General features: G+C 47.8%; 3 protein-coding genes and 1 long non-coding RNA gene across 10 annotated transcripts; 2 read left to right on the top strand and 2 right to left on the bottom strand.

Moving 5' to 3' along the window:
- Positions 1-37,565: 37,565 nt before the first annotated feature.
- LOC122368784 (TWiK family of potassium channels protein 7-like) lies at positions 37,566-43,072 on the top strand. 2 transcript variants are annotated; one of them, XM_043343028.1, is made up of 5 exons: positions 37,566-38,046; positions 38,403-38,636; positions 39,077-39,953; positions 40,831-40,977; positions 42,430-43,072. In XM_043343028.1, the coding sequence occupies exons 1-5, from the start codon at positions 37,758-37,760 to the stop codon at positions 42,449-42,451; spliced, it is 1,569 nt and encodes a 522-aa protein (XP_043198963.1). In that variant the 5' UTR covers positions 37,566-37,757; the 3' UTR covers positions 42,452-43,072. The 2 variants fall into 2 exon arrangements, with proteins under 2 accessions (XP_043198963.1, XP_043198964.1); XM_043343029.1 differs by having other exon boundaries at positions 37,588-38,046; positions 38,429-38,636.
- LOC122368782 (serine/threonine-protein kinase PAK 2-like) lies at positions 42,930-50,489 on the bottom strand. Of its 4 annotated transcripts, none has more exons than XM_043343027.1 (10): positions 50,352-50,489; positions 49,774-50,001; positions 47,331-47,485; positions 46,742-46,848; positions 46,039-46,169; positions 45,605-45,791; positions 44,690-44,815; positions 44,300-44,449; positions 43,927-44,109; positions 42,930-43,740 (listed from the first exon to the last, which is right to left on the bottom strand). In XM_043343027.1, exons 2-10 carry the CDS (start codon positions 49,965-49,967, stop codon positions 43,594-43,596), a joined length of 1,380 nt encoding a protein of 459 aa, XP_043198962.1. In that variant the 5' UTR covers positions 49,968-50,001; positions 50,352-50,489; the 3' UTR covers positions 42,930-43,593. The 4 variants fall into 4 exon arrangements, with proteins under 4 accessions (XP_043198962.1, XP_043198961.1, XP_043198959.1 ...); XM_043343026.1 differs by having other exon boundaries at positions 49,774-49,998; positions 50,352-50,448; XM_043343024.1 differs by having other exon boundaries at positions 46,039-46,172; positions 50,352-50,447.
- Positions 50,490-50,675: 186 nt separating this feature from the next.
- Positions 50,676-137,442, bottom strand: LOC122368780 (la-related protein 7-like). Of its 3 annotated transcripts, XM_043343021.1 has the most exons (11): positions 137,224-137,442; positions 56,585-56,747; positions 55,076-55,257; positions 54,526-54,690; positions 53,905-54,124; positions 53,302-53,662; positions 52,942-53,053; positions 52,422-52,517; positions 51,953-52,094; positions 51,101-51,242; positions 50,676-51,070 (listed from the first exon to the last, which is right to left on the bottom strand). In XM_043343021.1, exons 2-10 carry the CDS (start codon positions 56,739-56,741, stop codon positions 51,106-51,108), a joined length of 1,572 nt encoding a protein of 523 aa, XP_043198956.1. In that variant the 5' UTR covers positions 56,742-56,747; positions 137,224-137,442; the 3' UTR covers positions 50,676-51,070; positions 51,101-51,105. The 3 variants fall into 3 exon arrangements, with proteins under 3 accessions (XP_043198956.1, XP_043198957.1, XP_043198958.1); XM_043343022.1 differs by lacking the exon at positions 137,224-137,442 and adding an exon at positions 57,993-58,048 and having other exon boundaries at positions 50,676-51,242; XM_043343023.1 differs by lacking the exon at positions 137,224-137,442 and adding an exon at positions 57,950-58,017 and having other exon boundaries at positions 50,676-51,242.
- Positions 84,256-86,959, top strand: LOC122368781. Its single transcript, XR_006254297.1, has 2 exons — positions 84,256-84,299; positions 86,208-86,959. It is a non-coding gene; the product is annotated as an uncharacterized LOC122368781 (long non-coding RNA).
- Positions 137,443-144,179: the final 6,737 nt, after the last annotated feature.

Here is a 144,179-nt window from a genome sequence, read left to right as displayed (position 1 = left end):
GACTTGATTGATTTGATTGGTTTCCCAAATTTGTCGTGATTGAATTGATTGCTATTGATTGAGTCGTATACATTACAACCCTGGATGGGCACCGCTACCCTAGCAAAAGATATTAGCAAAAAGGTGGCCTCCATTTACTGGTGCAGTCCTTCTTCTCCCGGTAATGCCCCCTCCTTTTTCTGGAAGCGTCTCACTTATGCTGGTATGCCTCACTTCCCGGGGGCGCCCAACCTCTGCTTGGATCGCCTAATCCATTATGGAGAGACCCACTTTGCTTAAGTCGCCTCATTTCTTCCATCTAAGAACGACCAATTTGCTGTAGGCGGCCCACTTATCTGGGACGCCCATCTTCTGCTAGAAGTGCCCCTCTTCTTCCTGATGCGTCCCACTTCTACTACGAGTGCACCTTTTCTGTTAGGGCGCCCCTTTGCTGCTGAGGAGTCTTTTTTCTACTGTGAATAGGGCGGCCCTCTCCTGTTGTGCGACCCCAAATTCTGCTGGAGGCGCCCCACTTCTGCCCAACTTTTGGTGGGGTGCCCCTCTCTTGCAGGGGGCACTTCTCTTTTGCTGGAGACGCCACTCTTGTGGGGACGCCCTTCCACTGCGGGGAACGTCTCTCTTCTGCCAGAGGCACCCCTTTTCTTCTTATGGGGCTCCTGTTTTTTTTTTCTGGGGCGAGGCGACCCTCTGCTGCTCGGAACGGGGCACGCCTCTCCTTTTACTGGGGCACCGCCCCTCTGCTGAGGTTGCCCTTCCGCTGTCGTCAGGGGCCCCCTCTTGGTAGAATATACTCCTTTTCTTTTTGTAATGGGGCGCCTCTCTTCTACCGGGGGCGCCCATCTGCTGCTGGGGCATCTGTCTTCTGCCGGATATTGTCAATGGGGCACCCATATCCTGTTTGGCGGGCCCAAACTCTGCTGGAGGCTCCCCATTTCTGATTAACTTTTGCTGTGGCGCCTCTCTTCTGCTGGGGCGCCCCTCTTCTGCTTGGGGCGCCCGTCTCCTGCTGGAGACCCCTCTCTTCTGCTGGGGCGCCCAGCTGCTGTCAGGGCGCCCCTCTTCTCGGAATGGGGGCGCCTCTCTCCTTTTGCTGGGGCGTCGCTCCTCTTCAGGGGGACACGTCTCCTGCTAAGGGTGCCCTTCCGCTGCCAGGGGCGCCCCTCTTGAACAGAAGGTATTTTACATTCTTGTAACGAGACGCCCTCTTCTGCTGGGGGCGCCCATCTGCTGCTGGGGCGACTCTCATCTGCTGGGAATAGGCAATTGGGCGTCACTCTCCTGCTTGGTGAGCCCAACTTCTGCTGGAGGCGCCCTATTTCTGCTGAACCTTTGCTGTGTCGCCGCTCTTCTGCTCGGGGCGCCCTCTCTGCCGCGGGATATGGGCGCCTTTTTCTGATGGCGGGGGGGGGGGGCGGCCGCCCCCGTCGCCCCCCCCCCCCTGGATCCGCGCCTGTCCTCAAGTACCTATGTGTTTGTCTCTTCCTTATTGTCGTTTGATAAATTCCATTTATCCTACATGTATCAAATTCCCAAGAAGCCATCGCAGTACTAATCAGTGGCGAATCCCAGGGGGGAGGTCACATGGGTCATGACTTAGGGCCTGGGGTCACCACATGCCTGCCAGGAGCACCACAGGTCTGACAGCCGACAGGGGCACCACAGGCCCGCCAGGGGTACCACAGGCCTAGCAGGGGCACCACAGGCCTGTCAGTGGCACCACAGGCCTGTCAGGAGCACCATCGGCCTAGCAAAAGCACTACAGGTCTTCCAGGGGCACCACAGGCCTGCCAGGGGCACCAGAGGCCTGCCAGGGGCACTATCGGCTTCGCAGGGGAACCACCGGCCTCGCAAGGGCACCATGGGCCTGTCAAGGGCACCACAAGCCTGTCGTTGGCACTTTAGGATTGTCAGGGGCACCACAAACCTGTCAAGGGCACCTGCCTTCTAACAGGGGCACCACAGGCTCGCCAGGGACACCACAGACCTGTCAAGGCCCAGGGACACCACAGGCCTAGCAAGGACACCACAGGCCTGTCAGGGGCACCACGGGCCTGTCAGGGCCCATGGGCACCTAAGTCATGTCAGGGCCCACCGTAGGCTTGTCAGGGGGCAGGGTAGGAAGGTACCACAGTCTTTCCAGGGGCACCAGCGGCCTAGCAGGGGTACCAGTCATCACATGACTAACCAAAAATAAAGAAAATAAAAAACTGAAAATAGGGCACCACCAAAATCTGTTGAGGTTTTAATTTTGGGTAAAGGTAGGGGCACCACTTCGATTCATGACCCTCCCCTTGAAGTTTTCCCGAATCCGCCCCTGGTACTAATACATCAAATTTAAGGGGGCACCTTGCTATTGGTGCCCCCTTGCAGAATTCAAGGGGGCACGGTGCCCCGGTGCCCCCCCCCCCCGTTCCACCGCCTATGCAGCGTCCAGTCTGAAGAGTAAAATACTTTTCAAACAAACTAAAACAGTGTTGCTACTTCCACTAGACTTTGATCAACCTAAACAAATAACTCTTGAACGAAGGTTCGCAACGGAAGCAGAATAATTGAATAATCCCATACCGACTGACGACTGGACTGTGCTGCGCCCTCTCCGAGGCACTGGCGTCCCTTCATAGGCAGACAGACGACGTCCCATCGACAGAGATAGCTCAATACTGCCATCAATTCCCGGCTTATTTCCCCATACGTCGCCAGCACTGCTCGCTGTCACCACTGACCTTTACATTCGATATTTTCCACGTGCGCTGCATCGCAGTTGGCGGCAAAATTCACGAGAGATAGGCACAGTGGTGGGATGACAAAGGCCATCGGCAACTTATCTGGGATTGAATTGATGAATTCCAAGATTGATTGACTTATTATTTTTACCAAATTAGAAGAATGCTTAATTTATCTAGAGGTAGTTTTTAAACGTTCGAAGCACTTAAAAAAGAACAGATTAACTAGTTGCGTTTCTTTTTTTCTCATAATGAGGACAGTTATGCGCCATATGCAGCCCACCGCTAAAGTAATGTGCATTTTTACCAATCTCAATGAATGGCTTTGACTGGCGATTTTTTAATGCGGAGTGATCGAAAAGAAGACGTCATTAGATAAAGTTGCAGCTGCAAGGGTGACGACACATGTAAGGCAACATTCAAAGCATCATTGTAGTCTGGCTAATCGTTCGTAAGCTTCAAAGGCAGAGAATATCCTTGACTGAAACCGCACATTTCTTCTGCTGTGGACTGTACTTTGTACTTTTTACCTACGTCAATTAATGCGGAATTATTTTCTACATTAACCCTCGCCCGCACATGGGGGGGGGGGGTGGTTGCCACCCCTCCCCCCAGGTAGTCTTTCTGCTCTGCACTCAACATTTTTAGAGCTAGAAGGCTGATTTTTCGTATAGCTGCTCCTCTATCCTTTCTTGATGTCCACTGAAAATTTCAAGTTTCTGTGGTTTTTGGTTTCGGAGATATGACCTTGTTTTTCAGGTCATGTCATGACCCAAATGGCCAATTCTCAACATCTTGCGCTGGCTATGGGCCTTGTGAGCTTTTAACACCTTGATTTCGGCCTTTTATGCCAATCCTACCTCCCACCTATCATGAAACATGTTGTTCGACGATGTACAGATGTCAAGGTCAGGGTCAAGGTCAACCTAGGTCATCTAAGATAACCCGCGCCCCGCTGGGGGGGGGGGCAGAATCTGCCCCCCCTCCCGTTTTTCGCCAATAACTTCTAAACGCGTTACGCCAGCGACGTCAAACTTTCAGTACCTTATCATACATCAATTTGACACGTTCCCTGAAAATTTGAACGAAATCCGTCGGAAAATTTTTGAGAAATTGACGTTTTAGTGACGTCATGTTCGCCATTTTCGCCTCAAAAACGGCAAAATTTCAAACGCCGCTAACATCTTCATTTTTAAAGGAATCAAGACGTAACAAAAAAGGTTATACGTGATTCCACGTTGTCTATCAAATGGCTATCTCGGTTTTTTGAAACTTTTGGATTTTGGCCCAAAATTTAAAAAAAACTGATTTTTTTGAAAGAATAGTTATAAAATCCAAAATTTTAAGTGTATCGAAAAAACCGGAATATATGTCAGAGAAGTGGTCAATGTGCATCTACATACCAATTTTCAGAAGAATCGGTTCAAAAATGTAGGAGTTATTCAAAATTTTATGACGTCATGACACACAAAATTTTTGAAAAATGATTTTTTGGAAGTTCTAGACCTCGTACGGAAACAAAAATAGCACCATTCGATTCGCCGTGAAAAACTGCATCAGATAGACACCTTTTTGGGCCTTAACAACCAACTTCAAAATTTGACCTCACTTGACCTGACCTTGACCTGACCTCGACCTGAAATTCATCCAGAGGTGGTCCATATCACTTATTGAGTGTGCCTATTGAATTCTATGAGTAAAATGAACCATAAAACATGTGTCGCACATGCCCTTTTCTATATTTTGTTTTTGGTGACCTGACCTGACCTGACCTGACCTGGACCTTGACCTTTGAATGACATTGTATGCAATGAATATTGTCTTGGTAGTCTAAGAACACGTTTTGGGCAATCAGTCTCAGTCCATTCTTCGGCAACTACGGTGCAAGGCCGATACCGTAGAAACTTGCATTTTGTACCCTTGACCTGACCTTGACCTGACCTCTGACCTACTTAAGCAAAAAATTTTGGGCTCTTAAGATCCGCCTTGTTGAGAGCTTTCGATTGCCGTTTTCCCCGTCTTTCTACGACCATCGGTTCGGAAGTTAGACAGGGGGGGGGCAGAATCTGCCCCCCCCAGCAGGGCGCGTATGGCTGAATAGCCCAGCGGGGCGCGGGATAATTGCGTTTTAGGCAAGCTGAATTTACTTTTTTTGAAATTTTTTGACTACATTTTTGGTAAAAGCTTCTCAGATCATGATTTCATGTAATATGGACACATAAACAATCGGTGCACACATCAGTATACACACAGACACACACAGACATACAAACACATATTATTGACCTTGACCTAACTTGACCTGAGATGACCTCAGCAGCAAAAACCTGGTCGGGTAGTGTGACAAAGAGGTTCTAGCTGGCTTGGCACCAGAAAACGGCATCGTCATCGGTATATGACAAGCAGCGCGCTTGATATCCAACGGTGACCTAAAACAGCAACATTTTTTAGTTTGACCTGACCTGGAAGGTCAATGACTGACCTGAGAAGGTAAAACTGGGTATCATTGGATTCGTCTCTTCCCAACAAATCTTTTTGGTCTTTACCGCTAAGCTCTATCTCCAACAGGAACGAAATGGCGCGGGGGGGGGGGTGGCAACCACCCCCCCCCCCCATGTGCGTTCTAGGATGGGAAAATGGCATGTGCGGGCGAGGGTTAAGGAATGACGCAGCCTAAGTTTGTATAATTAGGTTAGGTGTACCTATTTTTTTGCTACAATGACCTCCAATCCTAAAATTGTCGCCCACCAAGCCATGAATGTCTTACACAAACTATGCTTGAAATGAGTACCTGTGAAGGCCCATTCAGCGACGCAATGCATAATTTACGGTTCCGGGTCTGGGGACAGGCAGACCATTTCGCGGCAACATTGCCGTGTCATTGCCGTTGCATAACGAAGACGGGTGGCTCCGTAAGGACTCAAGTGAAGCGACTCGGGCTCCGTCAGGACTTGGTGCAGTGGCTGGTGCTCAGTATGTAATCAGGGAAGAGTTCAGGCTCTGTCAGGATTTGATGTAACACTTGTTTGTTTGAAAACTTCAGAAAACGATTTTCTTCAGCTTTGTGTTTTCATTGAAAAATAGTATGTCTGGCTTTGAAGGCTCAGGATCTGAGAGTACTTTCTGTAGTTGGTCTTGTCTAACTTGGTGCAGTTGGTCTTAGTTATCTTGGCACATTCCTGCCAGGTTCTCGCAAGCCAAACACCACAGAATAATTTTGTGATTTGGAAGGCACCGCAGCTCTGGTATCTTATACCGCGCTGCACTGGATAGCAATGTGTCTGACTGGGCTGTTGTACGAGTACCTACCTCACCACAGATCGAGAGGGGGAAAGAGCGGGACAGAGGATGCTGGAGGGAAGGGTGAGAGGGGGTTCGGGAAAGATGACGAACCTCTGGCAAACGACCACGGTAATGGTGCAGAAGCGACACTAATGACCGCAGGGAGGCCGGGCTCGACAGGGTAATCGCCCACTAATTCTCCCATGTGGTAGCAACAATAATGAGAAAGGCTCGACGAGCATAGCGCCAGCCGACAATACAGCGAGGTGTCGCGGATGTGAGAAAATAGAACACGGCCGTGGAAATAGGCGGTTATTTCTGCAGAAAATAGCATATCATTCATCACTTATTGTAGCTTGAAAATAAACAAGATTTCCCTGAAAAATTGACAGTAATGCCAGACGGCAGCTCTTTTTTACATCTCCCATCAGGATTCAGGCATCGGACTTGCTGGGTTTCGTTGACACAGCCAAATAACTGAGTTTGCCAAGAGCATTGCGCTAGGCATTATTGTTTGGTCAGTGGTATATTCATAGTATCACTTCGATGAATTGCGCTTGTCTGCGGTTCTCAACGCCCTACTTTTCTCTGGGACAATCATCTTGCGTGCCTCCTTCGTCTCCATACGTCTGTAGCTTGTCTTTATATTGGTGACGCTGTAACACTAAAAAGAACAAAAGACAAACAATGACATCAACAGTCCCAGGCAGCCCACAAATATGGCTAGAAGTGGAGCATCCACCATATATTGCAATGATTCCTCAAAGCTGTAAAAACAGTTATATGGCTTTTTTACGTCAGCAAATAAGCCAGCGCCAGATTCCAGCCAGGAAAAGGCTGAAATTGCATTGCTTTATTTTTGCAGAACATTGACAAAGAAGAAAGAATAAGAGACATCCTGAATCAGCTGATTGCATAATTTGGAAGGTAATGAATATCAGATTACAACCAATCACATCAGAGTGGCAATGTTTTCAGGAGCAAACCAACTGAGCTAACATACCTATAGGTAAACCAACCAAAATGTCATTGTAGTTCGTATTCGTTTTGGTCTACACTGAGGTAAAAAATTGTGGTTTTTAACAATTTTTACCTCAGCGTAACCCTAAAACGAATACAAATTACTATCATTTACCAGAGGAAGATTAGAAATGACACTTCGTCAATACAAAATGTCATTGATTACAACGGTAACCATATTTGATCACCTGAAATGATAAATGTCGTTACAAAGAGGCCAAGCCACAGGCCTGACACTTCAATCGGAATATTTCGGGTGTTGAGCCTCGTAATTGTCACACTGAATTATAAAACCATCATTCTGTAAATGTGAGCTACTGAAAACAGGGCTCAGCTTTCGATGATTGCAATTAAGAGTTCCGGTGACTGTGATTAAAAGATAATCCTTCCCCTAAATTAGCACGATGATGAATGTCATAGCGTCTGACGTAGACGCTGTTAATGACAGAACCATCCTGCAATGAAAGCCAGGCTCATTTGGGTCTATTATTTTACTTCTGTATCAAAATTATCTGTGATAACGGCTCCTGTATCTCTCCTTCCCTAGCCTGACATTCTTGGTGGTCGCCAAACCAGCCGAACGAACCAACACATTTATTACCAGTTAACCCGCGCCCCGCTGGGGGGGGGCAGAATCTGCCCCCCCTCCCGTTTTTCACCAATAACTTCTAAACGCGTTACGCCAGCGACGTCAAACTTTCAGTACCTTATCATACATCAATTTGACACGTTCCCTGAAAATTGGAGCGAAATCCGTCGGAAAATTTTTGAGAAATTGACGTTTTAGTGACGTCATGTTCGCCATTTTCGCTTAAAAAACGGCAAAATTTCAAACGCCGCTAACATCTACATTTTTAAAGGAATCAAGACGTAACAAAAAAGTTATACGTGATTCTACTTTGTCTATCAAATGGCTATCTCGGTTTTTTGAAAATTTTGGATTTTGGCCCAAACTTTTTCAAAAAACTGACTTTTTTGGAAAAATAATTATAAAATCCAAAATTTTGAGTGTATCGAAAAAACCGGAATATATGTCAGAGAGATGGTCTACGTGCACCTACATACCAATTTTTAGAAGAATCGGTTCAAAAATGTGGGAGTTATTCAAAATTTTATGACGTCACGACACACAAAAATTTTGAAAAATGATTTTTTTGGAAGTTCTAGACCTCGTACGGAAACAAAAATAGCACCATTCGATTCGCCGTGAAAAACTGCATCAGATAGACACCTTTTTAGGCCTTAACAACCAACTTCAAAATTTGACCTCACTTGACCTGACCTTGACCTGACCTCGACCTGAAATTCATCCAGAGGTGGTCCATATCACCTATTGAGTGTGCCTATTGAATTCTATGAGTAAAATGACCCATAAAACATGTGTCGCATATGCCCTTTTCTATATTTTGTTTTTGGTGACCTGACCTGACCTGACCTGACCTTGACCTTGACCTTTGAATGGCATTGTATGCAACGAATATTGTCTTGGTAGTCTAAGAACACGTTTTGGGCAATCAGTCGCAGTCCATTCTTCGGCACCTACGGTGCAAGGCCGATACTGTAGAAACTTGCATTTTGTACCCTTGACCTGACCTTGACCTGACCTCTGACCTACTTAAGCAAAAAAAATTGGGCTCTTAGGATCTGCCTTGCTGAGAGCTTTCGATTGCCGTTTTCCCCGTCTTTCTACGACCATCGGTTCGGAAGTTAGACAGGGGGGCAGAATCTGCCCCCCCCCCCCCAGCAGGGCGCGTATGGCTGAATAGCCCAGCGGGGCGCGGGTTAATCTACGAGCGGGCCATTAAGTGCAGCCGGGCTGTGGTCCGAGAGGAGGGGGCTGCGAGGACGAGTCGCCGCCAGGCTGCAGCTAGGCCGGCTCGCCCTCAAATGGGCGAGCCATGCTTGTGCGCACCGTGCGTTCGTACGGTGTTTAGAAGGCTATATTGTCAGACAAACGAGATGGTCATTTTTATGTTAGGCCTATCCAGAGAACGTACCCTGGAATGGACGAATAAGGTAAGAGAAATATGCTAGGTTGACCACCAGCTGTGCAACGTTTGGCTGAACCCATCCCTTTCGGACTGGAGTACTCTGATGGGACAGGCCACCCACGCACTCGAGTGGTCATTTCACAGTGGAGGGACCTGCTCTCGCAGGGGCTGCCTACCATTATAGAAAAGGAAAGCGTGATGAAATATTCCATTAGGTTTGCCGAGAGGATAAAAAGAGGGAAGATTCCATTCTTTTCGTAACGAAGAACAGGGATTGAAATTGCTTAGCCAGTTTCTTGCTGGTCCCAAAGTAACTATTTGCGCTAGAAGAAAGACATTCTCAGGTTTTGGATGTTATTCTGTAAGTCATTCAATTACCCGCAAGCGGAGGAAAATAAATTAACGATGGGTCGTTCGGTGCCAAAGTTAATCAACTCAAGATGAAGGATGGAGCCCAGCCGTCTCCTCGTGGGCTAGACCGTTGAATCACCGCACCGCAAAATGAGACAGATGCTTGAGTATTTTTTTTTTCTAAGCCCCAGACCATCCACCTAAATAACCGGCGGCTGGCTGTATTTTGCTAGCATACAAAAATGCATAGCAGTCGTGTCGTGACGCAATGAGCCCGTGTGAGACTGTCGATTTGTCAGTTGTTTTATCCATTATCTGATGAACTGAGCTTGCATTGACTCAATGCAAGCTCAGTTCAATGTGCTCAATGCCATTGAGCACATTACAGCCGCCGCATTAGCATTCCACTTGCTACGTATACTGGGGACTTCAGCTTGATATAAAATTATAAATAGACATCCAATTAATCAAGCAAACACATTCAGCTCACAAGCTATTGTCAGCAACCAGAAAGCATTACCTTAAATATATAGCATAACAAAAGCAGAGAGGGATGCCCAGTGATACCATGATACTGTGATTGTGTGATTTTGTGCACTGCGAATATCACCGCCCGCCCAGCCTGGCCGGTCGCAGCGCATGCGCCGCTGGGCGGCGCATGCGCTGTGACCCGTCTGCGGGCGCCGGGCGGCGCGCGGCGGCCCGCGCGGGAGGAGAGGGGTCAGTGTGTGCTGGTGACCGGTCGTGAGAATACAGGTCAACGAGAGCACCGCCTTTATCTAACATTGGCGCGGTCGGCAGGACCACTCTCTAAAGGTAAGGCGGTGTTGTATTGATATATTGATATAGTATCGATATTTAGAAAACTGGTATGTCTGTCTAGACAATCATATTGCGGCACACGTAAAATACGTACAGGATTTTTTTTCTGAATCCTGCAGGTGTGTATCCAAGAGTCGGCGCTTCCACCCAACATGCGCTCGTTCTTTACCGACGCGTGAATTTATGGGAGTGCGATATCGTCTCCATACGCCCTGAATTTCAGCACGAGTTTTTGGTAAACCCGCGCTGAAATTCGAGTGATCATAGCGATCGGTAGCGACGCTAGGATATTAGAATTGCTTTATTATCCTCAGAAGCAGGCGTCTCTGAATTTCACGAGGGTCACTGTATAGTCTCTGTGGCTGTTAATTGTGCCATTTCATATCTTTCTTCAACAATCATGGCAGAGGCCCGCCTGTCCGTAAGGATCGCAAACACGGTAAAATTCACGGGCAGTGTGGGAGAGGACTGGGAGAGTTGGGTCGCTCGTTTTGAGACCCGATTCTGCGACGAAGAGAAAACAAGCTGGGCCGGTATTTTGCGCGACGCCCTCGACGGTGCAGCCTTAGACGTATGCACAAATCTCGGCACAAAGGCGTGTAGAGATTATGAAACAATCAAAGCAGCACTGCAAAAGAAATTCTCGAAAACTACGGACCCGCGCCGAGCCCACGCAGAACTACGCCGTGTTCGGCAAGGGCCGGGGGAAGACGCCGAGGCTTTTGGGGAAAGGGTCCTCAAGCTGACACGCAGCGCTAATCCGGAGGCTACACAAAGACAGCTACAAACGACCGCCTTAGAACATTTTATGTGTGGCCTGTCAGACCTGACCCTGCAGGAGAGGCTGCATTCCAGGGACGATATAGTGTCGCTCGACGTGGCTGTCATGGCAGCAAATGTTTACCAAGAAAAGGAGGCTGTCTTAGCTTCCATGAGGGCAGCACAAGAGAACGCGATGATGATGGCGGCTGGCCCCACCGCGGCTCCTGTGAGGCTAGAAGCAGGTACACAAAGAAACGGCAGCGAAGAAGTCTTGCACGTCATAAACGAACTTAAAAAGGAAGTCAATGAAGTTAAAATACAGCTCCAAGGGAAGGCCGGCGAACAACGAACAGGTCGGAGACAAAGCTGCTATCAGTGCGGAGACACTTCTCACTTCAAGCGCGACTGCCCGCGACTAGCAAGTCCGATGCAGGAAGAACAGGCCGCCACAAAGACAACTAGTACTACGCGCGGTGGACATCCGCCGCAATGCATGGGATGCGGAAGAAAGGGACACTGGCTATCAGATTGTTGGAGAACGCCTGTTTCAGCCGGCGGCGCTGGTCGTCAGCGTGCGATTCGAAACGAACCAAACGCCAGATGTCTGGGGTGCGGAAGACAGGGCCATTGGATGGCTGAGTGCTGGCACATTCCAGCCATCTTGAGGGACGCGGAAAGACGCCAATGGACACCAGCAGCTGGGAACCAAGCGCAAACTGAGACACCAGGGCAGGGGCCTAGAAATATGGGAAACGAGTAGTGACTGGTACCGTGGGGCGGGAGCCAGTCGATGTTGAAGAAAAAAAGCCCCTCAAAAAAGCAGCGGTGGTCAGGATTGAGGTCGATGGTAGTAGCACATGGGCACTCATAGACTCCGGCGCGGATGTGTCAATGATTAATCGGGACTTTGCGCTCAAAGCCATTCCTAAGGAAGCGATGCAAGCGGGGTCGTTCGGGCACGTCACAGATGCTGGAGGAGGTACCATTAGGGTGTCAGGAAAAGCCGAGGTGTCATTTCAGATACGCAACTCTCAATTTGTTCAAACAATGGCCGTCATCCCGGGTCTGGTGTATCATATCATTTTGGGACGAGATTTTTGCTGCCGCCACGAAACCACGCTAGATGATAAGGTCGGCGTGTTCAAGATTGGAAGTCACGAAATACCGTTACCAACCTATGAAGAGCTAAGACCCAGGAAAGCCAAAGTTGTCATTAGTACAGCACTGACCATACCGCCAAGGTCATGGACGATAGTGAAGGTCGGTATCCAGGCGACGGATGGAGGTGTCGACAAAGAAATCGGAAATCCCTGGCATGGGATCCTGGAGCCCCGGATAAGCGAGGAGGGTCAGGACTGGCGGATCCCGAGGATCGTGGCCACAGTCGGTGACGACGCTACTATCCCAGTACAGATAACCAACATACAAGGATCCTCGGTGACAATTTTACCGGACACAGAGGTGGGAACATTCCACACGATCCAAGATGACGGAGGCGGCATGTACGAGGTGTTCGATAATAACGACACCAAGAGTCGATCAGTCAGCAACGACTTGAACAAGGTGATCCACGAACTTCACATCGAGGAAGCGGCTGTGTCAGAGGCGGGGAAGCGAGTGCTGAAAAGACTCGTATCGGAGTACAGCGACATCTTCAGTAAAAGCGACGAGGACATCGGAAAAACAAAACTTCTCAAGCACCACATCAACACAGGCGATGCAGAGCCAGTCCGACAACGACCTCGAAGGATCCCACTGAGACTCAGGAATGAAGTAGAGGAGCAGAAGAACAAAATGCTGAGAGATGGAATCATTGAAGAGAGCTCCAGTCCTTGGTGTTCTCCAATTGTGCTGGCCAAAAAAAAAGATGGAAGTTACAGATTCTGCGTCGACCTGAGGTCCGTAAACAGCGTGACTCAAAGTCTTCCCCATCCACTTCCACGGGTGGATGACGCGCTAGACAGCCTTGCAGGCGCGAAATACTTCTCCACTCTAGATATGGCCTCAGGATACTGGCAGGTGGACTTGGCCGATGAAGACAAGGAAAAGACGGCCTTCTCCACCGGCAAAGGACTCCATCACTTTCGGGCCATGCCGTTTGGATTAAAGAACGCTGGAGCAACCTTCCAGCGTCTCATGGAGCTCGTTCTGGCAGGAATAGACTCAAGGACCTGTCTTGTATACCTAGATGACGTCATCGTCTTCGGAGAGACCGAGCAGGCCCACCTGAAGAACTTGGAGGAGGTGTTTGAGCGCATCAGGGACGCCGGCATGAAGCTGAAACCAAGAAAATGCTACCTCGCAAGGGACGAGGTGGTGTTTCTGGGTCACAAAGTCAGCCAGTTTGGCGTTCAGCCAGACCCCGCAAACATAGCCAAGGTGTTGAACTGGCCAAAACCGGAAAAGGCGGAAGACTTGAGAAGTTTTCTGGGTCTAACCGGATATTACTCAAGGTTCATTCCGGACTACTCAGACATGGTCAGACCCATCCGGGAAGAAGCCGAAAAGAGGGGTGAAATAGAGTGGTCTGAGGAACTGAGTAAGAGCTTTGAGGGCCTCAAGGAGAAACTAACCTCGCCTCCAATTCTTGCATTACCAACGTTCAAGGGCACCTTCAGACTGGCGACGGACGCGTCCAACTCTGCAGTGGGGTCAGTGCTCACTGAGACGGTCAACGGAGAAGAAAAGGTCGTCGCGTACGCGAGCAAAGTACTGAGTAAAGCGGAACGGCGGTGGCCAACGTATGACAAAGAGCTGTGGGCCATCGTTTGGTCCATTCGTCATTTCCGACAATATCTCGTCGGAGCCCAGTTCGAGGTGCTCACCGATCATAAGCCCCTGCTTAACGTGCCACAGTCGATCGCCGTCGATAAGGACGCGACCGGTAGGAGAGGCAGGTGGGCTGTAGAACTGAGCACGCATAGTTTTACTGTCGCGTACCGCAAGGGCGAAGACAATGGCAACGCGGATGCGATGTCCAGACGTGTAGAAGGAAAGACAGAGGAGACTGAGAAACCAGTCCAAATACATGTAGTGCAGAGCAGCGGTGAACCGCCTGCCGGGGAAATGGAACTTGACAACATGAAGTTGGAACAGGAGTTGGATCCCGTTCTTGGCACGGTACGGGAGTGGGTCACGCAAGGCAAACTACCGCAAAAGAAAAAGCTGAAGAAATGTAGTCGGGATCTTCGTCGTTTGGCTCGGTTGTTCGACCAGATGGAGATCGAAGATGGCATTTTGAAGCTTAGAACGGTGGGCGAAGACGCTACCAACCTCGTGACACTGTTACCACGTGCGTACCATAAGACTGTGCTAACAATGCTGCACAATGATCGCATGGCAGGGCATTTGGGGACAGCTAGGACCAGAGAAAGGGTCCTGTCGAGATTTTTTTGGACAACCGTGGAAAGAGATGTGCAAGAACACTGCGAAGCATGTGTAGAGTGCCAACGGCGTAGTCATCCTGCACCATCGAGACTAGCAGAGCTGCGCACAGAGACGTCCTCAAGACCATTTGAGCGAGTAGCCATAGACATCACTGAGATGCCCATGTCCTCCAAAGGCAACAAATACGCGCTCGTGGCGATGGACTATTTTTCAAAATATGTGTACGTCTATCCCATGAAGAACCAAACCGCGCAGGCGGTCTCAGAGTGTCTCGTCGATCTGGTAATGCACCAAGGGGTACCAGAACGGCTTCATTCCGATCAAGGGCGCCAATTCGAGTCAGCCGTGTTCCAAGAGCTTTGTACAAGACTGGGTATAGAAAAAACACGCACGTCTCCGTACCGTCCTCAAAGTAACGGTATGGTAGAACGGTTCAACAGGACTTTGAAGGACATGATGGCAAAGTTCATCAGACCCTGCGGGTCAGACTGGGACGAGCACGTCGCCGCCCTGGCCTTCGCATACAATACATCGAAACACTCCGTCACAGGATACTCCCCATTCTTTTTGGTCCATGGCAGAGAGGCACGTCTGCCGGTGGACGAACTATTCAAGACCAAGGTTGAAACACTGGAAATAAAAAGTCACGTGGAGAACACCTTAAAGAAACTAAGGTTGGCATTCGGGAAAGTAAAAGAAAATATGGACAAGTCGGCGCTCGAAATGCTTCAGCGACAAGGCGACAAGTGCCGTGAGACAAAGTATACCCCAGGTCAGAGGGTCTGGGTGGCAGACCACACGGCGCACGCAGGAGGGAAACCAAAGCTGGGGCTGCGTTACAAGGGTCCGGGCAAGGTCCTTCATCTGGAGGGGCCGAGCGACGCTGGCGTGGTCTACCGGGTCGAATTGCCGAACGGTAAGCAAGTGAGGATTCACCACAACCACCTGAAACCAGTACGAGAACGCCATAAAGAGGATGAATCACCTGCCGAAGAAAAAAACGTCGCGGGAAGGCCAAAGGAAAACACTGCAGCGACGGAAGCGACAAAAAGAACAGTGATACCGGAGCTGGTATGGATGTTCGATACCGAACAGCCGCCTCAGGTGACTAGTGAGGAGCCTGGATACCTCACGCGGTACGGCAGGAGAGTCAAACCAGTTGATACGTACCAAGCTGGAGAACAAAGGGGGAAATAAAAGAGGACGGGCATGACACTACTTATATAAGCCATTACGGATCAAATTTCGAATACCCAAACTAGCACTAACCTTACTTATTTTTACAACCTAAAAATTTAATTAAGTGGATTTTATTTATATCTCTTCAACACCTCTAAATGTGATATCACTTTATCGCGGTGTATATATAAAAAGTTTTGCGTACACACGAAGCTTGCACCATCGTGATGAACAATACTAGTGAAAATCTGTGTCCACAGGTATGGAGGGGCGCTTGAGAACCCTCGAGGAGACGGCGAACGAGCTGCTCGCAGCGGCCAGACAACCCTGCAGCGGATGTCAGGCTCTGTCTCGGCGGGTGGAGGCGTTGGAGCGCCGCCTCGGCCCTGAGCCCGAATCGGAGGGTGCGGCGCCCCACGTCGACACTCTGCTGCCGCCCGACGACCCGGCCGGTGAATCGGCGGGTCACGCCGAGCGGGCAGCGGAGGAGGATCCGGACCCCGTGGACCTGTTGCTGCGCGAAGCGCAGCAACTCGGAGCCGGCGTCCTCTTGGACGATGATTTGGACGAACTACTAGATGTCCAGTCGTTAGCGGAGGCGGAGACTACCGCACCGGCAGCACCTTCAGCTACAGAACCATCGGCTCCGGTGAGCCAATGTCATCTCATATTGGGTGACTCGATCGCAAAGTACCTGGACCTGTCTGCGCCTGGTATGGACAGTGTTGTAAATCTTGCAGAAAGCGGAAATACATGGCCAAGGGAAGCACGATACATCCAGGAACATCTGAAGGAATGGGAGATGGAGACAAAAAGAAGGGGATCTAAACCAGGAACGATTTTCATCTGGATGGGTGGAAACGACACTTACGGGCGGCCCGGAGTGTCCCCGCAGGGCCTTGATGAGAATGCTGTTATAGCCGTCCTTGGTCAGGCCACAAGTCACGGACGAGTGACCCTCGCTGGGCCGACCATTCGGCTCTGGCACGATACCGGTAGGTGCTGGGAAGATACGCAGGCCTTCAAGGCGGATCGAGCCCTCTCCGCACTTTCCGGCCGTTACGATCAGGTCCGGTTTATTCCATATGTCGGCCGGGCCATGACGATCATGCGCCGCCAGGGGCGCGCCAAACGTCACGTAGTTGCAGAGGAAGTGGCGGCCACCTACTTCAGCGACCGCCTCGGCATTCACCTGAACAAGAAGGGCTACGCGAGAGTCTTAGACAAGATTAGCGACGTGTTCTTCTAAAGAACGCCGCCCACGCGCGTGTGGGGCGGCTCGCAACCGTGATGGAGATGTGTGACGCGCAACTGTAAATATCACAGGCCTACAGTGAATCCGTTCTTTTTGGGGGGGAGGTGTGTGATTGTGTGATTTTGTGCACTGCGAATATCACCGCCCGCCCAGCCTGGCCGGTCGCAGCGCATGCGCCGCTGGGCGGCGCATGCGCTGTGACCCGTCTGCGGGCGCCGGGCGGCGCGCGGCGGCCCGCGCGGGAGGAGAGGGGTCAGTGTGTGCTGGTGACCGGTCGTGAGAATACAGGTCAACGAGAGCACCGCCTTTATCTAACAATACCATGACAGCATTATATCACATGTGATACATGTGATTCATGTGATACCCTAAGGCACTGCGGCTCATAGAGGCTATACGTCACATAACATAACTATAACCACAAGTGTGGTCCTGCAGTACACTAAAACACCGTGTCTGACATAAGGCGCATACGACACGCACCGGCAGAATTCGGTCAAGGGAACGTCCTCAATTCTGCAGACCGGCACAGCAGACAACGGCCTGTATGGCGTATAGGCCTTATCGCCGCACAGGCGCCCACAATTTAGCTGCCGAGACGGGTGAAAACTGAAAATATGCAATTGGGCAAGCATACGCTGACATCACTTTGCAACGGCGCGGTATATGGAGATTTGAGGCGAATCATTTTTCATGAAATTATGTGCATATCGGTTTAACATTTGGTGCAAAAGAAACTCATTGTGATTAGCTAAAATGTCTATATGCTTACATATTTTCTCCAAAGTCATAAAAATGATAGCTTTGCTTATTTTTTTAAAATAAATTAAGTCCGAATCTTTTGATAGAAATGATTCACAAGGACAGAGCCCCGCTAAGCGAAACTTGTTGCGTTGATCCTGTCCTCTACCCTTCGATCGCGCATGGTTCCAGTCCTATGGCAGAATTTAGAGTCCAAAGTTTAACATGCGCGCATAGCCACGCGCGGCCGGTCCCCTCGCTGACTTCGCCAAGGCGGTATGTAATTAACACGTCGTCACCATTTCAAGGGCAACATCTGGGGGTGAACCTCAAAGGAATAGAGTTCAAATGGTCAAACTACCTGTGACGTAAGGGGGCTGAGTTCTTCAGCTGCTGAGCGCGATTGGCGTCATCTCGATTCTTCAGAGACTAGCACCCGGCTCATTTGAGGGACAGGCAAGCAAAGACGAGAATAGCGTAATCAGAGATAAGCAAAGGAGAGGTAATTCAGTCGTATTGGCAAGGTGACTGAAAAAGATAGAGATGATTTAAGAACGAGGAGTGAAAGAGACGGACCAGCACGGTCATGATCAGGGAAACGCATATCGAGAGGAACGGGACGGATATGCGAAGATGGAGGAATGGTCCAATTGATGAACATCGACCACAGACAGAGACACTCATCTGAGCCGCTCAGCTGTATACCAGATGAGGCTGTCATCGGGCGGAGACGAGGGCCGGCTCGATACAGCACAACAGCACGCGGAGGGGGGAGTGAGGCAGAGTGAGGAGTGGGCGGAGGGGAGTTAATGGGCCGTGGGTGATCGGGACAGAGGACTGGAGGCTGGCGCACCAGTGTCGCTACTCGAGTCCGCTGGCCAGTGTCCCTGTGGAATGTCGGCGTGGTCTGGACATCGCAGTGTCGGATGGAATGGAGTGGCTCGTCACTCGTCAGTACCGCAAAATTTTGAGTGACGAAAAAATCATCGATACGGATCTTCGTTGTATCGGCTTTCATGGAGGATCGAGGTTTTTCGGAGACCACTGTCAGACCTGAACCCATAGCAGGAGCAAAATGAAGACGCTGCCAGTCGTGGTTAATGATGCAGTACATCACACAATACACACAACAGTGTCAGCAACACACACAAACAATGGCTGCCTGTTCAGCGAGGCAGGCAGAAAACGGAGACCAGTGATGTGTAGCAGAGGTCCACAATTCACTGAAGACAAAACAAAGGCCTGCGACTAGCTAGTGACATTTCGTAGATTCGCCCGCTACTCGCCGGCGATGTAACAGAGGTGCGAGGCGCACCGATGGCATCGCTGAGGTCCGAGAGTCATACCACTGATATCCCAGAGGTCCACAGATCACCATTGGTGTTCCAGAGGCCTGTGACTCACCAGTGATGTTCCAGAGGTCCACAACTCACCAGTGATGTTCCAGAGGTCGTCCAGACAGGCGGTGCGCAGGCCGTCCGTACTGGGTGCTGAGGTCTGCAGCTGGTCGTCCTCGCGCCGCTCGCGGCCGGCGGAGAGGGAGGAGCGCTCCAGCCTCTCGAAGAGGACGGCTCCCGCCACTGAGTAGGCCACCACCAGACCACATAGACCCGCGTGCGAACAGAGCCGAGCGCCGCAGAACCGGAGACAGCGAGCCACGCTGCCGCCGCCGTCACCGGCCGTCGGGCGCCGCGCTGGTCTCATCGTTCCGTGAAGGCTACCGGCGCGGTTCGATCGGGTCACAACATGTCAAAAATAGGTCTTAGGTCCATGTGTGCCCGAAGAAAATCACTTGAAGCTACAGGGCTAAGTGCATCGTTTTAGCTGCACAACGTTATTTGCATTGCAGAAATTTCATACTTCTCATTCAAAGAATTTAGTCAAAGCTGGAGTATGAATGTTCCCATCTGAGCCAGAAAAGTGAATGCAGTTTTTTTAGACCTTGGGGTCATCTGAGTGCAATGTCCAGCCAGATCAGCATAAGGGGGCCGAGGAATTCGCAATTACGAAAGAGCCGTGATGTTACTGAGTGTCACGAGGTGTGTTTTCTCACGACCGACGCTCATAGATCACGGTTACCGCAAGTCGTCTGCTGTCTGCACCCGTTCTCGTAACGCAGATCTGATTAGATCTGACACTTAGTTGACCTGACCTGACCAGGGTCACCAGTTCGGCTCTGGATTGCAGGGAGTATCGCTCAGTTTACAGCGGCGTATCACTCTTCCGAATCTCACTGTATCCCTTCTTCTTTCGCACGATCCTCGGCAGCTGACGGAACGATAGCCTCGCCCCTGTTGCAGCTGCCTACCGACCGTCGGTTCCACCGTCCGCGACCCCGCGAGCTGTCCGCGCCGTCGGTGGGGGAGGGATCAGCCTCCTAGGGGGGGGGGGGGAGGACGCGAGCCGAGCCGCCGCTGTCGACGACAGTAGCCGTGACGTCACCACACCGTCATGACGACAGTTACGACCACGTCATAAGCCGCCTGCGGGCAAAAGAAGAAATAACGGAGCGTCATGCGGCGGCCGAGGAGGCGCGGCCGGACGATACTTTGGGACGCGATGGGGCCATTTGACCCAACTGGCCACTGGATATCTCAAAATATGCGGCGTAAAACAGAAGTGCGACGGTTAAATATAGAAAGGAATTGATATACGCCCGTTGTAAATGCAGTATTGTCGTGGGTATAAATTAGTGTGATTGGAGATCAGAAATGTAACGCATCGAAAACAAAAATAGATTGCTATATAGTTGGGTACAACAGCAGTGGTTTCAGCACTATTGATAATGAAAGAAGCATCACTCTTCCAGAATTTTGAATATATTATGGAGTGTCTGAAAATTAACATGATGACAATTCATAGTCAAACACTACACCTAACTCTTCAGCATGTGACAGAATTTGAAGCCGCTTTGGCACCCTGCATCGAGCCGCTATGCTCTCAAACTTCCCGGTAGTTCCCCGAAGCCATCCGATTATCATCGCTAGCTTCGAGGAAAGTAATTAGTTTGGAGCAAGTCGTTTTGTTGTCAATCTGGCGTCAAAATTGGTCTTCCCACGCCGGTCCGGAAGAGACGGACCCGGACGAGTTGAGGACCACGTCACGTTAAGGCTGTAATTATCACCATCAAAAGGGCGCGCGGGGCAATGACAGTGTCATATCTCAGTCATACGATAGTTGTGGAGAGGCGTTGTGGGTTCAGCCTCTTTTGATCTCAGCAATGGTTTTCCAGTTCAGTCTTCATTGAGGAATGTAAAGGAGTATTGTAGGAAATATTATACGGTTAGACTGTTTGAAAAATTGACAATTCGTGAAGATGGATTTAGCATCTGTCTCGTATGAGTGATGCGCCCGTAACAATTCCGGCGCCGTGAATCACAGATACGGTGCTTTATTTCCCACCGAAACTTTTATCCGCCCTCTCCCGCCGGCAGTCTGCTGTTAATTACCGCTCAGTCTTTGTTGGCCGGAGGCAGTGGATCCTCACACACCGCACGGCTACTCAGAATCCGGGCCGTGGGCTCCTGCCAGCTCCGGCGAAACTTGGACCACCTGCCGACTCCGACCACAGCTCGTCCGTCACTTATGGCGCACGTCTCGTCACCTTGTCCTAGCCCATATTCTGATCCCAGTTCCTTCAGGTTCTCCGTCCAGACATCACTCCTAAACATTATTCTCCGTCCCCATCCTTGTCCCCTCTCGTCCCCCACGTTCTTGTTCTCCATTCCTCGATGCTCATTCCTTATTTGCATTCCTCATTCCTCAACCTCAGTTCTCCGCTTTCCGTTCCTCATCCCACGTCATCCGTTTCCTGTTCCAAGTCCGTTCTTTGTTCCACATTTCCCGTTTCTCATCACTGGTTTCCGTTTTCTCGCTCTCATTCCTTGTTCCCCTCTTTCTGTTCCCTGTCCCTCGCACCTCGCTCCCCGTTCCCGTCCTCAACCTTCAACATCGTCCCTTGTCGCCATCTCTGTCCCCATCCCTGTCTTCAAATCTCACTGACACTCGACGTTGATACGAATATGACGTCACAAAACTCATTTCGTGCCAACGAGCTCGGATAATGACAGGAGCTTCAAAAGAAACAACGGCGCCTAAAATGATGATAAGCTTATGGATGAATGGGATATGTAACAAGCTGGTCACACATAAGATAAATGTTGTTATTTAAACCAAATTAGCCCATTTTTGTGACGCCACATTTTGATTGTGTGTCAAACTAGCAATTTGATGACCGACGCACTACGGTTTCCAGGGAAAGCGTTACATCGCTTAGCAAAAACAGAAAATTCACTCATAAATATCCGGAAAACGGGCACAAAATGTTGACTAACAAAAAAAAAATGACAAATCTTGTCTGCCGTTCATTTTTCTTTGCCGTCATAGGTATCTCTGTAACCATTAATGCGAGCTGCCAGTTTATTTCACCATAAAGTTGAATAAACTTAGTTTTCGTGCGTCGTATTCCTACTTTCCAGCGGCTCAAGTGTTTGGGGCGCGGGTGCAGGCTTGGTGATCAATGTTTCTTCGGCATAAGATTTCAATCAAGCTAATTTTGTTTTTACCTACTCTGTAAGTGAGCATTTTAGGTGCCGTAAACTGTCTAGCAGGCTGATCTTGTATCAGCGGGTAGGCAGATGCAAACTTTGCCAGATATTTCCTCTTCTTAGCCAGCCTTCAGTTTGCGCTTTTGTATCGTGGACCATTTCCATAATACTAAGCCAGACACTTGGAAACTTTGTTGCATCAGTGATGTAGTCTAACTTGGTTCATTCTCATACACTTTTACAATATTCATAGTAGATGCCAGTTATTGTGCAGAGCTTCAAACTTTTCTGACTTTCAAGTCGTGCTACTCACTGGCTAATTTGATAACCCGTGGGAGTCTGCATTATTTGGATGATCTAATTATCTTTCATTCTGCCCAAAATAATTCACTTTTTGCATGTTTCAGAACAGAATGAAAATTGACAAAAAGAGCTGCACAACTTGTAACTTAATTATCAGTTTTCGCTTATCATAAAAGAATTATAAGAAAAATGCCAAGACCACCTGCTTCGTAAGTAGCATTAGACTACATTGACGTATAGTACGTCACATTACTATAGTTCGTTTTTTTTCAAAAGGACGCTGGCTCAAAGTTCAATATCGAAGCTCTCACGTGAGTTTTGGCAGCTTCAGTCAAGATTACTTTACTACTCAGGTTGGTTCACTAGGGAAATAAAGGCGCCGTAGCTACGTCACGGATTTGGTAGCAATCTGGTAGCAATTTGTACAGACATCAATGGCGCACGTGTTGTTTGATCGTCGCCAATACTATTTTACTGCACTATTTTGTTATTTCACTGCAATGTATTGTACATTACATTTGAAAATTAAAATAAAGAAATATTCGTAACCCAGCAAGTCAGTTATTCTTTGAGGCAGCACTCTGTCAGCATTGAGCCTTCAGAATGTGTGATTTGATAGACTTTCCCACATTTTCTACTCTTGTGGAAAACTTTCTTAGTCATCAAAAATGTATGCACATATGAATAATTAGAACTTCATTTTCAAAGTTTTATAGAAATAAGATCTCACATTACATTATCATAAGGCTACCTGTCCATTTCGTCCAACCAATTAAATATTCATCCAGCAGAATGCAGGTACCTCTGAGATGGTACTGCTATCTCTTATCTACACCAATATTTCAGGAAAATGACAGAGACTGAGAATCTATTAAAACTTCAGCGTATGAAAGGGATGTTATGGCTTATGCACATTGAAAAACATCAGATAATGCTTTTGAACCATCTCATTCACCAGCACACATCAATCCGGCTCCTGGCTTCTGTCAAGGAAACATTCCAAAATAATGCATTATTTTATTTCATTGACCACCTTGCAAAAGACAAACAGCAAACACATCACCACCAAAAACAAAAATAGTCAACAGGTAGGTACCAGCTGATCTAGCCATGCTGTGTCATGTGCCTTTGAAAAACTTGAGCAGTCAGGGTTGAATAAACACCCCAAACTTAGCCATTCATGCATGAACAAGTGCAAATTCTGGTTGAGCATTTTAATAAAAATGAAACTAACAGCATTGTAGGTTACAATTATAAAAAAGACAATTACAAAAAAAAACAGCAGAGCTTACTCTACAAGGCACAACCATTAATTTTATAAGTGACATCCAAATTCGCATCTCCGAAGTTTAACCCACCTACCAGCCACCTGCACATTTCTGCGCACATGTGCTGCGCAGTGTGCACAGTCACTACACATTACACAATTATGAGAATTAAAATAGTTTTAAACAATCAAGCAAGTCAGGACTGGTATGCAGATTCACAAGTTCTCTCAACATCTTCAATTACCAACAATCAAGAGCACCTTGTGATCTCAGTAACTCCGCAGATCCATCTTCTGTTTTCCATTTTCAGTTTTCAATTGAAATATAAGTTCCATCTGGGAGACACATGTTGCATCATTATGTTTAAACAATTATTATGCTTGAACTTTTTGATTTTTCATGTGAACTTCACTTCAAAAGTTGATTCAATTTTTAAAGTTGATATAATTTGTATAATGCTACGATCACGGCGCACCAAATCACAGATAACTTGAAAATAACCAAGCAAAAGCCACATTCTTCAGCAAACTATGAGAGCTATCTGATCCATGCTGCGTTGAAATAATTGAAAATCGCCAAAATCAGTCAAAATATGACAATTAAATTAATATAAACTTCACAAAACTCTGATTTGTGAGGCAATGCGCAACAGAAATGCGAGGGAATATGGTAGTAATCTGGTAGCAATTATGAAGGATTTCCCCTGTCGCTGATGAAAAAACACTTGAAACAAATTTTTCAACGCAGAGGAAATCCTTCATTATGAGTTGCAGGGACCATTTGATTGGCCCATTTTAGATAAATATAGGCCGAATGTTTCGATTTCAACCCCATTTATCGTAATGAGACGAATCCATTGGCTTAGTGGTACGTCTTTTGAACACATGTAGGCCTTAGATTTCTCCTTAGCCCGCCTGAAACACACCATGCTTTGCATGCATTTCTATGGGTGAAGGAAAATTCATGCGCCGTGATGACGTCACGGTAAAGGAATTCTGAAGCTCGTGAACGGGGGCTGGCTTCAGTGTCTGGCCAAGAATTTCTTACCGAAAAAATAATCGATTTCAAATTGTGCACGGTAAGTAGCTGGAAATTGTTTCTTAAAAATGAACATACTATGATGACGTCACTGGTGGCAGCAGGCACCCAAATGTCCGGTCAATGGGACAAGTGTCAGCGAATTTGGGTGAAACTTAGTTTTTCACTGTTGCCGAGCTTATAATCGAGTAAGCGGTTCCGTCCATGATAGTTATACGTTACATTGCAATACATGTTCGACAGCATGACGTCACCACTGTTCTCATATCCGGTTCCAAAACGCACATATGGAAATCATCGGGAAGAAATCACATGTTAAAATTAGTCGACGTTCGATTTTCTCAGGTTCAGTTTCTGCTCGTTTTGCTCCCTAAAACACGTGCTTGTTCGAAAAACATACTTGGAGCCAGCGTCCTTTTGAAAAAAAAAACGAACTATAGGGACAGCCATTCAACTACATCACAATTTTGACGTGTACTAATGGGCCATGCCTCCTGTTTTTGGACAGCAAATCAGATGGTATAATGGTTATGTTTTGATGATCCTGCACAGGTGCACACGCTGCTAAAGCAGCTTTTTACCATCCCGAATAAACAGCTACAGACGTAATTCGGACGTACGTCGTCCACTCCAGAAGTTTTAAGACTGGCCTCGTAAAATCCCTATAAACAGCGCTAGATACTTGTTGTTCTCACAAGTCCTTACATCAGTTGTTATAAACGTACTTGCGTAATTTTGTTTTTCTGCGTTGCAAAAGACGGCAACGGCGTCACCTTGAACATGGCAAGTCGCACGTGGCTTGTCACAGTGACCAATGTACAGCTGAGTCAGGCTGCTCATGTGAAGAACAATCGGAGGGTCGCTATGCAATAAAGTTTTGGGATTAACTCGGCAAAAATGCCCGAGAGACATAGCAAATTGACTCTCAAGTGACTTGAGACGAAAGCTGGATGTATTTTTACCATCATGAGACCAAGAGACAGAATGTCTAATGAAAACACACTGACTCCTGCATACCCAATATAGACAGACAGCGCAGGTCCACCGGGAAGCTCAAATTAATCCTTTACTTAGAACAAAAATGCAAAAACTTCATAATCTGGGTCCCCTACACGGCCAGATGGTCAACAAGAAATGATTGTTGTCACGTACATACGTTCACGTGTCACATACGTTCGGCCGTAATCACCTTCACATTGCATCACCGGACTGGAACTTACGCATCAGCTCAGTCCATCAGCTCTATAGGATGAGACACATTGCGAGACTGGTCACTTATATGACGGCAACTCAAGTGCCCACCCCAGCACTGCAACTGACCGCCGCCGCTGCCACTGCTGTACTTCAGTGCCGGTGGTGAGCGCAATACGAGTGTTGGCAAATTGGAGCCGTCAGCGCCAGCCTGGTCAATTGACAGGCATTGAAGGAAGGCGGTAAAAACACTTGCGGCTGGAGGGCATGTTGACAGAGCGCTATGACTGCTCACCGCCAGAAAGGGCATGGAAATGTTGATACACTTATCCAGCATACAGGATATAACTTGTTAAGGCCCCTACAATTATGCGATGTTTCTAACAGAGGTATTCCCAAGCTACGTATTGAGCATGTATAGATGCGTCTGATCAATGAGAAGAACTACACCCGTAGCTTCTTTCAACAGAAGAAAACATATTACTGCACTGGTGTAAACTGCCTTTGTTTACAAGGTACAATGGACAGGGAGGTTCTTTTATTTCTACAACGGCCGTCATATGCATCTAAAAGTTATGTGGTCGCTATACGTTGCGGGTGGAACACAGATATAAAATATGAGCGGGTCGTCTGAACATGATCTCGAAATTCCAAGTTAGCACTTAGCCCTATGACGTCATCGGTGTATTTGAAACCAGTGACGTCATGAAAGGCAGCGAACCATGCAGGAAAACGGAAATAGTGCTGCATTAGCATTACTGAGTTGAGACATTATCTAAAATTATGCTGAGGGCAAAGTACGCTGTTCACAGCTCATTTATTGTGCAGACGACGCGGCGCTAAGCTACAGTGGCCGAGTTTCGCTGGTTCACTGTCCGTCTTTGGTCCGTTATCTTCCTCCTAAACTTCCCCAAGCAACGTTTAAGTTTCGCTAGTGCATCGTCATAAACGTGATAACGACGTTCCCGGCCCGGATCCGCGACTCAAAATGGACAGATAAAACATGCAAATGACATTCGATGCGGCTGACACAAAACGGGATGGTGCGCCCTGTTGAATGAGTTCTGTGCTTTTCTGGTAATGTGCACGCTATTGAGACGTTTATAATTCAATTTACTGTTTGTTCAAAATGTTAAGAAGGATATGTCATGATGTATGTATTTAAATAAGGGACAGCAGTCTTAACAGTTAACAGACCATTCGAGCTTTATCGGTATGTTGAAAGACACCTACCACACTACACAGTGAAATGAGCTATGTGCATGCCTAAATCGTGCGCCCCTTCGGAAATACTCACACCATTATTTTGTTTAACAAAAGGATCGGCGTCCATAATCATGAGTAGTATTTCAGGATGTGGATTTCCTCGACTCAGTGGGTATTAGAGGTGCCGTGACCGCCTCTGCCCAGGGGTGTTAGGAGTGCCATGACCGCGGCTACCGAGCACGGCCGGCAATATCAGCTAACTGGCCGAGTTAGTGGCCGATAACTCGGCAGTTCCAATACCAGTGACAGGGCTGACTGTTCGCGGCCCACGCGGCCCCGCGCGGATCGAGCTCCCGCCGCCCCGCGATCTCCCCAATTCCCCATTTCGCTGACCACCTCTCCCATCTTTCTATTTCCCGTGTCATCCACAGTACTGGATGCATGAGTGACATACATTCTCAACAAGGTGGCAAAACTCTCGAGCCTCACAGCAATATAATGCGGCAAATAAAAGCTGTACGGGTAACAAATCCTTATCTACATACGCCCTTTTGAGAGCTAGTTCTAAATGATGATATATGTACAGCACACCCTTTTGCAGATACCAACAAAGAAATTTCAGGAAACATAGATAACACAATTTCCTCTCCAGATTATTCATGCCTTACTTCCAAGTATGGTCGATCGAACGCAACGAAATGTCGACACAAATCCTCTTCACATCGGCGGAAAGAGGCTCCTCAAAGAGTCTTTCCATCGCCAATGCAATCACTGCACTCTGATGATCAAAGCCTTGTCCACTTTTCAGTAGGTTATCGGCCGTCAATTGCGGGTGCGCTCTACACTGATCTTCGTTTATCCTGGATAGAACTGGACCGAGACACTGACTCGGACAGTACCCTGACGGGGATCGGTCCCGTCGCGAGCCAAATAGGATCCGGAACCGAAGCTCGATGGGAGCGGACGCGGGCCATCTGTGGAACGCTGGCCGACACCGGGAGGTCGATCGTCTCTGAAGTACCGCCATCAGCGTCCAACTGGCGCCAGTCATGCGGTCATTCTTAGAAGACAGGCCTCCTTGGAGGACAGAGGGCTGGATGAGGACGCCAGCCTAGGAGGAGGAGATTGTCTTTGGGTAAGAGAGGATAGGAATGTGAGGAACAAGGATCGTTGTAGGGGAGGAAAGTTCATCGTCGAACGAAGAGGACAAGCAGTCGAAAATATGAGACTGTCGAGAAGCCTGGACTTGGAGACCCGTCTTTCACTAGGAATGAGATCGCATTTGGAGGAAAAAGGTGTCCTTATAGGGGAGAAGACTTCCCAAATCGGTGAAGTATCACACAAACTCAGCAGTCTTCTACGGATCCCCTCCCTCCAGTCTTCTACCTATAGCATTAAAGCATCTCCTTCTGCAGTCAAGCATCAACAGTGAGCCACATCCCTCGCCTCTGGTGATTCATCCCACACAACCACCCACCACAGCCTGCTATTGTGGAGGCCGGTCGGCATCGCTGTCTGGTCGGGACGAATCGGACCGGACCGACGACAGAGACGGACCGCGGTCGGGTCCGGACTGGATGGCCTGGGACCGGACCAGACGGTCTGGGGCTGGACCAGACGGTCTGGTCTTTGAGTCGTATTAGCCGTGTTCACGACGGGCTATCCGACGAATGTACCTGATTTGACCAAATCTGCACCTAATTTCTTTTACAGCAAATATCTTCATTTTATTAATTTATTTCAGTGTTTTAATCGATGATGCTCTCTGATAATATGACAAAGCAGGCATATAAGCAATTAGTGCAAGCCTAGCTGATAGCTGCTAAGAGACACACTGAACCTGATTTGACCAAATCTACACCTAATCTGTACCAGATGTGCACCAAATGTGTACCAGATGGCCGTCGTGAAAACGGCTACTGTGGTCTGATGGATCGGATAGGGCTGGGGTTTTGACTCACAATAGCCGGTCCCGTAGCTCAGTTGGTAAGAGCGTTGGACTCCGCGTGGTGAGAGCACGCGTTCCCGGTTACAACAGTCCGGGTTCGAAGCGCAACGGGCGTTTGACATTTATGGGCCTCCTGACAGGTATGGTTGCGGTTGGTGGCAGGCCGTAGCCAGGCGAAGTCAGTGAGGGGACCGGTCGTGCGCGGCTTTGTGCGCACGTTAAACTTTGGACTCTAAATTCTGCCATAGAACTGGAATTGCGCGATCGGAGGGTAGAGGGCAGGGTCACCGCAACAAGCTTCACTTAGCGGTGGGTCTGTCCTTGTGAATCCTTCCTATCAAAAAGTTCGGACTAAATTTATAAAAAAGGGCGGAGTAGCGACTGTAAGAACAATGTCGGAATGCTCTTAGTGTCATTTCTATTCTCTTCTACTTATTGAGTGTGATTGACAGATAACATACCATTCATATTCTGTTGTTCCCTGGTCCACGACGACGACGTAAATAATAAATAATGTGGATAGCTATGCCCCCTGTACCATCAAACAATCACTCATGGATATGCAATCACAACAGCAATTCGCTTCATTCAGTCAATATACAGAGACAGAGAGCACTGTCGATCAAAAGCTCAGCGGTCGACTTCAAATCCAATTGCAATTTCATCGCCTATATGAAGTGCACAGTGCTGGCTCGATCCAAGGAACGTCCTTTTCATTAGTACTTCTATGATACATCGGCCGTCCCAGCTCATTTCGAAGGCCATAACTGTCACCCTGTCCTATTGACTTCCCATAGCTTGTCCCATATTTCTATGTAAATGTTAAATGACTCGCGGGCCGACCGGCGGTGCGCGGTCGTCGTTACATTATTCGCTGTCGTACTCGTGGGTCTCAAATAAGGAGCAGGGTGGTCGCAGTCAGCGGCCTTAGTAAGGCCGCGAGTCAGAAACATAAAGCAAATATTAATGAAATAAAGGAGGGAAAGAACACAGAAGTAGGAGTAGAGACCTGCACCTGAGAGAGAGAGAGAGAGAGAGAGAGAGAGAGAGAGAGAGAGAGAGAGAGAGAGAGAGAGAGAGAGAGAGAGACAGACAGACAGACAGACAGAGAGAGCGCGAGAGAGAGAGAGAGAGAGAAAGAAGAGAGAGGGAGAGAGAGTGAAAGAGAGAGAAAAAAGAAAGAGTGAGGCGTGACGGAAGAGCGAGAGAGAGAGAAGAGAAAGAGAAAGAAAGAGAGAGAGAGAGAGAGAGAGAGAGAGAGAAGAAGAAGAAGAAGAAGAAGAAGAAGAAGAAGAAGAAGAAGAAGAAGAAGAAGAAGAAGAAGAAGAAGACGACGAAAAAGAAGAAATAGTGAGACAGGTCAGAGAGAAAGGGCGTGATGGGAGAGTCAGAGAACTGGATAGAGGAAGGGTTTTTTGTTAAAAGCGAGGGAAGAAAAACTTTACATTGTTGATCTCAGCAGCGGGGGTAGATTACTGAAAGTTAAGTCAAGAATTACGGTAGTTAGAGCTGTTGTCTGCTGTTTTGTGTCACAGCCTAACGACTTCGGAGTTAATCACGTTGAGGATGCGTTGTGACATCGATCAGGTATATAAAAAGGAACTGGTACCTATTTGTTGCTCCAATTTTCTTGCTAAAAAAACGTTATGAATGAGAGCAAGCTTTCTTATAGATTAGTTACGACATACAGCAACAGGATGTTTTTCATTTGACAGTTTCACACCAACTTGTAATTACACAAGTATCAAAATGTGCAGTAAAAGTAAAACGAATACTATAAGCCAGTTTCATTAAAAGCTGTTAAGACTGTCAAAGTCCAATGATAGTTGTCAGGCTGTCCCTTCACCACTCGTAACCAGTACTCACCTTTCTGTGACGGTGCGACTGACTGACTGCCGACCTGACCTGACCTCTGTGCCTGATTACCCTCCCTCTGCGCCCGCACCACGTCTGCCTACCGCCACTGCCGACGTCCCACTAACCACCGCCGCCGTCCGACTGCCGACGCGTCGAGACCGACGAGCTGCCGGCGCGTCGGAGTCGACGGACCCGCCGCCGGCATCCGCGCGTCCGTCGAAACCCGAGCCGGGGATGGACAATCCAGGGGGCGGGGACGGTCCGGGGGGTGTGCGGGTGCCGGCGGACGACCCCGGTCCGAGCGGACCCCGCCGGTCATGGAGGTCGCCACTGCGCACGGCCCGATAGAGTCGGTGAGTCGATAGAGTCGGTCTGCCGTCGCCCGTCGTCGCCGACGTCGGTCGTCTCGGGCCGAGTTATCTGCTGAGTTGACAGCTCGAGTCGAGCGAGACGATACCAGGCGGACGGCCGTCGGCCGCTTCCGGCGACCGAAACGCACGCCTTCTGCCGGCTTTATGGCTCATTTATGCCGGAATTTTACTCCCATGAGCCATTCCGGAGCCTTTGTGGATATTACGTCTGCCAGAGCATAGAATTAGCATACTGTGGAAATGACTTGGTGACACAAGGATGACATGAGTTTGTGAAGGATTGTGACTTTGATAGGGGCCAATTGTATAGTAGACTATTGTATCCGTACATATTCCATCATCTTAGCTGTCAGCTGACTACAACGCTAATGTGTACCTAGGTACATGTTTGGTGAAAATGCCCCAAAAATTACATGGTGTCTTGATGGACGAAGCAAAATTTCAAAATCGGTGTCTGATTCAAGGTTCCTTCGTGAAAGCTAGAGAAACTTCATAATAGTGTATTGTAGTCAGTAAGCTGAATAAATATATCCATTCTCCATTCAGGTGGAGGAATTCCTTTGCACTTTCTTGGAACCGATCGGAAACTGTCCCTGTGTATCGAAAGCCTATAAATATCGGACAAGGCGCCACAAATTGCGGAAACTGATCAAGTAAATGCAATAGAATCAGCCGCCGGCCGGCCGTAATCAGGCTTGGGGTAACAAAGATGGACACGTGTACCAAATTATCCGCCACTGCGGCCGGTGAGGCGGCAATGTGTCGGGTCCCGCTGCTGTTTTCTTCACCGACCGGGCTACTGCGGTCTGAGATTAGGCAGCATAACCCCAGCCGAGTACTCTGCAAAAATGCTTAAAATTTTTGAAATTTTGTATTATTTATAGGTAAATATTTGTATTACAACAGGAGCGCGGGAACTACTTTCAGACTGGGGGGGGGGGGACACCATAATAGAGATCAACCTAGGGTACTCCCAAATTTAGTTTTCTCACCGGTTTTAGGCCACTTATTTTTCATCCCTTGGCTTTTTCAACAAAAAGAAAACATTTGCGAAAAAGTGCGGTATTCCGTCTCAAAGTTGTGGGGGCACCACCCCCACGGCCCCAGAGTTGGAGGGGGGGGGGAAGCATGCTGCCCCCACTGCCCCCCCCCCCCGGTTCCCGCGCCTATGCATTACAACACTTCACTCATTAGATGGTTTTTATCCAAACGGATTGGTTCAGATCGCAAACAATGATATTACGACACCTCTTAGCTAACTGCAAAATACCTGTTGTACATATGTATGGCAGTGTGGTGTGTTGTTGCAAAATGTGTTGAGCAAAATCAAGCTGGGAAAAAAAACGAAGCAATACTTTTGGAACGTACTTCAGTTGATAAGAACCGTTAAATTAATAAATGCAGCTGCTCTCCTATTTATTGATAAAACATGGAATAAACGTTGACCCATGTATAGAGGGTAACTACACAGCCACGTCGCGCAGTTTCATGGGTCGGAGGTGTCACCACCGCGTTAATCAAGGCGAGTGTAGGTCTTCAGCCACGTCCGGCGATGGAAATAAGTGCTCTACCGCTGTCGTCTAATGAAATCGCGCTCCACGAAAGGCACCGTTGTCAGGCTATCGTCATCAAACGAACGATTACAAGCAGTAAAACAATGGGCGGTCAAATTTGGTATGTAAAACTTTTCCTTGGAATTAATTTCAACGAGGATAATGAAAGGGGCATGGAAGACCTTGACACAAGCAGCACAGCCCAATTACCAGCATAGCTGCCAGATCAAGGTATATTGTTCGTCTGTTCGTTTGTTGATAACCGCAGGCTGCTTGAAAACTGGCAAACATTATTCCTTAGAATCGTGTTTTTCATTGGCGTCGGTGGAAGGCAGATGAGTTGTAGTTTTAGGCGCACCAGCAGCGAGGCTGGAAGGCAGATAAAACAAGCAACGAGCAAATTTTGGGGCACTATCAATGATTTTGCTTTCATAGCATCGACCAATTTGGGTGGTCACTGATCATGCAAACACCCAGCCCTGTGACAATAGATTGCAATCGAATAAGCGAATTATACTAAAGTAAAGCAAATAATTTAATTCACTATCAAAGTAGGATTAGATCAGAAAGAGTACCATCAAATGACATATAATGGAGTCTGAGGTGTTTCACCAATCACGAAATGACGAGGGATAATATAATGGGCAGTGGACATGGTGTTGCACCATCATCAATCGATGCAATAATTCGGGCGTCACTGCAGCCAATCTAATTGGCGCGGAGGGGCGTTGGAAAAACAGGATGTTCCACCATAGCAAACTAACTGTCACGATTTGATTTTTGGCGGGAGGTGGATGGGGATTACAGAAACTACGGACAAAAATACAGAGCAGGAATCCTTGGAGCGAGCCGGATAGTGGATGGGACGAGATACCAAGGAACTAATCAAGAAACCGTATTGAACACCAAGCGGGGCGATAGTTTTTAGACACCGAAAGGAAATTAAATTGCAGTTCTTGCTGGTGAGTGATGAGTCTTGGTGCGTGAGAAAACCAGCCGCCGACCCGAAAGCTTGCCCACTTGTCAATGATTTTCTCGCAGCTTTTATGAGAAAATAATGCACACAGCTGGTATGCCTTTTTAGTAGATGTACCAGGAATACCACAACAGTACTAGCAGTGTTGAGGACCAGGGTTGTATACGACTCAATCAATAGCAATCAATTCAATCACGACAAATTTGGGAAACCAATCAAATCAATCAAGTCAGAGCAGTTTTCGGGAATTGATTCAATCGACTCAAACGCGACAATGAAAGGAATCAATCAACTCAATCAAACGACTCAAACCAAGACATACATTAGGTTTTTTGCCCCACCAACTTGGAAAAGTGTCCATAGCAGTCTGGTGTACCTACCTACCTACCTACCTACCTACAGCAGAAACATAAAAATATTGTCATTTAAAATTATAAATTGCCATGCCATTCAAAGTTTCTATGTAATAAGGAAGGATACCTAGTGATGGACAGGTGGATCATGATATTGAGGTTCAATGGGTAGAATTGGAGCAGAAGTTTCATTTAATGGGTGCAAAATAACCCAGTAGTTGACTCTCCCCTTAACCCAAATCACCACCTTTCACCTAAAAGTTGTCAATTTAATTTTGGCCATATTCCAACTCCATTTACACTAAATATCAGATATTGCAGTTGAAAGTTGGCTGCTCGGATTTTGGCAGTGTTCGTGATTTGGCCATTTACCCCACACCATGTCTATTTTAATGGATAATATGCATCAATAACATATAAACCATAGGGAAATAGAAATAAATATCTTACCTGCATGTGACGGTTTCGGTTAGACAGAGACTGACGGGCAGCCTGAAAAATCTTTCCACACAATGTGCATTTGAGACGTGGGATGTTGTCAGATTGGGAAGGAAGAGATTTGAAGTATTTAGCGGTCCACGACTCTGAACGTGGCATGTCAATGTTAGGTACCTATGTTGATGTGAAGAATTCAAAACATTTTATTGCAACACAATTTGAATCTGTTAGGACTGGGGGATAGGGATGAGGATTAAAAATACCGGGTGGCCCAAAAAAAACGTTCCGAACTTTGGAGGCCTATATCTCAAATTTGAGTGCAAATAACGAGCCAAAATTTTCATCAAGGTTGCGTCATTTCTTCTCGCATTGGTATGCCAAATTGTAACACTGTACCATAATTTTCAAGCCAGCAATCTTACGTTGAATTAAGTAAGACGTTTTTGCTTTTTTTGCCGATGTTAAACGGTAGTGATGATTGGCTTAGACGTACCATGTTAGAAAAAAGGAAAAATAGAACACATGAATGAAACCAGCGCGTGTGCTGTTATTTTAGATATATTTGTCCCACTTATGTGCCAAATATTTAAGCTGAGTCAAAACAGTGTTAATGGATGCCATTCGTTTCAACAAGCCCTGTATCGAGCAGGAGTGGCACGGTGCATGGGTTACTGCTGATCGCCCTCCCTTCAAGAAGATCAATCAGTAAATCGACCGAATAAGGAAAAAGCTAGAGGGAATGTGTCACCCTGAGGCCTGAACCATCATTGAGAATAGTTGCCAGTAGCAGTCATGGCTGCAGGCCGTGGTGCCGAGATGGAAGTGGCCCGTTAACTCATTTTTTAGTAAACATCTGAGCAAAAAAGTAATTTTTACATGGCATGCTAGAAACATGAACTGTTTAAAAAGTAATTGGCCGAATAACATAAAAATCATACCATTTACTGAAAATATATGCCGCATTGACTATAGGAAGTTGTAATGTTGTATCGTAATCACTTTCTGAGAAATATTGATTTAAAGTTGGGAACGTTTTTTCTGGGCCACCCGGTATATTTAAAAGGAAATGGAGAGGATAGGGACTCTGGAAACACAGGATAAGTTAAGGACAAAGGAAGTAGGAACAAGGAAAATTAAAACGCGAAAACAAAGAAACAAAGAAACGAATTGGAAACGAAACAAAGAAAACGTTTTGCCAATAAATATGCTAAGCTTTTATAAATCCTTATTCTACGTCTTTTGATTTTTTGGTAAGATGACGTCATTGATTATCATGTAGTATGGTAGATCATCATAAAGTAAATCGGTTGTACAACACCAATTTCGTTGTAATTATTATTTCATTTGAAATAAAACCACTTAATAATATTCGGTAAAATATTTTAAGGAAAATGAAATACCTTAAATATGTTATGCTTAGGCTCTCAGGAGAAAAGGATCAACAAACGTTCTGCTGCAAATTAAACAATGCAGCAAATTAGCTATTGATTAGGTACGTAAACGTAATTAGCGAGACGAAAACGGCGCTTTTGTTTCAGTTATTTTTATATGGGTTTCAGATATTTATAGAGTTCAGTGGGTTGTTTCTGAGGAGATATGGAGATGTGAATTATTAATTAATCACACTTTATTAGTATATAGGGCCTTGCACTTAATCACCTGGATTAAAAAAAAAACGTTTCCTGCTGAGTGCAGAAAGGTAGGTAGGTGCATCGCCAGGTTCTATCACCGATTGGAGCAGTTATTGCAGTTGAAAGTCAAAGTTAGCTGTTCATGTTTAGGCCCTGTTCTTTATTTGGCCATCTACCCCATATTGCAGTTGTGATGACAAGCAGTTTTCAGTGTAGTTTTGTGTCTTTGATGTCATCAATTGGTGTCATTATTTTTCGTCAACTAAAACTTATTTGAACTTTCCATTCAATCGACTCAATCATACGAGTCACTCTAATTTTCGGGAATCAAATCAGTCAACAAGTCGCTAAAGTCAAACGAGTCAGTCAACCAGTCATCTCGAAAAGTCAATCGACTCAATCCAATCAACTCAAAATACGCGTTGAAACAAATCAATCAATTCAATCGACTTGATTGGTATACAACCCTGTTGAGGACTAGCGGCAAGGTGCCCTTCTGTCGATGGCCTCGTGTGGTGCGCTGGGTGTCGGACGGACCCCACCTAAATCGGCCGCTACCGGCCGCGCCATGGATTACCGGCACTGGAGTCCGGCCGGCCCTGAGTCCGAAGACAAATTACCACCGCACCGGTATCAGCTACGTCGATACGGGGCATCAATTGAATCGCCGAGCACGCCTCTGCCACGGCAGCCGCGACGCGATAGGCCCGTGATTCAACGGCACGGCTTCTGTCGGTGCGATAGGGCCTGATTAAAAAGGCAATTTACTGATTGACATGTCCTAAAAAAATATAGACACATGAAACCATGTAAATTATGGCCCATGGCAATGTCTTTTCATGAACCTTTTTGTGATTTATTTCTTAAATGGCAGGTTACAATACTCTGCAAAGCACCAACATGTCATATTTGCAAAATATGATGCAAAGGGATCCTTTCGCTACATAGCAATAGTTTTGTTCTGTTAGAGGATTAATCACATACTGTCACCCATAAGTATGCCAACAGGGCAGACTGCAGACTGCAGAGGAGTATCGACTGTCGTGCCCATGTAATACGTAGCCAGTCAGACGTCATTTTAGCTGACTCTTGTAAACGAGGTAAGTTGTAAAAAACGTACATAATTTTACAGGGATAAGTCCTATATTCGTATTACCTACAACTAAGGACAGTGCCTAACCTGGCATGGATGAGAAATGACGATGAACCCTGCTAGCGTTGGACGTATCTTGCTATTGTTACCTTGCACCATTCCTGCACTTCACGGATTTCTCTGAGTTGTCGGCACTATGTATTTGTTTCACTGAAAGATTCCAGCACCATACAGCACGCTTTGTGCTTATTCTACGTGGAAAATGTCGATTGACCGTCGTTTCGTTGTGGACTTGAGACAAATGCGACTTACATTTTGGTTTGGAAACACATGCAGTAACTTGCCAATAGCAAACAAAACATCAATAACATGAAATAAGTATTAGAAAGACATTTTTCGCCAGGGACATAGCATTATCGTTTTGAGCATTTCGATATCATTTTGAGCTAAATTACTCATTTAGTAACGAACATGGAAGAAGAAGAACCACTTTCCCCGATTAGCGCATGGGTTTATCGACAGCTAGAAGGTCGTGAAACACTAAAATGGCTTGTATCTCACGTCTTTATATATGTGGGTATGGTGGTACTCATATGTGGATACTGTATAATTGGTGCGTTCACATTTCAATACTTGGAAAACAGTGCCATTCACGAAAAAAGAGCAAAAGAGGGAAAAACGAATTGCTGGGAAGATCTGAAAGCGGAAGTATTATCTAACCGAACGCTAGTGCTTCACCAGTTATACAACAGAACTTACGGTACGTTATCAGCCACAGCGTATGCGTTTAATATATTTTCTTTCGGAATGCAATAAATGCTGCAATGTTCATAAAGTAGGTAAACAGATTGACATGAACAATAAACATGTGTACTCGTAGGTACTTGTCAAACATGGTATAGCCGTTTTTATAATAGCCATTACCAGAAGTTAAGAAAAAAAAATCCAACAGAAAGTGAACCTACCTATTGATGGATAGTAATCCGCAGAAAAGCTTCTGACGTTGTTATCTTAATTCCTAGGATTGAGCTTTAGCAGCTCGGGTTCTGGAAAAAGTAACTTTAATGTACATACAATGTAAATTGAATGACTTTCTAAGGTGTAAAATATTTTCAGAGGAAATTCTGTCTTCCCATGCTCAGACCAGCATGAAGGATCAGACGGACAAGGAGTTGCAGGACAAGCTGGATAAGTGGCTGTTCTCGGTGAAGAAGATTGTGCTGACCTACGAGGATTTCCTCGAAAGTCATCAGGAGAGAAAGGCGCACTGCAAGGAGGAGCTGGCCGTCGGGGATGACTGGGAATTTCAGACCGCTCTTCTCTTCGCCTCCACGGTCGTAACAACAATCGGTATCTAAGGTTGGGAACGGGCTACTGCTAAGGCTGATTTTGTGGACGACTTCCGAACGGTTTCGGGTTTTAATTAATGTCCAATGCCCATGCCTCTCCGATTGAGTTATGATCATTTGCTGTTCACATCCTGTTTTTGTCAAGTTTATTTACTGTGGATTTATTGATTAGAATTAGATGAGAACCAATCATGTTTTCTGCTTCGCTGACTGCTGGCTGCAATTCATCAAGCATGTGTGTTCCAATCACTCATGTCAATCAATCACTGTCAGGTGGCAGCACCACCTGTACTCGAACTGCTCCGGTTGTTTTTCAATAGAAAAACACAATTCTAACGAATAGTGTTTGTCTATTTCAAACAGCCTGCGGTTATGGTTAACATTGGAGAAGCGTGCTGCTTACTGCCTATGCTGTTGCTGACTCTATCCTGACATCGACAGGATACGGTAACCGGACGCCGCAAAGCTGGCGCGGCCGTCTGTGCACCCTTCTCTATGCCATGCTGGGCGTTCCTCTGATGCTCTTCTGTCTGAGAACCCTCGGTCGAAGCATCGGCCACGGCCTGGATATGCTCTACAACATGGCTCGCGATTACGCGGCACGTCTGCGCGGGACCGACTCTGATGATGAGAGTGAAGAAGGGTACGCCTCACCGATGGCCCACCCTCACCAGGACTCGGACGCGGCGGCGCTGCCTTCCATTGCGCTGACGTCCGAGTCTGCGGCGGACAATCCGCGACTGCTGGCAGCTCCGGACGGGGCGGACGGCGCCGGGTCGCCCGGTCAGGACCAACACCGCGGCTCACACTCCCGAGAACAGGCGGTGAAACCGTCCGCGCGCGCCCTGCGCATCCCTCTGGCCGTGGTGTTCCTCATCACGACCCTCTACAGCGCCATCGGCGCCGCGCTCTTCTCTCACTACGAGCGCTGGTCCTATCTGGATGGTTTCTACTTCACGTTCATCACTCTCTCCACCATCGGCTTCGGCGACCTGGTGCCGCGTGTGCTGACTGACGAGCAGCCCGACTACCACGGCACCCCCAGCTGGTGGGTAGAGACCTCCTACGTGCTTTACGTCATGGTCGGCCTCACCGTCATCCAGATGTCGTTCGAGCTGACGCGCGAGACCATCAACCAGCAGTTCTATGACCTGGGCCGCTCGGTGGGCGTGCTAGACAGAGAGCACAGCCACGCCAAGAGGGAGGCGCGGAGAGAGTCGCGGAGACAGTCGCGCAGGGAGTCGCGCAGACCGACGTATGACAGAAGAAAGAGCAGCCGGAGACACCGAGATGATAGCACTCCGGGCGGTCTCCTCAAGTAAGTCGCGTTGCGAATATTAAACACTAAAATTGTTGTCTTAAAACGCTACTAAATATGATAAAAATGGGCATATGTTGCGATAAAAGTAGTTACTTTTGATAACTGTTCCTTTCACTGGAAATGACCTAATTTCTCAAATGAAGTAAATGGTCATCAATTTGTTCTTCATTGATCGACGGGTGCTAACTTTAAAGTTGGTTGAACTTATGCTGACGGCCCTTCGAAAGTTGTAGAAAGGGAGCGGCCAACTGACAAATGCACAATGTACGTCTATCAGCTCTTTTGAGTTATATTTTGTCTGATCAAATGCATGATTACATAATGCTTACATAAATCTCTAAGTCATAGGGCTCAGGGTAGACGGTCTTCCGTTAACATTTACCGGTGATTGCTCGCAACCAGTCTAGGACGGGGATATATCTATTTCATTCTTGTACAGGTGAACTTGTAGGTGAACTTAGTCAAGATGGCCAAGGTAGGTAGCTCCTCCAAATTGATCACATTGCATTAAACAATTTTTGAGCATGACTGCTTAGAGTTCAGCCTCACGACTGGCTGTCACTTATCATTCTGGTCAGTGTCACTCATGTCAAGTGATCTCAAATGTCAGGCCATTGACCCATACGTTACGTGTTGCCTTTAGTAAACAGCCTCAGTCAAAAACGGTTCGGAGGGGTCACTGGATTACATTAGCTAGCCATTAGCACTGTCGCGCTACACTGATTAAATAACGCTTTAATCTCCTTCGGAAAGTTCAAGTTAAATGTTCATCTCAGATGAACTAAGATGACCTTACCACCTGACATTTCCTGTTGTTCCATCTCGAACCAATCTGACCAATCTGACTCCTCCATTCTCATCGACTCGGCTTCAGGCCCCCGTTTAGTGGAGGTCGCCTCAGCTCTCTCGGGGGCGGCTCTCGCTCTCCCAGTATGCGATCAGCTGAGATGGGCCCGGCTTCTAACGACAGTGCCGGTTCGGCACCCCCAACGGAGAGACCCCGCTCAGCGCGACCCCGCAGGTAGGTAAACGCTTGGCGAGCGGTGAACGTAATTGGTGCAGATGGGTGTATCGCGCGGGTTTTTGCCATGTTTTAACCCGCGACCTGGTGGGGGGGGGCTATTTTTTGCCCCCCCCTCCAGACTTTTCGATATATCTCCAGAACCGCTGTGCCGATCGTCACTAAACTTTCAGTACCCTCCCGGACATCAATTTTACACATTGTGACCAAAAATTTTCCAAAAGCTATGATAGGTTGGCCGGAAATGACGTCAGAGAGACGTCATGTTCTGCCGTTTTCGACCCAAAAAAGGGTTTCGCGGGAAGAGCTGTCAGGCCTATAGCTTTGCAAATACAGAAAAATGATAAGAACATAAAAGCTGTAGAATTGAAAGGGCTACAAAACTGCTATCTCGGATTTTTGAAATTTTTGGATTTTGACCCCTAAAAATCAAAAAATATATTTTTTGGATATTTTAGTCAAATAATCCAAAAAGTTTTTGAATTTCGCAAAAACCGGAATATATGTGATAGTCCTTACCGCCTACCATCCACATACCAAATTTTAGATTGATACCTCTTTTTAGACGAAGTTATAGCGAAAAAACTGTTCAAAATTGATGACGTCAAATTTTCAAACTCAATTTTTAGCAATTCTAGACCCCGTATCGCAAAACAAAGACCATTATTAGACTCCCCGTGACGAGCTGCATCGAATCAATACCCATTTTATGCAAAACTATCAACTTTAAAATTTGACCTTTTTTGGCCTGACCTTGACCTGACCTTGACCTGACCTTCACCAGAAAGTGACCTAAGCCGTACCTGATAGTCTTATAACCAACACCATTGAGTTGGAAATGAAAAATTGGCCATAAAACATGCATCACACAACCTTAGTAAAGTTAGGTTCATGTGACCTGACCTGTGACCCTTGGTGACCTGACCTGTGACCTGACCTGGTATTGTCAGTGACCTCTAATAGCAACATATCTACTAGGCAACTGACGCCCTATCGCTGATTCTCGACAAAGTGCGTTTTCCTCAGTGTTATAGCGCATTCCCTAGTAGACCCGTGAACGGTGAAACATTTCATCTTTGACCTGACCTGTGACGTCATCGGTGACCCCAAGGTTAATGAAATTTGGTTTCCCTCGACAAATTTGACAGGCCTTTCGAACGCCGTTTGAATTTTGCGGACCCGTCCAGTAGTTTCGGAGATACGAGGGGGGGGGGCAAAAAATAGCCCCCCCCCACCAGGTCGCGTTATAAACAGACCCCACCAGGGCGCGGGTTAAGATGGGTTTTTATGAAAGATGGCTGGCTGATGTGTCGCAGTGAGTGATAAAGCGTGAATAAGGTTTCGGTAATAAGCAGCGAACAGTTTTGCTTACATGATTGAATGGCGATGCAATTATTATATGTACTTGCGAATGTCTTAATAATGTTGCGTCCTCGGTTTCTATTTTTACAGACCTGATCATGGACCAGATTGATCACACCTGCCCTGGCTCAATCCTTGTTATGATCGCTGGGTGAAAAGGAAGCTCACAATGCATGACTTCGGCGCCCTCGTCAACCGCTCTGGCGCAAGTGAAACGTCAGTCTGCGTCCACTGCTCAGCTGTTTTTACCTGAATCTACACCATCAGAGGCTAGCCAGTGACTGGCTGGTCCGTTTTAGTCCAGTGACAATATCGGACCGCCAGCCGTCAGCAGTGGCTGGCCTCGCTCTGTCGATCGGTGCCAAAGAGGCGCCGTGAGGGTTTGGACGTCGATGTAAGCCGCAGCGTGACCGGGCCCGCTTCTAGCGAATGTGACGCCAACTGAGGACGGGTCACGGTGGTATAATGGATATTACACTGCAATGTGGAAAGATCTCGCTCATTTTGTATGAAAATCGCCCTAATTTACCATCAAGGCAGATATTAGTGCGCTGGGCCATCAAAGATGGATGCAAATTGCCACTCCAGAGTTCGAGGAACTACACGGTTTATTCAAATGTGGGAGCGTCTTATGGCACGGAACAGGCGTCCTGATGCTGCCACCATTAGCAATGGATGGGGACAGTGTAATCAGCCGCATGCACACACATTATAACTAAATAGTTACCGAGGATTCGCTGTGTTTTCAACCATATTCATTGGGAGAAGATGACTGGAGCTGAAAGTGCCCTCGGCACGTTTCATTTACGGCTCTAAGGACGCTAAAAGGAATCGGGGATTTATTCGTCTATCCCTGATCATACTTTGAAGGCACACGACTCTCTTGACCAGCAATTCTTCTGCAATATCGAGCTACCAACATGTTTGATATTTAAAAACATTCGGATTGATAAAGTGGCAGCTTGGTTTTGAAGTAAAATGAAATGTGCGAACGACAAGACAACGAAATCAATGAGATTGCTGATACTTTTTTACCTATGGATATCATTGCATATGCAGAGTAACGTTTAATAGTCTTGCATAACAGTGGTCACTGGCCACCATACATTTGATACAAACGATTCTGTGAACAGCACTTCACCACCAGAAACCAGCCCAAGTCATTTCGGGACAGCTTTTCAGCCGTTAGGTCACCTGGAGCTCGGCTGGCTCAGGTCAAGCACACAGTTGTCTCTCCCCCGTGTCTCTTTCCTGCTACTTCTTGGCAGCCAGAGCCAGGGCACTGATGGCCTTCAGCGCAGCCTTAGCGTCGCCGGCACAGTTGAGGAACGAGTGAGTCAGCAGGTGATCGGTAGAGGCGCGCTTCTCCACGTCAACGGTAAGACTCGCGTCCAGGAAACTCTGTGGGGGGGGGGGGGGAGAAGAGAAGTTAGAGGGAGGGGTGGAGAGGATGGGGAGAGAGTGAAAGACAGACAGGCAGACAGACAGACAGACAGACAGACAGACAGACAGACAGACAGATACACACACAGAGGCATGAAAAATAATAAATCTAGGATCACACTTAACATGACACATGCATCTTACCCGAAGATGTCCGGAGATCTTGGTGCCAGCTGGCAGACGCGGTTTGCCGAGAGTGGCGATCAGATAGAGAGCCCTCACAGGCGCCTCGTCCAGATAGGGTGGCTCTCCGGTGATCATTTCGATAACCATGATGCCCAGAGACCAGACGTCGATCTTCTTGCCGTACTGCTTACGAAGCACCACCTGCGGAGATAGGAGAAGCGTTATGAATAGCGTAGGAAATAAGCGTATGTTCACTACCTTTAGACTGCCCCAAATTAGCCCAAAATGAATGAAAGATGCGCTATGTCTTAAGTGGGCGTTGGTAATACATCTAGTCAGTTGCAGCATTGTTTTCCTTCGTGATGAGTCTTCTCCGAGTCCCCGTACGCACCTCCGGGGCCATCCAGTAGGGCGTGCCGACCTGGGTCTGTCGCTTCTCGTTGCCCTGGATACTGGCGCAGAAGCCAAAGTCTGTGATCTTCACAGAACCGTCCTTCCCGATGAGGACGTTGTCAGACTTTATGTCGCGGTGAATGACGCCCTGCGTCGGAAAGTTGCCCAGTCAGAGTGGAAATAACGTAACAAAGACCAAATAAGACGAAACAAAGGACCAAACGCAGCCTATGTTTGGTACTGTTGATGAGCGTAACATGTTAGACGTCAACTAAGCCCTGTGGATACGGTGTACATATATGTAATGATGCGACTGAAGTCAGTTTAGAAGGCCAATTCACCCCATTTTGCCTTGTTCCTACATCACGCAATGCCCTTCAGTACCGACCCTGTTGTGCAGAAACTGGAGACCTTTGAGGACCTCTCTTGAGACGGCCGCTATCTGGGGCTCCTTGAGTCTTGTGGTGCTCACCACACCAGTCAGGTCACCGCCCTCTAGCAGCTCCATGACCACCTAGGGGTCAACGGGTCATCTAAATCAGGTCACCTATACTGAGAGTGAGGGGTCAGGTCACCTAAGGTCACAAGCTTCCACGGGCTGAGGTATTAGCGGGAGTTATATCACATCAGCGCGAGGCGCGGAGGGTCGGCTAGCCTGACAGGCCATAGTTGATAGCTATACAGCAGACTCGTTACGCAACAACTCCCAGGTTATGACGCTCACAGATATGGTGGATTATGACAGACGAGAATAGTCATTACTAGCACTAAAAGAATAATGAAATTATGGTGACTGAACGCTGGAATATAAATCACTGACTGATTATTCAAACTATAGCCACAACCGTTTCCTCATCACATGTTCTTATACGATATTACATCGCGTAGGCAGAGCACCAAAATTACTGAGTCACATTGACGCGCGTCGACTTCCTCTCTTATGACTTATCGGGTGATAAATGACGTCAAACAAACGCTACACAGCTGGCATAGGAGTGCAGACACACACATATACGAGTGCGATCTCGTATTAATACAGAGGAAGAGAGAGAGAGAGAGAGAGAGAGAGAGAGAGAGAGAGAGAGAGAGAGAGAGAGAGAGAGAGAGAGATAGGGAGAGAGAGAGGGAGAGAGAGAGAGAAAGAGGGAAAGACATAGCGAAAAGATAGAGAGAGAGAGAGAGAGAGAGAGAGAGAGAGATAGAGAGAGAAGGAACAACATGAAGGGCAAGGGGAGAGACAGAGAATGGCAGACAGGCAGACAGACACTCCCACAAGCCACCACCCCGTATTCCAGCCACTAACGTAGAGGTGCCGGTCGGCGAGGTACGCCTCGAGGAAGTTGACCAGATTGGGGTGTTTCATGTCGCGCATGACCTCGATCTCTACGAGGAGCAGCGCTAGACGCGGCTGCCGCTGCAGGTCAATGTCTTTGACCGCCACCCGGTCTCCGGTGGCTCTGTTGGTGGCCAGACTGACCACTCCTGAGGCACTGTGGGGACGTTCACTCAGTGTTAGCTCGGGGGAGGGACAGAGGTGCGTTGGACCAAGCTGTCATTAACTGGATGGATATTATACCTACAAGAGCAGCATGGGATGCTTAAATGCATAATTCGATTGATAGTTATAACTAGTTGGTGCCAGCTCCTTATTTGAATCTTACTCAAAACTACCCACACATGATATCCTGTGAACCATCCTGCTCATAGCCCCACCCTAACATCACCCCACGCTCTTACCCCGATCCGAGCGTTTTGTCGATCACCAGCCGGTCCTCGAGTGTCGCCTGGCTGCACATCAGTCGCAGCTGATCATACACCTCTTCGTCCGTGAGCGGGGTGGCCTGGCGGCGGGGCTTCGGCACCGGTTTCTGCTCGGGAGGACGCATGAATATCACACATTTGTGTGATGATTTAGACTTATCACTTACATGGGAGAAGATACAGTGGTCTCACTTTAGAATAGGCCCTCGACATCTAGAAAAAAAAAAAATATTCAGTCGAAATGCCTACGATTGTCAATCCGTTCGCCAAATTCGAATCCGAACGCTGCACCGCACTACGCATGAGTACTGCGGCACAGCATGTGCCAGGCGTCGATGAGGGTGACATCTAGCGGCAGAGAATGAAAGCTTGACAAACGGCAGCACGCGTCTTTTGAAGTCTCTTTAAGGTGGCCGTCAATCCAATTGTAGCTGTTGATACCTGTGAGATGTTACTTCCTAACTTGCAAAGAAAAAATCACAAACGTCCATGGTGCATATCTAAAATGCGGCGTATGGTTATCGCCCATAAAGTCTAGAGTGCTTACTTTTAGAGTATTTCATGTCTACATCTACTGCATTTGATTCGCCACTAGTCCATCGAACACATTCGCAGTATGCAATATCGGCTATCACACTTGGTCTGGCCGTCACACAAAAACTATAAATCTGTCACTTACTGGGGATCGTTTTGCTGATGTTGGTATGAGACAGGACGAGGCGATACCGTCGGACGTAATCGTTGACAGCTCCGGCGGGGCGGGATCCGTAGGTGGCACAGTGTCCACTGCAATGCCAATCAGCCCAGGTCAGCACCATTCGCCGTGAAATATTGACACAATCAATGCCAATTTGACAGAAGACATGCGAATGGCGCCAGTAACGATTCGAGTTCGCCTTTGTTTTGATCGTTTTATTTAATGCACTATTTGAATCAGTAGGTATTGTGCCGTGGTAAGTGGATAACATATTTTGTAGGAATGGCTATCGATGCAAAAACTGCATTTGGTGACCCTTTTTTTTTTGCATTGCTAACCACCTCCTTTGCAATTACAGAATGTGCTTTGATGCATGGAAGGCGATGAAATATGTGCTGCAGTGGCGGATCCAGGGGGGGGGGGGCAAAATGGGCATTTGCCCCTCCCAAACGGCATAATTTTAACATTACGCCTATGGACGAGGCATGGAAAGAATCGATAAATTGTTATGGTTTGCCCCCCCCCCCCCAAAAAAAAACTCTGAGCTGGATCCGCCTCTGGACATACATACCCAATATATTGTCCATTTCTTCAGATTCATCCTGTATCGCCTCTTCATTGGCTATATGTATGTGTTTATATGGCTCTTTCTTCTTTTGTTTATTATATTCATAAAACTTCAGTGCATTGATGGCCGCAGAAGGATTATTCTTTTGTTCATCTTTGCTGAAATAAAAACGAAAAGGTAAACGTAAAACCATATGATTATCTATTTTCTTGGGTTGTAAAATTGTGAATTAAACGCAGTCAGCAGCCATTCTCATACAAAAATGAGCCGCAATATAACGGCCTTTTTCACGACGGCACATCGTTGGTAGCATTTGGTGCGATTAGGTCAAATTTGGTAGGTATCTATTGATCAAATAAGGTAGGTACGGCTCTCGCGAGATTAAGCGGTAGGTTTTGCACTTTTACATTTCCGGTTATATCTCAGAAACTAATCGATCTACGATAAAGCCATTTTACACGATCATGGCCGGCTTGTGAACAAACAAGTCGATCGCATCTTCAACACTTAAACGCTTAACCCGCGCCCTGCTGGGGGGGGGTGTTTGAACACCCCCCCTTGTGGTTTTTCGCGAATATCTCAAAAACGGCGGCGCGGAGCGCCGCCGTTTTTGGTACACCTTATCATACATCAATTCTACACATGTTGTGGAAATTTCAGACCAAGGTCATTCAAGGTCAGGTCACCAGGTCACTTAAGGTGACCTCACCTCATAAAAAGTTTCAATGTCTGTCAGAGCTACACCGAGTGACCGATCGCTTTGAAACTTTCAGCGATTGCTTAGAGCATTAGCATGTACAAAATGTATATCTCAGAATTTTGATATCGATGACCTAAGGTCAGGTCAATTTTGCGACCTCCCCATTATAAGTCAATGGGAGAAAATTGAAATGCGCCTCTTTTGGACGAAAGACATTATAAATACTCCCAAACACTGAATTACAAGTGGTTTAGACACACTGAACATGAAAATGGTGTCCGTGACCCCTGTTTATGCCCTGAGGTCATCTTAGGTCACGAATGGTATCTAACAGTTTTTCGCAAATAACTTTTGATAGAGGCATGCTAGAACGATGAAAACCCCTTAGATGTGTTCAGCTCGACGATACGGATCGACTGATATGCAACATGACCCTTTCCGGTCAGGTCATGACCTTGACCTGAGGTCAAATTTTCAAGTTGACCTTTCAAGGTCAAGTTATAGTTCATTCGATGCGTCTTGACGAGAGGAACACGATGCTGGTAAAAGTAAGCTCGTACAAGGCTTGGGTCAAAAGTTATTGCAGAAAGACTGTTTCCGAAAAAATCTGCTATTTTTTTAGTTTTTGCCCCCTGCAGGCAAAACCGTTGACGTTAGGTCAAATCTGAGAAAATTACTCAGAAAGGGCGTTAATAGGGCTATCGAATGCGCTTTTCTGCGGCGCTGTAGCTCTATTGGTTCCCGAGTTATGCGTTGGCTTCTTGGAAATTGTCGACATTCGACCTGAAAATCGGCGAAATTTTGCCTTCAATGACCTCTGGTGACCTGACCTTTGACCTGACCAAAAAATTGACCGAAGTGATTTCCTCATTATTTTTTACGCTCTTTCGAACGCCGCCTTCCGCGTATCGCTACGTGGCCCAGGAGCCGAGTTAGAAGGGGGGGTGTTCAAACACCCCCCCCAGCAGGGCGTGGAAATCCAGGACCCCCAGCCGGGCGCGGGTTAAGACGACAAAGATACAGCCTGAAGTACACTAAATTTTATAGGTGCAAAACCTACCGCTAAAGCCCGCGAGACCTGTACATATTTGATTCTTCGTAGTTCTTAGTAGTAAGGGCATACTACTTAGCTGCTTTATCATACCTGATTTATAAAATCACCAGACATTTTCTATAACAAATGAAATAAATGCATGGTAGGTATGAAGATATATCCTGTAAAATAACTTTGGTTAGAGCAAATTTGGTTAAATTTGGCCAAGTTTGGTGCATTCGCAAGATAAGCGTCGTGAAAACGGCTTAGTCTGTCCATCCAGATTCGAGACACCTCGGGGTGAACTAAAACTGGCACATGAGTCCCTTGAGGTAAAATAATCAAAACCATTCATCGGCACTTTCAACCACTTGACCAAGAGATCAGTCAACAAAAGTCACTGAGCCGAAATAAGCACAACGGATTTTGGCCCAACCAGAAAGTTAGAACGCTGAAAATCGCGCTAAAAAAGGCTCGCGATTACCTGAAGCTCCTTTCCCATTATCAACTTTGCCTTTAAATGTCACGAGATGACCTTAGGTCATTAGGTTTCGCCCAGACTCTGACTTTTCCTCAGAGTTTCAGTATATGTCTCAGAGTCTCAGTTTTCCCCAGAGGCAGACTCACAGTTTTCCCCAGTGCATCCCAGTATGTCTCAGAATCTCAGTTTACCCCATACTGTCAATTTGTCTCAGACACTCGGATCATCTCACCTGATGAACTCGTCAATGACCCGTTTCCAGGCGTCGGGCAGGCCGGCCAGACCACCATCTTCCGTCCGTTGCACACTGATGGTGTGTGTAACGTCTGTGGGGAGCCCGATCTGAAGCTGGGGCGTCGCCAGCTCCCGGCTCGGCCGCGGGTGCACCAGACTGCGGCTGAACCAGCCCTTCAGAATGCCCGACATGACCACGATGAGGGGGCGGGAGGGCTCGCCGCTGCTGGAAGTGCGAGAAAAGATAAGGATAGAAATGCGACCGGACAAGTAAAGACATCATAGCAGTCAGCAGTAGCTGTCCACTTTATTCATATCCCGAAGTCTTCATGACTTCCTAATTTGCCCCTCTCCCCATCTCTACGAACACTAATCTCTCTCTCTCTCTCTCTCTCTCTCTCTCTCTCTCTCTCTCTCTCTCTCTCTCTCTCTCTCTCCCTCTCTCTCTCTCTCTCTCTCTCTTTCTTTCTCTCTCTCTCTCTCTCTCTCTCTCTCTCTCTCCCTCTCTCTCTCTCTCTCCCTCCCTCACACATGAAACAGTGTTGCCTTCTATACAGTCTCCCACCCCTCCCGTACCTTTCAGCCGACCTGTTATCTTCACAGATTACCACCACCACCACCACCACCACTACCAATACCAACACCAGTCGCCAGTCGCCAGTCGCCACTGTCAACTGCACAGGAAATACGCCAGAGACGCGCCACGACGCCGGTGACACTATCGCCGGACCCGCTTCCGGCAGCAGACTGGCGCGGGCGGCGGGAGTCGTACTGTATCGCGTGCGACGGGGATGGTCGGAACTTGGAACTTGGCTGACCAGCAAATAAGACGAGTTTGAGACAGCATCTGTTCGGGTGATCGCCAAAATGAAGTCAGTGTAGGATCAACCAAACAAATCAGGCATTCATGAATATGTATTGCGATAGGTATTATCACAAATGTACACATGGCGTAATATCTGCAGTTGACGATGTATGCACATGGCAAAGTCACACAATGTAATAGCTGAGCACACACACAAAAAAAAAAAAAAAACAGGAAAGTCGCAGGGAACACTGGATCGATGTGCCGCACCGCAGGCGACCAGCGGGGCATCTGTCCTTCCACCCGGAACACTGTACAGACAGACAGTACTCCTTATGGTGCAACCTCCAGCACGACGCCTTGAGCCCGGGATTCACAGAGACCACATATTCCGGCCGCACAGGGCATAAACTCCGTTTGCTCCGTCCAGAAACCTTCGGTATCGGTAAGGCAGATGCTGCTTTAGAGGACCTTGAGGGCCTCAGAGGGCCTTAGAGGTCCTTAGACAGCTTCAGAGGGCGCTGGTCACGACTCGAGCTGCTCGCTGGTTCTCAGTCGGCGCAGCAGCCGGTCGCGGCCCCTCTCCTTGCTCCGGTGCCGCCGACTGCGGGTGGCAGACCGCTCCTCCCGCAGCCGGCGCCAGTAGTTCTCCTCATCACCGCCTGGCGGCAGCACCGTCAGTCAGCAGATTGCAGGGGATCTGTAAGGACGAGGTAACTGCTTAGTGAGAATAACTTTTTTAATAGAATTAGAGTGCGATCAGGAGAGCACATTTTGACAATTTAGTCTAAACCTCAGCAGTAAGCGCAAAAATACACTCGCAAAATTGCATAATGCAGCTCTCTTCTCGAGCGGGTCTGTATCAAGGTGTTTAACGCGCTCAATGACCAGTATGCTCCAAACACGATGCGCAGCATGTTCACGCGGAGACGGGACACGTCGCTCCGTGATACCCGTCTCGCTCGATCAGAGCAGCTCGCGCTGCCAACGGTACGGCTGAGCACCACTCAACGTGTGTTCTCTTACCGAGCCGCGACAGCGTGAAACACGCTCCCGCCTTCTGTAACACAGTGCACTTCGAGAGGGCAGTTCATGGTCAGGTTGGGAGAGGTGCAACAGAGTGGAAACAGTGCTTAGGTGTGTGATATCTGTAGGTATGATTTATCATCGAGTGTTTATCTAGAACGCCTCAGTTTGTCTTATTGTGTGTCTGTGCAGTGTGCATTTATTGTATGACGCAAACTTCCGAACAGCTGTGCGCGCACGGATGGAGTTTAATATACCATACCATACTAGCTTGTTACAGAGCTTCAGCACCTCTACTCGCACTCATCCTTCCATCAAACTTCCGCAGATCCTCTCCGAGACCCACCTGTGAGAACGGCTGCGTCTCTGAGCTCTGGGTCCTTCAGGCAGGCGGCAGCAGCGGCGGCAGACTCCATCCGTAGGTAGGAGGGCTCGGAGTCGGCACCCAGCTCCACGTACTGTACTCCCGGTCGGGACTTCAGGGCAGACTGTACGGACACAGAGATGGACTCAATGTGAGCTGGCATCGCACGGAAAGCATGAATACAAATACGAATAAATCTGCCACCTTCGGGACAGATGATTTTCTATGTATCATAAAGCAGCACTTCCACACAATATATTAATGAATATTATGATAGCGATGCCATCAATTACCGGTAACTATCAGGTGATGGCATGTAACTCTCTGTTGTAAGCACGATGCTTCACGGTACAATATTCATTCGTATGATTGTTAGGCGATGGTGACAGGCGAATGTAAAGCACTCCTGACTCTGAGATGTCTCCCATCTGAGGCCGACGACCCTACTCACGATTAGCTGTTTGTCGGAGGCCGCGGCGGGCCGATCGGCACTGAACCGAACCACCGTACCGGGAACAAACTGGGGGGCGACACCGACCGGCCGCGCCTGTCCGGGTCACAGGGGGTTATCACAGGTCACACAGGGGGTCATACACGATCATCAGAGGTCAAGACAGGTCACGAGAGGTTACCGATGATGATCAGCCCTGAACAAAGGTTTGAGAACTATAAGGTAACAGCGCGTCGCTTTTCCCGGTCTAAAGTGTATGCAGAACTCAATTTTATGACATAATACAACTGACAGATAACGGACCAAATCAAGCAGAACGGCTTTGTACAGAAAAGTGCACATTCCGGTCGCCAAATGGGTGGCAATAGCCCCCTCTGGTCCCAACTCCCCTGAATCTAACGCAACCGCCCATAAGTCATATCCATTCTTCATCCATCCACCAATTCCCCTGTACCGGACCGTCCTGTCTCTGTGTCTGGGGTTATAGCTAGTACATCCTACCAGACATTGCGCAACTGACCGGCGGGTTCCGAGGTCGGTTGGCATTCTGTTCCTGCAGCGCCCGCTTGATCTCGGACATGTTTTCCTTCTGCAGGGCGCGGTACTGCTCCTTGAACCGACTCCATTCAGACCTGGAGGGAGGGGCACGAGGGTGAATGTCAATGGATCCACGGAGAGATAACAGGGAAGACAGTCTGAGGGAGAAGTTCAGCTCCAAAAGAGAAATCAACAGGATCGACGTGAAAATGGCAGTGCATTTCCGTAAACTAGCTCCGGAAACGCATCCTACAAATTACACCTGTCAGCATCCTTCCTAAACCACGGAGCCATCCTCCCACCCAATCTCCCTTCTCCCTCGCCCGTCCCTCCCAATACTCACAGCGGCATGATCTGCAGTCCCAGCAGCCGCGTATCCTCAGTCTCATTAAGCGGCGCCTTCCTTCCCCTGCGGGTGCGCCGGTGCCGTCGGGCGCGTCGCTCGCCGCCACTGAGATCAGTATCGTCGGTCCGCTCTGTCAGCAGGGACGTGGCCAGGCTGGCGTCCTCTCTGTGCGGCTCCGAGCAGCTGGTGGTGCCATCTGCCGCGCCCTCGGAGAAGTTGGAGTTGTCCGTGTCGGCCGGCGTGGCGCTGGCGCTGCCCGTGGCTGTTGCGCCCGTGGTTTGCGCGGCGCCCGTGTTCTGCGTGGAGTCTTTCTCAGACTCCGGGGTGTCGGCGAATCGAGTCATCTTCATCGGGGCGTCTGCGACAAACACAAGCACATTACTAACCAAACACATTGCGAATGAACTAGACTGCGAGAAAATTAAAAAGCCATATGAATCGCAGCAAAATGTCGAAGCTGGGCACAATCTCTTAGCTACAAACTGGTTTCGTACCCAATAAAGTCAAACAAATTAAGTCCTTGTTTTATGACTTAAGTCCAGTCACAATCACTAAAATGAGCAATATGTCAAGATGGCACGAGTAATAGCGTTGACTGACCCCTGGAGCTGGAGTCTGTGGACAGTTTCCTTTTCCCGGGCCGACTGGTAAGATCAGGCGCGGCTGCGGGCGGCGGGTCGACCGGTGCCAGTTCCACCTCCTCTCCGTCCCCCTCGCCTCCCTCCTCGAGAGGCTCCGTGTCGTCGGGCGCGGGTTCCACGGCGGTCAGATACTCGGGGTAGTGTTCAGACGGCATACGGCGGCCCAGAGCTCCGAACGCCTGTGGAGAGGAGGCGGTTAGAACAGTGTGAGCAGGGGAGAGGGGGGAGAGAGAGAGAGAGAGGGGGGAGGGAGAGATGGAGAGAGGGAGAGAGAGAGGGAGAGAGAGGGAGAGGGGAGGGAGGAAAAAAAACAGCGAAAGAAAGCGAATATAGCCAACATGAGAGATATTTAAGTGAAGGGTTTTCAGTTCCTTTGCTAATAACTGTCCAGGGTCCATTGAACATAACCTGCAAGCACACCGTACACCTACCTACATCGTACAGCATACACCTAATCGTTATTGGACAGGCTATTCTAACTATTTTAACTGCCTTTCCCAAGAACACACGAACACATTCTTCCAAATATAAGCCACCCAGACCCACCACCCCGTTTACCGCTACTTCAACTGTTCCTCACATAAAGCGCGTTGTTGGCCATGTTGGGTGTGCGGAACTGGACAAAGCCGAAGCCGCGGTGGTGGCCGGTGGCCCGGTGTGTGGGCAGGGAGATGGAGTCGACTGTTCCGTACGCAGAGAAGGTTCGTCGCAGCGCCTCCCTGCCCGACGAGCGAGGGATGCTCTCCTGACGGGGAGGGAGAATTAGTGCGAATGTATACCAGACTTAGGTACATCAGACCCAGAGGCAGGGATCCGCTGCAGCCAGTAGGGGCTGGTCTCGCTTAATGATTGAAATAATTATATTTTGAAGAGTTGCATTTAGTTAGGAATTTACAGTTTGTAACAGCGGCAAATGCCGCAAGTGTGATGAAGAGTTGCATAGTTTGGCATACCCTGACAAAATTCGAGCAAACAATATTGCTTTGTTCAGCAGGCTGAATTATACTCGCAATAATAAACATTATATTTATTTTACCTATTTCATCAATGCTCATGAACAAACCAATAGTTTGTCATAAGCAACTACATGCAAATGTCTCGGCATACGTCTGCCTCCCGCATACACTTACGACATAAATGGTGCAGAGCTCGGCATCCTCTTTGAAGACGAACGGCGACCGGCGGCAGACGGCAGAGCCATCTGACGAGAGCTGCAGGAACTGAGATCCGGAGAGCGCGTGCACCAGATCATCGAGAGAGGCCGACAGGGAGCGGATCCGGGCAAACTTGACAAACTCAGACAGAGGGATGACTGTGAACGAGAGAGAACCAGGGAAGAACGAAGTGAGCGACCTTGGGAAAAGGGGGGCACAACAACAGTCACCAATGGGTAGAGAGAGAGAGTCCACTTTCATTATGTGCCTATTTTGAATAATCAGTGATAATTGAAATAAAAAGGTCTACCTAATCCAATCAACTGTAAAGTAGGATTTATAACTGCAGGTTGTTTGAAAAGACAAACACTTTTCGGTAGTAGCTGAAGAGCTGGTCCCTGGTGTAATCGACTTCCCATCAATGGTAAGACCATGGATGAAGTAGTAGGTAGTAGGTAATCATCCATGGTAAGACAGAGACTTAAGTACTTCATTATGCAATATAAAATTACAAAAAAACACTGACCTAATATGTGACTTATTTTAATGGTATTATGACAAAAATAAGCTACAATATGTACACTAGCTTTAACACGCGCAGTGGAAGGGGGGGGGCGGATTTCGCCCACCCCTCCTGTTTTTCGCCAATAACTCGCGCCGCAAGCATAATATCAATGTGAAATTTCGGCTACCTGTCCAGAATTGAATTGCGGATCTTCTCGTGCAAGAAGTAAGAAAATCGGTTCACAACTTTTCTAGTAATAGCGGTGTAAAGTCAAACATCCTGCCGCCGCGGCGGCGCGGCGGCGCGGCGGCCGGCGCTAGCCGTTACGCGCCGCCTGAATTGTAGACTGTGCCGGGGCGGGACGGTTCCGTCTTTACATCGCGCTCCTTACCGCTGATTACATTAGATTCGCGTCAAATTCGGTGAGAAGACTGAGAAATGTACAGGCAATCATATGGTCAAAGAATTTTGAAAATCGGCCGGTAACAACTTGAGTTATGAGTGTGTAAACACAAAATTGTGATTGCCGCGTTTCCCGCGTCGGCCGATGCCGCTTCAGCCGGCGACATCTTACCCTTATCAGGCTTCTAACTGCCATATTTATTGTTGTATTATCTAGAAATTCACCATACATACTTACAAATGTTTGCTCTTTCATATAGTAAAAGATTAAAAAAATCGGCCCGTAACTTTTTGAGTTATCGGCGTGTAAACGCAAAAAAGTCGCTAATATGGCAGATTTGACCACATTTGACCTCATTTGACCTTGAAGATATTGACCTAGGGTCATGAAATTCACACACAACAGAGTTCCCCATATCCCCCACCTACCCTCCAAATTTCGTTTTTCTAGCTCCAGTGGGAGCTGAGATCTTAGGGGGGGGGCGACATCCGCCCCCCCCCCTTCCACTGGGCGTAGTACTCGCAACCCTTCCACTGCGCGTGTTAAATATAACAAATAAGCTATGTAGTTATCTTACATTTATCCTTTTCCATCAGTGATCTTAGGTACTTGTCACGAGTGAGATTGGCATCACTGAAGTAGAACTCCATCTGATTCATGATTGCTGCATACAATCTCTTCTTTCTAACTCGTTTTGTCTTCTTAGTGTCGTCAGTCTGACTGTCGCTTGCCATTGTAATCTGAAAGAGAGGGGTGGTGTAAACGGCTTAGTTGCAGTTGAATTTCACTTGCCATGTCAAAAATAAACTGACATGAAAAATGATACCCATCAGTCAGTTCAGTCAGTTCTGCTTTAGGTATACCATACACGTCATCAGCTAGTTTTGCATTGTTGGATGATCTTGGAGGACATTTGATGACAATTAAACACTCTCGCAAACAGAGATCATTATGCTGATGAAGTTGGGAAACCCAATGTCAAATGGAAAATTTGACAAAGCTGGAGCAGACTGAGCTTGAACAAGTCCATCCATAAATGTTGGCCAAATGCAGACAAGTGTTTAAATGTTTGAAAGTGGTCAAACTGTCAATTTGTTTTCACCAGCAGTTTACACGGTAAATGTCAAGTTTAAGTCCTAAGAAGATTTCATTGATAATTTTTTCATATTTTTACATTATTTGACATCCTGAATCCAAAAATGATACTCATATGTCTCGCAAATAAAAGAAAAAAACATAATCAAACCTGACCTAACCTTACCTACTTACATATAACCTACCAACCTACAACCTACAAACCTACCCTAACCTAACCTAACCTACAAACCTACCTACCTACAACCTAAAACCTACAAACCTACAACCTAACCTAACCTAAAACCTAAAATTTTTGCTGTTTCGTATTCGTATCAAAAGCGCCACAATTGTAGTTAGGACCTAAACTTGACATATACCCCAAAAACAGCTTGAACTGCAGCCCGCAGGCTGTGGTAATTTTGCTTTTAGTAGAACTTAAGGTTAAATTTACATAAAACATGTTTAGCTCAAGCATATAAATATGTTTATTCGGTTCCCATATTAGTTTGCCTCACTTAAGTCACACATCAGCACTATAGTTTGTTTGTTTTTTTTCCAAAGGACTCTGGCTCCAAGTATGTTTTACGAATAACCACGTGTGGGCAAAACAAACTTAACCTGAGAAAATAAAACGCTGACTAATTTCTAACATGTAATTTCTTCCCGATAATTTCACTTGAAGCCAGCGTCCGTTTGAAAAAAGAAGGAACTATAGTCTGAAAAATCACTTTCTACAGCAGCAGATCTTGCAGGGCAAACAGATATTACCTCAAATGAGTGATGTGATGTCTAAAAATGGAATTTCAACAGAGGCACCAATGCTCAGGGGCCAGGGCAATAAAAAGCAAAACCCTTTACCGCCTACCTCAACCTATATCAATATAATGCCTGCCGTCAGCCGAGCATACCACTGAAGTCAACCGAAAGAAAACTAGTTTTCCGTCGTCCCAGTTTTCGACAGTTTCCTAAATAAATAAACCACCATGGTCAAAGGTGTTTATTACCAATAATTTAATCTGCAAGGGAATACTCAGAAAGATTTTGATTAGGCGTTTTATGCTATTGAATAAGTTTACTTGCAGCGTGAATTAGAATGAACACAATATTTGTCGCAAGTGCGCAGAAACTTGTTATCAAGCTTATTTGTAGATGTCGCTACTATTCTCACGTAGTTATAGATGTCGCGGAGGTCGAAAATCTCCTGTCATGCAGGGCCTGTCTTGCACATGCGTCTTGCACACGTCATGCACGCAGGCACGTACCCAGGATTTCGCCCAGGAGGGGGCCACCTGCTTCCGAAGGGGCCCTTAGGTCAACCGGGGGCCCCCAGGCCGCCCAGGCGACCAGGGGCCCCCAGGCAACCAGGGGCCCCCATGCGACCGGCGACCAGGCCCCCGCTACCAGGGGCCCCCTTGGCGACTAGGGACCCCAGGCGATCAGGGCCCCATGCGACCAGAGGCCCCCATGCGACCAGGCCCCCCGGCTACCAGGGCCCCCTAGGCGACTAGGGACCCCAGGCAATCAGGGGGCCCCATGCGACCAGGCCCCGGCTACCAGGGGCCCCTAGGCGACCAGGGGCCCAGGAAACCGGGGCCCTCGGATGACTGCAGGGGCCCATCGGGTGATCAGGGGCCCCTCGGGTAACCAGGGGCACGTAAATGAAACTTTGATATCATTTTTTTCTTCCTAGTAAAAGACGTTTTATCCAGTGTTTGAAAAAATATACCGGGGCCTGAGGGGCCCCCTGAGCGCCTTCGGCGCTCAGAAGGGGGCCATGGCTCCCGTGCCCCCCCCCCCTTGGGTACGTCACTGCATGCACGTAGGATCTGAAATAGGTGTAGTTGAAAACCGTTTCAGGCTAACGTAAGAGCATAGCCTGTGGAACGGGGAGGGCACCGGGGCACCGTGCCCCCCTTTGATTTTGGCATCTTAACACCAGTATAACGCCTTTTGGCAGGGCCTCGTCGTAAGAGATTTTCACTGGGGGGGGGGGGCAGAGACTCAAGGAGCCAAACCTAGGGTACCCCCAATCACCTGACCTGACCTTGACCCGTACTTAGTATGACCCCTACATGGTACCTTCACTAGGTCTTTGAGGTCATTTTTGGTGAGTTTCGAGCAGCAGCTATCGATTCCGCTGCCCGTAAGTGTAAGTCTAATCATGCAAACCCCCAGAATTTGACCTTTGACCTGACCTTGACCCGAAAGTTGACCTCAATCTTAAAATCTTAAGGTGCTTTGGGAAGGTCTCGTAGAGACCTTTCGAACGCCGCCTCGCGGGGCTCGATACGATCATTGGTTCTCGAGATAACAGGGGGGGGTCGGATCCGACCGCCCCCCCCCCCCCCAGGCTGTCGTGGGTACGGAAATAGCCCAGGCGGTGCCGGGTTAAGGTCAGGCCAATTTTGCGGTCTCTCAATTATAAAATAAATGGGAGAAAATTGAAAAGCGTCTCTTTTGCACAAACGCGATTCTAGGCACTCTCAAACATCGGGAATCGGGATGCAGGTAAAATTGATACACTGAACCGGGAAATGGCACTTTTGACCCCTTGTTATGTCCCCGAGGTCATCTCTGATCAAGAATAGTATCTAACAGTTTTTAGCTAATAACTTCTGATAAGGGCATGCTAGAGATGAAAACGCCTTAGATGTGTTCGGCTCCACGATGCGGATCGACTGATATGCAACATGACCTTTTCCGGTCAGGTCATGACCTTGGCCTTAGGTCAAATTTTCAAGTTGACCTTTCAAGGCAAATTATAGTTCATTTCATTCGAAGCGTCTCGACGAGAGGAACACGTATTTATCAAAGCCCAACCAGTGCCTTGGGCCACTTGACCTGACCTCAGAGGTCACCGGATGACCTGAGACCTTTAAATCGGGTACCAGTCGCTGCGTCTCGTAACGGCGCAGACGTGTGATGCTTCCGCGACGCTCTAGCTCTATCAGGGGCGAAACGGCGAGGAGGGTCGTACATACCAACCCTCCCCCCTCCCCTCCCTCGGCCGGCGCGTATGTAGAAAACCAATAAATCCGGCGAGGGTCAAGGTATCAGATCAATCAGTGACCTTTCACTTCTGAGGGCAGGTCATGCCTTAGTAGCTAGTACCGCTGTTACGGATTTGGTATTAGTGGATAATTCTCCTAAAGATGGTCGTAGAACCACGCTATTTGGCACCATCGTGTTTGTCATGCTCAGGGACCCGCACGGCCCGAAATGACAGAAGTATTTTTTATTGATATATCTTATCATTCACCAGGAAATGAATCATTTTCAGCGCCAAATATACAAAACACCAGGTAATTTTCATTTACGGAAGCTTTCGGAAGCATGCTGCGCATGGGCGGCGCCACCGGGGGGGGGGGGGGACGGGGGGACAGGTCCCCCGCTATCGAAAGTTAGGGTTAGGGGGGTACAGTACCCATGGAGTCGGCAATGTTGTTGCCGACCCCATGGTTCAATAGTTGATAATAATGCATTGTAGAGTTATCCGTCGCATAATGCATCGTTGGTTAGCCTTCGCCCCAGTGGGGGGGGGGGCATATGTTACCACCCTGTCGCGTTTTTTGCGTGTGAATAAAAACCGCGGCGCGTAGCGCCGCGCCGCTCGGGGAAGCTTTTGGTACATCAATTTTGGACAATATGTGAAGTTTTGGACCCCAGGTCATGTCAGGTCAGGTCACCAGGTCAAGTTAACTGACCAAGCCAAAAAAAAAGTTTGCAATCATGTCCAGTCTGCAGTCTTTGTCAGAAAGATTTTAAACTTGGTGGATTGCATGCTGTTATGGGCGCCTACAATTTGTATATCTCGGATTTTTTATATCCGTGACCTAAGGTCAGGTCAGTGGCGTGACCTTTCCATTACAAGTCAATGGAGAAAAATGAAAATGCCTCTAGATCCGTGTGTACGCATAGGAACAGTCCAAATATTTCAGAATCACAATGATTTAGTCCATTCGTGATGACCAAGGTGTCATTTTTGCTGATAGCCTCTAGAAAGGTCATCCGAGGTCATTTGAGGCTACAAACAGTTTTTTTGCCAATAACTCGCGATTGGAAAGAGATAGAACGCTGGGGATGGTCTCATTGTGTTTGTCTTGTTGAGTCGCATCGACTGATATGCAACATGACCTTTTCCGGTCAGGTCATGACCTTGACCTGAGGTCAAATTTTCAAGTTGACCTTTCAAGGTCAAATTATAGTTCATTCGACGCGTCTCGGCGAGGGGAACACGATTCTGGCAATAGAAGTGTCGTGGCTTTTTTTAGTCGAAAGTTACTGTCGAAAAACACTTTTCGTAAAAACAGCTATTTTTGGAGTTGTTGCCCTCTGGAGGCTAAACCGTTGACCTGAGGGCAATATTAATAATGACCTTTTCAAAAGAAGAGTTCAAAAGTTATCGATTGCTCTTCCATGCGTTTTTCTAGCTACCATAGTTCCTGAGACAGCGGCATGTTTTCTGAAGAATATAATGACAATTGGCAAATTTTGACCTTTGATGACCTCTGGTGACCCCAATATTGCTCTAAGGTGAAAAATGACCGAAATACTTTCAAACGTACGCATTGAGAGCTATCGACTGCTTTTTACCGCGTCTTTCTAGCCCTCTTAGTTTTTGAGTTAGAGGTGGGTGGTAACATATGCCCCCCCCCCCCCCCACTAGGGCGAAGTTGGCTGAGACCGCCACTGGGGCGCGGGTTAATCAAGGCAGGTTCTGAATAAAGATTGCTGTTGGGATGTATCGCAGGGGGTCCTGGCCATCTGCAAAAGGTGTGGAGCTGTGATGCCTGCAGTTATAAGGTGATCGGCAGGGCCTCGGGGATCGTGCCCCCCCCCCTTTTTTTGGGGCGCCAGGCAGGGTTATTACCTCCCCACCCCACTGCCAGACCCCATTGCCGACAAAACCAAGTTTACTGAAATTCCATAGATTTCCGTTACTATATGGATATTTTCCATTCCTAATTAGTTAAATTCAAGCATGGCAGTTCTACCACAGGAACCATTTGAAATCTATGCCATTTAACCCCAGCACTTGTGGGGAGAACTGCTCGGATAGATCACAGGCAGGACCAAAAAAGCACGCAGTAGCCCTATACCTTATAATTGGGTAGCATCGGCTCCCTCTCGTCAAGGGGCTCGATAGCACTAGCTTTTTTCTGCCCCCCCCCCTCCCCCTCTTACGTCAGCGGCTGTGAAAATGCCATTGCCAGCTGTTGAAACATGGCAGTTGCTTTTGCATGAGTGCACGAAAGGGTTTTAGGTACGTGATACGTGAAAGGTTTTACATGAAAATTGAGATACACCAGCTTATCAAATTGTACTCACTGTGGTGCGCTCGGTTTTACCTTGAATAGTCTTTGAATTCTGGGGTGACACAGACCAGTCAAGAAACCTGTTCCATAAGGAGAGCCACTAATGCTAAAGAGATGAGGGATGAGGTTTCCAGAGACCTTCATTACCTCCCAAAGGGGGTGCCCCGCCATTTGCCAATCCCTGCTGTACCTAGTTGTTACGATTGGAGGGTGAATATGAGAACGATGCAGGTCGTGCCAGCTCGATCATGACGAACACAATGGTGCCGACATCACAGCTCTACAGTCAGGGGCGACATTTTCTGAAAATGATTGGTAGGGCTCTAATGTTAATTTTCACAGCTTCAAAGCCATTCTTACCATGCAGCGCCATAGGCATAATGTTAAAGTTTCGAAATTATTGGTAGGGCTCCGGCCCTACCAGGCCTATACAAAACGACACCCATGGCTCTACTGCCATTTTTGACGAAGTTAATCAACAGGGACCGGAATTCTACCCTGGGGCATTTCACCTGCAGAGGTCGCCGGACCTGAGACCCTTTCACTCAATTTTTTCAACGGTGCATGGGCTCGTTTTTCCCGCAAAGCTCTTGGTAAGTAAAATTCATCAGAAAGTGTGATCAAATAACGGCTGGTGAACTTCCATGACCTAGCATGACCTTTTGAGTGACCACCGAACCGATGACATGACCACTGACGGCTAGCCATTAGCTGCACCCTGCCCGTTGCATATGGATCAGGTGGTGATGTCATGATTCTGAAATTATATTGCAGTTTTGGCGCACTTGTCAGAGCAGAAGACATTCCCACTTTTCCTCCATGACTATATGATGGTGAAGCCATGAAGCTGACCAGACGTAAGATCGAAAATTTGAAAGTACGAAACGTAAGAATAGTTGGCACTGCTACTCATACCTAAGCAATTCGCAGCTTGTAGGAAACCAGCTTTGAGTTGGGAAGACTGCAAATTTTGATTTAGAGGCAAGTATGCTTGAAAAGGTGATCGATCTTAGGTGTCTTAGGATAAGTTTGGAAACGGACCATTCGATGTGTTTTAGGCTTTGCCAAGTTTCGCGGCGTTACGTGCCTCGTTTTTTTTTTGCATACACGATCAGTTTTCGACTTTTGGGATTTTCGGTCAGGCAAGCCCCCGTCCCCGTCCCCCCTATCGAAAACCCGTGGCGCCGCCCCTGATGCTGCGGCTTTCTCCTTCACCCTTCACACATAAAATCAATTAATATTCACAAATAAAACATAATCGCTCGTTTCGTAAGTGATCAACACGACCTTACCAGTAAAAATATAAAATAAACCTGCGCGGAATTGAACGAGACGTGACTAGGTATAAAAGTTCATCCAGTTTCTGATTATGTCAGATAGATGCTCATAACACATGTCAATCCTATCGCTTTCGGCTCGACGGATTTCATCATAGATTTCATCCTGTAGAAGTAGGTAGTCGCTACAGTATATACAACCATGCAATCTCCTAACACCTGTACGAGTATAGGTGGGTGCTCATATGTGGTTCGACAGTTTGAGACTAATAGGAGCGGTTCGCGTCAGTTTTACTGACAACTTATCACTGGTCCCAGCCATAAAACTGTGCGTCCAAAAGGCTTGCCGCACGACAAATGAGTGACTTCCCGTCAAACGTGCTGGTGCCATCCATTGAATCCCACTCATAAATTGATGAAACAAGTCTGTACAGCGGACACAGCGATGCCGCCGCCAACACGATACCAGGGGCTCCGCCACGGTTTTGGGATTGGGGGGTCCGACCCAAAACACAAAACCTCGCTGGCGAATCCAGGGTGGGTAGGTATTTTGGGCGAATTCACCCTCCCCTCCCCCCTCCAGCTCCCGAAGATGATGAAAAAACGCCGCTTTTTCTAGAGCTCCAAGAAAGCTTAATAATTTTATCGGGAGAATTCTCCTTTAAACCGAAAAACCAAGGTTCAATTTGCACAAGGAATCGAAAACCGAGAAGCGGAGCCCATTGACACCGACATTGCGGACTCTCAAATCAACGTTCTTGAGGAGTGAAGGCCGCTGTTGCGCGCTCCAAGGGCGGTGAGCCATCAGACAGCGCATTAGGCTCTCAGTGACTGGCATGGGCTTGGGAATTCAGGGACCTTCATAGGCGCTCAGATATCTATCTATGTAGGCTTTTAGGTCAGTGCCGGGTCCTCCAAGGCCGTAGTTAAAGGAAAGCGCAGGGCTTTAGGAGTCGTTGAAGGGATTTGAAAGCCCTGCCCTCATACATATAGCAGTATGGACTCCTTAGATACTGACATTCAGTCTCTGTGATCAGAGAGTGACCTATCTTGACCTGAAAATGGATATCAAAATGCTGCAATTGAATCAAAGGTCAGGTTATGCAGGGGATTCTGTAAGAGTTGTGACTTGTAGACGTATCTCTACCGACATGCATTCAGATTCCTGTGCAGATTATTGCAGATTACCTCAGAACGGTGTGAGGCTGCTTAGACTAGTACGGTGCTCGAAAGACCGGCTTAATCCCCTTCCCCCAACACTATCGGTTGACCTCACATGGAAAAAGGATTCTCAGGTCGATTCGAAGCTCATTTAGGGCGGGTATTGTGTCTAAGAGGTGTCCTGCAAGCTGGACCTCTCTCACGAAATTATAGCCGAATCCTGGCATGCTTAGCTAATCCTATAGCAATCTTAAACGCATTCATTTTAATAACAAAATGGTAGAATAATGGCACTCCCGTACATACGAGTATAGGTCGGCGAGAGTTGAGCACTTCGTGTGTAACAACATTTTAAGGGATCCCTACATTTCTAGATCTTAAATTCCTTAGCTTTGCGACTGTCAACGTATTCTAAATTATTCAACACATTCTGTGAATGATTTGGTCATTCTTATGCGAAAACAAGCTTATAGTTATTAGAAATATTGGGGGGTACTGTACCCCCCAGGTAAATTATTGAGGAGGTCCGGACCCCCGCGTACCCCCCTGTGGCGGAGCCCTTGCACGATACCGCTTCTTCCTCGTAAATAGTAATTTCGCGGTTATAAAGGTTGTCACAGGGTGCCACCGAATGTGCTCTTCCATTGGTCGGAATACCAACGGTGGGCGCCGATCCACCAATCAGCGGGCGAGGAACTTGGCATGGTATCGCAGGCTGGTGTCGGCCGCCACCGTTCCTGCGTCGCCGTCATTTTTAGCGAGGTTCTAGGCTGACGTCAATTGTAGCGGTCCCAATGAAGCCAAATTGGATGGGCGTAATTGCTAGAAATGAGCGTACTTGGTGTCGCCCTGTGAGGGCTCCGCTGGCTCGGGGTGCGTGCTCGCGGACAGTGCCGGGACACGAACCATCCGGCCCGACACCGTGCAGTGCCCGTACCTGCTCAAGTGCTCAAACGGCTTGGCTGAGCGCTCCCGGAGGTCTCATTAGCACGCGACGAGCAGCGATGGCGCACAGAAGCAGCTGACTTCACCAGTTCGGCGCACTTTCTTTGACCAAATCGATACGCCGAATAAAAATCTGTACGCGTGCCATATTTGTAGCGATAGGGTTCTGCCTAGGAATTGTAACCGGTAACGCCTGTAGCTAAGGGCATAGAGCTCTTACTCGTTTGCGTTACCAACTCTTTGCAAGGTAACAACCTCTAAAAGCCCAGCCATGCGGCTAGCGTTCCTGCTTTGGCACACAGCTAAAGAAAAATGCAAGCATTGTCCTTTCCAGACACTCTCTAATAACGTAATAAGCTTACGTACAATGTACAGTGGGTCTATTTAAGATCTCCAGAGCCACCACGTGGCGCTACGGTCGGGGCAGGGCGAGTCCAAATCCCGAGGGAAGTGAGGTCACCGGTCATTGTGGGGGAAGGAGGGAGGGGGGAGTGACACGGTATCACGGCGCATGGGGCGTGCGTAGCACCGGGAGTGGGCCGCCCAGGGCCGCCCGCCACTGCGCCGAGGCTGAGGGGAGGGGATGATGGTTGCGGGTGCGTTCACTCCGGTATGGTGGTATCCTGTTCATGTGGAACCAGCAAGAATGCGACTGAAGGGAATCATTATCTCAAACAAACGGGCAAGCCAGGGGTAGCGTCAGTTCCAGTCAAAATGTTGAACAATGACAATTGAAATCTAGGACGTATTCATAGCATGCAACTATTTAGTCGATATAGTTGCATGATGCTTTTCATGATGCATGATAAGGCTTTTCTAAACTGTTATTTGAGTTGGATATTTTTTTCATTTGGCACGTTCAGTTTTGGTGCGTTTTATCGGGTCGAAAAGAATCGGAAAAGACAAAAGAGTTGAAATGACTCCAGAAAAATGACCAAAGATATTTTCTTAGAAAGTGAAACTTAGCTAAACAATATAAGCGATAATTTTGACTTTTGAGAGGATATTGGGGAAAGAAAATGGGGAAAGATGTCATCGTGCTTATCTGTGTTGCAGTAGAAGGAAAGGTTTTGGTTTGTGTCTAGATAAAACCAGATCCGGGAGTGGGGCTCGAACTCACGACATCGCATTCAGCTCACAGGTTACCCAACCTCATTGTTTGTTTGTTTTGTTGGGTTAGGCCCTTTCGGTCTGACAAGACCATTTCAGAGCCGGAAGGATGATAGGAATTAGGGGGAGACATTGGTCTGGGCAGGCACCCTAGAGAGTCGCCGGGGCTGAGCCCGTCCAAATGGACAGGCCGACCAGCCCCCCAAGCACTCTCTGCACCCGGCTACGGGGTGCAGCTCCCTCGGGAGCAGCGGTGCCGCTCCAAGGGAGCAGCCCGCATGAGATAAAGTTGCCTGTCCAGCCCGGAGGGGGGTTGCGGAGTTGGGGAGAAGGATTTCAGTATCCTGAGGATAGAAGCACGGAACGGTGACCCAACCTCAACCCCACGAGCACCTATCGGCCTGCGCAGCTTGCTCTCAGTGTTTCGGCTTAAAGGGACCCTCCCACCTTCTAAAAAGTTAATGAATTGGCATGAAAGTGATGTCGCTCGGTTCAGAAAGAGCGAAAACCAATATCTACCAAATTTCATCGAAAAATATTCACCGGTTTTCTAGATATTAGACTTTTACTTTTGTTTACTTTTTGGGATCTCCGCTGTTACTAGCGACTTTATTTGAAAGTGCGGCATTTGTTGCGCGCAAAGCAGCATATACCACCGCGTGCTACCAAACGTTTTAGTGAAAGATTTAAAAATCGTTAGATCTCTGCTGACGTCACAAATTCTAAGGGGGCATACCAATGCTTTAGCCCCTTAGAATCCGAAAACTGCAAGTTTGAAATTCCATATCTCCGAATTAAAGTATTTTTCGATGTTGTGAGTGCCCAAACCGGTATTTTCAGGCCATGGCCACCAATTTGGCTATCTCAACTAAAAACTAATGTTAAGGTGGGATGGTCACTTTAAGTTCAGCCAAAGTGTCTGACGTCTGCCAATGTCACGAGGCGAAACCCCAACGTAATTGTCCGTCCCGGTAGCTCGGTCGGTAGAGCGTTGGACTCAATGTGGTGAGGGTGCACGTCCCGGTTGCAATAGTCCGGGCTCGAAACGCGACGTGTGCTTGATGTTTTGAGCCTCCTGACGGGTAGTTGTGGTTGGTGGCAGGCCGCTGCAGGCGAAGTCAGTGAGGGGACCGGCCGTGCGCGGCTATGTGCGCACGTTAAAATTTGGACTCTAAATTCTGCCATAGAACTGGAATTGCTTGATCGGAGGGTAGAGGGCAGGGTCAACGAAACAAGCTCAGCTTAGCGGGGACCCTGTCCTTGTGATTCCTTTCATTCAAAAGGTTCGGGCCAAATTTATATTAAAAAAGGGGGAGCCGAACCAGGCTGGGCCGGGTTGAACCCGGTTGGACCGGTGTCTTACACGCAATCTTAGTCAGACAAAACAGAAGCTATTTTCGGGTCAAATATTTTTATTAACTGATCGTATTGTTTTTTTAGCTTACACGTATAATAACTTTTAGGTTTTTGTAACTCGAGACTTCATGCACAAAAATGTGGCATTCGTCCACTTTTCCTCATCTTCTCTTACCGATTTGATTTGACCTTAAAGGCCCATCTTGCCAGCAAAAAAAAAAAATCACCTGGGTGATAATTATTTGCCAAAGGGCGCTCTACGCAAGAAACGCCAGCCGGTCAAAAAACTGGCGAACGATATGATCTTTTTAGTGCTTGAATTATATTCAATGAAAATTTCAGTAGACATAAATAATCTTAATCCTTATAGCTACTGGGCTCCCGGAGCATTCGCTAGCATTCCATTGCCAGCTGCATTACCAACATCACATTTGCATTACTCTGGGTTCATCATAGTTGACAATAGATGAACCGGCCACAGCAAACCCATGCCTCATTATCCTTTCCTGGCCTTCCAAGCAGCCAACTGCCAAGCTAACCGGCCGCCCGGCCCACTACCGCGATATGGGACAACGCTGGAGTGCACCATTTGCCTGCGGCAGTGCCCTCCCGCGCCGGGGCTCTTTGACAGGTCACCCGCACCGTGACCTCGCCACCCGCCCCGCCCACCTCCCCCCCACCCCCGCCCACCTCCCCATCGGGCCCAGCTTGGTAGTGACCTCTCCTTGAATCTCACATGGACTCGACTGAGGCTCAACGCCATCTAGTTTCGTCTGGAGATCCTTACTAGATCCACTGTACAGACACATCCTACACCATCGCATTTGTAGGTAAACAGTGAGAGTGTATGAAACGCAAACGGATACAGGCACAGCTATCGGGTATTGAAGCTCAGCACAGGGATAAAGATGAGGCGGGACAACTCCGATTGGCAACAGCAGAAGCCAGCATGAGGGTAGATAAAAAAATCGTTGAAATGTTCACGGTAGTGAACAGGGCTTTATTACGGGTGGACAGTTTTGAGTGATAAGAAACAATTTTTGCATATATCTGGATCGGTTAGAAATTGCATTTGTGTTAAAAAAATAGCACAGGCCAATGAGGAAAACTGCCAATTCATGAAATTATGGACTGAGTTATTTCCTGCAAGTTTCCTCTTCTTTGGCTCATAATAAATTTTTACCATTGCATGTGCTAAGTTGATCAGCTCTGGTGCTCTAACTAGTTATTCCGTCCTTCCTGACTTTCAAACACTCACGCCCCTTTAGACTATCACCACAGATTCTTTCCGTCCCCCCGTCCCCCAAATTCCTCCTGTCCTCCCCTTTCCTGCCAGACCGGCCTGTCCTGGGAACCGACAGCGCTAAGCCGCCGACCCGCCCGTCCACCGTCGTGACAGGAACAATCGGCAGAGGCTGCGTGTGCGCGTCTGCGGGCGCGCCATGCAGATCAGGCTGCCCTGTCCGGCGCTCTGCGGCCTCTTTAGCCGCTCTCTCATTTGTCGCCGCGCCGCACTGTCGCACGCCGCCAGGTGCCGGCGGCCCCGAACCCGTTCCATTTGCATAGGGCGGTCGGCCGGGCGCTTTGTTTCGACCGGTCTCATCTCATCTGCATGGCATCATCAGTGACAGCGCGGCCCTCCGGCCCATGGAGCGCGCCCGCCTCCGACCCGGCCCCACCGGGCGGCCAGACATGGCTTTGTTTCTGGTCGTCGCCGCCGGGTCGCATCTGCCGCCGGCTGGAGGTTGGACCGGTGGTGACAGCCATGGAGACCCCCCCCCCCCCCTACCCGGCACATGGACCTCCCCGGCCCAGTTCCAACGGCTGGTGGAACCAGTGGCTAATTACCTAACCTAATCTAGAGCGGATTCATTTGACGATTGGTTTTCACCAGTCGCGCAAGATGAATTCAAATACTTGACCCAAAGAAACATAATATTCGCCAGCCTCAGCATTCTCCGTCTCGGCCCTCGGGATATTTATCATGCATATGAGCAATAAAATAATGTATTGCAATTCATTACCTCTGCCACAATTGTCATTTCACTTTGTAAGTGCAGAGCTGAGAGCAGTGCTCCTCAGTCGTAATGATGAGATATACTTCGGCACCTAATCAGCACCACTTATACCGATCCCTTTGCTCTGGATCCTCTCGTGGGTCAAGGTGTCACACCCATCGTCTGTGTAACGTCACGAGACTGTTCGTGACGTTTTGTGAACTGTTTGAGACGTTTCGTGACGCCGCGTCGAGTGTCGGGCGGCCGGTGACGGTGGCTGGCGGGCCGGCTGGTGTCGAGCGGTGACTCATGTCCCGGCTGTGTCACCGACCGTGTCTCAGATTTACGCCCACCCAGTCGGCAGCGCCACCTACCCTGTCCCGCCGCCGCCGACGCGACGGGCCGAGCGCCGGCGGGGCGCGGCCGATGCGCCGCGATCGGGGATGTGAGCTTGTGCACACTGAGCTTGCAGTTGATGGCTGGCTTTGGGGGAGCGGTTTTGAAAGCACTATCTCACTGCTCAAGAGCTTCTCACGAACTGTTATTAGAGTTTGTGCATTAGCCCCAGCAGACGTTCTCTGGAATGTCCCCCACCGCCGCACCGTCTCACAGTTTGGGGGTCGGGCGGTGCCGGGTCGGCCGGGCCGCGGAGGAACCGGCCGACCGGTGGCGGCGCTGACTGACGCCACTCGTCGCACCACATCCATCACAGGCCAGTTGATTCTGCCGCGCCCCTGTCCCCTAATAACGGCCAGCTCGGCGGCAATTGTGGCGCCGCGCGTCCGGCGGCGCCGCGACATGACCACTGGCATCACACAATTTGTTTATGATCGGGAATTAGGCTGGCCGCGCGACGCTCTCTGCCGCCGCCAATTAGACTAAATTGACCGGCGGCCGTCATTAGGGCTGTTCTAATGATACGTCGGCGGCGCGGCGGCGGCGGTTCCGGCGGGTTGGCGGCTGTGTCGCTGCACTGGTGTGCTCACAGTGAGCTGTGTCTCTGTGTCCGAGTGTTCGCGGCCGTGTGGAAGAGTCCGAGATCGTGTCAGAGTGTCCACGGAGGTATTCAAGTGTCTGCGGTCGTGTTAGAGTGTCACTGCAGTCTTTTTTTTAAGAGTCCTGCAGTCGTGTTCAAGCCTCTGCAAGCCAATGAGAGCGCAGTGCAAAGTGCAGTCGAGGCAGTTCATTTCGTCTGCTTCGCTAGCCGATTTCTTTAATAGCTACCGGATTTATGGAGAACGAATGAGAAACCCATGGCGGAGAAGCGGGTCTCGCTCAGGTCAGTTACAAAAAAAGGACTAATATTCCAAATCCTGCACCATCTTACACCGTCTAGAAATCTTCAATATTTTTTTCTTAGATAATCAAGTAGGTGGCCATTGTTCTTACTTGCCACAATTTGTGAGACGAGTTAGACATCACTGTCCAGAGAAAGGTCTGTCACCATGTGCACTGCATAGGTATTGATATGGCAGAGTGTGACAAATGGATCCAAGTCTGTCGAATTGTTGACAGTTATGTGGGTGAGAAATCAAATTTGAACAGTGTCATTGAAGTGAAATGGTATACAATGAGGCCTACAATAGCGCACGGTAGACAGCGCATGCCATGCATAAAGTCGCTTTTATATCGTGTAGTACACGCTTTAACCCGCAGTTGCTGGGGGGGGGGGGCGTTAAACACCCCCACTTTTTCGCCGGGCCATAGCATAAAAACGGCGCCAAATTTTGGGTACCTGTAGGGAATTGATTGAAGTCTATTGTGACAAAATTTCAAAAAATCGGTCGGAAAATTTTTGAGATATCGAGGTTTTAGTGACGTCATGATTTCTGAGTTTTCGAACAAAAACGGCATATGTTCAAAAAATCATATAAAATCACAGAATAGACATACAGACATGCCGTAAACGGCATTAGACTGCCAATACCATGAACAATCAAATGGCTATCTTCGATTATTGATTTTATCGTTTCGCATTTGCCAAAATCTTGATCTGAATCTTGGCAATTTCTCGTGACTACTTCACGACCATGATACATACATTTCTTAAATTGAACTTTTTGAGCCAAACACGTACACATATGATAAAATGAATGTCACCATCGTGTTCTACGCCCCAAATTACCCATAAAACATGTGTCACAGGCTGCGAATATCAGTTTTGATTTTCGGGGATATGTGCCTACCCGGTTGACCTGACCTTGACCCTGACCTATGCTTGACTGACCCCTACATGGGGCTGACACTCTTGTAGGCCTTATATGATGGATTGTGCACCGTTTTGACAGAGTTTATGACGAGAGGCGCTCATTGCGAAGTCCTGAAGTCCACGCTACTGAAAGCCCGATTTCAGGTGTTTGACCTGACCTTGACCCGACCTGTGACCTCAAAATTCAACTTTAAAGTACTCATCTAAAGCGTCTCGTCGCGTTCTTTCGTTTGCCGCCTCGTGCGTTTCGCTGCGCCTATTGGTTCTCGAGTTATCGGCTGGGGGCGTTTAACGCCCCCCCCCCCCCAGCAAACGGTGGGTGGCGAAATACCCCAGCAACTGCCGGGTTAAACCCTACTTTACTCCGCGGGATACTTTCAAGTTTAGACATAAAAGCGCTATGTTACGATCCATTTTCACCAGAGCATAGCTGCTTACTGTTAAACCATTTTGCCTGTAAAGCGAAAGGAATGCAGCACTGGGCAGTAGCGGCGGAACACCTTCAATTAAGGGGGGGGGGGCACTGCAGACTTTTGGTCTCATTCTTTCCATTCATCGCCCATTGGGCTAATGTTAAAATGTCAAAATCGAAGGGGGCACGGTGCCCCGCTGCCCTCCCCCGTCCCCGTTCCGCCGCCTATGGCACTGGGGCTCACACAAAGCATGTCTTAAATGGATGGGGTCATTTAAAGAGCTTGTGGGGTGGACTAGACCGAGTGTTCCCTCTCAGCACTCAGTTTCGACTCATCACGGTAAGCGGGATGCTGCCAAAATGGCCGAGAACAAATTATACCTCATGTGTAGTTCCCATATATTCTGAAAACATGCATTCTTACACAACCATATACTAAAGGCTAAGGTAGAAGAAAAACAAAGCAAAATAAATCCTTAGAACTAGCTTTATTATTTACTTGCTGCATCAAACCTTCCTCACGTCATCACCCACCAAAAATATTCACAAATGAAGCGTTCCATCTCAGTCCGATTTGTCTTCTTTAGCGGTTGCGTTGCGTGTCTACGCGAGCCATAAATCCTGCAGCTCAACTGCGCCGGCCGCCACGGGTCATCGGCGTATAATTGTGCGGTGGCTGTTGGTTTCATAGCCAATAGTCTAACAAGAGTGATATGCTCTCCTCACGTCATCTGTCGTGTGATACCGGATTTCACCAGTGGTAACTGGAACGAGGACTAAACAAACGTAAATATTGCACCCGAGGATGCTATTCCCCGCCACTCGCTGGATGAATTGGGATGTCCTTCGTCAGCTCAGCAAAAATAATGCACCAGATTATCATTGCAAGGAGTGAGTAGAGACCCAGGATTATCAATCGTATTAGTTTTTTGCCAGAAGCGGCTCGTGTTGGGATAGATTTATCGTTGAGTTGACAGCTTCCCTTGTTTTACTTTTCTTACACTGGACGTAGCAAAACGATGTAAATTTATTTTTGTTTTGTTTTAGGTGTTTGCCCAGGACAACATAATAAACAACCTTTTCGGTAACAAATCAACCAAGTTCATTCTTCTGGCAAAAAATTAGCGTCATTAACTCGGCAAATGTGTATAAATATCCACTAATTTCGGTCTTCAAAATGCCGTAAAATGCGCGTCAGTTGATCCATGACAAACAGTAGTTCACATTGCACAACGCCCGTGCCATTATGTACTTCGCTAACCCTGCAACTGCATACAACCATGGGCGTCGCGGCGTGGTGCGGTACAACGCCTCATTAGGGGAATAATGCTGCCATATCTATGTAAATTCCCTACCGGGTGGCGCCGTTTGGATCTGCTGAGCGCGTCCCGGTGCCCGAATGACCCCTAATGGTGGGTAAGTGGGGCAGGGCGAGTCGACGGGCCATCCGGCGACGGCAAAATCGGCACCGAGTGCAAGTTAGAACCATGGCGAGCGTAAAGCCTGTGCCGTGCCATGGGGTAGAGGTCTATCTACCGGTCATGTCATGACGGAAAAAGGCCATGACCGGTCACGGTCGATGTCAGTCCAGCATACAGGAGCATTATAGTTCTGGCGGGTATGGCGGCTACATTGTACAATCATCTCAAAGAGGAGAACATTGACAAATATAAATATAAATGTCTACCGAATGCGAGCTGCGCCAGGCATGGTACGGCTCTCGCGAGATTGAGCGGTAGGTTTTGCACTTTTACATTTCCGGTTATATCTCAGAAACTAATCGATCTACGATGAAGCCATTTTACACGATCATGGCCGGCTTGTGAACCAACAAGTCGATCGCATCGTCAACACTTAAAAGCTTAAATCGCGCCCTGATGGGGTCTGCCGAGCAACGCGGTCTGATGGGGGGGGGGGGCATTTTGCCCCCCCCCCCTAAGATCTCGAGAACCACGCAACCTAGCGACAAGCGGTAAACGGCGTTGGATAGCCCAAACGGGGAACTACCTTGTGACCCAATTTCATTGACCTCGGTCAAACCGATGACGTCACAGGTCAGGTCAAAGGTCGAATTTTCACCGTTTACAGGCATTTCAAGAAATGTGTTGTAAAATCGAGTAAAATGCATTTCATTGAAAATCATCGATGGGAAAATGTTCTTCAAACACATATTTTGCTAGTTAAGGTCACTGATACCAGGTCAGGTCACAGAGGTCAGGTCACTGGGGGGTCACAATATGAAAGTGTCGTGTGATACATGTTTTATGGTCCATTTTACATATCAAATGCGATTATGTGGGTCAGGCAGACTTTTGGGCCAGCTTAGGTCACGTTTTGGTCAAGGTCAGGTCAAGGTCAGGTCAAGGTCAGGTCAAATTAGGTCAAATTTCAAAGTTGATATTTTTGCATAAAATGGGTATCGATTCGATGCAGCTCGTCACGGGGAGTTCAATGGTGGTCTCCGTTTTGCGCAACGAGGTCTAGAATTGCTAAAAGTTGAGTTCAAAATTTGACGTCATCAATTTTCAACAGTTTTTTCGCTATAACTTGGCCAAAAAAGAGGTATCGATCTAAAATTTGGTATGTATATCGAAGAGCGCAGGTACTACCACATATATTCCGGTTTTTTCGAAATTCTGAAAAAAATGGAATTTTTTTGAGTTTTTCTAAAAAAATCATTTTTTTATTTTTGGGGGTCAAAATCCCAAAATTTCGAAAATCTGAGATAGCAGTTTTATAGCGCCGTTTTTTCTCTACACAACCACATAAAGAACTTTAAAATTGCTTGATAACTGTAGAATTGGTGAGCGTTTCAAGATATCATGTTTTTTGCTCATTTTTACTCGAACATGACCTCAGTTTGACCTCAATAACTCCTGACCTGAGGTGACCTGTGACTTGAAATTTTGTGTGAATGTGTCAAAATGATGCCCGGTAAAATACCCAAAATTTGGCGGCGCTGCGCGTCGCCGTTTTCTCGCTATTTAAGAAAAACCACAGGGGGGGCCAAAATGCCCCCCCCCCATCAGGGCGCGGGTTAAGACGACGAAGATATAGCCTGAAGTATATTAAATTCTCTAGGTGCAAAGCCTGCCGCTAAAACCCGCGAGACCTTTACATTACAATGTTCGAAAGACAAAATGAGTAGCACTGGAAATCTGGACATGCAAGAAATGGCGAACTTGCTTGTACATGTATATACCCTACGGTGAGCGGTTCTGGACAGGGGGACTGTTATATAACCCCTCCCCCCCCCAAAAAAAAACTAGACTGGCAGGATTTTCAATCAGACTGACGAGCTATCCTGTCTTAATTGAGATGCTTGCGAGAGAAAATGCGAGAGTGATGCGATAATTAGAAAGAACCGCATAGTGAATGAGATGGAAAGAAGTGTAGAAGGAGAGAAGGAGATATTGCGGGCGAGAAGGGCGAGGAGAGGGGGGTGAGACAAAGCACAAGAAAAATTGGAATCTTGTTCAAAATTGACGCAATGAATACAAACTTTCTACTTGGGAGCATTTCCCTAGGTTTTAAAGCAAAAATGAACGAGACTTAAGCATTTTGATCTGTTGACTTAGCCACTGATTCAGGCCAGCCCGGTCCGTCCGTAAATGGACGTAGCCTGCTGCCAAGCCAGCGTTTATTCCAGCACTCACGAAGCCGCTTTTGCACATGGTCACTATGAGTTGCTGGTGTCGCAGGAACGGTCTCAGGCTGTAACAGAACAGCCACTCGGCTGAGACCTCGGCACACCCAATCATGGCGAGTCAACCGCTCGCGTGAGGCCGTGACGCCGGCTAAACATATAATTCACCGGCTCAGATAATGGCTGCAGCGACAAAATGCTCTAATGGGACATTATGCGCCATAAAAATAATATACGGCATTCATGTCGTCCATGATTTGAGACAGCTTGGGCCCAATGTGAGTGTTTTGCTCAAAGTTTCCTGGAGTTGCTTTGATGATAGTCTGTGAACAATACAAGAAATGTTTCAACTTCAGTCGGGCTTGCTGCATTTGATACCTGATGATACCTGATACCTGATGCTAGGTGTGTAATTTCACGACTTACCAGCATGACGCGATGATAGTTCAGTATCTCTTTTATCTTATTTTGTTCATTCAACAGAAAGAAAATTAAAACTCATTGGATTTTTCAATGGTATAAAAATACTACGTGCACATCTGTAAATAAAAAGCATTAAAAAAGCATCGTGGGGCCTTAGGTCAGCGAGCGACCAGCGCAGGCCCGTCTCCAGCCAGCCAAGCGGTGGAGCCTAAATGTCAGAAATACTGCTGCCCTTCCTTTTTAAATCTTTCTTCACGCAGACGTTTACCACTCGAACCGCACGTGAACGGCTTGTGGTATCGTGCGAGGGGGCTTTAAATCAGCTTCTTTTACAAGACCGTGTCTGATATCACATACGGGCATCGTTAATTAGCAAGGTAGTGGGGCTGCATCAACGCCATACGTAGAAACTTAGCACAGGCTGCGCTTATTTATCGCTAGATGGTGCAACTACAACTGCGGCAGTTTCTTCGAATGGCGTAACATTATAGGCTCGTTTCTCATTCAGAACAGCAATTACGGCGAAAATCTGACAGGAACTGACCCACAACGGCGACATTTTTAGAAGTAACAGGCTCATTTGTGTACTTTTCGTAATGAGAATGGTGCGAGTGCGCGCTAAACTAGGCGGTATGTGCGACTGGCAAGGCTGCTATTTTTAGAGACGGTGAGAGGCAGTTGCACCAATTGGACATTTGACAACCATGCAGTGGGATAGTTTCTATTGAGACTCATTCTCGGACCGACAAATTGTATGTTGGAGTCCATTACGTTGCTGACTCAGGCAATCATCAACTTGAGACGGTGTCATGGTGTGGAAAGGAAAGTACGTGTGTCTGTTATTTGCTGGGATGAATTTTTCCTTGCCTTTCACCACATGTCATATTCATAATGTTGCAAGAACATTCGGTAAACGTTCCTGTGAATGCAAGGTTTCAATTGATTGCAGGATCTGCCAATTCATTCGAAATAAATAGCATTGCGAAGGTATGCTAGCTTTGCACCCGGGGGATGACGGGCCGGGGCAATCCGAAGCTTCTCCAAAGTCCGGAATAGAAGCACCATGGCTGTCATTTGCTCGAGTCAATGCTTCGTATCTTTTGTATGTCTTTTGTCTGTCTTTCTGTCTGTCTGGCAGCCCTTCTGTCCTGTCTAGCAGCCCTTCTGTCCTGTCTAGCACTCTGGCTGTTTGCTAGCCTTGCTGTCTGCCAATCTATCTGCCTGCCAGTCCTTGCATCTACTTGTCTGTCCGTCTTCCTACCTGTCTGTCTGTCTCTCTGTCTGTCTGTCTGTCTGTCTGTCTGTCTGTCTGTCTGTCTGTCTGTCTGTCTGTCTGCCTGCCTGCCTGCCTGCCTGCCTGCCTGTCTGTATGTTTGTCTGTCTGCCTGTATGTCCGTCTTCCTACCTGTCTGTCTGTCTGTCTGTCTGTCTGTCTGTCTGTCTGTCTGTCCGTCCGTCTGTCTGCCTGTATGTCTGTCTGTCTGTCTGTCTGTCTGTCTGTCTGTCCGGCTGCTGACCTGTCTGTCTGTCTGTCTGTTGCCTGGCTTTCCGTTTAATCGTCTGTCTGTCTGTCTGTCTGTCTGTCTGTCTGTCTGTCTATCCGTCTGTTTGCCAGCGCTTCCGTCAGTCTGTCCGTCTGTCGTCAGCAGACCAACACCGGAGCCGGCGCCGCTCCGTTTTTTTACCGCCCGTGATTTTTGTTGACGCTCTTGTGCGCACCCTGCGCGGTACCGGTGGCCGAACCGGGCGCGCCCCGCCTGCACCCGAGCACACAATGGCACATGGCTCGGTGTCGGGAGCAAAAACAGAGCCTCCTGTGGTAATTAGAGCCTCCGGGCGGCTGCAGCTCTCTGAGGGAACGACACGGCCAGCTGCGGCCGCTCACAGATACACATGCCGGCTCAATGCCGTCTGTAAAAATGTCCAAACCCGCCGGCTGGTCGGCCGGTCGGTCGGACGGGTCGGCGGGAAGGTGGTAGGTTATGCAGAGCGAGGCGACCGGCTGCTCGGAGGAGGAATATGAATGAATGTTCCGGCGGGCCCGGTGGGGAGGGATGGTGGCCAGAGACGGGCTCAGTGTCATCGGTGGCCCCGGAGGTGTGTGTGAGGTAATGTTGCAGTGTGAGGATAGCCAGGGCGGTGAGGACAGTGCCGGGATGGCGTGGAGTGGGAGATAACCGGAGCTGTGAGAGCGATTGAAAGCTGCTGGCTTGACGTCCATGGAGCAGGGTAACGGTGCGACAATCTGATACTCATCACTATCTGATTGTCATTCCTATTGTGTGGTGAGTTGTGCGAGTATTTTGTGGTTTATTAGCCAATTCAAAAAAAGCCAGCTTTTCACATGCCACGTGAGTCCCGACTGATCATGTAGCCTCATTTGCTTGGTGGTCTTGAATAAGTCATTCTATTCAATTTATCATAAATAGTAGGAGAAATAGTCCATGGCTAATAATCTGCTTAGCTTGTGTTCATAAATGACTCACTCAACTTGAGCATGAGCGTCACTATTCCTTACACAAGGCATTGTAACGCCTCACAGTCATGGATGAGTTCAAACCATATGCTTGCATGGTTGCGTCAGTAGTAACATTTTCATCCGGTCTCAATTCGGCGGTATTCATCACGATTGCTATTGGTTTTATTTCCTCCTTGTAACTTGGAACATTGTATTCATAATGCATCTGAAACATTATGCATGGTACATTTTTAACGAAGTTTGAACATGTTTTTTTGTGGCATTTTGTCGTTTTCTTTATCTACACCGTGCTATGCAGTGTTCTATTTTTTGCTTAAATTTCGCCCGTCTCCACCTTACACCTTCACTTTTCAGCTCTTTAGTATATTTCTCATGCGTCGTTCATCAAAGTCCTTCAGGCCACAATGCAATGTTTAGCTCAAGTTGATAACTTATGCCATGCACTGAGTTATACCTACCTCAGTGAAAGTGTCGGTTCAGTTGTCTTTTTTTGTAGTGAGAATAGTATTTTTTGTTATAGAAGTGTTCTCAGTGCGAACACTTCTATAACAAAAAAAAAAAATACTATAAGCTCATTTCTCCTCACAGCCTCCGTCCTTCCCAGCAAAACGTGCCCAGATTCACATCCAACTCAGCTAGCACTACATAAGTGAGCTCTTCTTTGGAGGTGTGATGAGCCCACTGGTAGATATCGCCATACCAACAGTGTCCTTAAACTCGCACCACCGTCTACGAGGACTGACCATCAGTTTCGGAAAAAAGACTAGTCTCATAGTCATGACGTCAGACCTTGTAAGTGTGCAGAGAATATGAGATCATTTCCGTGTTTTTGGCCCGCGAGACGCGCGCACTCTTGGGAGGTTCGTTGTCCTGATGCATGAGAAGGCCGCCGTTGGCCAATACGGGATTCTTCTGGTGGGGCGATGGGACGATACTTTACTTGTCTATATCACGGCAGTCATACTTCAATCATAAAAACTAACCAGAACGTACTCGATTTCAAGCAGGGTCATAAATGCTACCTTACTATTTGAAATTATTACCGAATGAGATACGCTGGAAACTTGATGTTTTACCATTACTTGGGAATGCACAGCCGTGCACAACAACAACAAAAGCTTCCAGAACATGAGCACAACATTGAATCTGTCAACCAACTGTAGTTACTGCATGCACCATAAACTTATTCTGATCCTGACGAATCATACAAAATCGTTTAAAACAGCACCACCGAAGTCGGGCTGTATGCAAAATTCTTCTCATTGGATGATTGAAGCTTCCAGAACATGAGCACAACATTGAATATGTCAACCAACTGTAGTTACTGCATGCACCATAAACTTATTCTGATCCTGACGAATCATACAAAATCGTTTAAAACAGCACCACCGAAGTCGGGCTGTATGCAAAATTCTTCTCATTGGATGATTGAAAACGTTTTGGTGTGATATTTCACCCTGCACACAGCATATTTTATCGATTATTGTGCATGTACATTTACCCCTCCTCTCTCTCTCTCCCTCTCTCTCTCTCTCTCTCTCTCTCTCTCTCTCTCTCTCTCTCTCTCTCTCTCTCTCTCTACCAACATTTTTCCAAATTGCTATGATAAGTTGCATGAAATGAAAGTTGTATGGCCCCTGATCGAGCTAGAGCTTCGCGGAAAAAACGATTGTGTTTCCCGTGACGACATAAAGCCGATGATACTCAACTTTAAGGTCTTAGGTCATCGGTTCACCCTCCAGGTCAGGTCAATGACCCAAAAGTCGGGAAAATCGGGACCTGTTAGAAAGTCGTAAAGTGTGCACACTTTACGACTTTCTACGACTTGGCTGTTGTGTTTTTTTTTTTCGGGGTGCTGATCACGAATATCATGCTAGGTTTGATCACAGATGATGTCTTTATGAATTTAGGCCAGGTCGGGCCAGGTCAGGTCAGGTCAACCAGTAGGGGCTCTGCCGGGTATTTGTAGTGCGTGTCAAGTCAACCGCCTATGACAGCTTCGTAACATGTATGTTACGAAGGCACTAAAACTACTTCGTAAATGTTCAAATGGTTGCAAATTCAAATTCAGCTGCAAAACCTAGCCTAGAAACCTGCAAAACTCGAAAAAGTAAACCAAGGTCATCAAAGGTCAGTGACCTGACCTGGCCGCCAGGTGACCTTGACATCCACCCTTATGCATGGGAGCAACATCAAATCACATGTTTGAACGCTTGAAACCACGAAAAGACTGCAAACTGATGCGAGCTGGCATACGCCGAATCGCAATTCCGGCCAAACATGGTCTCGAAAAGTAGGTCACAGGTCAAAGGTCATTTGGGTCAGGGTCATGAAATTTTCAGGTTAGGTGTAAAATTGATCAACTCGATGTTACTGAAAGTTCGTCGCTATCGATTGCTTTTCACGCGAGTTATTCGCGAAAAACCTTAGGGGGGGGGGGGTGCATCACCCCCCCGTGCCCGCGAGGGTTAACCCTCGCCGGCACAGGCCATTTTGAGTCCTTCGACGGCACAAGGGGGGGTAGAGGTCTGCACCGGCCGGCTGCAGCCGCGGCTGGCTGCAGCCCCACGGCTGTGGGCCGGGGCGGCTGCAAATATCTCCAAGAACACGGCTACGGCTGTGGCCACGGCTGTGAGATTTCAAGCTCAATCTTAAGTACTCAAATATAAAATTTTAAATCCTTAAATCTTACATTCTGATAAGCAGTCTACCCTGTAAAAATCATGCAAAGGATGCCCAGCAGCATTGAAAGTGGTGAAGCCTTTGAAAACCTGTAATGGTTTTACCATTTGCTGTAGGGGAGTTAGCACTCTGGTACAGAATACTAATTATAGGTACCAATTGTTCCTTCATCATCAAGAGCTTGACAGTTTCAGAAAATGCAACATGTTGCATTGTCACATCCCTCTCAAACCAATCTCACCTGGTCATTAGGAGAGCACCTTACAGCTATTGAAGACGAGTGTTCAATAATTCTTTCAGGTAATAGAAAAAGAAATCACGCCTAGGTAAAGGCAGGTAAAGGCTTCATAAAATATTATCTAAAATAACTCTTAGATGTATTTCTGGATTTTCGGCAAGTCCAATTACATAATATAAAACTGGCGCTTTATGTTCTAACTGGTGTGTGAGTGACCGCTAACAGAAAATGCTGATCAACGAAGCCAATGGAATTAGATTATAAGTGAGCATGAACCTTACTTACGGTTAATTCACATGATGGTGAAAACCCTGAACACGTAATTCACATGACGGTGAAAACCATGGATGAAAGAACCTGGATAGGAAACTCCTATTCCTTCAACATTACGGGCAGCGTTCCGGGCGATCGGCCTGCCACCTAGCGTTCGGTAAGTATCGGGACTGGAAACTCCCGCCGTTAAAGGGACCCTCCCACCTTCAAAAAAGTTAATGAATTGGCGTGAAAGTGATGTCGCTCGGTTCAGAAAGAGCAAAAACGAATATCTACCAAATTTCATCGAAAAATATTCACCGGTTTTCAAGATATTAGACTTTTACTTTTGTTTACTTTTTGGGATCTCCGCTGTTCCTAGCGACTTTATTTGAAAGTGCGGCATTTGTTGCGCGCAAAGCAGCATATACCACCGCGTGCTACAAAACGTTTTAGTCAAACATTTAACGGACGTTCGAAAGCCTGATGACGTCATCAGATTCCCGTAATGGTTAAGAGATAGGGACCACGCTGGTCCCACCCTGCAAGTAAAGGGAAGAAATTTCTTGAACACCATAAAGCTGCGGGGGTTGCGACCAGGATAAATGGTGGTTTCTGAGCCTGGCCGCAAACTTGGCTATCTCAACTCAAAACTAATGTTAAGGTGGGAGGGTCCCTTTAAGCATTGCGGCCTATGGGGGACGCGGGGCGGCATGTTTTGAAACGGGTATTAGACCGCAATGCGGATTTATTTTTAGGTTTAGAAGCTATTTACGACAGACAAAATTGATCAGGCTATCGAATGAGACCAAAACTATTATTTTCCGTACCGCACAAAAGTCGTACACAAGGGCCGAATACAGACGACCTTGAAAAAGAGGGCCATTTCTAGTGTTATTCTCTTACGCGGCGCCAGTGAACGCTTACGCGGCGCCAGTGAATGCGCGGCAGACGCGGCTCCCGCTGCCGCCGCGCGTGCCCTCGGGCACTTACCGAAGGGAACGCAATCAGCTGTTAGTTTCCAATCCAGGTTCTCCTTCATCCATGGTGAAAACCCTGAGCCCTGATCGGCGGCCGGCTAGTACTCTTGCCCGCGCTCACATACGTGCTGGTTGCCCCGGCAACGGGCTATTGACCAATGAAAAGCGAGGAAAGTGCAACGTCACTGCGATTTTTCATATACCTGTGCCCCCCTGTAGCGCGCTTCTCATTGGTCAATAGCCCGTTGCCGGGGCAACGTGCACGTATGTGTGCGCGGGCTAGCGCGCTAGCCGGCCGCCGAACAGCGCTCTGAACACAATATTTCTTACGCGAGCTGTTGACTTTACTAATAAAATGACGTCTTCTTCTGAAAATGTAAAAAATTTGATACTTATTCTTTGTTTGAGAGCAAGTTTTTAACTGTTTAGCATTATTATTTATTAATTATATTTTTTTGGCTGTTTATATTGACACAAGACAATTAATTACCACTTCTTTGCTATTGACGTCATTAAAAACTAAAGTAAAATTTTTGATTGAAAGAGGCAATTGTGGCTCGCACGTCCTTGGGGATTTGAGCGAAGATCATTATTTGGAAAAATCAAAATAGATTAATGTTTTTCTTTCTTGGATGCTCACTAGTGTTTTGATGCCTTGCATATCAAATTAGTTTGAGACTTGCTCAGAAGGCTGCTTCAAGCCTGGCATATCACACCCCAGAAAATATGCAAGGTAAGAAAGAAGCAAGAGTTTTGACTAGACAATCACTGTTTGACAGTCCATCAACTTCAGTTTCATTTTCCATACCTAACATTGATAATGAAAAGCATCAGGGTCTGTTGTTCTGTCCCACAACCATGCTTCAGGATTTGGCATTAGATATCTACACTGCTAGTGCTTCTATTCTGGTTCGTTGTTTGTTTTCTGTTGATGTAGGTACCTACCCCCCTTGCAAGGGCTTGTGTAGGCATGCGTTGCGCATCAGGCTTCAGGCCTTTGGCCTAAAGCCAGATACACAACCACTTAACCTATGATGCTTCATGAGCTTGAGAATCTATAGCCCATTGCAATGTGCTTTTGGCTATATGTTTCAACTAAAAACAACTTATTATATACTATTTGGTTGCATTTCATTGAAAGTATCCACGGCCGGCTGACGGCTGGCTGCCCACAGTTTGCCACGGCTGTGGGCGGCTGTGGCTGTGGAGCCACGGCTGCGGGGCGGCTAGGCTGTGGAAAATTGCAGCCGTGCAGAACTCTAAGGGGGGGGGTTGGTACGACCCCCCCCTCGCGTTTGGCCCCTGATCGAGCTAGAGCTTCGCGGAAAAAACGAGCGTGCTGCCCGTCACGAGAGGAAGCCGATGATACCCAATTTTAAGGCCTAGGTCATTGGGTGACCTTCCAGGTCAGGTCAATGACCCGAAAACCGGGAAAATCGGGACCTGTTAGAAAGTCGTAAAGTGTGGCTGCTAGGTGGTTTTCCGGGATGCTGATCACGAATATCGTGTTAGTTTTGATCAGAGATGATGTCTTTCAGCATTAAGACCAGGTCGGGTCAGGTCAGGTCAGGTCAACCGGTAGGGGTTGTGACGGGTATTCGTAATACGTGTCAACCGCCTCTAACAGCTTCGTAACATGTTACGAAGGCACCAAAACTACTTCGTAAATGTTCAAATGGTTGCTAATTTCGAATTCAGCTCCAAAAACTAGTCTAGAAACATGTAACACTCGAAAAAGTGAACCGAGGTCACCCGAGGTCACCAAAGGTCAATGACCTGACCTGACCTTCAGGTGACCTTAACACCCACCCTAATGCATGGGAGCAACATCAAATCACATGTTTGAACGTTTGAAACCACGAAAAGCTTGCAAACGCGCGGCTAATGCGAGCCGACATGCGCCGAACCGCGATTTCGGCCAAACATGGTCACAGAAAAGAGGTCACAGGTCAAAGGTCATTGGGGTCAGGTTCATGAAATTTTCAGGGTAGGTGTAAAATTGATCAGTGCGAGGGTACTGAAAGTTTCGTCGCAATCGGCCGCTTTTTACGCGAGTTATTCGCGAAAAACCTTAGGGGGGGTTGCATCAACCCCCCCCCCCCCTGTGCCGGCGAGGGTTAAGGTCTTGCTTAAAACCTCTCGTTAAGTTTATTTTATGAACGAAGCTGTTTTTTGGAGGTCTTTTGATTCTTTTCAAATAACACTTAAAAACAGTTTTGTTCTTGTAGTTCTTCAAAACCTTGCAAATATACTTTCAAAACACTCGAGCCATCTGCAAGCATCAATAACGTTTGAAAAATAAGTTGAAGTCACAGTGCAACTGATTTCAGCGCGGGACTAGGGCAAATCCGACGCATTATTCTTTAATCTAAAAAGAAATTAGAAGTGGTGTTGCAGACGCTCAAGAGGAAGTTCTCAATTAAAATTTCGATGTTTGGCAAGCTTTTATTTTCAGTATTTAATCCAAATTCTCCGGATTATATTTTGTTGTCAGCTAGCACACTCTTCTTTATCAAATCGTTCCACAATGCCGACATTTCTTTGTTCAAACGACTAGACTGCGCAACGTTTTTTATGCTTATACTGTCAGTTCAAATGTGTACAATATATTCGAAATAGTTTTCTTTTCCTGATATTTCAGGTGGTCAGCGGCCATGCAGCGATCTACCACCACCTTGGTGAGCCATTGCAGCGGACATTGGACCGCGACACTCCATGTCCGCCAGCCCGGCCGTATAGCTCAGTTCGGCCGATGCAGCCCCGCTTCAGGACACGCAGCCGAGCGGTGAGGCCGGACATTTTGGCCGCCGACTCCGAGCGGTGTGCAGCTCCAGGGCCGACAGTGGCCCCTCCCCCGCGCCACAGCCAGCCTATGGACGACTTCCGAACACCCCTGGCAAGGCACGCAATTACCGGCGCTTTTTGCGACACAGCGCCGCTATTGTCCACAAATCAGCGCGCCGCATCGCCGCTGCCAAATTGACGAGCCAGAAAAGTCGGGAGGAGCGCGCGGCAGCGCCGTCATTATTGATAATTATGTGAAGCGTTGCCATGGCGACGAATTTTGCATTGATTTTTCTGTCGAGCTGGATGGGTTCGGTGACCGGGCGGACGATGGTGGAGGGTTGCAGACCTGAGGAAGATGGGGGAGGGGAGAAGGAGAGACAGGGTGTCGGAGACTCGGAGGAAGGGCTGACGTCCAATTTCCTGTCGCCGGTGATAGAAGTTTCCCGGGTGGTTGGCGCACATAGGCAGCGTTGGTATCGAGCTGATGGAGCCAGAGACAGCGAAAAAATTAGCTGCGCATGATTGTAAGACGACTATTGGGTTGTAGCAGCACAACGTTGTTTCCAATGTTGTTGAATGAAGTGGTCATAAAAAAACAATGGGAAATACCGCAACGTTTTCAAAAATGCGCTCGGATCAATTCCTTACGATAGGAACATTGAACTCCACGATTTGTATGCAATGGTACTAGAATATTATCTCATATTGACTTCACGAGCTGTTTCATGAAATTCGTAGTAACACCACGAGCTGATGAAACTCGTAGTGACACCAGTGAGCGGTCCTCTGAGCAGACCGACCTGCCCAGTGCCCAAAACGCACTCATCCATCGTCCTCCTGACACCGCCATCCCATCCGTCATGTCACGTTAGCGCGTCCGGCGTTAAATCCAATCAAAACCTCGGAAGCCGTCCATCGGGTCTCTCGGCCGGACGTGATTTCACTCGGCGGCCGTGTCACAGCTAATGACTCCGGTGATCGACATCGGTTTGATTACATCGTCTGTCACAGACCGACACGGCGGCCCGGTGTAATAGCGGGTGTCTGTGGGAGGGTCGCACGGCCGGCCGGGGGTAGTGTCCATCCGTCTCTGAGGCTGTCCCGGCCGACCGGACTCGACCGCTCTCGGCCGGCTCCGGAAGCCCGTCTCACGCCTCCATTACCCCGACACCGCCTCTGACCGATCGGCGCCGATTGAGACGCAGCACCGGCTATTGCGGCGCGTCAGCACGTCTGACGCGCGCCGCCGCCACCGCCGGTGCGCCGTAATGAGTGGCGGTTAATTAGTGGTATAGAGGTGCCGCCGGCAAACCCGCGGGGCGGCTCCCGTGCAGATGCGCGCATAGGGGCTCCATCTCGTCACTGCCGCTGGCTCTGCTGCCGTTTTGGAGCTATCTGCTGCTGCTACCGGCGTTACTTCTTCTGGGCTGGACTACTGCACGCGATGTATTCTATGAATGGCTTGGAGGTCATTCTTAGAATTCAGACTGGTAGTGCCAAGCGGCTTCGAGCTCATACCATAGAAGTAGTAAACATGAAGTCATATATGGGATGGCTCTTATCTGCCGCCAACGATGAAAGTTGTTCAATCACTTCAACACAAATAGATGCCTTCATCTTTCAGCTGTCACTGCTATCACATCTGCCGAGGAAGCGACGAAAAAGTAGCGACTAAAGTTTGCTTCGGCCGGTTCAGGTATCGACCAGATAACCTTCGCCCCAGTGGGGGGGGGGGGGGGCATATGTTACCACCCTGTCGCGTTTTTTGCGTGTGAATAAAAAACCGCGGCGCTTAGCGCCGCGCCGCTTCGGGTAGCTTTTAATACATCAATTTTGGACAATGTGTGAAATTTTTGACCCCAGGTCATGTCAGGTCAGGTCACCAGGTCAAGTTAACTGATCAAGCCTAAAAAATGTTTGCAATCATGTCCAGCCTGCAGTGTTTGTCAGAAAGGTTTTAAACTTGGTGGATTGCATGCTGGTATGGGCGCCTACAATTTGTATATCTCGGATTTTTTATATCCGTGACCTAAGGTCAGGTCAGTGGCGTGACCTTTCCATTACAAGTCAAAGGAGAAAAATGAAAATGCCTCTAGATCCGTGTATACGCATAGGAACAGTCCAAATATTTCAGAATCACAATGATTTGGGACACTCGTGATGACCAAGGTGTCATTTTTGCTGATAGCCTCTAAAAAGGTCATCCGAGGTCATTTGAGGCTACAAACAGTTTTTTGCCAATAACTCGCGATTGGAAAAAGATAGAACGCTGGGGTTGGTCTCATTGTGTTTGTCTTGTTGAGACGCATCGACTGATATGCAACATGACCTTTTCCGGTCAGGTCTTGACCTTGACCTGAGGTCAAATTTTCAAGTTGACCTTTCAAGGTCAAATTATAGTTCATTCGACGCGTCTCGGCGAGGGGAACACGATTCTGGCAATAGAAATGTCGTGGCTTTTTGTAGTCGAAAGTTATTGTCGAAGAACACTTTTCGTAAAAACAGCTATTTTTGGAGTTTTTGCCCTCTGGAGACTAAACCGTTGACCTGAGGTCAATTTTGACAATGACCTTATCAAAAGAAGAGTTCAAAAGCTATCGATTGCTTTTCATGCGTTTTTCTAGCTGCCATTGTTCCTGAGATAGCGGCATGTTTTCTGAAAAATATAATGACAATTGGCAAATTTTGACCTTTGATGACCGCTGGTGACCCCAATATTGCTCTAAGGTGAAAAATGACTGAAATACTTTCAAACGTACGCATTGAGAGCTATCAACTGCTTTTTACTGCGTCTTTCTAGCCCTCTTAGTTTTTGAGTTAGAGGTGGGTGGTAACATATGCCCCCCCCCCCCCACTAGGGTGAAGCTGGCTGAGACCGCCACTGGGGCGCGGGATAAGTGATAGCTGCATCATAATCAGAGCATGCACCTGTCTTACCAGTTTCTTTCTTATTCAACCAGAAATTATAGACCAAAATCTGAATGCTGCATGACGTGGGTTTATACAAATTACACACAAACAGAAAACCGGAATGCCTTCGCACAAGGTCGAGCATTCCTTTTCTCCTGACTATCCAGTCGCCTGGGTCACACCAAAGGTGTCTGCATGAACAATGCTCATACATACCTGCTTCCATCGAGACCCGCGGCTGCACTCGTCCCGGCGAATCGACTGATCAGCACGTGCCACGTGCCGCCGCCAAACTACCAGACCTCCGTGTTTGGTGCTGTACCGAGAGCAAACCTGTCTCACGCCGGCGGCAGGACCGGTTCTCTGAGACACCCCCTGAGGGGAGGGCCGGGGAGGGCCAGGGCAGGGCCAGAACCCACTCCTGGCCCAGCGCGGTCGAGACCAGCGACTAACAGCTGTCTGTCATGCAAATCGGGCGTAGCCAGTCGACTGGTGGGAGACAGTGGGCTCATCCCGAGTCGCGATGGAGTGAGAGCGCAGAGATAGTCTGTAGTGGGATCATCTGGTGCCCGCAGGAGGGCGCGGTGACGGTGCGGTGGTGGGTTTACCGACTCACTCTCGGGTCCGTGGAGGGCGGAAGTTTGTCCCAGGTGCTGAGTCAGGTATGCAACTGCATATGAGCACTGTGATAACAGGAATGAAGAAGATCGTCAATGAAGTTAGGACAGCTGCATGGAACATTTGCCTGCATGGTCATACACGGCGGATCTTCTTTGATGTTGGTACGTGATAGTGAGTCTGCTTCTCCGGGGTAATTGACAATTGTACCTGATGAGATAATTATTTGACTTCTGAGTTAGACTGTTTGACGATTTTGCTATGCATAGAAGGACTTGCTGTTATATGCTGTAGTTATGTGATAGGATTGTTTATTGTTTTGTATTTGTCTTACATTGCTAACGTTGTCATTTATTAGAGAGATTAGATATAAATGTAGCTTATGTAATCTATGTTGTTGGTTTATCGTTTATTTTTCAATTATTTTCTAAATGATTTCAAAAGGATGAAAATATTTGAATTTGTTTGCATTATGCTTCTTATCATAAATTTCTCAAGTGGTACTTTAAGTGATAATAATATAAGAATAACCAGTAACCTCATAATATAAATCAGAAATAGGAGCCAAAAAGTTATATTTAAAGTTATCGAATATTTCGCTCCTGGAGCTTCGTCAGCGATAATTACGATAATAAGTAATTATCAGCGATAATAAGTAATTATCGCTGACAAAGCTCCAGGAGCGAAATATTCGATAGCTTTAAATATAACTTTTTCGCTCCTATTTCTGATTTATATTATGAGGTTACTGGTTATTCTTATATTATTGTTATTCATCATGAGCCTCAAGCAGAGTTTCAGCTTTTTAAGAGGTACTTTAAGTGCTTTAAAAAAAAACAATGAGAACGTAAAAAAATAAAGATGAAACTAGAGAGTGAATGCTCCTCTCAGGCAGTTTACCAGAAAGGTTCTCTGCCGAGGACAGGATCATTAACGGATCCAGAAAGTGACTTGAGACGCTGCGAGGTGGTGGTGCTATAGTTCTCAGCACTTGCGGATCAAGTAGGGGGGGGGGGGATTCGGGGCAACTACCCGCGTGCGCCGCCCGAAATTAAATAATATTTGCAGTTTTTCGTGAGGCAAAGAAAGCCAACAACCATTGTAAGAAAAAATGCTTTCAACTGCTCAGCAGTGCGTAAGGAATCGGAATCCGAGAAGTTTATGGAGTTTTGTAGAATTTTTGAGAATAATTATCCCCCCAGCGTTCAAGACCGCCTTTCTGGATCCACCAGTTATTAGAAAAAAAAACTCTTTAATTAAAAAAAGGCAGATTTGGCTTCCTTATCGCTTTTTTACCAACTTTGTTGTGGCCGTTTATAACAACCTTCGCCGTTTTTTAGATATTCGCGAAAAACCACAAGGGGGGTGTTCAAACACCCCAGCAGGGCCCGGGTTAACCAAATTCATCGACGAATTCTTGAATGTGAACGTAGGTACATATGACCCCATGTGCTTACAAATGAAAACTCACTCGATGGAGTTAAGTGCTTGTGCGAGGAACATTGTAATAGTTATTTGAAAATATATAAGCATGACCTTTCCTCGATATTGAATAAAAAAGTGCCGAAAAATGTACTTTATTTATAGAAAATATGTGATATTTCGGCCACTGGCCTTTGTCGAACATATATAATCAAGATAAACAATAGTTTCGTTTCGCCGCATCGCGTTCCAACTGCCTCTACAAAATTACGTACATCAGTTCGTGACAAAATCGATATCGTACCACTGTAACAAAGTACTATAATTCCGTTGAAAGGTGAAAACTCTATCTATGAGTACACAGGTTTAGATACACCTACCGGCCAATAACAATACCTATAATCAGGTTTAGATACCTTCATAAAGCTAGACAAACATGACAAAGGCTTTAGACCGAAAGAAAGTAAGGACAGTTTAAGACGAAATTATCCTAACATCTGTGAAGACCGCGTGCGGAAGGTGAGTCTATACAAATCAAATGAAAACAAGCACATCAATAAACAATCCAAATCACTCACATATATCTCAAGGCAGTACGCACAACACATATACACACATGTACATACATATAATTTCACAGGATAGGCCATGACGAGTCGTTACTGTTTAGATGTGGGCGGTGGTTCCTGATCATCAAAGACTCGGCTATTTTTCGATCCGGGTGGTCCTTAGACCTGTACATGACTTTCACAGTGAGAGGTACTTTGCCATCTACTGAAATATTGGAGTGGGAGGCCTGGAAATGTTCTCCCATGGGAGTATCTGGAGTTCTATTTTTGAGGTCACGTACATGCTCGTTGAAGCGCAGTCGCAGGGGGCGCTTCGTTTCACCTATGTACACACAGTCATGTCCATCCTGGCGACAAAGTTCACATCTAATCTCATATACAACATTTTTCTGTGTACAATCCCCCACGAACCCAGTTGAACATGTGTGGCATCTCCTACCTCCCGGACAGGCTGGCTTCGACATAGCGGATCGTACTAATTTGTTTTTTATTTTCTCCTTGTTTTGCCACGCCACCCGTATGTCTAAGCCTGATCTTTTCACCTTACTTTTTATCTTGCACAGCAGCTCCTCGTCTATGTATGGTAGACAAAGGAACCCGTCAAACTGCGCTCGGCGCTGATGCCCATCAGCCGAAGGTCTTCTCTGTGCTCTCGCCTCTCGCAGAAGCCTTCGGAGAATGTGATTAGGGTACCCATTTTTTGACAGAAGTGTCCATACTTTTCGTATACTTTCCTCTGTTTTTTCGGCGGTAGATGAGTTCCGAATCGCCCGTTGAAATTGACTCCTAGCCATGTTATATTTTGTCACGGTGGGATGCGCTGATTGATAGTGAAGGATGATGCCGGCATTAGTTGGCTTAATATACAGTTCCGTTTCTATCTTTGTGCCCCCATTTCTTGTCACGACAGTCACTAGAGTATCTAGAAAGGGTACCCCTGCTCCCCCAGCTGAGTGCTCAATGGTGAATTTGACTGTGTCATGTAGAGCGTTCATCCGATCCAAAAACTCCAGCAGAGCCTGCTCGCCGTGCGTCCAAAGACCAGCATAATCATCAATGTATCTCACCAAGAACTTAGGCTTTAACGGCATGCTCTCTAGGGCTTGACGTTCAAATCTGTCCAGAAACAGTATGGCCAGTGTAGGCGCGCACGGGTTCCCCATAGCTATGCCCAGTTTCTGGCGGTAGTATTTGCCATTGAAGTTGAAGACGTTGGCATTCAGGCACTGCTCTAGGAGTGTTCGAATATCATCAGCCGTCAGGCCAAATGTGTCTATTTCCTGTATATGCATTTCTAACTTCTCTATGGCTGCGTCTACTGCCTCATCAATAGGTATACTACCATACAAGTTTACGACGTCAATGCTAAAAAATATTGCTCCATCTGGAATGCCATTGGTTGATGAGTGTGAGTGAATTCTGTTTAAGAAGTCCGACGTATTCCAAATGTGAGTTGGTACGAATTTCAGTAGTTGTTTTAAGACGCGTTCCAGGAGATGTGAAGTCTTTTCGGTAGGACCATCGCAGCCGGAGACGACCGGCCTGAGTGGGATAGACGGCTTATGGTCCTTAGGTAGTCCGTAAAACACCGGAGTACGGCTGTGGTTGGGAGTTAGCTCCCTGATTGCCGTATCTGGCAGTTTGTCGGCTGAAACTGACTTAAACACGCGCTTGGTCTGAGCTTCAACTTTTGGGACGGGATTTTTATCCAACGCATCATAGTTGGTGGGGTCTCCGATAATGCTTTGAGCCTTTTCAACGTATGTTTTTTTGTCCATAATCACAAGTCCTTTGCATTTGTCACTCTGCTTGATAATTATGTCATCATTGTTACGTAACTCTTTGAGGAACTGACGATCATCAATGGAAACATTGTTTTTTTCACACCTATGGTTTTTGTACGTCTTAACTATATCCTCTTTCAGTCTTTTCATTTTCCGTTCTACGTCGCCGTTAGTCGGTGGGGGAAACCGTTTATCAGAGTCAGGAAACCTAAACGATAAACCCGCCTTTGTGGAGGTCCGTGGAGCCCCCTCTGAAGTCGCCCCTGTGTCGATGTCAGCCAGCCCTGCTGACGCCGGGGTCAGCGTCCGTTGTACCGGTGTTCTGGAACGGGAGAAGACCAACCTTCCTGATGTCTCGCTGCTCTCAGCAGCTCCAGACGCTGGTGCTGGTGTCGCTTGCGGAGTCACAGCCGGTGGCTCGGTAACAGCGCTCGGCGGAGTCACAGCCAGTGGCTCTCGTAGTAGCCACTGGCTACGTCATCGAGACTACGATGACGACCACTGCACCTGATGAAGAGGGTGCCAGAGGCGCCAGATCACCGGACTCCGCGCACACCATACCGCCAAGCGCTGTCACCGAGCCACCGGCCGTGACTCCGCCGAGCGCTATCAACGAGCCACTGGCTGTGACTCCGCCGAGCGCTGTTACCGAGCCACCGGCTGTGACTCCGCAAGCGACACCAGCACCAGCGTCTGGAGCTGCTGAGAGCAGCGAGACATCAGGAAGGTTGGTCTTCTCCCGTTCCAGAACACCGGTACAACGGACGCTGACCCCGGCGTCAGCAGGGCTGGCTGACATCGACACAGGGGCGACTTCAGAGGGGGCTCCACGGACCTCCACAAAGGCGGGTTTATCGTTTAGGTTTCCTGACTCTGATAAACGGTTTCCCCCACCGACTAACGGCGACGTAGAACGGAAAATGAAAAGACTGAAAGAGGATATAGTTAAGACGTACAAAAACCATAGGTGTGAAAAAAACAATGTTTCCATTGATGATCGTCAGTTCCTCAAAGAGTTACGTAACAATGATGACATAATTATCAAGCAGAGTGACAAATGCAAAGGACTTGTGATTATGGACAAAAAAACATACGTTGAAAAGGCTCAAAGCATTATCGGAGACCCCACCAACTATGATGCGTTGGATAAAAATCCCGTCCCAAAAGTTGAAGCTCAGACCAAGCGCGTGTTTAAGTCAGTTTCAGCCGACAAACTGCCAGATACGGCAATCAGGGAGCTAACTCCCAACCACAGCCGTACTCCGGTGTTTTACGGACTACCTAAGGACCATAAGCCGTCTATCCCACTCAGGCCGGTCGTCTCCGGCTGCGATGGTCCTACCGAAAAGACTTCACATCTCCTGGAACGCGTCTTAAAACAACTACTGAAATTCGTACCAACTCACATTTGGAATACGTCGGACTTCTTAAACAGAATTCACTCACACTCATCAACCAATGGCATTCCAGATGGAGCAATATTTTTTAGCATTGACGTCGTAAACTTGTATGGTAGTATACCTATTGATGAGGCAGTAGACGCAGCCATAGAGAAGTTAGAAATGCATATACAGGAAATAGACACATTTGGCCTGACGGCTGATGATATTCGAACACTCCTAGAGCAGTGCCTGAATGCCAACGTCTTCAACTTCAATGGCAAATACTACCGCCAGAAACTGGGCATAGCTATGGGGAACCCGTGCGCGCCTACACTGGCCATACTGTTTCTGGACAGATTTGAACGTCAAGCCCTAGAGAGCATGCCGTTAAAGCCTAAGTTCTTGGTGAGATACATTGATGATTATGCTGGTCTTTGGACGCACGGCGAGCAGGCTCTGCTGGAGTTTTTGGATCGGATGAACGCTCTACATGACACAGTCAAATTCACCATTGAGCACTCAGCTGGGGGAGCAGGGGTACCCTTTCTAGATACTCTAGTGACTGTCGTGACAAGAAATGGGGGCACAAAGATAGAAACGGAACTGTATATTAAGCCAACTAATGCCGGCATCATCCTTCACTATCAATCAGCGCATCCCACCGTGACAAAATATAACATGGCTAGGAGTCAATTTCAACGGGCGATTCGGAACTCATCTACCGCCGAAAAAACAGAGGAAAGTATACGAAAAGTATGGACACTTCTGTCAAAAAATGGGTACCCTAATCACATTCTCCGAAGGCTTCTGCGAGAGGCGAGAGCACAGAGAAGACCTTCGGCTGATGGGCATCAGCGCCGAGCGCAGTTTGACGGGTTCCTTTGTCTACCATACATAGACGAGGAGCTGCTGTGCAAGATAAAAAGTAAGGTGAAAAGATCAGGCTTAGACATACGGGTGGCGTGGCAAAACAAGGAGAAAATAAAAAACAAATTAGTACGATCCGCTATGTCGAAGCCAGCCTGTCCGGGAGGTAGGAGATGCCACACATGTTCAACTGGGTTCGTGGGGGATTGTACACAGAAAAATGTTGTATATGAGATTAGATGTGAACTTTGTCGCCAGGATGGACATGACTGTGTGTACATAGGTGAAACGAAGCGCCCCCTGCGACTGCGCTTCAACGAGCATGTACGTGACCTCAAAAATAGAACTCCAGATACTCCCATGGGAGAACATTTCCAGGCCTCCCACTCCAATATTTCAGTAGATGGCAAAGTACCTCTCACTGTGAAAGTCATGTACAGGTCTAAGGACCACCCGGATCGAAAAATAGCCGAGTCTTTGATGATCAGGAACCACCGCCCACATCTAAACAGTAACGACTCGTCATGGCCTATCCTGTGAAATTATATGTATGTACATGTGTGTATATGTGTTGTGCGTACTGCCTTGAGATATATGTGAGTGATTTGGATTGTTTATTGATGTGCTTGTTTTCATTTGATTTGTATAGACTCACCTTCCGCACGCGGTCTTCACAGATGTTAGGATAATTTCGTCTTAAACTGTCCTTACTTTCTTTCGGTCTAAAGCCTTTGTCATGTTTGTCTAGCTTTATGAAGGTATCTAAACCTGATTATAGGTATTGTTATTGGCCGGTAGGTGTATCTAAACCTGTGTACTCATAGATAGAGTTTTCACCTTTCAACGGAATTATAGTACTTTGTTACAGTGGTACGATATCGATTTTGTCACGAACTGATGTACGTAATTTTGTAGAGGCAGTTGGAACGCGATGCGGCGAAACGAAACTATTGTTTATCTTGATTATATATGTTCGACAAAGGCCAGTGGCCGAAATATCACATATTTTCTATAAATAAAGTACATTTTTCGGCACTTTTTTATTCAATATCGAGGAAAGGTCATGCTTATATATTTTCAAATAACTGAAAACTCACTCTTTAAACAACCCAGATCCACTTTTCATAATCAAACTATTGCGCAATGCAGTGTGCGTATTGTACATGTACGTACATTGTACATTGTACATGCCTGTTTGACATCAATGATATTTTTGCCTCCTCATCAATCAATCAGTATCGTAGGGAAGGGATTGTTCCTTATCGATCGTATGCGTTTTTATTGCTAACTTTGTTCTCAAGATAAAGGGGTTTGCAGAAAGGAAGAAAACATAAAGTGATTAACCCGTGCCCTGGTGGGGGGGCTATTTTTTGCCCCCCCCCCTCCAGACTTTTCGATATATCTCCAGAACCGCTGCGCCGATCGTCACCAAACTTTCAGTACCCTCCCGGACATCAATTTTACACATTGTGACCAAAAAAATTTCTAAAGGCTATGATAGGTTGGCCGGAAATGACGTCAGAGTGACGTCATGTTCTGCCGTTTTCGACCCAAAATAGTTTCGCGGGAAGAGCTGTCAGGCCTATAGCTTTGCAAATACAGAAAAACGATAAAGACATAAAAGCTGTAGAATTGACAGGGCTACAAAACTGCAATCTCGGATTTTTAAAATTTTTGGATTTTGACCCCGAAAAATCAAAAATAGATTTTTTGAATATAATAGCCGAAAAATCCAAAAAGTTTTTTGAATTTCGCAAAAACCGGAATATATGTGATATTCCTTACCGCCTTCTATCCATATACCAAATTTGAGATTGATAACTCTTTTTTGGCGACGTTATAGCGAAAAAACGGTTCAAAATTGATGACGTCAAATTTTCAAACTCAATTTTTAGCAATTCTAGACCCCGTAGCGCAAAACAAAGACCACCATTAGACTCCCCGTGACGAGCTGCATCGAATCAATACCCATTTTACGCAAAACTATCAATTTCAAAATTTGACCTTTTTTGACCTGACCTTGACCTGACCTTCCCCAGAAAGTGACCTAAGCCGTACCTGATAGTCTTATAACCAACACCATTGAGTTGGAAATGAAAAATTTGCCATAAAACATGCATCGCACAACCTTAGTACCTAAAGTTAGGTTCATGTGACCTGACCTGTGACCCTTGGTGACCTGACCTGTGACCTGACCTGGTAATGTCAGTGACCTCTTATAGCAATATATGTACTAGGCAACTGACGCCCTATCGCCGATTCTCGACAAAATGCGTTTTCTTCGGTGTTATAGCGCATTCCCTAGATGACCCGTGAACGGTGAAACATTTCATCTTTGACCTGACCTGTGACGTCATCGGTGACCCCGAGGTCAATGAAATTTGGTTTACTTCGACAAATGTGACAGGCCTTTCGAACGCCGTTTGCATTTCGCGGATCCGTCTAGTAGTTTCGGAGATACGAGGGGGGCAAAAAATAGCCCCCCCCCCCCCCCACCAGGTCTCGTTATAAACAGACCCCACCAGGGCGCGGGTTAAAGTCTGGATAAAAAAGTCCAGATAAAAAACGAAAAAATAAAGCAGCTCAAACAATATAAGCCAGTTCCAATCGGTTGACCTTCATTCAAAATAGATCCTGACGCGAAAAGTTTTCACAAGACTTCAAACAATTAATCAGATGACCGTTCAGTTTCGAAGGCAAGAGAGAATGGCCACGGAGGCTGTCTCTCTTGTCCTGGTTCTTCAGTCCTTGCAATAATCCTGCGGATTGATAAAGATCGATGTACACCTGTATTGGTGTCTCTTCATTACACATTAGTATGATATGATGTGCTATTTTGCGTTGAGCACGGGGCGTTTGGCACACCAGTTTGGCTCTAGAAGCTAGATCTCTTTCCGTCTGGTTTTTGCTTCGCCATGTAGTTCGCAAAGAAAGCTCACCAGCTCATCCATTTTGGACGACTTTCCAACAGGGTTTGGTGTTTGTATATTTGTTCATGAACAGTTCATGAACAATTTTTGTTTGTTTGTTTGATAGTTTACGAATTTTGGCATTCAAGGTCACATGTTCACCAACGACTCTCTGTTCACGAACAGTTCGTGAACGTTCATGAACGTTCATGAACAAGTCAGCATTTCTGATATCTTTCGAGCAATTGTTATCATACGATGCAGACATGACTGCAGGCTTGTTTTACATGTGAAAAATGCACCAGTCATATCTCAAGCACATGGAATCGTGATTCATAATTATTCTTGCAACGCTGAGGCTCAAATTGTGCATTTAAGACCTTGCATGACGTCATATAAGACGCCACTAAGGTTGTTTTGTGCAGTAGGAGCTTTTCGCTAATAACTTCCGATCAAATTGAGCTAGCGAGTCGGTTGAGTCATCAATTGACTCAGAAAGAACTGCCATATCGAATGATATGCAGCATGACATCCTCCAGCAGCTTTGTGATCCGAGTGGCTTTGATCTGACCTTGACCTGAGGTCAACATCCTAAAAAGACCTAATTAAAACAAAAAGTATACCATTCGACGCGCCTGGCCACGACGAGCACGATGGTGCCACAATCGCAGCTCTGCCACCATTTGTGGCAGTTATTTACCAAAAACCAAACCCCTACTTTGTGACACTTGACCTGACCTCAGGGGTCACCGGTTGGTGTAAGACCTTGAAATGGGATACCAATCGCTATGGTTCGTAAAGACGCACACGCTGACTTTTTCCGCAAGGTTCTATCACAATTAGGAGCGAAATAGCTAAGGAGGGGGTCTTATCTACCCTCTTTACCGTGTTCGCGAACAGTTCATGAACGTTCGCGAACTGTTCGTTGTTTGTTTACCAAAATTTGAGCGATGACTTCACTTGTTCGCGAACACATTTGTTCGTGAACAGTTTGTTTATGTTTGTTTATTTGAAAAATTAAACAAACACCAAACCCTGCTTTCCAACCGTGCTGCTCTTTTAATATGCCATACTTATGCACTGTAAGATCTTTTCTGTCTCCATCTTTCTCTCTCTCTCTCTCTCTCTCTCTCTCTCTCTCTCTCTCTCTCTCTCTCTCTCTCTCTCTCTCTCTCTCTCTCTTTCTTTCTACCTTTCTTGTCTTTGTTCTTTCCGTTTCTATCCCATCGTTTCTCTTCTTTCCTCCTCTCACTCTTTATTCTTCTGTTCTGTCTTTTTCTCTTTTCATTGCTTTCTTTCTGCCTATGCTTTTCTGTCTTTTCCATACTTGTCGGCCTTTCTCTCTCTTCTAGTGCCTAGCTGCCTATCGGCCTCCTTCGGTTTGTTTTCTGGCTATCCTAATCAGGGCCCGCTTGTGTCCTATGCCTTGCCATGCACGGTATGCCCCCCCCCCCCTTCGACTATGGTCCGACTGAAAGCCCGACTGCCTCTCTCTCTCTCTCTCTCTCTCTCTCTCTCTCTCTCTCTCTCTCTCTCCCTCTCTCTGTCTCGACAAACCGTTCCGCATTTTGTCTGTGTCAGATTGGAGCACTCCGGCACCGTCTTCACGCAGTTTGTACTGGGCCGCAAGTGTCTCCAGCTTGTTGCCAACACTACCAAATTCACTCAGGATTTGATCACCTGAAACTGCCTCGTCCCTGCCCCGAGTGACGTTATTTTCAAACATGTGACCACGGCAGGTCATAATATGTTCTGTAAGCTGTATACCACCGGCTCTGTCTATTCCGGCTCGGTGTCGGCTCGCTGACGTCACCGGGCGGATGAGTGACGTCACCGGGCGAATTACGCGTGCCGCCCGGCTAATTGGCACGGGCTGCCGGCGTCGCGTCATCCAGCTGGCACGGCGCCGAGCTGCCATTTTGTCCGCTCTGGCCTGGGAACAGCCGTCATTGATTTCGCACTGGGCACGACGGCCCGTCCTGTGCTGCCGCCGCCGCCGCCACCGACCGACGCGACGCTGCGGCCCTGCCGTCGGCGGCGACGGTGACGACGGGGCGGCGGCGGGCCGGAGTGGCGACTGACGGGGGAGACCGTAGCGGGCCGGCCTATATGGTGGCGGGCCGACCTAGGGTGGTGGGCTGGTGGACCGCACGGATCGGGGGTGGGATGATTGAGAACTGCCCAGTGTCATTCTCCGGTCGGATTTTATCCAGCAACTTGCTTCACGTAGGTATTTGGGCCGAAGCAGATACACGCAAACGCTATGCCCAGAGATATTTTAGTTGCGACTGCATTAGACAAATAATAACTGTGATTGGTGCTGACAAAATATCGACCAGCGCGACATGCGACGGGCGTCTTGGCCTAGGTTATTATTGATATTTTTGTCAACTTGCAATTGGTCAGTTTGCACTAACTCTGTGTGGTCGTCTAAGCAAATCATCTGAAACGCTTGCTACCTTTGCAATAATTGACATATATGACAAATTATTATGTGTATATTTACATGTAGGTATGTACCTAATGTTGTAGGAAGCAAGTTGCACGGCATATCTTCAGTGAAGTCCACAAAACTTCTGCAATAATTCTTCATTCTGCAATAATTCAATAATCTCCTGCGATATTGTTCATACAAGTGAGGTAGCTTACGATGTGAATGAATCTTGCCTGACTGTTTTCGGAGCAGGAATTAGACAGGCAATAATTATATAGGTGAATATATTCTCAAGTGACAGTGTTCCAGGTCTTAAAACACTCGCACCGACGGGGGTCTGCGCCGACTTCGTACCAACGGGGGGGGGGGCGGATGACCGCCCCCCCCCCCTGAGATCTCGAGAACGAAGCAAGATAGCGACAAGCGGTAAACGGCATCGGATACGCACGGACAAGGTCTACAATTATTACCAAGGTCATTTTCAGGTCAGGTCAAAAATGACGTCACAGGGGTCAAAAAAGTCCAAATGGCGGCGCTAGATATGGAGAGTTTTTCTCGAATAACTTTCGAATTAGTCGAGATAGAAACAAACTAAGGGCAGCATCGTGATCCTCTCGTCAATCCGCATCGAATGATATATGTTGACCTCGAAAGGTCAAGGTCAAAGGTTGACCTCAGGTCACGTGACCTCGAGGTCATCATGTATATCATTCGATGCGTCTTGACGAGCTGAACACAATGAGACCATCCGCGCGGCTGTATCTTGTTCCTGTACGGAGTTATTGGCAAAAAACCTTTGGTGACCTTTGATGACGTCACATGACCTTACAGCTGCCCAACAGCAAAACTGACCTCAAGGTATTGAAGGTTGATCGTATATGAAGTCATGTATGGTATATGGGGCCATTCCGACCCGTTTTAGTGGTAAAAACAGGGAATTGATTTTTCCCCCATTGACTTATAATGGGGAGGTCGAGAAATTGACCTGACCTTAGGTCACCGATATCAAAATTCCGAGATAAACAAATTGTAGCTACTAATGACCTAATAGCATCCTGCGACTTTCAAAGGCCTCCGACATCTACTGTAGCTCTGGCACGGTGACAAAGTTGCAAAAAAGTGACTTGAAGTTGGGTCATTCAAAGTGACCTGGTGACCTGACCTTAAAAGTCAGGAGGTTCAAACTTGCACACCATAAGTAAAATTGATGAGAGAATAGTCGTACCAAATTTCGCTCCCGCTATTCGCGAAAAACCTCAGGGGGGGGTGGATATCCGCCCCCCCCCCCCCGTCGGTGCGCGTGTTAACCATTTAGAAAAGCTATGGAAATGAAATTTCCGAAGCATTGACTAGCTTTCACTTAACTAGACGTCAGGCGACGAGCGATGACAAACGGCGATGATTCTGGTCACAGATAGCACAACTGTTTGCATCTCTAATCCACACCCACGGCTTCGTTTGATGCCTGCATAAGCCTTTGACTCGGCTACGTTGAGTAACAACGTCGCATAATATGTGACCACTGTATGTGCCTACTTACGTTCTAAGATGTACTTAAGGTTACTCACGTCGCCATAAATGCCGGCTCACTTATTTTTATCGGCGCAGATCGTCTGAGCGGCAACCACAAATGGCCCGGTCCTCTCTAAGGCGTGCCATTTGGTCGGTGATGGGAGCTCTGGGGAGCTGGGGAAGGGCTGTGGTCAGGTAATGGCCACTGGTGACACCCGTCCAATTACCCAGAGGGCAGTACAGAGATAGCATCCAGTGGGAAGAGACGGTGTGACGTGATATGAAGGGGGAGTGAAGCAATGTTCCGAAAGTTGATGTAACTTATAAGCAGAGAAATACGGGTTGATTCTGTTCTGGAGTACAGAGAGAGAACAGCATGATACCGTCCTGCTGGAGTTATGTGGTGCTTGACAGTGGGTGCTAAAGATCAAGCTCTGCCACCAGGGATATCCGCACGCCGAGCTGCTCCATCAGGGCTCGAGCTGTGGCAGCTGCTCAGTGGCGGTCAGGGCTGTGACAGCTGCAGAGCTGAGACAGCTCGGTGTCAGCTGGTGGTCGGCAGCTGCGACTAGGAGTTGACCTTTCCAGTGTGACAGAGGCGTCATGCAGCCTGGCAAAGACTGAGGACACGGAAGGGTCGCAGAGGACGATGGACAGCAAGGCAGATGGAACGCGGACGCCGGCGTCTTCCAATAATGGAGTAAAAGACCTCGCTTATCCGGAAGTAGGAAGAGTAAACAATGAAAAGGTATGCAGAATGCGGCCGTTCAGCTAATAAACAGACTCAAAAAGGCCGTCACCTGGTGCTCTCAGCTACACAGGATTCCAAAAACAGCATTGCTGACCGTCTGTACTTGGCTATCGGTATCTGCCACTTTATTTAATGTTCATTTATAGCAATCCATAGATAAAGCTAGCTCATTAGCCGTTGTACAAAGACGGCACGACTGCATGACAAAACGGCAACGTTGTCCCAACGCTTCCGCATCCAGCTAAATATAGCACAGCTCTGTTCAGCTGGCGCCTGTTTTCGTCGTGGTCTGCACACTCCACCCCCATCAATGTTGACTTCAGAGTCCAATTTGGGCTAATCAAATGTTGGCCCGTCGGCTGCATTGTTGTGAGCACAACAGGCTGGGCGGCGGCTAATTTCGACTGATAGGCACTTGGCCTGCCCGGGCAGATGTTATGGTAATTGTTACTGCTGCCAGAGTGGCGTTGTTAGTTGTCTGTTGGACCCAGGTGGTCACCGCACCAAGTCCGGTCAACCCAAAGTCGTTGGGGATTTTTATCTCACTACGGAAAACAGGCCGATTGTTTCCGATGCAAATGCATTCAGCTAGGTGGCAATCACTCGGCAGGCTGATGCAATGAGATCGTCGCTCAGCCGGCCGGACGGCGTCGTTAATTCGGAAGAGAAGGATGATGGAAAGGGCTTACCAAATATGATGCAACAATTGGCATTCCGCACTGGCCCTTTGCGGAAAAGGACGTTGTTCTGATGTGGTTAAAGGGACTATCCCACCTTCTAAAATGTTGTTAAAACCAGTTAAATTGTGCCCGACTTTATAGATTGGATGACCAGGAACACGGTTCTGGCATTTATTTTTCATTAAACATCTTAGGCTTCCCATATTCCAAACACAAACTTTCAAATATGTGACGTCACAGCCCAAAATTACCTCCTTCCCCAGGCCACATTACTGTCATAAAGCTGATTCTTTTTACTCTGTAGGCACCACAACAAAGTTCAGACCAAGTTTTAAGCGATTTTTCAACGAACAAACCCATTTAAATCAGAATGACTAAACGAGGTGACGTCACACTAACGGTCGCTCCGTGTTGAAGATAGGGCCTTGCGCAAGGCCCATTTTCAAATGAAGGGAACGAATTTCTTCAACACCAAGAGGCCGCGGGGGGTTGCAACTTAGATAGATAGTGGTTTCTGAACCTCGCCGCAAACTTGGCTATCTCAACTCAAACCCCATGTTAAAGGTGGGATAGTCCCTTTAACGCCTGGACTATGAATGAGAAACCAGCTGTGACATGGACGTCACTTATAGGCGTTTGTTTTATGATAGACATTCTATGCGGACCTAATAATGACAGCGTTCCATTTTACATTATTTGCTGTCCCAATCATTAACCTTTAAAGTAATGGCACGACTTTTTTCTATCTTCTATTTTCACGTGTCGCTTCTAAGTTCTAACGCTGAATAAAAGACAATCATTTTTGACAATGCACCTTTGAATAGTTCATGGTAACTACAACGATGTAGGCACATATGTAAAGCATTTTGTGAGCGGACGCAACTTATCGCATCGTACTTAGAAAGCTGATGGGAGCAGCGTTGTAGTTGCATCCACACCATCGCGAAGTTTTCAATGTCATGGACTTAGCATAGAAGGTGCATGCAGTTTACTGAACTACATACATAGCTGTTGTTTCGAATATCATCTCTCACGACTGTCATGTCACGGCGCATTTCTTCTCTCGTTTACCCTCCACAGAGCGACACACACCTGTGTGTAACTAAATGAGCTACCGTGCCTTCCTCCAGGGCTCGAGCAGGACGGGCAGCTGGGGAGGAAGGGATACCGCTTCGGGCTTCCCCGTCCCAGATCGAAACTCACCAACCAACCCACAGAACATGTCAACAGACGACCCGGCACGCATTACCATCAGAATGGCCGCCACTGTCGCCGCATTCACGACATATTTATGCAACTGTGTCCTGTTTAATGTCAGAGATACTCGGCCATTGATATGGAAATGGTGCAAATGGAGACAAATTTCACGGTGGCAACTAAACCAGCATTAGGTGCCTGCTCTTCAGGTTGAGCCAGACGACTAATGAGACCACCAACAATTGGCAGCAAAAAATCCAGCCTCAAACCGCACATGGGTAACACGAGACAAATTAGGATCGTCTCTCATAGTCCCTATTCACTACATGCATGTGAGCGTTGAAAGAAGTGGCGCTCAGGCGACGGCATGTCTTTCGATGACTCTTCCGAGTTCTGTGCCTTCCAGCCCCCAGGTAGTAGGTATGTAGTACGGCCACTATCATTGATCGAACGCTCGCATAATTACGGCAATAGTTCGGGATGCTTTACGGCATTTCGCTATGATTTACGCACTCACTGAAAACGCACTGATACCGCAAACCAATATCGATAACCCAACCAGCTGTCGACGCTTCGCTTCTACTCGTATGATATAGACGCACATTCAAATCGCAATGATACCACCAAGCAATATCGATAACGATATCAACTCTCATCGACATTTCGCTTCTATGATTTACCTGCACATTCAAATCGCAACGATACCACCCACCAATATCGATACCGACTCATGTCAACATAATCTAGTGACGTCGATTTGCGAGTTACAGCACCAGCGTACCCGGCGCCGCCCTGTCGCCATAGCGCCGACCATAGCGCCGGCGGCGGTCGGCCGACGTCAGGTCATCGAGACCGACGGGGCGGGTCGTCGAGACCAACACGTCGAGTGCCGCGTCGGGCATATTTCATCGTCACTGATCATCGACCGTCGGCAGTGACGCGGGCAAACGCGGCGTCGGACCGCCGGCCGGCCATTTGGGACGGTGCTAAACACCAGTCTGTGTGCAGGCGGTGCCACCGCTGCAGGGTTATAACGCTCAAAGCAGCCAGCGGTGTACCAAGGGGCGGGTCACTGTGGGGCGACTGTGACAGTGTAGGGGACACTCCGGTCCGCTGAGGTCGGGCAGGATGGGGTTGGACAGCATAAATCCAACAGCGGCGTCACTGCCGATTGCACTTACAACAAATGAGTAGAGTGGCTGTCTGCCTCTCTGGGTGTTCGTATGTGGGGACGTGCTGAACTGCTTATTAGCCGATAACCCATCTGGGCTGGTCTGTCTGGCCTGGGCTGTCTGGGCTGTCTGGACTGTCTGACTGTGGAGTCTCGGTTCCTTTGTGTGTATGTGGGTCTGCTTATCTCTGTCCGTATGTTTGTTTGTCTGTATGTTTGTCTGACTGTCTACCCTGCATCCCTACCAGTCGTCTCCCCGCTCTGGGTCCCTCCTGCATCGAGACCACAAGTCCAGCCGACAAACCACATGGCACGCCCCCGATTGCACGGTCCCTCCCTCCCCGCTCAACCGTGCTGCCGCCATGTGCCGCCCCCCCCCCCACAGCGAGGGCGGGGGTGGGGGTGGGGGATGACGTCATGCCGAATGAACCCGGCAGTGCGGCGGCCACCTCACCGCGCCGCCGTACCGAGAAAGCCGCGTGGGAGGAGGCGTCGCTTCCCAGTTCCCACACCGGCTCCAATGACTTCCGGCTGGTCGGGCGTACTCCACGGCGCCCGACTGCATGCAACGGCCGCGCCGTAATGCTGCTGAGCTAGCCGAGGGAGGCGGCGGCGGCAGCGGCAGCGGGAAGTGATGGGAGTGGCGGGGTTCGGGAATTGCGAGAGGGGGATCGCGACGGAGAGTGGGTGACTGCAGCGGGTACGGCTGTTTTGATAGCTGAAGTTACTTCTGGATACATGCCACATTTTTACGAGCATTCTTATTTCTATGCTTATTATTTAGTTAGTATCTCTATTTGCTAATTTATAATTATCATTTCAAATGAGTTATATCACGACATAACAGCTTTGTGTAACGTACACTCGCCACTCGCCGGCCGTCAGAACTCAGTCGTCAGCTGTCAGTCCATCAGTCCGTCAGCCGTCATTCGACATTCGTCCTTCATTTGTCAGTCAGTCATGCTCATGAGCCATCAGCAGGCATCCCGTCATCCGCCCGTAGTCAGTTCGTCATTCGCTAGCAGCAAACTGTCATCGGCCAGCAGTCAAACGTCATCCGTCCGTTTTTAACCGTTAGTTCATCAGCCGTCATCCGTCGTCCGTCAGTCCGTTACTCGTCAGTCGTCACCCGTCACTCCGTCATCCGTCTGTCCGTCTGTCGTATTCCGTCAGCCGTCAGTCCGTCCTCCGTTTGTCCATCTGACATATTCCGTCAGTCCTCAACCGTCAGTCGTCACCCGTCAGTCCGTCAGCCGTCAGTCCGGCATCAGTCACCCTGTGCGTGGTGTAGTGTCGGGCGGGCGGGCCTCTCTCACAATTAGCCGCCCCTCAATCAGCTCCGATTGGTGGTGTCTGTGACAGCTCGATGGAGTGATCTGCCGGGCAGGCGACGGTCCGTGACATGACCGGACACCGACGGAATCTGGTGTCCGGAGGGGAAAACAGGAGCATCACAACAGGAGCACTAGAAGCCGGACAGGGAGCAGGCCGCAGGGAAAACAGAAGCATCACAACAGGAACGCCAGGAGCAGGCCAGGAAAACAGGAACATCAAAACAGGAGCACTGGAAGGAACAGGAAAAGAAAAACAGAGCCTTACAACAGAAATTTCAGGAGCCGTCTAGTGAAAACAGGAACCTCATCACAACAGGAACCCAAGGAGCCCGGGTTGGGAATATAACGGAGCAGATAATCTGCCACATCAATTCGAATGAGTGATAAAGGAGCACAGGGGTGTCGATTTGTGAAAATGGTTGGGGGTGCCCAGAGCTTTAACCCTCACCCGTATACATTGGGGGGGGGGTCGAACGGACCCCCCTCGGTTTTTCGCGAATAACTCGCGTAGAAAGCGCCCGATCACGACGAAACTTTCAGTAGTGCCCTCGTGTTGATCAATTTTCGATAGCTTCGATAGCATTCGATAGCTCTTTCAACGCTCTTTCGCCAAAGTAGTCCTCAGATTTGACCTCAGGTCATCGGCTTAGCATAAACTCTCCAGAGGGCAAAAACTCCAGTAATAGCCACTTATGAAAAAGTTTTTTTTTCTGCCATAGCTTTTTACTCGAGAAAGTCATGACATTTATTTTGCCAGCCATCATGTTCTTCTTATCAAGACGCGTCGAATAAACTATAGTTTGACCTTGAAATTTCATTTTGAAATTTAACCCCGGGTCAAGGTCAAGACCTGACCGGAAAAGGTTATGTTGCATGTCAGTCGATCCGTTCAGTCGATCATCGCTCTAGCATGCGCCTACCAGAAGTTATTAACGAAAAACTGTTGGCTCCCTTTTGTGAACTGAGATGACCTCAGGGATATAAGGAAGGGTCACGTCATTTTCACGTCGGGTGTCATTTTCCAGTTCAGTGTGTCATGTTGAATTGTTAATAGGTGTTTGGAAGTGTTCAGAATGTCGTCCGTCCAGAAAAAAACGCATTTTAATTTCCTTCCATTGACACTGATGATAGATATCGGACTTTCGTCCCCGTCTTGAGGTGAGATGTTCGTTTGTCTGGCCGCTATGTCTGCCTCGAGTGGTGGAGTATTGGTTACAACTGCCGCCTATCACCGGGGCAACCCTAGATAATTTCCCGCTAACCACAGGAGCTTTCGATAAGGTATGACGCGTACGGCGCAACGCCACCAACACCCAAGATCTTTCTATGGACCAAAGAACAACTGACGACAGCCGGAGAAGTAACTGGCCGAAATGTTGTGAAACTAACATCCCAACTCAAGACGGGAACGAAAGTCCGACAACTAACATCCGTGATATTAATGCCTCGTCTCAAGCATTCCGAAGAATTATCCCACGGACTTATAGCCCATAGGTAATGGGGATGTGGCAAAATTGACCTGACCTTAGGTCACCGGTATCGAAGTTTCGAGATATACATTTTGTACAAACTGTTGGCCTTATCAATCGGTGAAATTTTCAAAGCAATCAGCCACTGGGTGTGGGTATGACAGACATTGGTACTTAAATCGTTATTCGTGAAAAAACTGTCTTTAAGCGCCGCTATTTTGACTTGTTTACCCCGGTGACGTCATTTTTTACCTGACCTGAAAATGACCTCAGTAAAAATTGTAGACTTTGTCCGTTTGTATCCCATGCCATTTACCGCTTGTTTCTATCTTGCTTCGTTCGCGAGATATCACGGAGAGCAGGTATCCGCCCCCCGTCGGTGTGAAGTTGGCGCGGAACGCGGATCCCCGTTGGTGCGCAGGTTAAACCATGATATTTCGGACCAAAAGACTATCTCGCCACTCAAAGCAAAACTTCAGGTCTCAGGACGTCCGGAACCGCACGGTATATAGCGGAACCGAAAACCCATTGACGCGGCACGAATGCGTCGCTGGCTACCAAATGCTGCTGTCTGGTATAAATAAAGCGAAAAATTGCTTCCATTTTTTTTTACAACGCATTCTGATGTACGGTTATCAGAGCAGGGGCGCGGGAACTACTTTCAGACTGGAGAAGGGGGGGGGGGGCACACCACAATTGAAATCAACCTAGGGTATACCCATATCTAGTTTTCTCGCCGGTTTTAGGCCACTTATTTTTCATCCCTTGGCGTTTTCATCAAAAAAGAAAACATTGGCAAAAAAGTGTGATATATTCCGTCTGAAATCTGTGGGGGCACCGCACCCACGGCCCTAGAGTTGGGGGAGGGGGTAAACTGTCCCCGACTTCCCACTGCCCCCCCCCCCCCGTTCCCGCGCCTATGAATTAGAGAAAACAATGCGTTCAAAGAATCGTAACAGTGATGCCAGTATCAACTTTGGTCGGGGGTGCCCAGAGCCCCTTGGGGGTGCCCAACTCAGCATTGGGGGTGCCCGGGCACACCCAAAAGTATACAAATCGACACCTATGAAGGAGCAAAATGGAAATAGACTCTCCTATATGCAATATCTCCTTACTGTTTACCTCAGAAATAAAGTAAAGCTATTCCAGTAGGTACCAATCGGCTGTTGGTAAAAAACCTCCCTGCAGCAGACTGACTTCTATGCATGTCTAGTGCATCATTATTACTTCATTAATGCAGTAATTGGGGCCATCAAAGGCAACAAATTTGTGAGCAAAAATCTACTGTGATACACATCAAGCCGCTAATGCCAGAGTGCCAATAGAGAGCGATAATTGTGATTAATGTTGATGTCAGCGAATGGCAGCCTTGCATCATAAACATCGTTTCAGCGAACGGGGGCCACTCCTTGTTCTGCAGAGGCGGGGCGCCGTGGCCCAGGCCCAGTTACAAATGGTGCCAGCCCCGCCCAGTACGATGCCGGGAGAGGTGCGTCCTTATGTCTTATACGTGGAAAACTGGATCGCCTTGGAACCACCCTCCTGATTTTTACAGTCAATCTTTGGCCGAAGCGCATCAGGGGTCAGGCCATTCCCAGCAGCAAGCGACGCATTTGTCTCAAAGGTGTGTGAATCACAAGTGCCTCCACTGCATTGGCCTAGGCCCGACTCGCCCCTTTACGCCCCAAACGTGCCACAGCTTCCCTCAGCCGCGTCACTGTCTGTCTCAGCTGCGTCAGTGTTTGTCTCAGGCGCGCCACCGCTCATCCAGCCTAGCCAACGGCACCCTCCGCTAGCGTAATGCAGAAGCTAATTGTCGAACCATTACCGCTTGTAGGCAGCAAATGCATGCAAATCAGATGGATTTAGCGGCGATTGCCGCCGTAACTCACGTACAATTATCTTGTTACATCCTCCAACACGGCACACCCCACTGCTGAGCTGTGTTAGGCGTTCAATGCTCCACGCCCGTCCCATGACAGTCAGAGATCAAAGTCAAAACATCATCGCCAAAATTAAAGCACTGCAGTCAGGGAAACTGGCTAGTGGCAAGTCACTACATATGATAAGGATGTCATAGACTCATAGGCTACCAAAAGCATAAGGCTTTAGAACAGAGCAACAAAATCCATATATCAAAAAATGAAGGTACTTTTTTGGAATTCACACCTCTTGAGTTACCAGTTCAGTTCAGTTCAGCTCAGTATATTTTGTAAACCAAGAACAAGAAACATCGGAGAAAACCATTGAGGTTTCTGCATGTGGTATATAATACAGAGCTGACAGCTCAGCACCATGTTGTGTCGTAGTCCTTTCCCGTATCTTCCTGTATTCCTCTATCCTTTCCCGTTCCTATTGGCCCGGCGGCGGGTCAGGCTAGTGGTCCCACCTCCTCCGGGGCCCCTGGCCTCCCTCACGCCACTGCCGGCCGTTATTCAAATTTGGAACCATGCGGCGACCGCAGGAGGTGCAACCACCCGCGCTGCGGGGCGGATCACAGCCGGGCAGCTCCTGCATGGGACTGCCAGCGCCTGCTGCCGACGAGTGTCGACGACGGCTGCTGCGGAACGTCTGCCGACGACGGCAGACGACGGCCGCTGATGGCTTCTGACCGCTGCTGAAAACTGTTCTTGACAATTGACGAACGGCAGATTGGCTGCTGTAGAAAGCTGGTGGTGGCTCCTGAATGCTTATTACGGCTGAAAAAGGCTGTTCACTTGCTCAGTTGTGCTCCCTTACTTCAAGTGGTCGTCAAACAATAATTCGCTCAGAACTGTTCCTGACAAACGTTTGCTGTTTGTCGATCCGCTATATTTTCTGGCGGTTGTTGACTGCTATCTGACATTTGCTGCTGACTGTTTGCAGGTGTAAATGACTGCTGACATGGCTGATGAAGATGCTGACAGCTGAGAGCCGCTGATAGCTGCAAAAATGTGCTGAAAGCTGCAGAAAGATGTTCATGCTTCCTAACGCGGGTATCGAGATCTACTGAAGGCTTCTGACAGCTACATACCTACTACTCGTACAGGCTGCTGTCTGGCGCCATGCCGGCTATCATCGGGTGCCGGACCGGGCACCCCATGGCGCCGTCTCACGACTCCCAGCCACCGTGGGTTCGTTCCGGGTACCCGTCCGCCGCTCCGTCCCGGCTGATTTGCATTAGAACACGACAATTACTGCTGAGAATCGCATATCATTAATCGGGCAGCATCTGAGAGCTGCGGCATGATTTACCGAACCGGCCGCCCGAGTCGGCGCCCACAGAATTAGAATAACGGCACCGGTTCGGACGCCAACCGAATCGGACAATATGCATGGCCGCTCTCTGTTTTATCACCGGCCAATGAGAGTTTCCCATGGAAAACAAAGCCGGCGGCGGCGGCCGGGCAGGTTTTCGTATGCACGGATCCCGTCCGTGCCGCGGGTGTCTGTTGGGAGACAAAGCAGGGGTGAGTTGGGCCACACCGGAGACAATGCGGCTCGCGGAGACAATGTGCGCGCGCGCTCCACACCGGGCCGCCGCCGACCGGCCGGCCTAATCCAACGGGCGCTGATTAACATGCCAATGACGGGAATTAGCCGGCGCGTTCATCACGCGACTGGCAGCGTGTCACCAGCCGCTGCAGCGCGGCGGCTTGTCTCATGGGACCGTCACCGAGGCTACGGTTCACTGGTCACTGGTCACTGGTCACTGGTCACTGGTCGCCGGTCAGCGGTCAGTGGTGAACGGTCACTGGTCTTGCACAGTTCATCATGCCTGATATAAAACTATGTATGTAGTTGTGGAAGGTCATAAGATGTAGTTCATGGTAGTTCATGGAAGGTTCATAAGATGTAGTTCATAAGAGCCCGGGGGCTCTACAGAGCCCCACTCCCGTTTTTTGGCATTATCTTCTGAACCGTTTCACAGATCAACACGAAACTTGCAGTATTCTTAGCGGCATCAATTTGACACCTTGTGTTAAAATTTCAACTTTCTAGCTAGCATAGTTTGGCCGGAAATGACGTCATGTCGGCCGATTTTGATGCAAAATATTGAATTACGGCAAACGCTCTCAAGAGCTTGGTTTTAAAGCTAGATCCAATTTCTTTGCATCAGTGGACTACCAATACACGTAGCTATCAAACTGCCATCTCGAATTTTCGAAATTTTGATAATTTTGAAAAATATGTTTTTACAATTACAAAATATATTTTTCGATTTTTTCAAAAAGTTTTTGATTTTTCGCAAATATATGTGATTTTTCGGAATATATGTGATAGAACAGACACTGATTAACTACTCTAGCAAAATTTAGCCGAATATCTTCAAAAATAGCCAAGTTACTTGCATTATTGCCAAAATTTTACAATTAGGTATATATTTTTTGAAACCATTTTTAGTACGTTTTTGACATCGTACAGCAATATAAATGGCATCATCGTGTTCCTGAGCTCAAATTGCATCTGATAGGCACCTTTTTTTGTTGAAAAATTTTATGTTCAAAATTTGACCTTTTCTGACCTGAAATTGACCTGACCTCCGGTAAATTCAGCTGGAAATGACCTCAAATGACTCAGACGACATTATTTTCGAAATCTACGTGTAAAATGGACCATAAAACATGCGTCACGTGACCGATACATGATATACAATTTTCGTGACCTAGGATGACCTGGCCTAAACAAAATTCGGAGTTAAAGTTCGGTACCCTCAGGGTATCTAAGGCATATATCAAGGAGTGCGTAAACCAAAAATGAGCCTGATTGGACATGTCAGTCGGCGGCCAGAGCCTAAATTGTAAACAAGCAAAAATGCCGATAATTTTTACTTGATCGGCCCAGTAGTTTCGGAGATAGGGGGGCTCTGGAGACTGGAGAGCGCCCCCCCCCCCCCCTGAGTCACTCGCGTTATGGAAAATACCCCAGTCATGCGCGGGTTAATGAAAAGCACTGTGGGTGGTAGGGATTAGCGAGATTCTAAGGATTGCGTCCTGACTCTAACAGGATAAGTACCACACAGGAACAGGTACCATCCAAATAGATTAGGAAAAACCGTCCTAAACGGTCAACGGAAATTTATTGCATGGGTATATTTTTAATTGTATCTTCCTAAGGACTTGTTTCACCTTGTTGACAGCAGGGTGAACACTCAGCAAGGTAGGCAAGGTACTGTCGCCACTCGGAGTCCGTTCAGCCGCCACGCGTGGAAGGCAGGTGCGTCCCGCAGGTGATGAACCTTTACCGCCGGCGAGCTGCGGTCACATGAAACCGATCTGGGACCGAGGCCAGGCACAATTACTCCATGTTTATGGTGTGACGCTGCCCGTGATCACCGTTCAGCGATAGTTTCCCCACACACAGCTGTAAACTTGCCTTTACTACCTGGAATTACGCACTGAACGGTGCGTCGTTATGGAAATTGTTGGAAGAACTGAAACATTTCTGAGCAAACATTCCCTCTACCTGGCCACTGCAACAAGTTCTTATAACCCATTGCGGCATAGGTATTGCTGCGGTATATTCTTAACCCGCGCCCTGGTGGGGTCTGTTTATAACGCGACCTGGTGGGGGGGGGGGGCTATTTTTTGCCTCCCCCCTCGTATCTCCGAAACTACTGGACGGATCCGCAAAATTCAAACGGCGTTCGAAAGGCCTGTCAAATTTGTCGAAGGAAACCAAATTTCATTGACCTCGGGGTCACCGATGACGTCACAGGTCAGGTCAAAGATGAAATGTTTACCGTTCACGGGTCTTCTAGGGAATGCGCTATAACACCGAGGAAAACGCATTTTGTCGAGAATCAGCGATAGGGCGTCAGTTGCCTGGTAGATATGTTGCTACTAGAGGTCACTGACAATACCAGGTCAGGTCACAGGTCAGGTCACCAAGGGTCACAGGTCAGGTCACATGAACCCAACTTTACTAAGGTTGTGCGATGCATGTTTTATGGCCAATTTTTCATTTCCAACTCAATGGTATTGGTTATAAGACTATCAGGTACGGCTTAGGTCACTTTCTGGTTAAGGTCAGGTCAAGGTCAGGTCAAAAAAGGTCAAACTGTAAAGTTGATAGTTTTGCATAAAATGGGACGGGTATCGATTCGATGCATGGCTCGTCACGGGGAGTCTAATGGTGGTCTTTGTTTTGCGCTACGGGGTCTAGAATTGCTAAAAATTGAGTTTGAAAATTTGACGTCATCAATTTTGAACAGTTTTTTAGCTGTAACTTCGCCAAAAAAAGGTATCAATCTGAAATTTGGTATGTGGATGGAAGGCGGTAAGGACTATCACATATATTCCGGTTTTTGCGAAATTCAAAAAACTTTTTGGATTTTTCGGCTATTATATTCAAAAAATCTATTTTTTTATTTTTAGGGGTCAAAATCCCAAAATTTTAAAAATCTGAGATAGCAGTTTTCTAGCCCTGTCAATTCTACAGCTTTTATGTCCTTATCATTTTTCTGTATTTGCAAAGCTATAGGCCTGACAGCTCTTCCCGCTAAACCCTTTTTTGGGTCGAAAACGGCAGAACATGACGTCACTCTGACGTCATTAGCGGCCAACCTATCATAGCCTTTGGAAAATTTTTTGGTCACAATGTGTAAAATTGATGTCCGGGAGGGTACTGAAAGTTTGGTGACGATTGGCGCAGCGGTTCTGGAGATATATCGAAAAGTCTGGGGGGGGGCAAAAAATAGCCCCCCCCCCCACCAGGTCGCGGGTTAACAAGGATGGGCTACATGACCCAAATCCTACATTGGCTAGCATTTAACCCTCGCATGTGTAGGTGGGTCGGATGGACCCCCTCCCATGGTTTTTCGCGAATAACTCGCGCAAAAAGAGGCCAATTGCGACGAAACTTTCAGTACCCTGGAGTTGATCAATTGTACACCTACTCAGTACTCTGAAAAATAAATGACCCTGACCCAAGTAACCTTTGACCTGTGACCTATTTCTCGAGGCCATTTTTGGCCGGAATCGCGATTCGGCGTATGTCGGCTCGCCGGCATTAGCCGCGCATTTGCAAGCTTTTCGTGGTTTCAAACGTTCAAACATGTGATTCGATGCTGCTCCCATGCATTATAGGGTGTACGTCAAGGTCACCTGAAGGTCAGGTCAGGTCATTGACCTTTGGTGACCTCGGTTCACTTTTTCGAGTTTTACACGTTTCTAGGCTAGCTTTTGGAGCTGAATTCGAATTTAGAAACCATTTGAACATTTACGAAGTAGTTCTGGTGCCTTCGTAACATGTTACGAAGCTGTTAGAGGCGGTTGACACCTACTACGAATACCCGTCACGACCCCTACTGGTTGACCTGACCTGACCGGACCCGACCTGGTCTAAAACCTTAACGACATCATCTGTGATCATAACTAACACGATATTCGTGATCAGCACCCCGGAAAACCTCTTAGCAGCCATACTTTACGGCTTTCTAGGAGGTCACGATATTCCCGACTTTTGGGTCATTGACCTGACCTGGAAGGTCAACCAATGACCTAGGACCTTAAAACTGGGTAGCAAGTAGCAACGGCTTTGTCTCGTGACGGGCAATACGCTCGTTTTTTTTTCCGCGAAGCTCTAGCTCGATCAGGGGCCAAACGGCAAGGGGGGTCCAACCGACTCCCCCCCCCCCCCTATACACGTTAGAAGCTGGCAAACGCTGCACACTTGCGAGGGTTAATGTATAGATCTGGAAACACAATCGCTGATAAAAATGAAACTTGAATAATAAAACATCATCAAGACTTAGCACCGGTTGTATTCTAATCGACAAGACCACTGCAATAAACAAAAATCATGTGTGCTTGCAGATATAGTTATTGCTTAGTCCGTTACATTGCAGCTTGTTGCATAGCTGGAATTTTAGTTTTATTCGATCTACGGCTTCATATTCGTATAGGCATAGGATATAAATGTCCCTTTAGCAGACAGAGCGGTTTTTTTGCATATCATCTTTATTGCCGAGTTAGATACTTAAGATGAAATAGTTTATCATTTACAGCCGATTAGCTTACTAAGTTGGACCTAACCATGCAATCATAACAACAACAAAACACAAATATCAAAAGGATGTAAGACAGATCACCATGGTGCATCAATATATTTCATTCTTATGGTCTCGTCCAAGATGTTTCTTCACTATTATTGACACTTGACAGTGGCAGCCGACACGCCCTGAAAAGTTATAAGGTTGTGGATCTTTGATAAACAAAGTTGTCACTCCACTTTTGTCACTTCCGACTTTGCGCATTTTGCATGCCAAAAGAATCAACATTTCTATGGGCAAGGACAAGACAGCTTTAGCCATTGTGCACGTTTCATAAGACGTTCAATGCAATGGAGTACAAGCGACATTCAGTATCTCCCATGAGTGCTGCGCCTATCAGTAACGCTTTGTTCGACATTGGCCGCGAATTGGCTATTAGGTATAAGGACAAAAAGAAATATGGTAACACCACGATACAGTCAGCAGAAGATTCCGCATTGTGCGCGGTGATTCTATTCGAATCGTATTGCATCGAGGCCCTGCCAGTTGCCACAGCATGACGGTTTGGGCTCTGTTAGCTGGACAAGTTAGCTCTCTGTCACGCAAGGCAATTTTGGATTGTGGATTTGCCAAAGAAGCGCAAAATAGCAAAAAAGGTAGGTAGTGAGGAAAGAAAAAAATGAACACCTGAATGCCAGCATCTGAGCAGAGGGGTCGTGTTAAAGCGACACCAAATTAAATAAGGGTAGGTTATAAGTTATACCCACTAAAGAGACAAAGACATCCATAGGCGGCGGAACGGGGTGGACACCGGGGCACTGTGCCCCCCCCCTTTGATTTTGGAATTTTAACATTAGCCCTATGGGCGTTGCATGAAAAGAATGGGACCAAAAGTCGGCAGTGCCCCCTCCCCCTTAATTGATGGTGTTCCGCCGCTACTGAAGACATCCCTTTTTGGAAAGAGATGAGGTGACGCCTCAGCATGCGACAAGAGCCTCATCCGGAGCTGCCGACGATTCCGTCGGCACAGTGACGTCACGGTCGATCGTCGGCCATTGATCGTCGACGCACCCCGTCGGTGTCGATGCGTGTTTTTGCTGCGCTCCTCCCGCGTCGCATAATCTGCACGCCAAGGGCGGCTCAAAATCAATACGGCCAGCCACTCAGCGGCGATTTTTTCGTCGGCACCGACAGTGGTGGGCGTGGCCTGCGGGTCGGTGACGGCGGTGAGCGCGCCGCCATCATTGCGTCGAGCTCGAAACCCACCGACGTAGCAGTGTTCTGATTAGAGATGTCAATCGGATACCAACTTTTTGGTATACCGATACCAAACCGATACCAACTTGGTACCTATTTGGTATTTCAATCGTAATGTGTTTGGTAGGTATTTTGTTGGTATCATGGATCCTCACTAATGTATAAGAGGCTAAGAAATCGGTAAAAAGTTGGTAATTCCCTCATCTCCCAAAGTTGGATTGGTTTCGGTATTTCCCCGTGGTTTTGGTCGGTATTTGGTTTGGTATCGGTACTCCGATTTTCCATAATTGACATCACTAGTTCTGATCATCGGCGAAGTCGGCCGGCTGGAAACCTGACGGATGAAAGGGAAGCAGTAGTTCTGCCGCTTTCCGTTAGGTGACAGGGGCGTAGTCCAAACGGAGTGAATCGGTACCGGATGGGCCAATGCGTCCAGGGTGTAAAGCTGAAAACAAAGATTTGTGATTTGCGAACGAACATGCAGTCACACAGAATGGTCCACACTTCACACAGAGTGACGCATACATTATGCAGGGTCGGTTCACTTCGCAGCATACTCGTAGGTACATGACCAGTCAGTAGATAACCTGACTAACTACAGTGCCAGACCCTGGCAAGCGACGAGCCCAGCCATGGGAAAGGCTGAAAGGAAGGAGCGGTATGGGAGAGGGTCAGCCTCCCAAATTGATGGTGGAGTCGGTGGATCACTTCTTTATAGGTATGCACGCCGCACAGCCACAGATCGTAGGCGGTACTTCTTCGGACGTTTCTGGCCACTTGCTTTCCAGAGGGGACCAGCGATATAGGTAAGTGAGTGATTTGTAAGTGAAAATGTCGATGGCCCATTTTACAGCAATGCCCGATTGTGCTGCAATCGCTTGATAAGCTGCGTGTAGGTACTAACTTCATGTTTCCCGTGACGCTGCTGTTGATGTGATTGCGTCCACATCCCCCATTGCGGTTTTTTATTCTCTCAATTCTGTATTTACCTACGGAATTTAGAGTTTAGCAGGTGACTGATATATACTGAAAGTTTATGTATCCGGTTCCACCGCTAATCAGTGCCTCTGTGTTATGCATTTTAGTTTATATTGGATGGTTATTTAGCAGAAAAAGGGTGTTATATGCGTGGTCGACCTAAAGGTCTATTCGACCTAACACCTATAAGTCTTCAACTTTCCTCGACTTTATCGTTCTCGTCGAAAACTGAACAGTATCCTATCGTCAAATATGCATCCGGTGTTGAGCGTGCTATAAATGGCAATTACCAAAGTGCCGCCGCTAGTTCAAAGCCGATTACATATAGACGTCATGGTAAGCATACATACACGTGCCATGAAACCGTTTCACCGATACCGTCTATAAACGCATCAGCCGCTGATGGAAGCTACTACTCAGTCAGCTGCAGGGGTGATGGTGATAGTTAGGTATTACAAACGCCACTACTGCAACAGCATCTCGTGTATCGCATTGTACTGCAGAGCAGAACAATGCGATATTGTGTGCACGAAAGGTGCGTATGGGCTAATTCAGGCAATCGATATTCGCTACTCTATTTCTAGCTCTGACCATTTCCCTATGACTGCTGAGCTCAGGATCCCCAGTGGGGTTTCAGTATCGCCAGATGACCTAGACAGAGAGAATTTCAAATGGGTGGTTGACTGGTCAACGGTCGATCGTGCACGCTTTGAACTGTACTCTGCGGGTGTGAATGAAAGGCTAAACGAGATAAATGCTCCTCTTAATGTCCTAAATTGTAACGATACGCACTGTATTGATCACTGTTCAGATATTGATAGATATTATAGTGAAATAATATCTTGCTTGCATGAATCATCTCGCCACAGTATAGCTAGAGAGGTGCGCGGCGGGCATAAGCCGGTGCCGGGCTGGAGTGAGTTTGTACAGAAGGCTCACTCGACGCTTGGTGACATATATTGTCTGTGGGCTATTGTCGGAAAGCCCAAGACCGGCTACATCTATGATCAGCTGCGTTTAGCAAAGGCTCGTTTCAAACTCCCTGCGATGGTGCATTCGCAATGCTAAGGATCTTCGGGCTAGGAACTTAGCTGATAAGCTCGCAAGGTACCCACGTGATCCCGCTTCCTTTTGGAAGGAGGTCAGAAATCTGAATAGCTCCCCTCCTCTTGCTACAACAGTGAATGCTGTGAGCGGGACGAAAGACATTGCACACATGTGGAAAGACCATTTTTCTGGTATACTGAATTCAGTTTGTGATGATACGTTAAAGGAATCTGTACTTCATCGAGTGAGAGAGAACATGGGTGTTGTGCATAACATTTCTGTGCAGGAAGTGTCTAACTCTTTGCGAGACCTGGCGTCAGGACGGAGCAGTGGTCATGATGGCTTAAGTGCAGAGCACTTTAAGCATGCTGGTCATATGTGTCTCACCCACTTGTCCTTGTGTTTCACCATGATGTTAAAACATGGCTACCTGCCCAAAAGTTTGACCAAAGTTGTGATTGTTCCCATAGTGAAGGACAAAACTGGGAATATTTCTGATAAGGACAATTACCGACCGATTGCCTTAGCGAGTGTCAGCTCCAAAGTGCTGGAGTCAATCGTTTTAAATCGTAGCCGTGACGTCTTTTGTACCAGTGACCATCAGTTTGGTTTTAAGCCGTCACACTCTACTGACATGGCCATATATGCTGTAAAGGAATTATCTGAGTACTACTTGCGAAACAATAGCCCAGTGTTCTTGTGCTTTCTTGATGCTAAAAAGGCGTTTGATCGAGTGAATCATTGGAAATTGTTTGACAAGCTTTTGCGTAGGGGAATGGATGCTTGCCTTGTAAATCTTCTCGTGGAATGGTATGGTACACAATCATTTCATACGCAATGGGGACAGTACGTTACAAGTGGCTTCACTGTTTGCAATGGGGTCAGACAGGGGGGCATTCTTTCACCATTTTTGTTTAATCTGTATGTTGATTCTTTGTCTGTGAGCCTTGATAACACTGGTGTTGGCTGTCGCTACCTAGGTAGTATGAACCACATAGCGTATGCTGATGATATGATTCTTTTGTCACCCACGCCGTTTGGCCTTCAGGTCCTACTAAACACATGTGAAAAATATGCGAATGAACATGACATTGTTTATAATACGAAAAAGACTGTGTGTATGTGCTTGCGCCCAAAAATGTTCAAGAATATGTGTTTGCCACAGCTTACTCTTTGCGGTGAAACTCTGAAATATGTGAATAGCTATAAATACTTAGGTTTTAATATTTCTGAAGACTCAACTGACAATTTGGAAATCCAGCAGCAATATCGTTTACTGTGCTGTCGAACGAACTCGCTGATTCGGAAATTCTCGATGTGCTCGTATCAGGTAAAGAAGTTTCTGTATATGTCCTATTGTGCCACTGTATATTGCCTTCACCTTTGGCACGTGTTCAATGTGTCTGTTATCAACAAGTTTAAGGTTTGCCTGAATAATGCTGCTCGAATGTTTTTTGGCTACGAGAGATTCTGTAGTGCTTCTGCAATGCATGTTCGCGAAGGCATTGATAGCTTTGATGTTATGTTCAGAAAGTCATCATGGATATTTCTCCGAAGGCTCGGTTTGACCAAAAACACTGTTTTGAGCGCTCTTGTGAACAGTGATGTGAGCATACGCTCTAGATATAGGGCTGTGTGGAATCGGGCACTGTTGGCAGTGTAAAGTGGTTCTGTCTCATTTACAATTGGACCATGAGTCCGTAAATACAGTTCTCTCTCTCTCTCTCTCTCATAAATGCCTGCATCATTAATGGACTGCAGTAAACAGCTCTCCAAACGACATTGCATTTATATGTAGAGCAGTATTAACCCGCGCACCGACGGGGGGGGGCGGATATCCGCCCCCTGAGGTTTTTCGCAAATAGCTGGAAAACCGCGGCGCGTAGTGCCGCGAAATTCGGTACGACTATTCCCTCATCAATTTTACACATGGTGTGCAAGTTTGAACCTCCTACCTTTTAAGGTCAGGTCACCAGGTCACTTTGAATGACCCAACCTCAAGTCACTTTTTTGCAACTTTGTCACCGTGCCAGAGCTACAGTAGATGTCGGAGGCCTTTGAAAGTCGCAGGATGTTATAAGGTCATTAGTAGCTACAATTTGTATATCTCGGAATTTTGATATCGATGACCTAAGGTCAGGTCAATTTCGCGACCTCCCCATTATAAGTCAATGGGGGGAAAATCAACTCCCTATTTTTACCACTAAAACGGGTCGGAATGGCCCCATATACCATACATGACTTCATATACGATCAACCTTCACTACCTTGAGGTCTGTTTTGCTGTTGGGCAGCTGTGAGGTCATGTGACGTCATCAAAGGTCACCAAAGGTTTTTGGCCAATAACTCCGTACAGGAACAAGATACAACCGCGTGGATGGTCTCATTGTGTTCAGCTCGTCAAGACGCATCGAATGATATACATGATGACCTCGAGGTCACGTGACCTGAGGTCAACCTTTGACCTTGACCTTTCGAGGTCAACATATATATCATTCGATGCGTATTGACGAGAGGATCACGATGATGCCCTTAGTTTTCTCCTATCTTGACTAATTCGAAAGTTATTCGAGAAAAACTCTCTCCATATCTAGCGCCGCCATTTTGAATTTTTCGACCCCTGTGACGTCATCTTTGACCTGACCTGAAAATGACCTTAGTAAAAATTGTAGATCTTGACCGTGCGTATCCGATGCCGTTTACCGCTTGTCGCTATCTTGCTTCGTTCTCGAGATCTAAGGGGGGGGCGGTCATCCGCCCCCCCCCCCCCGTCGGTGCGAAGTTGGCGCAGACCCCCGTCGGTGCGCGGGTTAATATAAGTACTATATGGCAAAGTACCGAATGCAAAAAAAAATGAATTAGGATGTAATCTAGCTATAACCCGCGCCCCGCTGGGCTATTCAGCCATACGCGCCCTGCTGGGGGGGGGGGCAGATTCTGCCCCCCCCCCCTGTCTAACTTCCGAACCGATGGTCGTAGAAAGACGGGGAAAATGGCAATCGAAAGCTCTCAACAAGGCGGATCTTAAGAGCCCAATTTTTTTGCTAAAAAAGGTCAGAGGTCAGGTCAAGGTCAGGTCAAGGGTACAAAATGCAAGTTTCTACAGTATCGGCCTTGCACCGTAGTTGCCGAAGAATGGACTGAGACTGACTGCCCAAAACGTGTTCTTAGACTACCAAGACAATATTCGTTGCATACAATGTCATTCAAAGGTCAAGGTCAGGTCAGGTCAGGTCACCAAAAACAAAATATAGAAAAGGGCATGTTCGACACATGTTTTATGGGTCATTTTACTCATAGAATTCAATAGGCACACTCAATAAGTGATATGGACCACCTCTGGATGAATTTCAGTTCGAGGTCAGGTCAAGGTCAGGTCAAGTGAGGTCAAATTTTGACGTTGGTTGTTAAGGCTTAAAAAGGTGTCTATCCGATGCAGTTTTTCACGGCGAATCGAATGGTGCTATTTTGGTTTCCGTACGAGGTCTAGAACTTCCAAAAAAAATCATTTTTTCAAAAATTTGTGTGTCGTGACGTCATAAAATTTTGAATAACTCCCACATTTTTGAACCGATTCTTCTAAAAATTGATATTTAGGTGTACATAGACCACTTCTCTGACATATATTCCGGTTTTTTCGGTACACTCAAAATTTTTGATTTTATAATTATTATCCCAAAAAAGTCGGTTTTTGAAGAAAAAAAAAAATTGGGCCAAAATCCAAAATTTTCAAAAAAACGAGATAGCCATTTGATAGACAAAGTAGAATCACGTATAACCTTTTTGTTACGTCTTGATTCCCTTAAAAATGAAGATGTTAGCGGCGTTTGAAATTTTGCCGTTTTTGAGGCGAAAATGGCGAACATGACGTCACTAAAACGTCAATTTCTCAATAATTTTCCGACGGATTTCGCTCAAATTTTCAGGGGACGTGTCAAATTGATGTATGATAAGGTACAAAAAGTTTGACGTCGCTGGCGTAACGCGTTTAGAAGTTATTGGCGAAAGACGGGAGGGGGGCAGATTCTGCCCCCCCCCCCCCCCAGCAGGGTGCGGGTTAACTAACTGGCGAATCTATGTGATCTTAGCACTTCACTAACGAAAGTTTTATATTCACTCGACCAACGGAGTAGATAGGGGTAGAGGTAAGCTCATTACGAATATGGATAGAATTTGCATTGAATGCTTATGTTCGACACATTTCTTGCGCGTTATGACACTAAAGATAAGTTATGAAATGTCGACCTTCCTTACATATGAAAATAAGAGGCGAAAATAATAGGCTCAAGTAACAGAAAAGAAAACATAAACGAGAACAGTGCACTTAGTACTTATCTTAGGGATATCGCGTATCGCTATGTTTGAAATAAATAAAAACGACTAGTTTCGCAGCATATGCAAATGCAAGCTTAACAAATTTTGAAATTATATCTCATAGCCGTTATTTGCAGTCATTTGCTTTATACATTTCAACAAAACATGTTTGTCGAATGCGTGTCTGTGCTGACCAAACAAAAACCGACGGGTAGGCATTTCTGCGTATTGCTACCGTCTTTGTCCCATGTACATATATGTAGTTCAATGCCTGCATCGAGAGTCCCGACACTGAGTCGTCCGCCTCGGGTCAGGCACAAGACCAGAAGCGACTGAACGGAATAATAACGGCAGTCTCATTCACGTAGTCGGCTATAATCGCTATAATCAAACGACTGTGACCCGCCAATTAGTCGCTTATTAAAACGTGTAATAATCAACTCATCAAACGTTTTTAGCGGATCTCCAGTAGCGGTTCGCAAGTCATCCGACCTGTCAGGTGTGGGCCGTTTCAAAAACACGCCTTGGACTATCGGTAAAACGTTTTTACATCAAAGCTAGTTGGAGTTATTATTCACAATCGCGTTTAAAATTTACCACTTCCTGGAATTAGCATTGATTCATGTGTATCAAATCACAGGCTGACACCGATGATGGATTTAGTGTGTGTAATAATTGGCAGGGTGGCCCGCGGTTTGTGGGAGACGGTGTGTGCGGTAAGGGTTAGACGCGGACGCGGTTTGGGTGTGGTTTGAGACGCAGTTTGGATGTAGTGTGACTGACGCTGTGTGAGTGTGGTGTGACATACTATAACGTGTGTGTAGGGCCGTGGGCTGAGACTTCAGCGTGACCATTACGTCTGAGGCACCCAGCCTCCTAAACGCCAGCCACCCGGGAAGGGGAGGTCCAATTAAATGGGCTGTCGAGCTCGAGCTCAATATAGAATCGTGTAATCCTGTCTACACCAATGTCATCTTCTCGTTAACACCAGCTAAGTTTCAGTCACGCCAGCCCGGGGGAAAATTCCACTCCTACCAAGTCACCGTATAGGAATGCGCATCACTTTCCACCAACAGAAAGAGGTACGTACATACACTGTAAAAAATGTTAACTAACTTCCATGTTATCATGGCAAATCTCACTAACCTAAAGCGTGTAAAGTTTACACGCATCTACTGGCCAACCGTGTTTTATATAACACGCTTTTAAGAAAAAAACGTGTTATGAAACTAAGACTCATGAACTTTGGATGTTCATCCGAGGATGGGCGCGGCGCTAGGGAGCGACCCCCAGCCGCTCCCAGTTCTTTTTCGCTTTTTCTCCGTTTTAGGCCGCTTTACTTCTTCAAACCGTGGCAGAAGGTGTTTTAGTGGACCTGTGTACTACTGAAGCCAACTTTCGGAATCGTGAGTGCTTTTCAACCTTATTATCGGCTAAAAACATTTGCATCATCTGCTGATCTTCGTCGCCAGCGTGCTCGCCGTGTGTCTCGCCAGAAATCTGAACTTCGAGAAACAACACCTGCAACACTTCGACCAAGGTCAATTTTCGGCTAGGATCACTCCAACATCATCATATCTTCGATTTTCTGAACGGCTTCCAAGTTATCGGCATAAAACCAAGAACTATGTTTCCCATCGGCGCGGATGAACACCAGGCCAGTCACCAATCAGCAAGCACCCCAACTTCCCCCACCGTCGAGTCGCCGCTGTCCGGCGACGGACCGCTCCCCTCCCCGTCCCACTGGGGCGGGTCCGGCGGCCGTCGCTAACGACGACCTTGAAGTGGTCGATGGGCAGGGCCGTCCCGCCCGCCGCCGCCGGTCTCGGCGGAGGGGATGCAGGGCCGGCAGGAAGGTGAAAATCTTCCGGGGGGAATGGAGCGCCGACAGCCATCTGAGCGCTCCAGGCACCGGGGTCTCTCCCCGTCGTGTAGGGTGCCGACAACCAAACCGTGACACCAGCCACGACAGTCCTGGCCAGCCACCGGAGGCCTCTGTTCGGCTCACCATCAGCCAGACCAGGCGGACGGCGATACACCTCACTCAGCCGCCGACCTCAGCGCAACAGCGGCCATCCGGCAATGACGATGCTCCAGCCCGGTCGGCCACCGCTCGTTCGCTGATCATCGGACACGCAAATGTCCGTTCACTGATGCCCAACATGGACAGTGTCCAGCAGACTCTATCTGATCACAAAATTGACGTTTTTTGTTTAACTGAGACCTGGCTATCTGAAAACGTCAAAAAGAAATTTCTGGTATTCCCTGGATATAAAATGGTGCGGTGCGATCGTCCGGGGGCGGGAACTCGTGGAGGCGGCGTTGCTATTCTTTACCGCGAACAATTAAAATGTGATACTCTCTCGATTACCAGTGACAGTGTTTCTAGTGAATCTCTGTGGGTCTCCATCAGCGGGGGCGGGAGACGCTCAGTCACTGTGGGTGTCTTCTACCGCCCACCCTCTCAGCCGACCGCAGAAGGTTTGGACAGTCTCCATCTCCAACTACAAGCCGCCATCGCTACTGGTCGGCCTGTGTTCTGTCTTGGTGACTTTAACGTGAACCTCCTGCGTCCCTCTGCTCCAAGCACGCGTCTATATACATCTGTTTTAAGTGATCTTAACCTCTCACAGCTCATCAGTTCCCCTACTAGATTCAATCCACCCTCCATTCTCGATCATATCATCACAAGCCTGCCCATTTCGGAATGCTCGGTAACAATACCTCCGGTGCCCATAGCCGACCATATGACTATCTTGGCCCGCGTTCCACTCCGTCGTCATAAATCACCGCGCCAGTCTTTTCAGATCCGCCCCTGGCGAAAAGTTAACTGGGACGCGCTGTGTCTGCATCTGTTACAGGCCGACTGGCAACCTCTGTATCGGGCGGAGGGGATCGAAAGCAAATTAGAGGAATTCATGAAAGTATGGCTCAGCGCTATTGATATTTACTGTCCAACTAAAACTGTGACGCCGCGCCGTCCACACTGTCCTTGGGTTGAAAATAACCCGGAACTGCGAGAGATCATGGACGAGCGGGACCGTGCTTTTACAATCTGGCGTGCATCTAGTGCAGAGTCTGATCTGTCAACGTACCGCCACCTTCGAAACCGTGTCAAGCGTCTTCTTGCCAAATCCAAGCGGGATTACTTGTGTTCTTCAATGCTTTCGGACCGAACAAATTTTTGGAGGAACATTCGAAACTTCGCCATACGCCCAGGGACTGACAGCTCCTCCGAACCTTTAGGGACTGAAAAAGCCGACGAATTCAACCGCGACTTCGCCTCGGTTGGTCCCCGCATTGCCACAGAGCTGAAGGAGCGTCATATTGGCAACGACATGCCTGATATCTCACACAAGCCGCCCCGTGTCATCTCCACAAACCTGATCCTACATCCTGTGACACTTCCTGAGCTCTCCAAATATCTGAATGAACTATCCTCTTCAAAAGCCGTCGGTGTCGACGGTGTACCATTGATTGCTATTAAAAACTGTTTTGCCGTTCTAGGACCACATCTACTTCATGTCATCAATGCGTCGATTGTCAACCGTGTCTTCCCGGCCGCTTGGAAAACGGCACTAGTGGTACCAATCCATAAGTCAGGACCGCGCCATGTCGCGAACAACTTTCGGCCTATTTCCATTCTACCAGTTCTCTCGAAACTGTGTGAAAAAGCAGTGTGTGCACAGCTCTCCGCGTATTTTGTCAAATGTGATTTGTTTTCTCCCTCACAATACGCTTACAGGCCGTGCCACTCGACCGAGGACGCCGTCCTTGATGTGACTGAGTGGACTTCGCGACGAGTCGATGATGGACATGTGGTAGCAATCACGTCATTAGATTTAAGCAAGGCTTTCGACAGTGTTGATCACAGTGTGCTCCTGATGAAGCTCCAGTGGTACGGTGTTGACCCGACCTGGTTCAAAAGTTATCTTGTAGGGCGACGACAGATGGTGAGGGGCGGCTCTCTTTTCCTTCCTCTATCCCATGGGGTCCCACAAGGATCCCTCATTGGTCCGATTCTCTTTAGCATCTTTACAAACGACCTTCCATCCTATCTCCCCCACGGTCGTTTGGTATCTTACGCCGATGACACCCAGCTGCTTGACTCAGCACATCCAGACGACCTATCATCTCTTAAATCACGCCAGGAGAACTCTCTCCTAGCCGTTCAGTCTTACTTTACTGCAAATTCACTAAAAATGAACCCCTCAAAGACCACTCTCTTGCTAATAGGTACCCCCAATTCTCTCAAGAAGATAACATCCTTTCATCTGAACTTTCATGACTTCATTCTAAAGCCCTCCTCGTCCGTTAAAATCCTTGGAGTTACCATCGATAGCAATCTAACATGGGAAGCTCATATATCCACCGTTGTTAAAAAGTGCAACTCCTTTCTGTTTTGTCTACACAAAATCCGCCATCATTTAAATGCTGATGCCCGTCAACTACTTATCCAGACACATGTGTTCCCCTTAATCCTTTACTGTCTTTCCGTCTGGGGAGGAGCCACCGCAAACCGTCTGGGCCGCGTGCAGAAAGCTCTTAATTTCGCTGCGAGGATCGTCACGGGAGCGCGGCGTAGCGACCATATATCTCCGATTCTAACAGCATTAGGCTGGCGCACTGTCTCAGAGTTAGTTAACCGTCGCGACTGTTTGGCCATACACCGGGCCTTGAATGACTTCCGCGCTCCTACTGCCACCCGCGCACTGTTTTCGTACCGGGCTGATGTCAGTGCACGAACTACGCGCGCCAGCAGTACGGGGGTACTTGAGTTACCTGGTTTTCGCCTCAGTATGTCGCGGCGAAGTTTTTCCTACAGAGCGGCCGCAACTTGGAACCGCCTGCCGCAACAACTTAGGTCTTCTCGCACCCGTGCCCGTCTCACGGCTATGCTCGATGAACATGCACTGCCCTGAATTTTGTATCGTCTAGTCGTCAATTTTCGTCTTTGTCTCTGGTCACTCGTTCTCTGTTCTTTCTGTTGCACATGTACTTACTGGTGATACTGAACCTAACACGGATCGCACAATAAGCCACACACGTGGAATGATTCGTTAAATATATGAAATATGAAATAAATATGAAATAAGACATTAGTTTTCGACGTGGTGTTGACCTACACGCCTTTTGCGTGTGACCGTGTTACTTAACTAATATCTACCTATCAATGTACTAATATTATGCGTGTAAAGTAACTAAAAAGTTAGTTATCCTGGCAAATCTCACTAGGCAAAAGCGTGTGAAGCTTACTAGCATTTTGCGTGTAAGCGTGTTTCCTTTTGTGCGTGTTATGTAACACCGAAGTTAGTTATCATGCAACTAGGCATCGCCTAGTTGCAGGATAACTAACTTCGGTGCTACATAACACACACAGAAGAAAACACGCTCACACGCAAAATGTGAGTAAGCTTCACAAGCTTCTGCCGAGATTTGCATGCAACGTGCAATGTTATCCAGGCAAATATCATTAGCCAAATGCGTGTAAACTTCGGGATGCAGTGTGTAAATACAAAGTTTACACGCATTTGGTTAGTGAGATTTGCCAGGATTACTCGAAACGTGCAAATATATAGTTTTACAGTATATATACATGTGTGCGTTTTCACACACCGTGTTGCGACACGCGTCGAAATTTTTATTTAAAAAAAGTATCATACAGACGAGTATTTAAACACAAAGATGTTTATTCAACCAACGTATAAAGCAACGCAACCAACCTCATGCCAACCAACGTCATAAATCAGTCGGTAATCTGCACCGGTCGTGGTGACAAATCTGCACTAATTCACACCTGCAACTATATATAGCCTGCAGGAATCCGCACCAGCCATGACACCATACAGGCTCGAAATACCTATTACGAAAACATTGAGAATGCTTCATTTCTGTCGATATGGGTAAATTGCAACAAAAGGGCAAAAATTCCCTGACCGAACAATGGTGGCTCATGTGTCTACAAAAATTTTATTTGACAACATGGGTGCAGTGACAGGAATTGCATAAAACAGCATCTCACCGCGTTCACTGGTTGAGTGCCCAACCAAAAATTAGGTACGTTTAATTTCTTGTTCAAAGTTTAATGCAGTTTTAGTGTGCAACATGCTCATTGTTCAGTCCGTCATATGTAGGAGACGTCAATTGACAGTCAACAAATGAACAGTGTCTCCAACTTGAGACCCTCTAAAGCCTGGTTGGAGCTTCATTTGAAAAGAAAATGAGTGACATAGGTACATAAACCACACTAAAACGCCAGCAATATCTGCACTGATCTTTCCCATAATCACTCACCATATACCAGTAAGGATGAAAGCCATGTCCAACAATCCATATCATTTCACTGACTTCTTATTATTCTTATTCTTAACACCACAGCAGCTCCTTATACTGCACACGTAACACTTATACGCCACAGCGCAGCTCCTTCACAACGCACACGTCCTCTCCCTTCTCTGACTTGGCACAGACTGAACATGGCGGGCGCAGAGGGGCGCACAAAATGGCGAATTTTTTCAATTAACTAAGGTCTTTGTAATGCTACAACAAAAAGGGTAGTAAGAAAACTAAGATTGTGAGTTAAAACATGCGTTTGATTTGTTAGTTAACACGTTACCCAGAAAAAAAGGCAAAGGAAGCATAAACAAACATGTTTGTCAAATAACACGGCATGGTTTGCACGGATAATATTTGTCGGCTTACAATGATGTTAGCTTTTCTGCTTCGATGAAATGGATGTGGTGTTAGGTTGCAAACATATGTGTTATGTGACCCGTTTTTTGCAACAACGTGTGTTTTAATACTAGATTTTGCTTGAAGAATTAACTAACTGGTTTGTTAGCATTTTTTACAGTGTAGGTATGGTACTTGGCTCCCTGCAGTAAAGCATCACACAATGGAAAGAAAGTAAGCTAATGTTTCAATTAATACTTATACTTCCGCTAAACATCCCACTTTCGTCACCCAGCGATGCAATGTTCCCCTGGATCACTGCATATCGGCGATATCCTATGCCAGGTTAGCGGGCTGCGGTTGAAAACCTGCGAGACGCGTTGCGTCAGTGGAGATGATGACACGCCGGTGTTCCTTGGAACAGGGCGGTTTGTCAGCAGACGGCACCGGCTGGTCGGGGTCACAGGGAGGATTCCCTGACCAGCTCAGCGGCCGGAATAGTACAGACAGTACCCGGGGCCGTGGGAGGGTCCACTCAGCACAGAGAGTGGTGGACGAGACATCCGTCCGTGATATAATAAAGATGTTGTGATACGCGATCATCATATTTGGACATATTTGAGTGAGATTCAGCGTTTTCGACGCTTTGACACTGCACAAGGACCCACGCTCTACAGAGACAGGCAGTCATTTGATGGTTATCAAAATAAGAAATAAATTAAACAGAAACATACTGAATTGACATTTATTAACAAGCGCGCCGTTCGGCTCTGCCGAGCAACGCGCCCTGTTGGGGGGGGGGGCAATTTGCCCCCCCCCCAAGATCTCGAGAACCACGCAACCTAGCGACAAGCGGCAAACGGTGTTGGATAGCCCTATCAGGGAACTACCTTGTGACCCAAGTTTATTGACCTAGGTCAAACCGATGACGTCACAGGTCAGGTCAAAGGTCGAATTTTCACCGTTTACAGGCATTTCAAGAAATGCGTTGTAAAATCGAGTAAAATGCATTTCATTGAAAATCATCGATGGGGAAATGTTCTTCAAACACATATTTTGCTATTTGAGATCACTGATACCAGGTCAGGTCACAGAGGTCAGGTCACTGCAGGGGGCCACAATATGAAAGTGTCGTGTAATACATGTTTTATGGTCCATTTTACATGACAAATGCGATTATGTGGGTCAGGTAGCCTTTGGGGCCAACTTAGGTCACGTTTTGGTCAAGGTCAGGTCAAGGTCAGGTCAAGGTCAGGTCAAATTAGGTCAAATTTCAAAGTTGATATTTTTGCATAAAATGGGTATCGATTCGATGCAGCTCGTCACGGGGAGTTCAATGGTGGTCTTTGTTCTGCCCTACGTGGTCTAGAATTGCAAAAAAAAAATTGAGTTCAAAAATTTGACGTCATCATTTTTGAACAGTTTTTTCGCTATAACTTGGCCAAAAAACGAGATATTGATCTGAAATTTGGTATGTATATAGAAGAGCGCAGGGACTATCACATTTATTCCGGTTTTTTCGAAATTCGGAAACCTTTTGGATTTTTTTGAGTTTTTCTAAAAAAAAATCATTTTTTTTTATTTCTAGGGGTCCAAAACCCAAAATTTTGAAAATGCGAGATTTTGTAGCACCGCTTTTTGTCTACTAACCCATATAAAGAACTTTGAAATTGCTTGGTAACTGTAGATTTGGTGAGCGTTTCAAGATTGCATGTTTTTTGCTCATTTTTGCTTGAGTATGACCTCAGTTTGACCTCAATAACTCCTAAACTAAGGTGACCTAAGACTTGAAATTTGGTGTGAAGGTGTCAAATTGATGCCCGGGACGCCGCCGTTTTCTTGCTATTCAGGAAAAACCACAGGGGGGCCAAATTGGCCCCCCTAACGGGGCGAGGGTTAAGGACAGGCATTGATGATTGAGCGACTATAAAGTGAAGTTGCAACAGCGAATCAACCAGATACCTTGCACCTGATATAGCCAAGCATCCATTATGACAAAGTGGCTTCAGCATTGCATGCCGAGCTCAGCACGGCATGCAGTAAGTGGATAGCGGCAACAAATGTGTCAGTTTCGGAAACTTAAACATATGCCAATTAACAGAACCTTATATAGTGATTTAGCAGATCGACAATGGTGAACTGTATTGTGGGGTTCACGACCACTAACCACTGAAGACTGCTGAATGCGCTGACCACACTGGCCGCTGATCTTTCCCTGACGACCATTGGCCACTGGCTGCTGACCGCTGATTCCTGCTGGCTGCTGACTGCTGACTCCTCACTGTTAATCGGTGACCTGCACACCTGTGACCAATGATCTGCGTGCGCCGTGCCCTGTGACTGACGGTAACCCAATAGACAGTGACTGCAGTGACCGTTCACCAGTTCGTCGGTGATTGAGAGCCAGTGACTTCGGTGTATGAACCGATTGTTCTGCGATGCGTGGCGACAATGACGCCCTCCCCTCCCCCCCCCCCTCCTGATCACCGATCCATCACCCCCCGACACCCTGAGCCATCGGGTGACGTCACACCGGCTGATCAGCTGACTGAGTGGGCGTCATTATCGGGGGTGGGGAGGGGAGGGGAGGGGTGGCGTCCATCGCTCTGGAACGGACGAGAGGCACAGTGGACCCAAGCAGATGACTTCGTGAAAACAGGCGCAAATGAATCACAGTACACCTCATTGACGGTCTGCTGTGAATTTGGGTCGTACGTCTTCTGTGACTTGACCTGACATTGACCTTGACCTTTGCATGAAATTGTATGCCATGCATCTTTTGCATCTTGTTTTGGTAGCATAATAACGCGTTCTAGATGATCAAGCTGGATCCATTGTTCGCCAACTGGGCTCCAAAGTCATTGTAGAAAGTTGTATTTTTTACCCTTGAACTGACCTTGGCCTGACTTGTGACTTACTTCGGCCAAAACAAACTAGCTCCAAAGATACCTAAGTCTTACTGAGAGCTTTCGATTGCCCCTTTCCCGTCTTCCTACGATGATCTGTTGGGAAGTTCAAAGGGGCAGAATCTGCCACCGCCCTCTCCCAGCAGGGCGCGTCTGGCTGAATATCCCAGCACGGGAGGGGGAGGGGGGGGGTAGATCACAAGCGACTTTGCATGACTTATTCAACCAGTAAAACGCCTTTTGGGCGAAGAACGAGCGAGCGAGATAGTGAGCCCTGCACGTGTGCAAGGGCGAGAGGGTACTCCCAACGGGCTTGTGCAAAGCACCCTTCTAACCGGTCGCTAGCGGTGTGCCAAATTTGAACGCAATCGGCCCAGCCGTTCCTGAAATCTGGAAGCGGCATTCTGCACGTGCGCACGTGCAAGCGGGGTCCAAACTGACTTTTGCACGGCACCCTACTAACTGGTCCCCAACCGTGTACCAAATTTGAGCGCAATCGGCCCAGCGTTCTCGAGATCTGGGAGCGCCCCCTGCACGTGCGCACGTGCTGTAGCACCCCAACCTTTAACACGCGCAGTGGAAGGGTTGCGAGTACTACGCCCAGTGGAAGGGGGGGGGCGGATGTCGCCCCCCCCCCTAAGATCTCAGCTCCCACTGGAGCTAGAAAGACGAAATTTGGAGGGTAGGTGGGGGCTATGGGGAACTCTGTTGTGTGTGAATTTCATGACCCTGGGTCAATACCTTCAAGGTCAAATGAGGTCAAGTGTGGTCAAATCTGCAATATTAGCGACTTTTTTGCGTTTACACGCCGATAACTCAAAAAGTTACCTGCCGATTTTTTTTAATCTTTCACTATACGAAAGAACAAACATTTTTGAGTATGTATGGTGAATTTCTAGATAATCCAACAATAAATATGGCAGTTAGAAGCCTGCTAAGGGTAAGATGTCGCCTGCTGAAGCGGCATCGGCCAACGCGGGAAACGCGGCAATCACAATTTTGTGTTTACACACTCATAAGTTGAGTCAAGTTGTTACCGGCCAATTTTCAAAATTCTTTGACCATATGATTGCCTGTACATTTCTCAGTCTTCTTAAAGAATTTGACGCGAATCTAATATAATCAGCGGTAAGGAGCGCGATGTAAAGACGGAACCGTCCCGCCCCGGCACAGTCTACAATTCAGGCGGCGCGAAACGGCTAGCGCCGGCCGCCGCGCCGCCGCGCCGCCGCGGCGGCAGGATGTTTGACTTTACACCGCTATTACTAGAAAAGTTGTGAACCGATTTCCTTACTTCTTGCACGAGAAGATCCGCAATTCAATTTTGGACAGGTAGCCGAAATTTCACATTGATATTATGCTCGCGGCGCGACTTATTGGCGAAAAACAGGAGGGGTGGGCGAAATCCGCCCCCCCCCCCTTCCACTGCGCGTGTTAACACATGCAGATGAATTATCTGATGGAGACCTAACTGTGTACCGAGTTTCGATTCAATCGGCCCAACCGTTGTGCCGTTATTGAGGTTGCAATTTTGGGGGTTCTTAAAAAAATGTCCAACTTTACCAAAGAAGACCGCTTGTCAATCGGATGTCCCGTTCCTAAGATATTAGCTTTTGAAGAGCGTCCCCACGATACTCAGGATTTTCCCTTAATTCAATATGAACTCGCTCGCTCGCTGCGCTCGCTCGCTCGTAAAGAACCTCTTTGTCACACTGCCCGGCCAGATTTTTGCTGCTGAGGTCATTTCAGGTCAAGCTAGGTCAAGGTCAGTTATATGTGTTTGTATGTCTGTGTGTGTCTGTGTGTATACTGATGTGTGCACCGATTGTTTACGTGTCCATATTACATGAAATCATGATCTGAGAAGCTTTTGCCAAAAATACAGTCAAAAAACTTCGCAAAAAGTAAATTCAGCTTGCCTAAAACGCAATTATCTTAGATAACCTAGGTTGACCTTGACCCTGACCTTGACACCTGTACATCGTCAAACAACGTGTCCCATGATAGATGGGAGGTAAGACTGGCAAAAAAGGCCGAAATCAAGGTGTCAAAAGCTCACAAGGCCCATAGCAAACGCAAGATGTTGAGAATTGGCCATTTGGGTCATGACCTGACCTGAAAAACAAGGTCATATCTCCGAAACCAAAAGTCCCAGAAACTTGAAATTTTTAGTGAACATCAAGAAAGGATAGAGGAGCAGCTATACGAAAAATCAGCCTTCTAGCTCTAAAAATGTCGAGTGCAGAGCAGAAAGACTACCTGGGGGGAGGGGGTGGCAACCCCCCCCCCCCCCGTGTGCGGGCGAGGGCTAGAAGACCCGTGAACGGTGAAACATTTCATCTTTGACCTGACCTGTGACGTCATCGGTGACCCCGAGGTCAATGAAATTTGGTTTCCTTCGACAAATTTGACAGGCCTTTCGAACGCCGTTTGAATTTTGCGGATCCGTCCAGTAGTTTCGGAAATACGAGGGGGGGGGGCAAAAAATAGCCCCCCCCCCACCAGGTCGCGTTATAAACAGATCCCACCAGGGCGCGGGTTAATACCGACGTGCTAATTCACAGGAGGCATTCAATCGGCCCTGTGGTTCCAACAGTTGTCTATCTTTGGCGGAGGAGGCACGTGACTCCCACCCACCCCGTGACCCAGCTGAGAGTACAGGTATACGCCGCCGGCGCCTCCCGTCCCGACCCTCCAGCGTGTGTCTGTACTCACCGAGATGATTATCAGCTGCGGCGCATTTGTCGACGGTATAATTAGACAGCCTCTTATCGTGGCGCATCGGAACACAGACAATACGCTGAGGAATTCCAATACGCGCTCTTAGGTGGCTGTTCATAACGTCTGTCAAACGGTGATTACAAGGTGCCGCTGGAGAGACCGAGCGGTGGTCGAATCGGACCGAATCGGACCACGGACCGCGGACCACAGACCATGGACCATGGACCACAGACCACGGACCACGGACCATGGACCACAGGGCACCGGACCGCGCCGTGAGGAGGACCGTGGCGGCACTGGATTGGGTCGCTGTGGTGGCGTCATGCGTCACGTGATACCGGGTCACGGGACCAGTGCTGCCGCCTGGCGGTGACACGTAACTGTCCGGCCGGCTCGCGAAGCGAGGTCGCCCGTTAACGCTTGAACCGCGCGGAGTTACGATTTTCCTGGTTTTTGTTCTTATTGCTAATCGTGTAAGTTGATAATATACTTCAAATAAGTACATAATTTTGGCGACGAGCACGAATGGTGCAAGGCAATACAGTCATGAACAGGACCAAGGCGGTGAGCTCGTGAACGGGACCACGACGGCACTGGGCTGGGTCGTGAGGCGGACTACTGCGGGTCTGAACTGGGACGTGGTGGAACCAGACCACGGGGACACTGGACTGTGCTGTGCGCAGGACCACGGTCCGGTGGCATCGCGAGCTGGGCCGTGGTGGGACCAGACCAAGGCTCCAAAAGACTGGGTCGTGAATCGTGATGCCTGATCTGAAGTGCACTTCGACGAGGCACTTCGACTTCGACAAACCCCCTCGCCCTGGACTGAACAGTGGCTGACCTGACCATGGAGTAGCGTGGAGTGTGACGGGATAAGTAGGGCTGGGTAGTGGGTATGTAGACTGACTGAAGTGGATTGACCGGTGGAGAGACTGAACTGTTACTGAGTTTGGGCTTTGACTGAACTGAAGCTGACCTTCTTTGCACTTTTGGTCTTAATAGGAGCTTTCATTTACGAAAGCGTGAGTAAATGTAGTTCGCGACAGTTAGCAGTGTCTCCGCAGTCCACGACTGCGGCCTGTGATGGCCGACAGACTAAAGGATCTGAACATCACTGGCGGATCCAGGGGGGCCACGGCGGCCATGCCCCCCCCCAAGGCTTTAAGTGGCCTGTTTGCCCCCCCCCCCCCCAAAAAAAAAACGTCAGAAAAATTGCTAAGAAAATATACCTTGATGGAGATTTTTAGCCACTTGGTGGAGTAAAGCTTTCCACAGCATGATATGGAAGCAATATGGTAGCAGTGAGGGTCAGTCAAAAGTTGCGCGAGTGGAGTCGACCTCCAAAAAAGACTGTTGTTGGCACGTGTTTATGGCGCGGTAGCTGGGAGTTGGCGGTGTTTCGCGTGGTGTGGCATCACTGGCGGATCCGGGGGGGGGGGGCACGGGAGCCTGAGGTGCCCCTGACAGGCCCGTGGTGCCCTTGCTAGGTCTGTGGTGCCCCTGGACCCTGGCAGGCCTGTGGTGCCTCTGGCGGGCCTAGGGTGCCCCTGCTAGGCTGCTGATGCCCCTGGGACCTGACAGGACTGTGGTGCCCCTGACAAGCCTAAAGTGCCCCCAACAGGCCCATGATGCCCCCGACAGGCCCAAGGTGCCCCTGCGTGATGCCGTGATGCCTGCGAGGCCGGTGGTGCCCCTGCGAGGCCGGTGGGGCCCCTGACAGGCCGATGGTGCCCCTGCGAGGCCGATGGTGCCCCTGCTAGACCGGTGGTGCCCCTAGCAGGCCTGTGGTGCCCCTGCTAGGTCACCGCGCTGGTGCCCCTGGGCCCTGACAGGACTGTGGTGCCCCTGACAGGCCCAAGGTGCCCCTGCAAGGCCGGTGGTGCCCCTGTAAGGCCTGTGGTACCCCTGCTAGGCCTCTAGTGCCCCTGACAGGCCCATGGTACCCCTGCGAGGCCGGCGGCGCCCCTGGCAGGTCTCTGGTGTCCCTGACAGACCTGGGGTGCCCCTGACAAGCCTTTGGGGCCCCTCACAGGCCCGTGGTGCCCTTGCTAGGCCTGCGGTGCCCCTGGCGGGCTGGTGGTGCCCCTGCTAGGCCGGTGGTGCCCCTGACAGGCCTGTGGTGCCCCCGGGCACCAGGGGGGGGGGGGGTCATGACTCATGTGGCCCCCCTTGGATCTGCCACTGATACATATTATATTGATTTGTAATGGCGTTATGGCTTATGCAATATGCAATTGCAGGCACTTGGCATCCCTCACTTATCCCTCATTGGGGGCTCTGGCGGGCTCCTGAGGGCCCACGTCTATCTCCGGGAGCCCTAGACAGGCTTCTTTGGGTCCTTTCAGTCCACTATAGCATAAGAGGTCTCCATGTGAGTCCTATACATCTGAGGGCGTACCCTGACGTCTGAGGTACCCAACTGCAGCTCCAATGGTCTCTTACACTGGCGGATCCAGGGAGGGGGCATTTAGGGCCATGCCCCCTTCCCAGAGGCCTAAAGTGGCCCGTATGCCCCCTCCCCCAAGCGATAATGAAACATAGTTCAATCAGTGCCTGGCCCAGGAGCCAAGTTAGACAGGGGGTGTTTTACCACCTGCCGGCCCGCAAAGGGACCCAAGCACTGACTCGAAGCGGGTTAACTGGTCGACAAAAGCAATGGTATGTGTTTACATAGTAATATAAAGGCATGGGTCGGGTGGGCTACCATTTATATATTTTTATTTTTAGTTAAAAAAAATATTCATAGTGTCAGGGCTGTGACGAAAAATAAGTGGCCTAAATCCGATGAGAAAACCGGATTTGGGGGTACCCTAGGTTTGGCTCCTGCATGAGTTGCCCCCCCCCCCAAAACGCAAGCCTGGATCCGCCAGTGCTGAACATACACCTTTAAGCTCAAGACTTTCATTGTCCGAGATTTAACCTTCCAGGCGGTGGGGGGGCATTTTTTTGCCCCCTCTTTAGTTTTTTCGATATATCTCGAGAACCGCTGCGCCGATCGTCACCAAACTTTCAGTACCCTCCCGGGAGCAGCTAGTGCACATGGTGACCAAAAATTTTTCCAAAGGCTATGATAGGTTGGCCGCTAATGACGTCAGAGTGAGGTCATTTTTGCCATTTTCGACCCAAAAAAAGGTTTCGCGGGAAGAGCTGTCAGGCCTACAACTTTAGAGATACAGAAAAATGTGGCAACATAAAAGGTGTGAAATTGAAAGGGCTACAAAACTACTATTTCGGTTTTTCGTTTTTTTTCGATTTTGACCCCCAAAAATAAAAAAATATATTTTTTTGATATAATAGCCAAAAAATCCAAAAAGTTTTTTGAATTTCGAAAAAACCGGAATATATGTGATAGTCCCTACCGCCTTCTATCTACATACCAAATTTGAGATCGATACCTCTTTTTTTGGCCAAGTTATAGCGAAAAAACTGTTCAAAATTGATGACGTCAAATTTTCAAACTCAATTTTTAGCAATTCTAGACCTCGTAGCGCAAAACAAAGACCACCATTAGACTCCCCGTGACGAGCTGCATCGAATCGATACCCATTTTATGCAAAAATATCAACTTTGAAATTTGACCTTTTTTGACCTGACCTTGACCTGACCTCCACCAGAAAGTGACCCAAACCGTACCTGATGGTCTTATAACCAACATCATTGAGTTGGAAATGAAAAACTGGCCATAAAACATGCATCGCATAACCTTAGTAAAGTTGGGCTCATGTGGTGACCCTTGGTGACCTTTGGTGACCTGACCTGTGACCTGACCTGGTATGACCAGTGACCTCTAATAGCAACATATGTACTAGACATCTGACGCCTTATCGCTGATTTTCGACAAAATGCGTTTTACTCGGTGTTATAGCGCTTTCCCTAGAAGCCCCGTGAACGGTGAAACATTTTATCTTTGACCTGACCTGTGACGTCATCGGTGACCCCGAGGTCAATGAAATTTGGTTTCCTTCAACAAATTTGACAGGGCTATCGAACGCCGTTTGAATTTTCCGGATCCGTCCAGTAGTTTCGGAGATACGGGGGGGGGGCAAAAAAGTGCCCTCCCCCCCCCCCCCCACCGCGCGGAAGGTGGCTGGTAGGCCCACCGCCTGCCGGGTTAATTGAGAATTGGGCTTTGATTATGGAACAATGCTGGAAATCGTTCGGTAGGGGAAGTTGGGGGAACGCCGAATACTTTTTTCTGACGCCCGTAGCACGCAAGGTAGACAACATAAGCTATTCTTGTTGGCGTCATTCGAGAGGCCAGTCTTTTGCCTTTCAAACATACCAGGCGCATTTGATGAATTCGCATACCGTTAAGCGCACAAACTAGAAATATCAAAGAAGTGACTTTTTCGGCGTTGCCCCGGACTGCGGGAAAGCCGAAAATGGGAGAAATGATCTACGGGGAATGCCGAAATTGATGTTTTGCCATTTTATCTCAAACTTTATCCAGAATTCATCAAAGCTGACATGGGTTTTAAGAGCTTGAGGACGCTTGGTGCACACTGGAAGTTATAATTGTGTGATATAATAAGAAAAGGCCAGGTAAATCATTCCTTAGAGGTAACAGGCCGTTGTGTCGGTTGAAAGTGTAATTTGTGTGACTAAAAATACGCGTTGCTATTCTACAGCAGTAAAGTCCACGTAGAGTGCTTTAACGTGCGTAATTGCACGTTTTCGGCATTACCCCAGCCAGCCATACTTTTATTTGCAGGCCAGGCCCATAACTTTTCAACGTGCTGTATAAATTTCAAATAGGCAGCACACTTATGCAAAGACATGCTGAAGATTACTTGACCGAATTGGCCAGACAAACGGTAGCATAATGAGTAAGAAATGCAGCTTCAAAGGCGCATGTAGTACAAGGGAAACGTACCTTGAAAACGCTCTTGGCGCCCTCACAGCCGAAGTATTCCGAATGACGACTCGTAACAAACATGCGATAATTGTAGTCACTTAACCCTCGCCCGCACATGGGGGGGGGGGTGGTTGCCACCCCCCAGGTAGTCTTTCTGCTCTGCACTCGACATTTTTAGAGCTAGAAGGCTGATTTTTCGTATAGCTGCTCCTCTATTCTTTCTTGATGTTCACTGAAAATTTCAAGTTTCTGTAATTTTTAGTTTCGGAGATATGACCTTGTTCTTCAGGTCATGTCATGACCCAAATGGCCAATTCTCAACATCTTGCGTTTGCTATGGGCCTTGTGAGCTTTTGACACCTTGATTTCGGCCTTTTTTGCCAGTCTTACCTCCCACCTATCATGGAACATGTTGTTCGACGATATACAGGTGTCAAGGTCAAGGTCAAGGTCAACCTAGGTCATCTAAGATAATTGCGTTTTAGGCAAGCTGAATTTACTTTTTGTGAAGTTTTTTGACTGCATTTTTGGTAAAAGCTTCTCAGATCTTGATTTCATGTAATATGGACACATAAACAATCGGTGCACACATCAGTATACACACAGACACACACAGACATACAAACACATATAATTGACCTTGACCTAGCTTGACCTGAAATGACCTCAGCAGCAAAAATCTGGTCGGGTAGTGTGACAAAGAGGTTCTAGCTGGCTTGGCACCAGAAAACGGCATCGTCATCGGTATATGACAAGCAGCGCACTTGATATCTAACGGTGACCCAAAACAGCAACATTTTTTAGTTTGACCTGACCTGGAAGGTCAATGACTGACCTGAGAAGGTAAAACTGGGTATCATTGGATTTGTCTCTTCCCAAAGAATCTTTTTGGTCCTTACCGCTAAGCTCTATCTCCAACAGGAGCGAAATGGCGCGGGGGGTGGCAACCCCCCCCCCCCCCATGTGCGTTCTAGGATGGGAAAATGGCATGTGCGGGCGAGGGTTAAGCTTCAGAACATCACTGACATGTGGCATCCATGTCGTACGGTTTTCGAAATATCTTGAATTTCGGCTTTGCCCCAACTCCGGCATTGCCCCAACTTCCCCTACACACCTGCACAACTGCACCCTAAGTACATAAGAAGCAGTGATGGTGAAAATCCTCTTTGATGTTTTTCTGAAAACAATAATTTACATAACGTCCGAATCGCTTCTGAGAAAGTCTGATTTAAGTAACTTTTTAAATCCATCTCAAAATCCAGTATTCCTACAGTTTTTTTTACGCGCAATTCAAGTTCCTTATCCCTCGACCGCACATGCCATTGTTTCCCATCCTAGGTAAGAACGCACATCGGGGGGTTGCCACCCCCCGCGCCATTTCGTTCCTGCTGGAGATAGAGCTTCGCAACAATAACCAACATATTTTTTTGGGAAGAGACAAATCCAATGGTGCCCAAATTCACCTCATTAGGTCAATCATTGATCTTCCAGTTCAGGTCAAACTAAAAAATGTTGCTGTTTGGGGACACCGTTGGAATATCACGTGCTGTGCCCATCATATAGCGATGTTACTGTATGCCTGGCCTATTCAAATACATTAGCCAGAGGGGTGTGGTAATAACTGGTGTAAGCAAATTGACCACGGTCAAAAATGCATTACCAGAATGCACTTAAGCCAGCATTTTGGGATGGTCTCGTTCCTAAGTCGGCTAAGAGCTTCGGTCCAGAAAATAAATTTATCGTTGGCATACAGTAAAATACATACCAAACTCGGCCGGTGATAAATTTTCAAGACCTCAGTCCTTACTGATTTTTGAACTCGGCCTTCGGCCTCGTTCAAAAATCCAGTAAGGACCTCGGTCTTGAAAATTTATTTACACCGGCCTCGTTCAGTATTATATAACACTGCCGTTTGTGCTAAGCTAGCTAGAACAGCTCTTTGCCACACTATCCGACTAGGTTTTTATACTGGCTGTGGTCATTTCAGGTCAAGTTCGGTCAAGGTCAATGATATGTGTTTGTATGTCTGTGTGTGTCTGTGTGTGTACTGATGTGTGCACGGATTGGTTTGTGTGTCCCTATTACATGGGATGAT

This window comes from Amphibalanus amphitrite, unplaced genomic scaffold (assembly GCF_019059575.1).
Source record: "Amphibalanus amphitrite isolate SeventyFive unplaced genomic scaffold, NRLGWU_Aamphi_draft 000975F_arrow, whole genome shotgun sequence".
NCBI lineage: Eukaryota > Metazoa > Arthropoda > Thecostraca > Balanomorpha > Balanidae > Amphibalanus > Amphibalanus amphitrite.
The sequence above is the reverse complement of the archived record's forward strand: the minus strand, read 5'-3'. Positions and strand labels throughout refer to the sequence as shown.

What these genes read in the sequence shown, in the direction of transcription:
- LOC122368784 (XM_043343028.1), top strand. Translation starts at nt 37,758, where the DNA reads ATGGAAGAAGAAGAACCACTTTCCCCGATTAGCGCATGGGTTTATCGA. An exon ending in ACTCCGGGCGGTCTCCTCAA is followed by an intron (nt 39,954 to 40,830) that starts GTAAGTCGCGTT and finishes ACTCGGCTTCAG; the next exon opens with GCCCCCGTTTAGTGGAGGTC. An exon ending in CGCTCAGCGCGACCCCGCAG is followed by an intron (nt 40,978 to 42,429) that starts GTAGGTAAACGC and finishes CTATTTTTACAG; the next exon opens with ACCTGATCATGGACCAGATT.
- LOC122368782 (XM_043343024.1), bottom strand. Translation starts at nt 49,967, where the DNA reads ATGTCGGGCATTCTGAAGGGCTGGTTCAGCCGCAGTCTGGTGCACCCG. An exon ending in CATCAGCAAAACGATCCCCA is followed by an intron (nt 46,173 to 46,741) that starts GTAAGTGACAGA and finishes CGTCCTCCCGAG; the next exon opens with CAGAAACCGGTGCCGAAGCC. An exon ending in TCGCCGACCGGCACCTCTAC is followed by an intron (nt 44,816 to 45,604) that starts GTTAGTGGCTGG and finishes GTTGACCCCTAG; the next exon opens with GTGGTCATGGAGCTGCTAGA.
- LOC122368780 (XM_043343021.1), bottom strand. Translation starts at nt 56,741, where the DNA reads ATGGCAAGCGACAGTCAGACTGACGACACTAAGAAGACAAAACGAGTT. An exon ending in TGGCCAACAACGCGCTTTAT is followed by an intron (nt 54,125 to 54,525) that starts GTGAGGAACAGT and finishes TCCTCTCCACAG; the next exon opens with GCGTTCGGAGCTCTGGGCCG. An exon ending in CCTCCGACAAACAGCTAATC is followed by an intron (nt 52,095 to 52,421) that starts GTGAGTAGGGTC and finishes GTGTCCGTACAG; the next exon opens with TCTGCCCTGAAGTCCCGACC.